This window comes from Ambystoma mexicanum, chromosome 4p (genome assembly GCF_040938575.1).
Source record: "Ambystoma mexicanum isolate Mex_15411 chromosome 4p, UKY_AmexF1_1, whole genome shotgun sequence".
Taxonomy (NCBI): Eukaryota; Metazoa; Chordata; class Amphibia; order Caudata; family Ambystomatidae; genus Ambystoma; species Ambystoma mexicanum.
Window position 1 is genome coordinate 793528523 of NC_090927.1, and position 144179 is coordinate 793672701.

General features: G+C 46.5%; 1 protein-coding gene across 1 annotated transcript; it reads right to left on the bottom strand.

The window, feature by feature from the left end:
• Positions 1-23275: 23275 nt before the first annotated feature.
• TBX18 (T-box transcription factor 18) lies at positions 23276-114772 on the bottom strand. Its single transcript, XM_069606336.1, has 8 exons — positions 113825-114772; positions 110403-110559; positions 106046-106147; positions 100068-100239; positions 76057-76224; positions 35408-35472; positions 30657-30751; positions 23276-25465 (listed from the first exon to the last, which is right to left on the bottom strand). Exons 1-8 carry the CDS (start codon positions 114075-114077, stop codon positions 24741-24743), a joined length of 1737 nt encoding a protein of 578 aa, XP_069462437.1. The 5' UTR covers positions 114078-114772; the 3' UTR covers positions 23276-24740.
• Positions 114773-144179: the final 29407 nt, after the last annotated feature.

Below are 144179 nucleotides of genomic sequence, written 5' to 3' on the forward strand. Positions count from 1 at the left end.
ATTTGTTTCAAATCTAGATTTGTGTGTAAGTTGACAGGAGGAGTGGACTTTCTGCAGGCTGTAAAATGACATCACTCTGACTCACAGTTCATTCCCCAATCAAATGATAAATGGAAGTTTGACCAATTGGAAGCTGAGAGAGAGGTAGGGTCAGTGATGCTAGAACACACCCACATTCTAAACACATAAAAGCAGACAGACAGGACAGATAGAGACTTTCCAAATCCATCTGCAGCGGGACGCTCTGCCGGAAAAATCCATACTTACCTCCATCAACCTCCAGAAAGCCAAACTAGAGACTTCAATCTATCCAGAACTAAGAGAACCAGAGAGAAAGCAGTGCTGTACCCAGAGAGACCCAGACCAGCAGAGAGAGCTGACCCAGATCACTGTGAAGTGCAGAGGCCAGACCAGACCAGACCAGAGTCCAGTCTAAAACCCTGACCAGATCCGTGGCGAGGCCCATTTCACTCAAGAATATAGTGTGAGTACCTAGAAAACTGTGCAGAACCAATCTCTTAGTTAAAATAATATAATTCAATCTATTTAATCTAAGTAGAACTGCCTCCTAGCTGTCACCTGTCATTTCTAGTTGCAAGCTGCACTTGTCATTTTGAGCTTTTGAAATTTGCAAACCCAAAAACGACCTCTATTCAATCGCTCATATCTCCGCAACCGTTTGTGCTAGAGACTTGTAGTAACTTTTATTTGGAAGCTGAGATCCTAGGCTTTCCTAGGACCCCAAAACGATAGAGATAGTCCTTGTGGTTCCTCTGTAATAGCGCTCGGCGCATCCGCGAATTTTGCCGCGATTTGCAAATTTCTTCACGTGTAAAAAGACAGCAGTTTTGCTTTTCCTTGCCAGAAATTCGTTTAACCTGCTAATCATTCCTGCATCATTGCTAGTGTGAGCCTGGACTAATATTAACTAGATACCACTCACCCTGAACCTCTGAAAGGGAATTAACAGCATTTCCAGCATATTTCTCATCCATTGCTAACACATATAAAAGCATTTGGGCCTGTGTTTTCAAAACTCCTATCTGTTTTCTGTAGTCTAAGCTTGCTGGGGTGAACTGAATTACAGTTGGTTGCATTTCTGAGAACTGTGTGCTTCCTTCCATTTCCTTGCATTGCATCAAGGGGGGGAGGGGATTGCCAGAGAGAAGTGATTACATTGTTTGTTGAAATCATATTGAGTATTTTCTGTATTGCATGTTCATTCAACATTACATCCAGTTGAACTCTATAAAGCATTCTCTACCACATTATACTTTTGTACCTATTTACCAGTGTGCTATCTTATCCATTCATGTCAACTCATTAGTGATTATAAGAAGTGTGCTAGTGCCAGATTCTCCGTTGTTGATCTTTATCATATCCGATTAAGTGTGCTATTCAATTATTAATTTATTATAAAGCGTGATATATATATATTTTAAATTATCAAATAAACCTTTTAAACTTGCAAAACAGAACTACTTCTTGGCTCAGTGGGGTCAGGGGGATTCCAAGAGAGGGGTGTTATACAGGGGTAGTCATCCAGAACGCATGAACTGGACCTAAAGATATATCAATAAGGGTTTTCATTCAGTATTCTAGACTAGGCGTTAACTTAGCTGTAGTGCTGAATTGAATCCTCTTACAGGGTTTACCAACATATCAAAAAATGAGGAACAGCTGAGAACTTTCCCAATAGTGTGCCTCCAGGAAACACTTATGTGTGAGCCGCCTACCATGGATGGTTACGGGGTATTTGCAATTAAGGCTGAGCAGGGTATGAAAGGGTGTCCATATGGAGGGCTGCTGACAACGATAAAGCACAATCAGGGCATTGTGGGGAAAATAATTAAAACAGCAAGAAAAGATATGCTGATCACACTACTTTCCTGGAGGTCGCAAGAGGCGGATAAGTTCTCTAAGCGTCCCCTATTTAACATGTATTTTAATGCTGTCTGTGTATCCTTGGAAGATTTCTTGAATGACTTCTTGTATCTCATGCTGGATGAAACTCCTGAAGAGAGTGTCTATTTCATTGTGGTTGGGGACTTTAATTCAGAATGTCTCTATGAGGGGTGGTATCAGGACCCGAATTGAGGGGGGTATCTAAAAGAAAACTACTTAATGAAAGACTGATTAGTCAAGAATTGGCATTGTGAGATTTGGTGCCCCTGAACAGGGTCCTAGAGCCTGATATTCCCCCAAACTTCTCCTGGCATAATTATGCTCTGGAGCTCCACAATAGACTACGGGCCTCATTACGAGAATGGAGGTAGCCACTGCCTCCGTTCCGGGCTCCATTACCGGGTTCCTGCAATGGGGATTTACCGGGTTACTCCGACATAGGAGGACCCGGTAATTCCTCCTTGCAGGAACCCATCCCTATTCGAGCCCCCATAGGGCTCAATGGGAATGGGGAGGGAGGTAATAACGGGCAGATTACACCTGGCCCGTTATTGCCTCTCTCTTCCCCTTACGGGACCCGGAAAGCACACCTGGTTTTACCAGGCATGCGATCCGGGTCCCACGAAGGGAAGCTCATAATCGGTGCTCCTGGAATGAAGGGGGCCGGTCCCGTACCGGCCCCCTTCATTATGGGAGCGCCAGCCTTATAATGAGGCCCTATATCTTTGTGCCATCAGATTTGCTTGCCAGGGCTGGCTCTTAGATGTGCGCAGGTCACCTTTGAGCAACAACGCAATGATGATATACCATACCCTAGTCCTATGCCCGGAAACAGAAGAGGTTAGCGGTCTGGAAGTATCAGTTAACCCAAGGGACCACAGGGTTTGTGGGCAATATAAATTGGCAGTAAGATTTAACAGTCTTATAGACCTGAGGTTCCAAGATAAATCCGCCTGACTATCTAGTCCGATGGAGTTTGAGCATATAGTTTGATCAATGCTGGGAAAGCTCACTACCCCTAGGCAGATGGAGAGAGGAATCCTTGCAAGCCCACATACACATGTGTTTGACCGAGTAGTAATGTTACAAAAGAGTTAACAAAGAATATTAGAACATTGAAGAAAAATATTCTGGTTCCTACACAAGAAATAAAAACCCTGAAGTCAAAGCACAATAACTGCCTCTGGGCTCATAGGTTTTTAATGTCCATAAAGGACGCAGAGAAAATGATGGGTTGTATAATAGGTAGTGGGCCTGACAACTTCTGGCAATTAATAAGGTTGGATGGGATGGATCCATATCTGCAGGTGCAACCCATGTCAGAGGAAACCTGGGTAGAGCATTTTGGGAATGTATACAGGGTGGAGGCAGTAACGGCCCTTGTCTTTCATACGACCACTTGGGTTGGGGCTGTATCCTGGGATATCAATGATATAACTACTCTTATTAAGGCTAGTAAAAGCTCAAATGCCCCTGGCCCTGATGGGTTATCATCTATGACATTTAAATCAGACCCAACGTTGTGGGCAGGGATTATTTCTGCTCTGTTTGAAATTGGTTTGTTGCTAAAATTGATTCCTCCAACATGGAAATTGACAACTGTGTCATGGTCTTTAAGGGAGATTATGGATTCTCTCCCTTGAACTACAGGCCTATTTCTTTGTTGGATTCATCAAATAAGATCTTCCCGAAATTACTATTACAGGAATTGACAACCTGAGAATGGAAATCAGATCATTTGGAACATCATCAAGCAGGCTTTAAGAAAGGAGTGGGCACTGGTCTTAACAAATGTGTGGTGTCCTTATTGGACTCCCAGGTGTGGGAGCAAAAGCAATCCTTATACTTAGCTTTTTGAACAAGAGCAAGACCTTTGATGGAGTGAACCGGGAGCTACTCTGGGCAAAACTATTTGAATGTGGTTGCCCAGTGGCACTAATAGATCTGCTCTCAGCCCTGAACAGAGACTCAAAATGTAGGGTCAGATTGGACACAAAGGGGTCGAGAACGAGCTGGATTGACACTACCTGAGGCTTAAGCCTAGGGTGTGTCTTGGAGCCTTTTTTGTTTAATTTTTATATAAAGGACATGGGCATCTGCTGGGAAGGTATACGATCTAACCCCACACATTTAAATTATGCAGATGATATTATTTTATTTGACAGGACACCAATTTGTGTGCAGCATGCTTTAGACAGAGTAAACGCATGCCTGGTAGATTTGGACCTGAAGTTAAATGTATCCAAATCAAAGGTATTGATTCTGAATGCGCCAAATGACAGATGGAAGTCCTTCATGTGATTTATTGACAGTCAGTCATTGGAAGTAGTGGAAGAATTTAAATATTTGGCCAGCTTTGTTAACTCAGGGAAGTCAAAGGCAGATGTGAACAAAAGGTATAAAGCCTTGTTCGTGGTCGCTCCTTCCCAACTTGTCTTATTTGACCATAAGCTTGGTCGCTTCTTCACACTCCCTATGGTAAAACTGTGCAAGATAGTCCCAAAGGCGATTTTTGGTGTTGAACATTTGAATACAACAGTATACTGGTCGAATCTGAAGTCTCTCCTGTGGAGAAGGGTATTCCACATTCTTAGAGAAACCCGAAGGTGCCTCACCCACTAGTCCCCAGGGATCTGTCATCCAGGTGTCCAGGACACGGCCATCGCTATAGAAACTCTATCCCCCCACATCCCATTATCCAACACAAACACTTTCTCACAGCGTGAGCGACAACGGACTAATACCCGAGCCGTTTACCTGACATGTCCCAGCACAAGAGTCAGGCAGTGTCGGGCAATTGTCGACAACCTGACTACCCATTCCCTTCCCCATAGGGATAAAAGGCAGAGCACAAGAGCACACTTGGAGCAATGCCAAACGCAAGAGGAAGCAGCCATTCCAGGACAGCAGTTCAAATGGAGGATAAAGGCGGCGAGACCTGAAAGGACGTCAAGAATGGATTTGCCTTTGCCCTTTTTGACCCAGACCTGCGAAGCCTCCGATGAAAGAAATATAAGAATGGGAATCGCAGCTGGCAAATGGTGTGACGGATGTCAGCTGTACACTGATAGCCAGGTCGGGGAGACATGGTTGTCATCGTGGTACTGTCCTTAACTCCAGTGGCAAAGGAACCGCCAACGAGTTCAGCCCCTCCGGTGAATCGGAAGAACCTGATATTCAACCGGACTGTGTTAGGCTTAAGTTTGCAGTGGCAACATTAAGAAGATAGACAAAGGGTTTTTTTGTGAACCAGAGATAGAGTGGACCGGTACCACGTGGGCTCTCAGTCGAAGGTTTCTGACTGGTATCCCTCTCCTGAACAAAGAGCCTGTGTTGAACATTGTAAGTACAGAAGCTACAAGTACCAAGAGGCCATAGGGAAGGCCGGTATAAGGTGTTATGGTCGTCATACAAGGGTCAAAACAAATCCCTTGTACAATCAAAAGTCCTTGACACATTGCATTAGTTTTGAAATAGGCATTTGTGCCCGGCTGAGGGAAACGCTGTGCGAACTGTGATGGCATGAAGCCTGCGCTTGTCATAGGCTAACAGAGTGATCCAGCGACACCAGATCGCCCCTTCAGAAGTCTCTGCTTGGCAAGTGCTCTGGTTGGTCTGAGCCCAACTCAGGGAGGCTGACAACTGAGTGAAGGATCGTAGCCCGGCTGAGGGGGGTCCAAGGGTGAAGGGTAATTACCTGACATAAAGGTTAACAGAAGGGACTTTTGTTTAGTTGTTTTGGCGTATAAGGCCCTTTGAAGCAAGAGACTTTGTATGGGAAGCGACTTGGGCACAGAAGGCCATGGTACTGAGAAAAGGAACTGTAAACTCATGCCGGAGAAACCCAGGAGTGTACTGTGCTCTAGAGTCCGGCCATGTCTTGTGCTAAATACTTGGGGAAGGCAGACCCCAGCCATAACATCCTGACTTAGTATTTTGTGAACACTTCTTTCTTTTCTTATGAACATTATCCGACACCATTTTGTAATATAGCCATAGGGATAGGCATTAGGTTTCTTAGTTTAGGCCCTTTTTATTTGACTTGACTTCACTAGGACTGTATTGTTATTATTTGATGGTCGTAGCTTGCTCCCATCTTAGATTTAGGTTTAGATAAGGCATTCATCTCACCCATTTTACAGTTGAATAAACACCCTTGGACTGTGAGCACTTGTGTCTGTCTTACTTTGATGCCATGCCTTCCTTACATAAGGTGTGAGGAGTGGGATGTGACTCAATTGAAACTAATTGGAGAACCCTATGATTTCAAAAACTCAGTCATAGAGCTTCTAGCCCCTCTATTGCATGAAACTATCGATAGGTTTTGACATTTGTAGCAGTAGAGAGGCCATTATCCCCCCTGGGAAAAGAGGAATTATTCCTACTGATTTGGTTTTAAAACCCTTTGAGGGGTGTTACATATGGTTGGCCCCAAAATCTGGCCTAGCGTGGAAGTTTGGTATAGATGTTTTAGCAGGCATCATTGATCCCGACTTCCGGAGAGACATAAAGTTTCTCTTACAGAATCATGGTGAACTCCCATTTGAAGTACATAGAGAGGGTCAAATTGTGCAAGGAATTTTGGAAAGGGCACTATTTCCTCAGTTTAAAGAAAGTGAACATGACAAAACAGAAAGAGGTACATTAGGCTTTAGCGAAGCTGATAAACTGATTAACATCAAAGAAAGAAAGGGAGAAGAACCTGCTATCTACCCTGAGCTAGCCTTCGTCCAGCGAAATGATCCAACTCTCGCTGAAGCTTTTTTAGAAGCTATTCCGGAAGGAGAGTGTATAGACAAAGGAAGCCCCTTTTTCTTCCTAAATCAGGGGTTGCTATATAGAATAGAAACATATATGGAAGGCTTAGTGAAGACCCAGTTAGTAATCCCCAACACCCAAGGCAAGGTTGTACTGGAGATTGCGCACTCTCATCTTACTGGGGGCATATAGGACTATCCAAAACCGAAGCACATATCAGTGGGAAGATTTCATGGCCAGGTATCCACGCTGATATCAAAACATTTGTTCAGACGTGTGACATTTGTCAACAGACCAGTATGCACATCCCTTACCGGTCCTAGAAGTCCCTTTTTCAAGACTCAGGATGGACATCATTGGACCTTTAGAAACATCCCGATTAGGCAACAAATATGTCCTTGTGATTGTTGACTATGCAACCAGATACCCCGAAGCCATTCCGGTGTTAAACAATACCACCCAACAAATCATTAAACACCTCTTACTGTATTTTTCCAGGGTCAGCTTTACCAAGGAAATACTAACTGATCAGGGTTTGAATTTTATCAGCAGGTTTATGGCAGAAGTCTGAGAGCTGCTTCATATTACCAAGTTATGAACTTCTGAGTACCATCCCCAAATGATGGGTTGGTGGAAAGATTCAATAAAACACAGAAATGTATCCTGTAGAAATTGGTAGATATGGACGGGAAAGACTGCGACCAAATGATCCCTTGGGCACTATTTGCAGTAAGGGAAACCCCTCAGGCCTCTACAGGATTCTCTCCTTTTGAACTACTTCATGCTAGAGAGCCTGGAGATGTCCTGGACCTGCTCCGGGAAACCTGGGAAGAACAAGAAGAGGCACCGATTCCCATCTCACAAATCGCTGCTTGAATGTGAGAATATATGAGATCTGTTCAAGAGCTAGTCTGCACTCATATGGAAAAATACTCTTATGGCAAGAAGGTGAGATTAAGGTCTTTTTCCATAGGACATCAAGTACTGGTCCTCTTATCCACCTCAGAAAACAAACTTGTCTCTAAGTGGCATGGGCCTTACGAAATTACAGAACAGACGGGAGCCTATACTTATAAAGGAGCCCAACCGGACAAAAAACAGAAGGTCTATTTATATCACATAAATCTCTTAAAAGAGTGGAAAGAGAACCTGTCAGCCACCCATGTCAAAGTACTATCCTGTTTGGTTCCTGAAGAAATAGACAGCTTTGAATTAATTCCTCTAGAACTATCTATTCAACAATAAGAAGATCTAAAATATGTAATTACCTCATTTCCCGATGTATGTTCAGAAAAACCAAGAAGATTAAAAGGCACCTACCGCTATATTAGAATACCTAAGGGAAAAGTGGTTCATTTAAAACCCTATCGACTCCCAGAAGACGGCCAACAGATAGTGGTTGAGGAGGTAAATAAAATGCTGATAGTCAATATTATCAAGGCTTATTCGGGCCCATGGTCCTCCCCTATCATGTCAGTCACTACACCTCACGGTTCCTGGAGGTTTTGTATAGCCTTCCATCAAGTTAACGCAATTTCTGACTTTGAGGCCTACCCATGCCACGCATCGATGACCTAATTGATAAACTTGTAGCAGTCACCTTTCTATCCTCATTAGACTTAACAAAAGGGTACTAGTAAGTCCCAGTATACGGGCCATATAAAGAGAAAACAGCTTTTTCAACGCCCCTAGGAATGTTTCAATTGAAAAACCTCCCCTTCGCCACCAGCCACTTACCAACAACTCATGGATAAGATCTTTTGACCATATTCCGATTTCTACAGAGCTTATATTGACAATATCATAATTTATAGTAAAACCTGGGAGGACCATCTCTTCCATCTTTATACTATTCTGAAAGTCCTGAGAGAGGCCGGCCTAACTGCTAACCCCTCTAATTGCAGACTGGGCAATCAGCCGTAAAATACCTCGGCTTCTTTGTAGGGAATGGGAACGTACAGCCTCAACAAGAGAAAGTGAAAGCCGTCTTAGATACACCAACACCCAAAACTAAGAGAGATCTTAGTACCTTTCTATGGTTAAAAGGATATTACTGTAGGTTTATCCCAAACTTTCTGGACAAAACAGCAAGGCTGACTGATAAACTCAAGAACACGGAACCCCAGAAACTGCATTGGACGGATGAAGATGACATATGTTATGTTATAACACCTTAAAACAAACTCTGTGCCAGAACCCGATCCTAAAGGTAGTAGACTTCTCTAAGGAGTTCATACTGCAAACAGACGCCTTCCTTACAGGATTAGGAGCAGTCTTGTCTTAAGTTTGCGATGGGTTAGAACATCCCATCTTGTTTACCCGCCGCAAGCTTTTCCCATGTGAAATAAATTACTCTGTGCTGGAACTAGAGACCTTGGCTATAAAGTGGGTCATTATCCATCTCAGATAGTACCTCTTAGGAAGAAAATTCACACTTGTTACAGACCACTCTTCCCTATTTTGGATTAGTCAACACAAAGGCCCTCATTACGACCCTGGCGGAAAGGGGTTTACGCCAGCGTAAAGCATGGCGTACCTTTCCGCCAGACTACGAGTTCCCGTAGCGCCATGGTGATTTTTACGCCTGCTTTTTGCAGGCGGAAAAATCCATGGCGCTACGGGACTTGTTGTTAATTACGCCACCGTAATTTACGGTGGCGTAATTAACGCCTTCCCCACTCCCATTATACCCTATGGGGCAAAAATGGGAATGGGGAAGGGTAAATGGGGATTGGGGACTTACCGCCCCGCCAAGGTCGGAATGGGGCGGTAAGTCCGCCAACCACCATGGCGGAGTTGGCAGCTTAGCGCCATGGACCATGGTGCAAATTGCACCATGGTCCTCCGCCAGGGTCGTAATGAGGGCCAAAGACTCCAACACTCATGTCATGCAATGGTTTCTAGACCTGCAGCCCTACTGTTTCACTGTGGAACACCGAAAAGGTAAGGACCAGGAGAATGTAGACTTCCTTTCCAAGTTCCCCTGTGAAACAGATGCAGCTACATCGCATGGAGGAAGGGTATGTGAGAACGCTGATGGTGTCTCACCCACTAGTCCCCAGTGACCTGTCATCCAGGTGACCAGCACATGGCCATCGCTATTGGATCCAGTTCCTGAGGTGGACCAGTGTGGAAGGATCACCTGGATAGGGGGTCTTTGGGGAGTGGAAGTGAGACAACGAAGGGTGAGATGCAGTATCCCCTTCCTTATGAAACCTTTTCCCCATCCTTCCCAATAGGAAAATCTACCACTCCCTTTTTCCAACATGAACACTTTCTCACAGCGTGAAGGACAATGGACTAAAACCCAAGCCATTTCCCTAACATGTCCCAACACAAGGGTCAGGCAGAGTCAGGCAATTGCTGACAACTACACATACCTGACTAGCCTTTGTCTTCGCCACAGGGATAAAAGGCAGAGCACAAGGGCACATGCCGAGCAAGGCTGAACGCACGAGGAAGCAGCCATTCTAGGATGGCAGTTCAAACAGAGGAGAAAGGCATCAAGACCTGAAAGGACGTCCGGGAGGGATTTGCCCTTGCCCTTTTCGACCCAGGCCTGCGAAGCCTCCGATGAAAGAAACATAAGACTGGGAATCACAGCTGGCAAATGGTGTGACAGATGTCAGTCGTACATGGCGCCCTCCTGCACTGATAGCCATGGCAAGGAGACATGGTTGTCATTATGGTACCATCCTTGACTCCAGCGGCGAAGGAACCACCAACGAGTCTAGCACTGCTGGTGAGTCGAAAGAACCTTCTAGTCGACCAGACTGTGTTAGGCTCAAGGTTGCAGTGGCAACAGTAAGAAGATAACTAGACAAAAGGTCTTTTATGAATAAACTTGGTACCAGAGATAGAGTGGTTCGGCGGAACGTGGGCTCTCAGTCGAAGGTCTCTGACTGGTACCCCTCTCCTGAACAAAGAGATTATGTTGAAAATTGTGAGTAAAGAAACAAGTACCAAGAGGCCATAGGGAAAGCTGGTATAAGGTGTTAATTGGTCATACGAGGGTCATACAAGGGTCAAGCCAAATTCCTTGTACAATCGAAAGTCCTTGACACATTGCAGAAGTTTAGTTATTGTGAAACAGGCGGTGGTGCCTGGCTAAGGGGCACGCTCTGAAAACTGTGATGGGATGAAGCCTGCGTTTTTCGTAGGCTAACAGAGTGACCCAGCAAGACGAAATTTCCCTTCAGAAGTCTCTGTTTAAAGATCTGAGCCCGACTGAGGGAGGCTGACGACTGAGTGAAGGATCGGAGCCCCGCTGAGGGGGATCCAAGGATGAAGGGTAATCACCTGACGTAAAGATTAACAGAAGGAACTTTTGTTTTGTTATTTTGGCATTTCAGACTCTCTGAAGCAAGAGACTTTGAATGAGAAGAGACTTTGGCACAGAAGGCCCTGATACTGGGAAAAGGAACTGTAAACTCGTTCCGGTGAAGCCCAGGGGTGTGCTGCGATCGAGGGTTTTGCCTTTTCCCGTGCTAGTAATGTGGGGAAGGGAGACCCCGGCCATAACATCCTGACTTATATTTTTGTGAACACTTCTTTCTTTTCTTATGAACATTGTCCCACACTATTTTGTATTATAGCAGTAAGGATTGGAAATAGGTTTCTTAGTATAGGCCCTTTTTATTTGACTAGACTCCACCAGAACTGTATTATTATTTGATGGTCGTGGCTTGCTTCCATCTTAGATTTAGGTTTAGATTAGGCACTTATCTCACCCATTTTACAGTTCAATAAACACCTTTGAACTGTGATCACGTGTGTCTGTCTTACTTTGATGCCATGCCTTCCTTACACTTCTGAGCTCGGTTCCTATGGCAGTAATAAGGAATGAATTGGGGTTGCTGCCCTTGGGATCCTTAGTCGAATGGAAGATGCTGTGCACCTATGCTCTGGTTCTAAATCCCCCACGGGCATCTATGCACATTAAGTTGGGTCAAGAGCTCAATAATGTTATGTGTAAAACATTAAATCTGTGGCACAATAACTCTGAGGAGTCCCTGTCAAGGATAGAAGCAAAATAGGCCGCTCTTACTGAACTATCGATGTTTTAATTATCACTTTGAGCGGAACATTAAAAGTTTTAACTATTTAGCACCTTACCTGAAGAAGCACCCTTCTGGAGATCTATCGCATTAAGGCACTATGGCTGAAACTTAACCTAATCCTAATAAGGGAAGTTCAGGGAAGGCGATCTGGCCATTAGTTACGTACAAGAGTATGTTGGTACAGTTATTTAGAGCTGGAAACACTGAGGCATTTATGTGTTGACTGCCCAGTGTTGGAGAAGAGGCGGCACGAAAAACTGCATCGATGTATTAAATACATGGGGGTTTGGTCTGCTGATCAATTATGGATTCGTATTTTAAACTTAAATGAAATAATACTGACAATTGCCATTTTAGGATTTTTAGAAAGTATTTTGAAATAATACTGACGATTGCCATTTGAGGATTTTTAGAAAGTATTTTAAATTGATTGTTAGCCAATTTTAAGTTGTTTGTAATTAAGTGTAATCAAGTGTTAACCATGTAAATTAATTGATGTATTTATGTGTTGTGTAAAAGGTTTTGATGTATAACCTTAACACACAATAAACAAATAAATAATAAAACAAAAAATAATATGAGATGTCAATTTGGGGAAACTTGGTTCAAGCATTGCCATGCGCCAAGAGATATTGAGAGAAAGGTTGACAGACAGAGCTTAAACAAACCCTCATATATGGGATGTCAGTATGGGGGAAGTTGGAACAACTAATACCTGAAGTCAACAAAGTTTTATTATTGAAGAAGTATACCTAAGCTGCATCTAAGAGCAATGTGAATGTTATAGAAATATATGATAAGGGATACCATCAGGTAGTGAATCTTTTTTGGAAGAGATACTTGACAGGAGAGTACACCAGGGGATCTGCATGAGCAAAAAGGGAGATATTCCCGTCAGGGGAGTAAACCAGGATATCTAGAGAATTAGTTGAGACATTTCCTGGCAAGAAAGTATACCAGGAATTCCATTTTGAACTTGTGTGTTAAAAAGAAACTTTGTCATATCAAGTTGTTGTTTAAATTGAACATTTTGTCAACAAGAGAATTAGAAAAGACTTGCCGTTTGCCATACTTCAACCAGTGTTATGGAAAAGACATTTTGTTTTTCCATCCTGAAAGAAAAGTAGGAAAGCATTTCTTTTGCTATATGCCATCTAGTATTGTGGAAGAGACATTTGGTTTGCTATCCTGAGGAAAGTATTAGGTGAAAAAGATAGTGTCATTGCCTTTAATAGACTATTGTTAAAACAGAACATTTTGTACAATTTTCTGGAGACAATTCAGGGAAGGGAGTCAACCCCTGGACATGAGGATTATTTTGGTAGAGTAATATGTTTATGTTTTGCACATTTTTGTTGAATTGAAATTAGAAGCATTTACCTTGCTCCTTTTGATTGTGTATATAGTGGGCGGGTCAGAATAGTTTGTACATAAGGTCAGCCTGCTTTAGTTTTAGTTTCCTAGGAAGGGACATTCTCTTTAGGATAGGGAAAGTTGGGTCTTTTTCCAAACCTCTTTCTGTTAATACAAAATGGCTGATGTTGAGAATATTACAACTTTGAGTCTGCCTCTCATTTCTAACCCCTCACAACACAGACTGAGTCACGTAGACACTTTCCCCAGGAAGGTACACTTGATTTAGACCTGATAATTAATTTGTGGTAAGCACTACAGAAGAAAGGTGCACGTTTACACTATCAGCAATGGAATAGTTATCTTGACTGATATACCAAAGCCAAGAGGCAGGCTGAGTCCAAAACCGGGGCATTAAATGTTACTCAGAAGCTCAAGGAGCAAGTAAAGGTTTTGAAAACCAAGCAATCAAATCGGCATGTACTGTCCCATAAGACAGAGTACAAACAATGATATCCCGTACTTCAATGGGAGTCCCCATTAAAAGAAAGTCCTGAAGATATTTTGGATACTTATTCTTGAGGAAATACCTGACATGCGAGTGGTTAGTCTGGACTCTTCCCAACTGTCAACCTATCTACAGTCTACTTCAATAACTCTTATGAATAACCCATTCACTACTAGGCTACAGGTGCAGGCCTCTAATCTGTTTTTACCATCCTCAAGCACTTTTGAAGGGTTTCCGAACACAACGCTTAATATGTCCGCTGGTACATTCCTGCTCAGACAGCTCCTGGGAGGGGAGACACTATAGTGACTGTTCATTTCCCATGGAGTGCTACTGATTTGTTTAACATTGTTCAAAGATTTCTACAAATACAAAAAGACCCTGGGCCTCATTATAAGGTTGCCGGTCTGGGAACTACGAGTTCTGCTCGCGGGTGCCATTGTGGCTGCCAGGTCTGACCTGGCGGCCCTACCGGCACCCGCAAGCAAAGCATGTCGGATGCACCGGCACCGTTGATAACGGTACCGGTGCATCTGGCTTCCCCATTCCCATTGAACCCTATGGGGCTCAAATGGGAATGGGGAAGAACATTATGGCCATCCATAATGACCCAGTAATTGACCATTCCTGGGCACCGCAAAAAAAACAATACCGGCGGCAGCCGTGCCTGTATACAGGCATGGCTAGCGCCAGCCTCATGATGATGCTCCCTGTTAAGTTTCAGGAGGAATTGGAGGTCATTATTGACTGTTATGATCCCACCCGTGTTGATCAGATTCAGTTGCTATGGGCAGAACTGCCCACAGATACATTTACGTTGCTTAAAGTATGCGCAAATTGGCCAGGGGAAGATCCTGCTTCACCTAGGGATTTGAAAGCATTCACTGACAGATTGGTGCAAATTATTATTCAAATGTGTCCTTGAAAGACCGATTGGTCAAACAAGAATGCATGCAAACAAGCAAAGGGAGACAATTCGGTGGAATATCTTGAAAGTCTGAAGAAATGTTTTCAACAGGATTCTTGGGTTGTGGATGTGACGCACATAGTGTTGCAAGCTGTGGTGGCCCAGTTTGTGATGGGATTTCAACTGAAAGTGAAGGAATTAAGGCAGTGTTGATAGGATGGGAAGAAAAGGAATAGTGGAAGTTTTGTTGGCCGTGCAGCATTTTCATGAGAAGGTTGAGAGACAAAAAGAAACTACTGAAGTCAAGTTAATGGAATTGCACGTACAGAGGTTGAAACCTCCCCAGGGAAGGGGAGAGTGCTGCCCTGCTCTGGGTGAGAGAGGGCGAGGATGCAGAAGTGAGAGAGGAGCGCCTCAGTCATTTGTCCAGGGCAAACTGCTGAATGGTACTATACCAACACGTATAGTGACCAATGCAACTATTGTAAAGCGTTTGGACACTGGAAAGCTGAGTGTCCACATTGGCCTCAGTGTGACAGTTGAGGTAGGCAACCAACTGCACAAAGAGAGATGGCTAGGATCCCGCCTCCACTGCCAGTGCTATCCACTGATACTTAGAATTGGTAAGTGGTCCTCTGAGGTTGGCATCATGGAAGGAGACACAGACAACAGATTCAAAGTTGAACGATCTTTTATTAAAGAAAATTTCAGGATGGATTAAAGCCTAACTTGCCCTATACTAAGGTGGGATTTCCCTACCTAAAGAAACTAAGGAATGTCAATGTCAGTAAGTTCAACATATAAAATATGTCTGTGTCGAAATCGTCTGCTTCCCCTCACAACTAACACCAAATAATGTCTAGGGACATCAACTATAACTTAAAAAGTGTTCCAGGCAAAATGTTTTGAGCTACTTCCAGCTCTGGCTTAGTCGTCAGCTTTGTCACCCAAATCCCAATAAGTTCAACAAAAAGTTTAATTTCCCCTCCTGTTAGCATCAGATGATAAGTTTATAAACAGTTTATAAAGGTTAAGGTACCCTTCCCCAAGTTCAACACAATTCCACGGGAACTCAGTTCTCCATCTCTGTGACAGAATTGTTGTTCATCGATGGCCGTTATCCAAACACGCTGTTAAGGGGAGGAAGTGGTAGGGGTTTGGGGTAGGGATGGTCCAGACACAGGGTGTTCAAAAGTCTGTATGGTTGTCATTGTCTCTTTAAATGCCAATAAAATCAAAGTTTAAAATGTATGCAGAGATGAAGAAATCATATACACTAAGAAGATAAATGAGAAGAGAAGAAGCAAATGTATATACGCAGAAATGCAAAGTAGATGAGATATAAAGAAGCTTGCTGCAGGAAAAAATATGACGCGGATATGATGAACGATGAATGTCGTTTTCGTATAATAGTGAGATAAGAAGCCTTGAAGGGAGAGACTAGAATTTCAGAGCTGGCAGGCGCTGGAAAACAGCTTTGTGAGAGGAACAAAGACCATTTGTTTGGCTTGGGATCAAGGATCCCACATCAAGAGGCAGCTGCAAGGCACAAGGGGAGTCAAAGAGGATAAGCTACTTATGCTGGACATATTTCTCTTACATTAAGTGAAGAAGAAAACATTTGCAAAAGCCATGTATTGGACAATTAAAAATCAAGAAAGCATATGCAAGCCAAAGCAACCAAGTCTCCAGAGGCCAAGAGGAGTGATAAGACCCAGCTCAATTGAGTTAAATAGCATGAAGTTAAAATAGTAAATTGACAAAATCAAGGTCTCCTCACACGTGGTGCTAGACTCAAAAACACAGCCTATTCATCAAGCTCCAATTGAAGATGAGATGTACCTTCACTCCCTTAAAAGTCCCAAAGAAGATAATTGTAAGCAAGGTCTACTACAGAGAAGAAGCCTTGGCTTAGGGCCTAACCGATGAGAGATGGTAAGCTAATTGACCAAATTGGGCAGTGGTCTGACGTAGTTCCCCCCACCTGGGTTTCATTTTGCTCACGTGCTGCTAATGAGCCGAATGGCCAAGGTTGGGAGAGAATGGCAACCAATCATGAGGGCCTATGAAGTAGTGTGCCATACATTGTTGCAGGGGCCAATCCGTTGCTGTTATGCTATTAACCTGTATTATACATAGTAAGAGGTAGTTCAGGGCGTGCTTACCTGATAGTGAAAACCAATTATGTTACTAACACATGAATGAAACATAAATATATATGTTCCCTTAACCAATCCCTCCTTTCGATAGGTTTTACTGTTTGCCACGTAGATGATGTCATACGTACATCGAAGTATAAAGTCTTTGTATAATCAAAATGTAGTTGAGAGTGTTGGAGCTGCAATCTGTTAGTTCACCAGGTTTCCCTACTTTATTTGAGCTGATAATAAAAGTAGATATTTGCCATAGTCTTTTAGTCTGTCTGGTTATTTGTGTCTGAGATCATTTAATGGCAATTTCATATGGCACATGGAAACTCTAGGTGCTACTGCACAATATGGTTAATGCTGAACCAGTTGGCATTACTCTAAACCATGACTGAAGAGGGTATTTGCCCTCTGATAGAATTGTTTCTGCAGCAAGGTATTATAGTCCCAACCTGCAGTCCCTGTAATACTCTTAATTTTCCTACTAAGAAACCAGGTAAAGAGGTATAGCATTTTATTCAGTACCTTTGGCTCAATTAATGCAGCAGTGCTGCAGCTTTTCTGGTTGTTCCCATATACAACCAAATATTACACTTTTATGGATTTGTGTTCAGCATTATTCTCTATACCTATAGATCCTGACAGTCAGTATTATTTCACATTCACCCATAAATCGACTCAGTGCACATTCACAAGGCTTCCAATGGGGTATGTGGAAAGCCCAACTTTGTTTTCACGCCTTTTAAGAAAGATCTGGATCCTGTAGTTTCCAGGAGGGTCAAGGCTGGTGCAATAAGTAGATGATTTGCTCCTAGTGTCTCCCTTCATTCATGGAATCATGCGAGTTAGACACATTGGTTCTGTTGACACCGCTTGCTGAAAAAGGTCACAAGGCAACGAAAGACAAATTACAGTTATGTCTGCACCGGGTGCGGTATCAGGTCCGTGAGATTTATGCAGAGGAAAGACACTTGTCCAAGGATCGAACTGCAGCAATCCAGAAGCAGATGAAAGGGTTCCTCAGGATGGTAAGTTTCTGCAGGCAGTGTGTCCTGGGTTATGTGTCTAAAGTTAAGCCCCATCAAAATCTCACACAGTTAGTTACCCGAACCCCTGTCATGGTCTCAGGAATATAAAGATGCCTTTGTCACCATTAAGGAAGCACTCGCAATGGCTCTGGCTTTAGGTCTGCTGGATTATAGCATGCCCTTTGCCTTGTTTTGCGACAAACAAAAGGGGTTTGCTCACGGTGTGTTGACTCAGTTACACAGTGACAAGCATCGACCTGTATCTTATCATAGTGTGGCGTTAGATGCAGTGGCGATGGGGCTCCCAGCCTGTCTGCAAGCTGTTGACACTGCTGCACTATTGGTCGAGAAAACACACTCCCTGGTACAAGGCCATCCTCTGACAGTTTCTGTTCCTCATGCAGTATAATCACTATTACTAAAGGGAAAGACACAGCATGTGTCACATTCCCGCCTTGTGTGTTATGAGAAGTTGCTCATTTCTGCTGCTAATATTACCCTGAATCGTTGTTCCATTTTAAACTCTGATTCATTGTTACCTACCCCGGAGAATGGGGAGCCCCATGACTGTCAAGTTGTAGAAATATTTGTGTCTCCCCATATAGAATTGTCGAATGTATCCCTGCTTGATTCTGTCTGTAGGTGGCTTGTGCATTCGGATGTCCCGGAAACGGGGGAATTGGTTTCAGGATATCCTGTATGTATCCCCACCATGCTATACTAGAAGCATACCGGTTACCCTTGTCTAAGTCAGCCCAAGTGGCCGAGCTTGTGCCCATCATCCATGCATTTACTCTGGCACGGGGTAGATCAGCCATGATCTACACCGATTCCAGATACACCCACTGGGTGGTCCACAATGATTTTGTGGAAACAACAGGGGTATTGAACATCCACGGGTACCCCAATCCTGAATAGAAAACATGTGTCAGCATTCTTAGAAGCACTGTTACTACCCGCAGCAGTAGCCATTGTAACGTGTAAAGGGGATGATACCTCACAGTCATTTACAGCCCATGGAAATTTGGCCGATGGTGCAGCTCATTCAATGGCCATGAGAGGCCCCATGGCTCCTAATGAATGTCTTTCTTGTGTTGTAGTTACACGGTCACTATACCTTCCCTGGCTAGGAAGGCACTTCTTCGAGATCTAGCTCCTGAAGGTGAAAAGGTGACCTGGACGCAACATAAGTGTGTACTGGGAGGAGATACTCTGCAGTGTTCCCCGGATGGCTGCCTGGTGACACCCAAGTTGCTTCTCCCCTACTTAGTCCATGAAGCTCACAGCATGGCCCATTCATGTAAGAGTGCCAGGATTGCACGGGTGCAGCGAAATTGGATGGCTCCTGGATTAGCCACTATGGCTCAGCACTGTTGTGAGAACTGCATCATATGCCTAACCTACAATGTCTGTCGGGCGAACAGTGCCTATGTAGCCGTTTGCACGGCCTGTACCAGAGTGTCACTTTTTACATGTGAAGGCAGGGTTCATACAGCTCCCCTTGTGCATGTCATATATGTATTGTCTGGTCATAGTGGATGTGCTTTCAGGGTGGGTAGCAAAGCGGATACAGTCACTGTGGTCAAGAAACTGTTAACTGAATGTCTACCTTGGTCTGGATTGCCCTTATATATAGAGGGTAACAGAGGTGCCCACTCTACAGGTCAAGTCATCAGGGAGGTGTGTAAAGCTTTCGGGATAAGACAACCATTGCATTGTGAAATTGCCCCATGCTGTGACCCTGGTTTTGCTTGCTATGAGAAACAATTCCCAGCATAAACACAGGTTGTCAGCCCACAAGATTCTTACTTGTCGCCCTATGAGAATGGAAACTGCATGTCCAGCGGTCTCCCATGTGCATAGTCAATCATTGGAAGATGATACTTTGATGAAATATTGTAGCACGTTAATTAAAACTTTTCAATCATTTCATGCTTAGGTTTGTGAAGCCCTGCCGGAGCCGGCTGCAGGACCCTGCCACCCTCTGCACCCAGGACACTGGGTCCTGGTGAAAGTCAATCGGTGAAAGTCTGCACTTCAGACGATGTGGTGTGGTCCCTATGAAGTCTTATTAACCACCAACTTAGCAGTGAAGTGAACCACCATCCCTGCCTGGATTCACATGGCTCATTGCTGCAAGGTCGCTGCCCCAGCTGATGACATCACCTCACCGGCCACCACTATTCTGTGGACTGGCTCCAGCTCCCCGAATGCCTATGACGCTGCCAAGTGTGTGTGTCAGATATTTTCAGGGCTCCTGGAACAGAGCGATCAGTATCAGAGGGCGAGGGCACAGCCCTCAGTCAGACAATATGCCTACGCACTGAACAGGAATCCGCAGTTGCTGAATCAGTTTTATAGTCTCAGAGGGAGCTGTTGATAAAACTCCTCTAACAAGCGGTCGGGGCCCAGGAAGGGATGCCATCCAGTTGATTTCTTCTGTTGGCATGCCATCTCCTGTGGCCTCTTCCGCTGGACCGCACCACGTAACCATACGGAGGTATCCACTGCGATCGTACGGGAGAATATCAGAGAATCACAAGTTCTGATCAAGGTGACAATGGGCCAAGTTACTCTCTTCTGGATTTGTCTCTCCAACAAGGATGAGTCCCTCTGAGGAGGTGGGGCAACAGCGCAGAGCTGATGCCACTGCTGCTAAATCCCTAGTGTTTGCAAGTTATGGACCTTTCTGCTATCATGTATTGGTTATGCTCTTTGTTACTATGATTCTGATGTGTGTATGACTCAGGTACTATCAGTATCAGAAGTCTGGATTGGTAGGAGGATCTGTCTTTCAAGTTGCTTTGTGAACTGTATGCCCTTTGTTGATACCTTGCCTTGTAGTTGCTAGTGATATTACATCCCTTATACTGTGATAAATCATATTTACCTCCTTGATTCAACCGCACATTAATTTAATTATTTGCCAATTCCGAGTGTCATTTTATGTAATTGCAAAAGGGTTTACCTCTTATTTTGTAAGGGAAGGTCAGATTTTAATTCTGTTTGCTGCCCTGGCCCCTTACTGCTCCTTTCTATCCACTTAAAATTCAAGTTATTGGGGTTGAGGGAGCATTGCAGAGGGAAATCTTAACTCGGTGCTATCTAGCCGAATAGAAAAAGCGCTCCTATTCATTTGTGCTTTGGATATGTTATAACAGAAGATCAAACTAAGTGTATTTCATCATTTATTCTGTAATTATCACCCCATTGGTGACTGCTGCCCAGTATTAAAATTGTGTGATCTCATTTGAATTTTAAAATAAATAAATATTGTATTCCCACCTACCGGCCTGGTTCATGGTCCATTGTGACACGGGGCATTTGTAAAAGGGGGTGTGAGACGGGTTGGGTGCCAGCACAATTCGAATTCGTAGAAAATAAACAAAAAGTATTCGAATTGAGAGCTACATCAGAGGCTAAGGGCAAGAGTCCTCGTCGACACCCGATTGGAATCCTTTAAAGTACGTACTGTGCATGTTTTGCAATGAAGGCCTCTTGCCTCTTGCCTAGCTTGTTGAAATGGTGGGTTGCTTTCTCATCTCTCACTTCTGACACGTTTCCCTTTTGGCATATGCAAGCACGATCTAAACTCTTGCTTTCTTAAGAAAAGCGGTACAGGAGAGCGCAAGTCCTTATATTGCTAACTCTCTTGCTTGCCTCAAAGTGTATGGTAGTCTTTAAGAAGTGTGGGCACCTTGACTAATTGAGTTATGACAGGGTGACCTCACTGATAACACTGACTTACATGAAAGAGAGCAGCTGGTGTCAAAGTCTGATATAATGAGGCGTCTTGGTTCTTTGCTAGCAGGATGAATTTAGTGTGCAACCTTGACCTGTTGGGACCACCCAATTCCATTGGAAAGTATGAGCCCTGGTGGGTACAAAGGCCAGGGGGTTCAGAGGGAAGGGGTAGCTTGGAACTTTGTGTCTCGTATTCACCAATCCACCAGCATCATGAGCGATCCTTTTTCCACATCAGCATATACCTTTCTGACAGACATGTACATAATTTGGTGCGGTGAAATACTCCTGTGTACTAATGGTAATCTTGAATATGAAATATGATCATATGTTACATGCTCCCCTGCAAAACTTTCCATAAATCCTATATAAATCTTATGGCTTTTTATACAATGTTTCCAGAAAGGTGCACTGTAAAATGCAATGCTTTGACCCATCGTTTAAAAAATGTCTTGGGGGAGTATCCCCACCTGGCGGGTTTTGAGCTCTTCCAATGCCACTTTAAAAATTCACCCTCTGCCCCTGTTTTTTACCTTTTGTGAATCACAAGGCGAAAGCCCATCTGAGGGCAGGGCAATCTTTTGTGAATGGATCCATTTGCATTAATTGCTCCTCCTGCTGTGGTCAGGGTCTTTGAAGCCCCTGTAATCATATCCAAACCACCGTGAAGGGCACATCACTGCTGCTAACATATTGTAAAACACCCATAAATCTGGAGCCCTTTAATATTCCTTCTGTGATTGGTGCATCCAAATCTGGGGTGTGTGGTGGCTTCAGATGTGGAAGGGGACATGTTTAGAATTAGGCATGTTAACTGGGTAGTTTGGACGGAAGTGGTTTAGAAAACATGTGAAATATTTTTTGTTTCCAGATATTTACAAGCGGTTTTATTAATCAGCAGTAGTTGAAATTGACACAATTTGCATTGAAACCCCACCACATACTTTCGTGTGGGGGCTGGTGGTCTGAGTGATGTGTGCGGGTGAGGGGTGGAGCCCCAGCCCAGTTCAACCATTGCACGCCCTGATCGCCTCAATGAACCAAACCAAGTGCAGCTGGAGGGCACATGTAGAAAGGACTGAGTACTGGCAATTTGTAGAAAAGCAAACAGATGTTTGGAACATAGGAAGGACCACTGAATATTTGGAATATGTCTGTGTTAGTGATTCAAGCACTTCTGAGCAAGTAATGAAATGTGATACTGCTCATTGCATGCGTCACAACACTCGCCCTAAAATAAAAAATGGCTGTAAACCACACGACATGCATATTCATTTGGATTGTACTGGTTTATGGATGAGAGGCTTGAAATGTTTTGCACACAGCTATTAAGTGGTACCCAGTGATTATATCTAATAAGAAATAGAGAATTACATTTTAACAAATGAAAAATACCAAAAACATACCGAATTAAACAAAAAAAGATCTGTATGGGTAGGGAAGGGGTTAAATCTGGTGGGGAGGGGGTTAGGGTGGGATATTAAACTTGGGGAAACAGGAGGCTGGGAGACCCCCTCCCAAAAAAATATTTGTTTTTCTTCGTATTTTCAGTTCGTTAAAAATTCATTCTCTGTTTTTGGGCTTGATTAAATCATTCAGTCCCGCTAACTTGCTTACTGTGAGTCGTCCATGCATCTTACGTGTGACAGATATGCCTACTTACGTGTGGCAGGAGAGGCCTGGCTCAGGAGCAGAACTTGGAGACTGGGGATGGTTTGGGCCTCCACGAAACATAGCTCCGGAAAGACACATGTTGCAGGAGCCCAGCTCCATCTTGCTCAGGCCCAGTTCCTCCCCTGTAAATCAGATGAGTGAGACTGCTGCTCACAGATGTTGCATAACAATATTTAAATGCAAATGCAGGGTACTTTTTCAGCACTGACACTTTAATTGATTGGCAGAAACGTAGAAAACATGAAAAGAACTTGATCAATGTGCTCTAACAGTCTTTTCGCAATGTAGAAGGGTCCGCTGTCATGAGAAGCCTCCCCGCTGCTGCCTGTGTTTTGTAGAGAAAAGTGCAGAACCGAATGGCGAATCATCAGTGTGTGAAGCAGATTTGAAAAAGGGCTGACACTTTCTGATTCACAGAACGTTTTCCAATGGGATTCGGCCATTATAAAATTCTTCTGTGAATCAGGCCCTTCGTCATATGTACCACCGTGTACATCCTCTGGAAACAAGTAATGACAAGGCTCCTTAAAACCATGGGGGCGGTAGACTGTCTCTTAGACAATGATAGCAGCAACGCATGAGCAGGTTTCTAATGTTTTTCGAAGGAAAAGAAGCATGTGATCTACGCAGAGACGCTGCAGGTGACGTGTTCTCTAGAGCGTGCTTTCTTAGACTTGACGTCACCGCAGAATGCCATGGAAGACTGCGGATAGGAACCGGGGGCGCACAAGGAAACATGACACTCTACTGACAGGGCCGGGAGACTGTCCTACCATTAAGGCAGAGGCAAGGCAGTTTTAATTTTAGCCTGTGCTCGACGTGCTTCACACTTCATGTCCGAATATTTGACAAACCTGCAATATGCAAGGTCAATAGCCAGCTCTGCAATAACACGTCGCTGGAAGACTCTGGGCCTGTAAACTCCACCAGAAAAGACGTACGCTCGCAGCGAATGCAATGTGAGCCCTTGCTGCTTCCACGGACAGGCATGTTTCTTTTACATGTATGCAATTTATCACTAAACTTCGTCTCAGAACTAGCTGGCAACACGTGCTTAATGCGTGACTTCCCAGGCTTATAGCCGCACAGGCCTATCCAGGCAACCTTTGCTGAAACATTACTCGGACATTAAGGGCATTACAGAGGACAACAGGAGGATTATACAAGGCTGCAGGCTGTGACTCCAGGGGGCAACAGAACAAACAACGATTTGAACAGATCGAATATAGCAAGGATCTTAAAGTTGCTAAACAGCCACATTTTAGCTACACTTGTTTTTTGCTGGTTCCATTTTGTTTGCAGTAGCTAATGTGTGTGCGACACCACGGTTTGGTCAGTAAAAAAAAAATGCACATTTAATAAATTCTGCATGATCTTAGAAATTGTAATGTGTGGAATATAAGGGGGGATAATTAGTTTTGAATGTTTTCTTAGTGATATATGCTTTTTTATACCTAAATTGGGCGACAATTAAATGTATTTACTGCACATAATTACAAAAGATGTTCATATATAATATAATACAACTGCAATTGTGGTAAATGTCCCCGTGCAGTTCTTCTGTCATTATAAACATATTTTACAGGTGTCCTTTAAGAGTTCTGTAATACTGCAAATCTCCATTCAAGGAAATTGAGTGTTTGCTTCAAAGTCCCATTAAACCATGTGTGCAGGCACTTGGGAAGATGACAGTGCTATCCCTCCGAGGCTTCTGGAGTCAAAGAAACTTTGCTGCCCCCCACTGCTGAGCAAGTGTACACCTTCTACCGGGGGCAACATCTGCCGATCAGTCATGGTTCCGCTTGGGGACGATCCGAGAAAATTTCCTTGGGAAGAAACAATTTTCTCTGGGCTGGCAGCCAGTTTTGGGGATGTGGAGAAGTTGTACCCATACAACGCGCAGGGGCTGTGCAAACGGAAGGCGTTGTAAGATGTCTGATGGTTCTGATTTGCACTGAAGGCATTGCTGGAGTGGGAGGGCATAAGGTATTGCAGCTGTGGCGACATCCCTGCAATCTGCATGGATAAGCTGGTCTGTGGACAGCTGAACGCGTCTCCATCGCTGCCGGTCATGGCCATGTTCATAGAGGTGCTACTCGTCACTCCGACGTAGGAGGGGGTCCTTGGCGAAGCAAAGGTCTCCGAGGTTGGGTTGGCCAATCGGCTGTAGGTTTCAGCCAGAGAAGTGCTGTATCTGTTGAGGGCTAAGCCTGGTCGGCCACAGGCGCTGTAGTCTGCCGGGGAAAGACTGCAGAGTTGGCCACTGTTTGGACCCAGGTGGAATGCCGGGGAGGAGCAAGGAGAACCGGACAGGAGGTGAGCATGACTGCTTGAAACTCCATTGGCAGCTCCTTGGAGTAAAGCGGAAGAGCCTCCATTTCCTGAAAGAAAATGTAAGAGAAATCAATACAGACTGCTAAATTTCAACAACACACACATACAGTCAACAATATGTCTTCCGAAATGAATGCTATCATGAAAGTCTTTGCATCTTTCACAGAGTACGGACATTACACATATAATTGTGCCCACGGTGCAGGGCATGAATGCACGGTCCTAATCAGAATAATTTAGATGATCTATAGGAGGTTTGTGATATTTATATGTATTTATTGAGGTTCAGTACTATTAAGTGGAAATGTTTCTTTTTATGTGTGATGATTTTAACGGTTGTGTAAGGTTGACTGGTATCAACCAGAATCACAATAAATAAGTAACAAAATAATAATAATTTGGCAATCATACGTGTTTGCAGTAAATTATAGGATGACCTATCTTTTCAACTGTGTAATTGCATCAGAGTGCAAGTCCACCGGCGTAATTGTATTGGTAGGGAAAGTGTAACGGAGGTTGGCACAAGTCTAACACTGGGAAGCCAGAATGCTGTAGTGCCTAGTAGGGGCTTGCCTGGTGATGAGCAGGAGGAAGAGGAAGCCATGGCCTATGAAGCACTAAAGAAGGGTCTGGAAACACACGCAGGCAGTGGCAAACACGGCGGCTACCAGAGGTAACATGACACATTGGAACATGTGGGCCAATTGGCAACGAGGGGAGGGCTATAGGAGCAAGCAGGTGATGGGGGTTGCCCACATTGGGGGTGAATGGCGTGGTGGATCAGAGGTGAGAGAAGAAGGAATCCCTGTTGTGGGCATTGATAAGCATCGGGGGCAGGATAGGGACCCCACTTCAAAGCAAATGTGTGTTGCTATAAATGGCCTAGAGATAGCAGTGTAGTGATGGGAACACAACGCTGCAAAGAGTGAAGCAGGAATGTAAACTGATCAATGCATGTCTATAGATTCTTAGTTTTGGCTATTAGGTGGCTCTAAAGTGTAACCTATACACCAAAACGATTGCATTGGAGTAAAGGTAGGGGGGAGAAGGGAAGTGAGGATGGAAACACGTCGTGTGAGTGCTGTTTGGCTTTTCATCCTCCCATTGACCATCCCAGGTCATGCTAATCCCTAGGGCATGTCTCACCCACTACCTGCTCCTCTGCTCCGAAAACACATTCTCCTGTGATCTCTTTGAGTTTGCTCTATCATGCAGTAACATCAAAACGTTGTGCTGTGTGGGGCTTTAATGTTTTCTTTCTTAGCAGTCTTTTGAGAATTACTGGCTTAATTGCAAATGTAAATGAGCCGCTGGTGTATTAAAAGGGTTTTAACAAAGTGTGTCATCCGTCACTTGATTTATAAGCAATATGTGTAGCGTTGCATCTGTTTCTTTCACAGAAGTCCTGTTAAAAGCAAGCAACAGTTTTGGCTTGGGCATAGGGATTAGGCATTTGTCAGGCCTAACATCATTTGCCCAAGTACTCACACCATGTCCAGCTCTTGCCATTTTATGGCCTGGTAGTACCATTACGTGGTGTGCAGTCATAATGTTGAAAAAATAATGTCGAATTACAAAAATGTCTAAAACAAAATGTTGAAAAAAAATGTAGAATTTTTTATTTATGTTTTTTTTGGGTTCCAGGGCTAAGAAAAAGGGTAAAACAAAAAGAAATTACAAAAAAATGTGGTTGGGGGGAACCCCCCATTTCGAACAAAAAGCAACCAAAAAAAGAAATTCGACATTTTTTTTTTACTTTTTTTTTAGACATTATGACTTTCAACATTATGACATTCGACTTTATGACTATAAACCCCATTACGGGGATGCATGGCAAATGCCTATTTCGTGCCAACACAAACGCCACATTGTTGACTTTGCCAATGCTTGTTATCTCATATCTCTCAATTCTCTCTTTGCTCCCTTCATTCGGATATGGAGAGACTAAGGGTTGCATTGTGACATTAGAGGGGGCTCAGTGGACAATGGTTCAAACAGAGAAAGGTAAAGTGTCTTATGGGGGGGGCATGAGGATACAGACCTAGCGTCATATGGAGATAGGCAGATAGTAGTAGGTCGCCATTGCTATACAAACATGGCTTGGGTGACAATGTGATATAAAGTGACCTGGGATGGCCTGGGGAGGGGCTAGAAGAGTTAGGTTGACCGTAGGGTTACTTAGGCATTGACAAGGAGACCTCAGGTGACACTGTGGGTATGCACAGCGTGAAATGTCATAAGTATGGCTCTTGGATACCATGGGGAGGGAGCCTTATCCCTGAGCAACAAGGCGGGAGGGTCGGATTGACCTAAGCTGAAATGAGGTTAGGGAGTGACCCTGATGATAGGGGGAGGACAAAGAAGAGACACTGGGTGACATTGTGAGTCTCATAACTCAAGGTAACCTTGTGATACAGAAGGAAGGAGGTTGACTTTAGGCATAACCTGTGGTTACATTGTTGATCTAGGGTGACAATGTGGATATAGGGTAACGTAGGGTGACATTAGGGATATTGAAGTAACATGGATGAAGCTGGAAGACCTAAGGTGACGTAGCAATCCAGAGGTCCCTGAGATGGCACTGGAATACAGCAAGAGCAAGGGTGATATAGGGTGGGTCAAGAAAACCTACGGTAACATCGAGGCTGCAGTTGTGACTAAGGTCTAAGGTTTAAATACAGGTGACCTAGGGAGATACTCGAGGTAACGGGGAGCCCTGGAGTGTCATATAACAGACAGACAGGCCGAAGATGATATTGGCGGCAGAGGGAGATACAGAATGCTATTGGGAGTACTGAGAGAACTACATGGGCAGTATTTGAATGACATTGGGGTGCAGGCAGTGGTCGAAGTGAGTGGGAGCGGCTCAGAGTGGTGCGGCTCTACTTTTTTTAAAATTACGTTTTACTGTTCCTGCACTTTTATTTTAAAAAGAAACCGTTCCGGAATGGTTTAATTTTAAAATAAACGTTTAGGAAGAAGCTGACACTTGCACTTTCAGTGCTTTGCACTGAACGTTCCCTTAAACAGCAGGTGCATGTGTTTGGGAGTTTGTATTGTGTGTGTGCGGGAGGGGGGTGGTGATGGGGTTTGTGGGGAGCGGAACGGGGCAGGCCAGTAGGGAACATAGTTCCAACTACTTCTTTTCATACACTTCGACCACTGGGGACCGGGAATCCTAGAGTGGCACACAGAAACTACTTCTAAACCCGTACATCGAGACCTAAAGAGGATGTGAGTTCTGTGTTCAGTGTTTACTAGCAGCCATTTTTAAAACATGTTTTGGGCGCCTTTGGAGGGTCTGTTGTTAATTTAAAAGAGGTTTTTTGTGTGTTGTTTGTTTCAGCATAGGTGCAAAGGCCTGTTTAGTTGCCCCTCAATACCCCGCATCCGGCTTTGAAATGTCGTTATTCTGAAAAGAAGTCGTCCCAGTTGCGGATAGCAAAAAATAAATTACATTGTTGGTCGGAACAGTTTGTGTGAGAAAATCTCTCGTTGCCTGCCTGGTCCCTCTCACCTTTTGGCTGCTCGTCCAGCTGCTGCTGTCAGCTGTTAGTGCCCAGGGTCAGGTTTCATTGCTCACAGCTGGCGCTTTAGTCCTTACGGAACGTGTGTTGCGTGTGCGTGTGCGTCAGCGTGTGCGTGTGCGTCAGCGAGTGTGTGTCAGAAGAGAGCACATTGAGCAACACTTAGAGAATCTGAGCACACATTAATTATTGTCTTTCTTAATTACGCAGCGCAGTAAAGAATGACATGTTATCTGAATGCGGATATCGAGGTTATGGTTGGGAAAGCAATCAAAACCACTTCTAAAGGTAGAGCCACACCTGCGTACACTGATTGAGTGGCAGGACTGTGCGAAGTGCTGATGACAGGTCATTTTCTAGAGGAGGGGGTCATCATCACATTCTTTGATGCCCGCAGTGTAGTTGGCAGCCTGCATGCTTCTACAGTGTCATGCCATGCGGTATGATATCCCACAATGAGTGGGCATTTGCAAACGAGGTGTGCACATGCACCAACATGGGTTTGCACTCAGTGTTTTCTCTGCAATCTGTCCCCAGGGAGAGGAAGTCAGAGCACTCAAGTTTCCCCTTGCCATGTATAAAAAGGCTACCGAGCCCTGGTTTTTTTTGGAATCCTTAGATGTAAATTTAAAAAAACTGCAAGTACCAGAATGCAAAAGAAAAACAAAGGACTGGAAGGCCTTCTCGCGCATGAAAAGGGGAGCCAATCGTCTGACTTTTCTCTAAGCGGATGGATCATTGTGAGTTTAGTGGATTGTGCACCAAAGTTGCTGCATGACGTCATGCAGCAGTGCAGTGAATCTGCATGACAGTGGCAACATTGGCAATAGAGCACTGATGGATGCAGTGTTAAAAAAAGAAAAAGTCATGTTGCGCCTTTCTCCTAATAAAATAAGGTACATTCCCAACCGTTTTTGGAGGAATGAATTGGCTTGTGTACAGTACCAGATACAATCACTACTGTGTCATGTGAAATCATGCTGAGAAGGGCCATTGTTGAGCATCCTCTGCATTGCATTGTGAAGGGGGTGAGAAGGTGGGTGTCCGAGATACGCACGTTAGGGCACCGCTGGGAAAGTCGGGTTCACTGAATGAACCTTTACCGAATTTTCTTTTACTGATGTTTCCAATTTTCTTTACTGCAAAATGCGGAGGTGGGGGTGACCCCCTGCACCACCCTTTACTGCTCCCACACTTATATATACTTTACCCCCAATTACCATATGCATTTTGCATCAAAGTAAGTGGAGAACATGACCAAAATTGCATTCAGTCAATTTGTAGGTGTGCAAAAGTGGGTTGGACCGGAAAGGTGGGTCCTTTAACTTGAAGTGATGCGTCTGGCTCATCCCTTTCCCTGCTCCTTTTAGGGTGTTTTACAATGATTTCCCGCCAACCTTTGGCTAGGGGTAAACAAATTCCAACATATGCCATTCAGTAAATACTGCATGGGGTATTTGTAGGACTGCCTGTGGCGAATGCTGCATAATGTCTAACTTATGAGGCCTGACAAGCAGGCGGCCTTTAAAATACTGCCTGTTTTGATAATTACCATCATAATCAAAATGAGGTCCTGACAGTCCACTCACACGTGAAAATATTGTTTCAAAACACCTTTACACAGCTGTGTCACCTTAACAGACCTTAATATAAATGGTGCGGACGCCAAGGCCTTCACCCGCAAAGATTGCAAAGCACATGCATAGGTTACCTTGCTTTGGGATCCCAGATATGTCTTCGAACGTGAGGGTCCTTAATGAAGGTCTCCAGAAGGCATAGGATTCCACGAGAGCTTCTAAACCCATCCTACAGCCCAGAAAATAATAATAACACAATAGAAAACATCAGTACTGTGTATGAATGCAAAGTGCGTCCAGGCATTCACCGACTGGTGTGGCAAGAAGATAGAGACTGCTCAGAAGCTGGATTCCTAATGACAGGAAATGCACAATTACAGTGCCAGGAAGATACTCGGAAAATCCTGCCCTATTGCACATTCCACCACAACAGGTGCACTTCATTATGTTGCTACTGTCATTAACATAACGGCGTGTAAATCCACCATCCACGCAATTTATGTTCTCAATATATATTGGAATGTATACAGTGAAAGGCATTGTTATTTGTATTGTTATTTTAGAAAATCGCATAATTTCGTTTTACAAAAAGATGTCATGCACACATGTTAAGACTTCATTTTAACACAATAAAAAAGTAATATTAAATAACATGAATCTTAATTTTAAAAATAATGCACTTGCATGCAAACAGGAATTCACCGCAGTAAGGGTGACCATGTCACGTGCTAGCAATTACTTTTTTTTCTCAAACCACACTGCATGTTTCCACTGGGCAGAGTGGGTGCCTGAAGGGTGTTGCCGCATCAGCCTTGTGGGGGGACCTGCTTTGGGATAATACGTGGGACCCGAGGTCTTGCTGTACGTGCGGGCACAGCTTGCCTCCTCCCTGGGAATGCATTTGCCGCTCTCTATAGGATGGTAAAGGGGCAACTCAAGGTGGTGAAGTGAATCTATTCAGAAAGCAGGCTCATGGGGAGCCCTGCAGATAAGCATCAGACGCAAGTGTACAAAGACCAAGCAAGCCTAACTCTTCCACTACCAGTGTCTTCACCTACACCTGTTTGTGAGCAAACACTCCTTAGATATCCTTATCTTCACCCAATGGATGGGAACTTTGGGCAACCTTTACCCCAACAAAGATTCAGTGAAATCCTCAAGTTCTTTCAAGATGATTCCAAGATTCATTTTAAGGGTGCTTCTCCAAGGGAATACAGAACATGATGCGGTTAAGGGCGGTTCTCATCCCATGATATAGTCACTTTGCCATGGCAGAGTGGTCCATTCCAAGCCTTCTGTAACAGACCAATCCTTGCTGCCGTAACAAGGAACATTCCTTGTGATGTCAGCTCCCAGTGTTCATTGTCTTCATGAGTTTAAGGGAGCCCCAAGAAGGGAGTGATGGCCTTCCATCTCTAAGATGGCTGAACCCTTTCCCTGTATGGATCTCATCTCGCAGCTACACTGCCCTGCCACCTATCCCCTGTCAGACTCATATTATAAAGGACTGCAGCAATTTCTCATTTAGAAATGTACAGGGAAGGAAATGACATCAATGTGTGCACGATAATGGTACATGTGTTTTAAATGGTCACTTTAAGATGGCTTGCCCAGCGAATGGTACCTTTTTTAAGAACTTCTTTAGGCCCCATTGCTTATAGTATAAGCAGACACGAAGGCTGGCATAAGGTTGGGTTCTTTAAACTGACAGCAAGACCTTAGATTCATCACTTTCAGTCTTTCAGTGTATTATTAAAGGTCATCCTGGACATAATGCATGATAATATCCTCCAAGCTCATCCCTCCTTTTGTAGCAATAACAGATGGAAACTAAAATAGAGCGAGGGACATACATTAAAGCTCATTAAAGAGGTGATTCTTTCATGGAAGGGAAGACATGGTCATGATTTTTGTGTGAAATGTGTCCAAATGCGATTGTTAATTCATTTAAAACTTTAAATGAGGCAATTGGCCGGAGAAACTAGGAGGAGCAGTAGCAGATCTTAATACCTGGTATGATAAGGATTGTAAAAATGCTAAATTGAACTTATAAATCATCTCTTTCTCAGAAAAGTACAGGGAGTTTGACTTCGGTTCCCAGTATGCAATTGTGTTCGTTCCATCCCTCTGCAGCGGTTCGCAATGCATTCTGCCTGCTACTGTCTTTTGCCTCTGCCATTTCTCCTCGTGATGCGTTCTCACGTGTTTGCTCCTCACCTACTCGTCTCCTCTCTCATCGTGCATCCTCCTCCTCCTCTCTGTCCCAGTGCTCACTCCCCAGCCTTCAGAGGAGCACTGGCGCTCTCTGGGGTTCTGTCGTATGTGAACACTCTTTGCTGCCTAACCTTCCCTGCTTCTCCTCATGGGCCCAAAGTCTGGCCACATTTGCACACCTCTCATCATAGGACTATCTCTTTGTCGTTAAGCGGTCAGAGTGCTGGCAAACACCACCTCCCTGTAAAGCAGCCATCAGAAGGTTTCCCGCCGCTGCAGTATCTAGTATAGGTGTATCTCAGCTGCTTCTGTGCATGACATTAGCCGTAGCTCCGTGTCTCTGCTTCCGCTCAGCTTCTTCAACTCTCTGGCTCTAGCATGTCTCCCAAGAAGCTTGTATCCCTATGGCATGCTGAACACCTTTTTTTTTCAGCTCCATTATCCATAATCTCCTCCTCTCGGGTGTCCTTTTACGGTGCCACGGGGCCGTCACGTGATCATCGGCATGCACAGAAGCCTTTGGGGCTCATTACGACCCTGGTGCTAAGGGATTACCAGTACCGGTAAGGGTACCCGTACCGGTAATCCCTTAGCGCCTGATTACGAGGTCCCTTTGCAGGTTCCCAAAACCAGCCGTTAAGGAATGGACCCGCAAAGGGACCTTGGTGGTAATTACGGTACCGCAATTTGCGGTACCGTAATTACCGCCTTCCCCACTCCCATTATGCCCTATGGGGCAAAAATGGGAATGGGGAAGGGCCATGGAGGAAGGGGGAATTACCGCCCCGCCAACCTTGTAATGGGGTGGTAATTCCCCCTTTCTCCATGGCGGAGTCGGTAAGTTACCGGCATGGACCATGGTGCTATTAGCACCATGGTCCTCCGCCTGGGTCGTAATGAGGCCCTTTGGGCCTCATTACGACCCTGGCGGTAAGGGGTCTACGCCAGCGTTAGCTGCGCCGACCCCTTACCGCCAATTACGAGGTCCCCTAGCGCCATGGTGCTTTTAACACCTGCTTTTAGCAGGTGTTAAAATCCATGGCGCTAAGGGACCATGGAGTTAATTACGCCACCGTAATTTACGGTGGCGTAATTAACGCCTTCCCCACTCCCATTATGCCCTATGGGGCAAAAATGGGAATGGGGAAGGGTAAATGGGGATTGGGGACTTACCGCCCCGCCTAGGTCGGAATGGGGCGGTAAGTCCGCCAACCACCATGGCGTAAACGTAGTTTACGCCATGGTGGTAAAGTCACGGCCCAGGCGGTAACTTACCGCCTGGGTCGTAATGAGGCCCTTTGTCTTTTGTTCAGTGGGTAAAGGGCACTGACCGCAAACTATAGCTCAGATTAAATCCCCATCACTCATTGTAAGTACTCATCATGTAGCCTCATTATTCATCAGGCATCTGTTGCTGCAACACGTTGGCACGCTTGGCACTGCCATGGCCTTACTGTAACCTCTGAGTCTCCAGCTCAGGAAACTCTTGTTCCCAAGAGCCTGACAGTCCTGTCATGTTCTCACTCCCCAAAATTGTGCTCTCACAAAGGAGCCGTTACAGATGAGCCTGTCTCCACCAAAGGAAGGAGCTCAAAGGTCCAATGCACTTAAGGCTGTCACAGTTCTAATCTTCATATGCATGTAACGGTGGCTGGCAGCCATGTACACATTTTGAACAATTCCTCGACCTGAAAGGCTATGACAGAGAATTAACACCCTAGGTTTCCCATAAAGACCCTGGCTTGAGAGCGATCACTGTGAATTTGAACAGGAGCCTGAAGGGACCTGTGATCCTCCTCAGAGGCACACTTTGGACCTTTTGACAGAGGCTGCATCATTTCCTTGTCTTGGCCGATAGACCTGTTGGACAGAGGGAGGACCAAAGACGCCTGGCCAGAGACTGACGTCTTCTTTCTGGTGCTGTTCCATGAAATAGGGGCCTCTGCTGCAGTGATCCTCTGCGGTTGCTGGTGATTGCTAGCTGCCAAGAAAATAAGACCCCCTATCTATGCGTCTTTATTTTGCTAGGCTTTGTGAGCAAGTGATGCTGTTTTGCCTGATCTTCCAGTGTGACCTCAGTTACTCACAGACCCAAATCCCTTTGCAGAAGTTTAGGTGCGCTGAGCAGTGTGGCCAATGCTCGCCAGTGTTGGTACTAACTGTGCATGGACAAACACCAGGCGAGATTGAAGCGTACAGCAAAACACCTAAAGATGAAATACGTAAATGCAGTCACCCTTCTTTTTTTATCAACCAGAATGAAACTGCAAGACTCACCGGTTTACAAGTGCCTGTTCGCAAAACTGCCCGATACTACAGACAGCACGATTATCTTATTTCTCTAGCAGGCGGCCCGAGCCCTGACTTCCGACTAGCATCTGCCTCCAAACAGGTATTTCCTGTAACAATAAGGCACAGCTGGACTCTGATTAATGTGTCACTAGTCAGTATCATTTGCCGAGTTGTGATCTCATTCTGCCCGACACCATGCCACAAACCTAGGCTTGTTTTCTGAACCACCCCATACCATAAGATCAATCCCCTGCGTTTGTTTGCTTCTCTTGGGGACTGCAGGCCACCAATCACCACAAACAAAAAGAACTGCACATATAGTAAACTTACACAGTATTATTGAATCAGAGCAATTACAGTCAATTTCTTGAAGACATACCTGTTGCGTCCAGAATCCCGAAATCCTTTGGCAAATGGATTTCTGTCAATCTTTAGTCGTGTGATCTAAAGGAAAAAGGAAAATGTAGTCAGTGCAAAACTGTAAACATCTCTTAGCGGCAGAGTTCAAAAGGCACTACATTATATGAATAATTAGAACCACCTGGTTCATGCGATTATTTACAGAACCATTAAAAAAAAATCAGGTTTTAGGATATTGAATTTGCCTCATTTGTATTTTATTGGGGTAAGAAGGGGAAATTCGCCAAGAAAGCCCTACATCCGCCTGACTGGGCGCCCCATACAGACATAACATGACAAGACAGATCAAAGAACAGGGTGTAGTAGTAAGGCACTGGGACAGCAAGAGGCGACGCCACCGACATGCTTACACATGTACATATTATAGTATTAACAATGTGAGGTGCGTGCAAATGTTCTAAGATTGTCATTTGCAGTAGTAGCGCAATGTACGGCTGAAAGGGCAGTGTGTGGGGGTGCACAGGGAGTATCTCACCATATGGGGTGCTGCTTTAAGGCTCTACGTGGAGAATGTATGTCTTATATGACACAAATCAGGAGTAACCACTGAACTCCTATCCAACACAGCCTGCAGGCACCCACAGTGGCGCCACTAGAGGAAGCACCAGTCATTTCATTAGAGGATGGGAGGAAAGGCAAACCCTACCCCACGATTGAAAGATGAGAAGATACATTTCTACTGTGGTGCTGATTGGAGTGGAAAGTGAAATCAATGGCTCTAGAACACATAACCAATCCCCCCACTGGCTCAGCCAATCTGGGGCATGCCCCCATATTGAAAGAGTAGTACCTAGTCTCAATCCTGACACTGATCCTGACAGTCCTGCGTTGCCTCCGTTGTTCAGTTGTGTGCTTTCATCTCTTTTTTGACTTAACTCAAGCCATCCTTCAATCTTTTGGTGGATGACTCCTGTTTACCATCAGATCTAAGTGAGGCCTGGGGGTCACACTCATGTACGCAGTAGAATAAGCACAAATAGACAGTAAGCCTTCTAAGTGGGATTCATCAGTTTTTAACAACAGGGCTAAGAGTGGTTATCCACTAAACATTCTACATACTCCTGGAAAGGCTTCTTAAAAAAGGAGCACATTGCAGAGTTTAGAGCCAGGCTGATAACATTGAGATAAACCAATAGAACTGTATTTCACTGATGCCTTGCTATTTCAAGAGGCTTGTGAGTATTAGATGGTCCCACAAGCCCAATAGAATGTGACACCTACGCCACCCCACCCAACACTTTCCAAAGACAATTGTGACAAAGCCAGTATCCTCACCTTGTCACAAGGGGATGGAAACTGTCTCATCTTGGAGTTGAAAGCTGACTAGGGTAGAAGCCACAGGCAGTTCTGCAGCAGAGGCAGACGGTGGAAATTGAGAGGGAACCAGTTCCTGTCCTCTCCTGCCTGCATCTAACTAAACAGTGCCATTGAGCATCAGCAATTACCTCATCAACAAAATGCATGACAGTCTCGTTCTTGTATTTTCAGGCAGAAACATACAGCAAAGAACTGGGTGGACTACCCTGAAGTAAAGAGCCCACCAGTGCAGCCAGGCAAACTACTCCAGTCATCAGATCGCATTGACCAATTGGAAAAGAGAGCCGCTAAGCAAAGCAACAGAGAACCCGCGCAGCCAAAAAGAATGCTGCGCAATGCTAGAGGACACCAGAACAGTAGCCTATATGAAGCTCCACGAAATAACAATTACAAACTTAGCCGCAGCTTCCCGAAAACCACAGAGACACTCCAGTACTTGTCATGAACATAACACCAGCACAGCCCCCTGAAAAGAACTGGAACCCTTTCCAGCAATGGCATCCATCATCCCGGGACGATGGCCCCACATGGCAAAAAGGAGATGGGTTTAGCCCTCTTTTGGTGTATTCTGGCATTTGTGACACATTCCGGGTGGGAAGACGGGGCAAAATTGACAAGGTGAAGAAGAAAATGGGAGAAGGAGGAGAGGATAAGAAGGGAGAAAGCAACTAGGAAGGTTTGGGTTGGTCAGATGAGGTTAGAAGAGGAGGTGGAGGTGGCAGACCAAGAGAGCAGTTGGTGGATTGGAATGTGGAGCCCTTTTGGAGAAAAGGTGAGGTATTGCATTGATGAGTGAGTGAGAGTCCTAAAGAAAAGTCTATAGGGTGAGTGGAAGATGATTGAGAGAGAGAAAGGAGGGCGACTGAGTGGAAGGTGGGGTTTAGCAGTAGTGGAGAGGAGAGAGTCGTTGGACTGGTGGAGAAGTGTGGGGTGCATTTAAAGGCCCCAAACAGGAATCCCTTTCCCATGAATAGCAAGAGTTTAAACACTGAAACAAAAACAGCCTGGCATTTGTTTTTGTTTTTCAAGTAAAATTAAAGAGCCATGTGGAAAGGGGTCTAGCTGTCATTACCAATGTATAAGTAGCATTTTAATTTACAAAATATGTCTCTTATATCTCTTATGAAAACCATCAAACGAAGAAAGTGTGCCTACTCCCTGTTGCCCTTAATATATTTCCATAAAGCCAAAGTCACCTCTGCAGTAGTGTATGGCACAGACCTCCTTCATTTTAAGAACAGAAAGTGGCTTGATAACCAGGAGGGCATTATTGTAATTGTAATTGGTTATTTATAACGCACTTAATATCCACAGGTTTCTAAGCAAGGACCCAGTGATTGAACCTGTGTTGCTCCGTGTCATCTTGCTTTCAAGGCGATCACGTTGCCCCTGAGCTATCCTCTCGAGACATCTATTATCTGGTGGGAGGTTCTGGGATTGCTGTGTGTCCGTGCCTATCGGTATTATTCGCCTGGAGTTCGGCCTGCAATCCTGGTGGAATGTATATCAGTGCAGATGTTTGAGCCTTTATCGCCAAATAGGGGAGGGGGTGTAGAATAATGTTTGGTGGACTACAAAAATGTACGGAGTAAGGGAATTCAAAAATGTTATCTGAGCTAAAAAGTGGCATGTGAGCAATACATGTTAGAATGCAGTATTCCTCGTGACCCGCCACTGCAAAGTCTAAAAAAGAGTGTGATGCCCTGGGGCAGAAATTGTGATGAGATGGATCTCAAAAGATTGGCGGTATATAGAGGTATTGCCACTCAGTACACTCATGTGATTGAATTACGACCTTATGTGACCCAATTGCCTGCTGAACAAATGTGGTGTGATTTCATCAGATGCCATACACACTTTGGAGGTACTAAGGCCACTTATGGGAATTCCAAAAAGTGAGGGAATTTGTAGGCTATGTAAATTGCCCGAATTAGAGACATGATATGATCTGGTTATGAAATGCAGGCTGGTATGCAGAAGAGAATCCTTCACTTTGACAGATGTGTGCACTCGACCTCCCCTGTCATTTCTGGTAATTTGCGGGCTAGAATAATTGAGGGTAAACAAATTCCAAATATTGTGGTGGTAGTACAGTTTATGAGGGACATTTTTAATGAAATTAAATGGAAATAAGGACTTTTTTTCTAAGATATGATTTCATTCATTAATTGTTGTAAGAATTTCCATTGAATACTTGGGACATTTTATTATGGATTGTTATGATCTTATGAATTGAAGTGTGGTAATGTTGCTTATTTTATTGCTGTTTTTACACTTGATAAAATATGTTTTTTGAATGTATGGTAATATGTAATATAATGTAAGGTTTCATTTAACCATAAACACAAACACAATTAAAAGAAATAAAAATAATTTGGAATGCAGCACCCAAAGCAGTAAGCAAGGAGAGTGTTGTGCTCCTAGATCTTCAAATACACATACACAACTATACATCACAAAGTAAGCTAGTCTCTAAACCTACGGTACCTAATCCCATCAAATATGAACATACCATATGGTGAATTTGTAAGACCCAGATATAATTGAAATCTCGAGACAACTATTACAGAGAAGAGATTTCTTAAAAAGATGATATCCAAGGAACATTAATCATGTAACATTAATCATGTAAGAAAGAAAACTGATGACGTAACAAAATGGTCCTCCTGAAGCCCAAAGTCCGAAAACAAACTAGCGATAAAGAAAATCAAATCCATCACCACATACTCCAAGCAAAGCCCCAAAGCCTTTGCATCGTAAAGCAAAACTGACATCGCATCAAGCTGGACACTGACCTAAGAAGAGTCTTAGAAGCAAACCATGTGCCAGTGAGATAAAAAAAGGATTTCCAAGAACCAAACACCTGGTTCCCCATACCTCCCAAAGGGATTTACACATGAACTAAATGTAACATCTGCAAACAGGCACCATCAAATCATTTGGTGTATTAAATACCTCTCTTATCTTACACTGTTGTATGGCTCCTTCAGGGGATTCTCCTCCATTGCGGCTTGTTCCTCTGCTGTGGGAAACCTTGGGTCCCTGCAGCAAAAGTACCACTCCTGACTTGCTCATCTCTCGTATTAGCAGAGCAATCCACTGGCAGATGCCTCAAGCCCAAGCCTCCTTTTTAACGTATAGCCAGAACAATCTCCAAAATGAGTGGCCATCATAGTTCAAATGGGAATCACAATAACTGGATTGGAAGTATGGAGCACTATATCATCTGGTTCAATCCCGTCTCCCCCTGATGGAATACCTAGGGAAACATCTACTAACCTTGATAGGGGATCATTTATTTAATTAATAACTGTATTTTGGGATATTATTCTATAAAGGTACACATGCACACAATTAATTATATAAATAACAAGTCAAAAGGTTACAAATGACACACTATGAAAATAGAATATGACATATAAGCACAAAGGTACCTAAAGACGCCGTCCATTATCGAATTAGCAGCAGCAATAAGAGATCATCTAATATACTAAGGGAAGAGTACACAATCCTAAATCACAGGGGTAGTGTTGCTCAGAGGCAACGCGCTCCTCTGGGAAGCAAGGCGACACAGAGCAACACAGGTTTGATTCCCGGTCCGCGATTAGAAACCTCTTCAGTATTAAGCGCGTTATAAATAATCAATTATATAATTATGTATATAATTGTATAAGCGCCTAATAAGAAAAAACGTAATTAAATGTAACAGTCTGAAACACCATGCATAGGATATATACAATTAGTTACAGAGTACAAGTATTGGTTATGCAATTTCAAGGTTATATCACGGTTTGCATCAGATTCTATAAAAATGGCGTGGACTGAAGTGTGCTTTATCGCGGATGTTCTAGTCTTAAAAGAATGTAAAAAGCATGCTAATGTCATGTCTGACAGAGACTAGATAGAAAAGAGCAGGGTCATACTGCCTAAAGCCATGAGACTTATGGAATGTGTGACAAGATCTCCTGTTGAGATGCAGGGGAGACACTAGTGGGTTGACCCGAACATTCTCTGGGGCTCTGCTGCAGCACCCCCTCTTCACAGCAGAGAACAGTTTTTTGACTTACACGATAGCAGCCAACTCCACCTACACAAAGACTGGCTTTAATTAGCCAGGCCAATTTGGGAAAAGACTAAGTCCCAGATTGTAACATTGGGTGACGGTGAAAACCTGGATCGGATCTACAAAAAGCAACTGCTGATTTGGGAGAGAGACCACCACAGGGAACACTAAGACAGGTACCCACATTGCAAAGGAATATCAGGGAATGTGTCCCTGACCCAGGCCACACAAGTTATGTTTACAAAATGGGAGCAGGACGACTACAGTGCCCCTGGTAGGTTGAAGGAAACCACAAAAGGACTGAGATACCAAAATCACTGCCACAGGGACAGGGGAGCTTGAAGGTGAGACTGGGCTAACCCAGAGGGGTTCTCTTTAAACCTCAGGGAAGATAGTGTAGGAGGACCCATGCCCTCTGTCCACGAGAAGGGAGAACCCACACCATCCCCTCCTTAATAGAAGAGGGCTAAAACAGCAAGAACAGCCTCTTCCACTGTCCAGAGGAGCTGCTAAAGTTAAACCTGACCCGAGGGAAACATGGGAATGCCAAAGCAGCCTCAGTGGGAGGGAACCCTTCCTATGCAGACAGGGAGTGAATGCAGAAGGAAGTCAGGAAGAGGGCGGGCAGACTAGTGAGAACCAAGATGGCTGCCCCACCTCTAAAGCGTTTTACTCAGTAAGCCCACCCCATGGGACCTGCATGAAAGAATGTACAAAAAAAACAATCAGAAACGAGCCCTCCCTGCAGGCACAGCTGCAGCCTATTACTCTGGAAGATAGCCATTGGGAAAGGTTAAGACTGTACAAATGTGCAGCACTGAAGACAGCCACGCCCTCCATGTTTGGATCAGCAGGAGGACAATGCTGGAGAGTTTAAGAACAGGAGAGCCAGGAATGGATCCCAGAGTAGGAGATTGGAGGAGCAGTGGGAGCAGTGGAGGCGCTCTTGGGGAACTAAGCGAGAAGTAGATTATTAAGCAGCTCACTATATCCCTAGAAGGTTGGGAGGGCCTATAGCCCATGTGGGTGAGCGGGGCATCGTATCCTAAAGGAGATTGGAGGAGAAGTATTGAAGGACGGTGGTGGAGAGTTGAAAGTGGAAGATGGAAAGTCATCAGAGGAAGTGGTAGGAGGTTTGTTGGAGGCATTGCGAACATCCAGACAAGAGGTGCAGGAGATGTTGGAGGAGGTTGGATGGTTAAATGAGAAAGGTGGAGGGATGTTGTAGGAGTTAGGACGATGCAAAGAGGAGCTATGGGAATTGTTGGTGGAGGAGAGAAACAAAAATAAGGATGTTTAGAAGTTGTTACAAGACGAGGTAGGAGAGTATTGATAGCAGATGGAGTTAAGGAGTTAGACTTACAGCAAAATGTGCAAGTTAGGGAATTTAAGAGCCAAAGGTTGGAAGAGGGATCTGGAGAAGAGATAGGTTACAAGGACGTTTTAGGACAGAGGGATAAGGTTTTGGAGTTGCTAGGTAGGGAGTATGAAGAGAAGGTAATAAATCAAGAGGCAGAAGATGTATTTTGAGAGGAGCCCTGGACAGATCAGTTTGGAGAGGAGGGGATTGGAAACATTTTGGGAGAAGAGAGAAAGGAAGCAGGAAGGAAGGTAAGACAAAGAGATGAGCACCTGAGTAAGAAACAAGGGAATACAAAGGAGTGCAAGGAGAAAGTTAGAGGAGATCTGAAAGACAGTGCAAGTGAACATGAGCAGGAGAGGTTGTGTGGAAGAGATCATAGAGGGGAAGGAGAAGTTTGAAAATGTGTGATCAATGAGGGGAACAGAATAGGGACAAGAGGTTCACGAGAGAAGGTGTGACCGCAAGTGGCTCAGTTGTGGTTATGGGAGAGGCCCCTTTCTAAAGGTGGATCCCAAAGTGTGTGGAGGTACAATGGCGAGGCATGGAGAGAAAGACATTAGGAATGGCCTGGTTGCTAGGTTGGGGCCTGTAGACCACTCCCTCTTTCTTGCTGGACGTGAACCATTGCCCCTAAGAAGCTCACCATCACCTGGGAGGGGTCAGAAAAGAGTGAACCTCTCCACATAAATAGTCTTTGACTGGACATTGAGGACTTACCGTGGAACTGGTTAGTGACCCCATTGATCTGGAGACACCATAGGGAAGGACTGCATATGAAAATTGGGATGTCAACAAGCAAACCCACGCAAAGACCGTCATTGGATTGGCTGTCCTCCTTCCTCACTAACCGCTCTTCCCAAGTCATCCCGAGCCCCCTCCTCTCCTTTCTCCGTCTCCACCTGTTGTGTCCCCCAGGGCTCTATACTCTCCCCCCGGCTCTTTAACATCTACCTTCCTTCCTCACACTCAGGACATTGCCAACAAGTCCAACTATCAGCTCTTCCTTCTCAAAGGAATTCTACTTTTTCTCACTTTTCCCTCAGGGGCTCAACGTGACTCAAGCTCTTGTTTTCTCTAGACTTCACTACTGTAACAGTCTCCTCCTGAATCTTCCTTCTGCCACTCTGCAAGCCCTCCAGCTTATCCAGAATAGGACAGCTAGACTTATCCTTGGCCTTAAGCCCAGGGACCACATCTCTCCTGCACTAAAAAGTCGATTGCTGCACAGATTAAATTTAAATCCCTCTGCATCATCCACAAGGCTGACTGGGTGTGAGGACCACACTATCTTTAACTCTATCTCACCAAATACTCTCCTCTGGCACCAACTCTTTGTGTGTAAAGCGTTTTGCCAAACAGAGGGTAGGGGTTGCCTACTTTCCTCTGCAGGCACCCTCCTTTGGAATATCCCCCCCCCCTGCACCTGGAGCAGGATCTCCTCAAATTCCAGAAGCTCCTTAAGACTTTCCTCTTTTCCTCCTACTGTCTCGCTAATCTAGTAGTTGCTGAATTGGGGTACTTGGCCCTTATCCATCATCGGGGCTTTGACCTCCCACACCAATTCTTCCCAGCTTCTGTCTTTCCACAGCACTTTGCATCTGCATTCCCTATGCGCTGGAGGCTCGCACTTACACCTCCCTCGGCCCAGGCCATCTAGCATTCAACACTTCTAGCACTTCATCTATGGCTCACCAACGGGATCGGACTCCCCAGCACTTACTCCTCTTCCCTTTAACTTCTGCACTTGCGCATTCTGAATACTCACAAGGCATAGTAGGTTTGTCCCCCTCCCCTGCTGTTTAAATATTGGGTTGTAATTATTGTAATGTACTTCTCACTCTCCCTTCCTGCCTGCCCTGTGAGCGCTTTGAAATGGAATATTCCTAATGTTCAGTGCCTTACAAGCAAACAATAAATACATAAAGTTGCCTTTGACTCCAGGCAGGGGGTCAGCAAAAGAGCTTGAGGAGAGATATGTGTTATTTTTTATTTTGGCTGCAAGCTGTACACAATTTCAAATAAAACGTAATACACTTTATTTTTGAGTCAACCTTGTCTGGTATCTCCAGTGGCCATCCTGACCAGTGGAATAAGGGTATGAATGTATTCCTTCTTATAATGTTGGCAAAAGCAGGAAAGGCATAAGCCTACATATACTGAGGGCAAAATAGACAGAAACATTGAAATGGCTGGTGGCGATCCATGACCCTACCTATTACCCCACCGCCGTAGTAATTGGAAGTAAACGGAATGTACCATGAGAGGAATTCTGCAGGCCTAGCGCTAAAATGCATTGTCCACTATTTGATTTAATTCTTTCCAAGAGGATGCTGTGCAGTTACCTTAGCATTACCCAGAATAAGCTGTGGGAGAATAAACCAGTTCTCCTGATACACACTGACCAATGTCAACTTTGCATAATGTAACCCAGGAATACGTTAAAAAATAATTCAACATTTAATAAATAGTTCATTAAAATTTGCGATAAAAACGTTTTTTTCTTTGGGCCAAATTTGTATCCATTATTCAATTTGAGGCAATCCAGTATGATCTTCTTTATAGTCAACCCCAGTTTCTTCATCTCTTGAACACACAAGCACGATTTGAAGGAATCTCAAGAAACACTCTAAAGAGTAATTGTCCACTTTTTGCAAGGTGGAAGTCCTCACATGCCATGTCTCAGATCAATTTGCAGCCACGGCTCTAGCTTTAATCTTTAATGCTTCGCTCATGGCATCATTTGGTGGTTCGCCAAAGTGGCCAGCAAATTTTTAAACAGCACTTTCAAAGCAGCACTTAGGGCTCGATTCATGGAATTTGACCTTAATAAGCTTTGCACAGTTCCATGAATCAGGGTTTGTGTTGGCAGTGCAAAGTCCCTTTTCAGCAGTGCAAAGTCACTTTGAACCGTGCAATAAATTCCATGAATCCGGCCATAATGTCTGGATCATCGATGTGTGCTGCCTCTGGATGCGTGGGCCCCATGACAGAAGTTGAAACGTGAATCCCAGAACATGCAAAAGCCTTACTTTGTTCTAGGTTTAGAATGGAGATGTCTGGTTGTTCCCTATGTCCATGACTTTCGTTTTCTCAAAATTAACAGAAAGGCCTCTTCTGAGTATATCATTATTACAGTCCAGTAAACCCTGGAAGTTCTTGCTAACAGAACAGAATCATCTCCCTAAGATAACATGGGGAAATGCCTCCTATTTGTGTGGGGGTTTGGTACTTTGACTTAAAATTGTGCCTAGAGAACACACATGCTTGCCTAACACCATAGGCAACTGGGAAGGTAGATGTGATTCAACAATGCTCACATAGCATGAATGTGTCGAGGGTGGGCAACAAAGCACTGGCCCACAAATACCCATCCACAAATGCAATCCTTCCCAGCTTACATGCATAGCTTTGGTTTTTTTGGAACACTAGCTGTCACTAAAGGGACAACTATGAATCAGAATATCAAATGGAAGAAGGGAGCAATAAAGTCACTCAACATGTACTTGTAATAGTTAAATACAATAAAGGATTTGTCCTATTAACATGCACACAGAGAATACCCATAAAAGCTCCACGATGTCATGCTGGGCATGGGCACGTAGGACGGGAATATGTATTAAGTGCTGATGAAGATGTAACCAAATGGTAAAATCATTACTTGCACAATATGCAGAGCAGCACATTCACTATTGGGAATAAGGTCATGAACGTTTAGGTGTTTGCATTCACCTCTGCATTCCATCTAATAAATAGCGTTCAGTAACAGTAGATGTGTTTATGGTACTTAGTCTCAAGTGTGCATTATAAAATATGTACTGTTGTTGAATAAGAAACCTTAAATCAGAGTTGCACGAGTGGTTTGTGGAAAGGTATCCAATTGGAGTGTCAAAGGGTCTATCATTAGCCGTTCATAAGTAAAAAGCATATCTCTGCATTTTGCCACACTTGATCAATTACAGCTGAACTGAAATCTGTCTGTCCCGACATTCATGAAGCCTGGATGGCATCTCTGCCTGGATGCACGCTAGCTGGTTTCATCTTTGCCAGAGGCAGATGGAAGTGGCCCTGCTAGCATTTCAGGACCCCCCCCTCATCTCCACTGGCTTTAGGATGCCATGTCAAGCTTTCATCTCAGGTTAAAGGTTTAGACATTACATTTGATAAAGGTCCAGGACATTGACAATGAATGATATATTAATATCAGGTGGCAACATGGGACGTTTCCCTTAATGCCGCTGTAGTAGGGCATACATACTGTGTAGTCGTCTAGATTGATGTCACTCACTCAGTGAGGGAATTTCCATACAATTCATTAGCAGACTCCAGGGTAGAGAATTCAACGTAACATTTTCTGCATCATCTTCAAATGCTTCCCTTCATCTGATCCTGCCTAAATTAAGGAGAGCATCACGTGACGCATGCCAGCATTGAACCTGTATGCAGGACCCCATAATCATCAGTGTAACATTCTCTTTCAGAAGTGAGGAGACAAGAGACCTTCAGTCTTGGGAGCCAGGCATTGGAATACATGATCACATTGTGTGCATGGCAGCGCCTGTTCTAGTAGTTTCAGGCTGCTGTGGCAACGGCATCTGTTTTGGAAGATGTCAGGAAAGTATGCCAACGGAGTTAAGATCAACGAGCAGAGGCAATTGATTTCACAGAGTTCATAGTTAAATAGTCCAGCTGACTGAGAGAACCAAATAAAAGACCATGCAGGGGGGACTTCCTTTTAGTAGCTGCACCTACCTGTCTGTCAAACTATCCGGTTGCAGTCCTTTCACATATGTGTTGCACCATGCTCCAACCTACCCCGTCCCCTGCCAGAGGCACAGTTCACTATATATTTTGGTACATTTCTACCACTGAACATGCCTTCACACGCAAATTACATGAACATTGTCAGATATGTCAAAGACACAGTCAACGCATGTCCACTTGTATGTAATATGGAGTTAAGGCAGTAGAAATGTTAACATTGCATATAGTGTTGCACTGTTTAGCACAGTGAAGAGAACAACTTTGGCGTTAGTAGTAATTCATAGCCATGTAGAGAGAGACATATATAGGTTCAGTGCCTCTGCAGGCGGAGTTCAGTGGACCGTGTAAAAGGCGCAGGAATATGCGGGACAAACACGGTAGGTTGGGCGAGAAAAGCCAGATCTCAACTTTCTGTCTGGAACTTTTATGTTATGTTATGTTACTTTGCTCTGACTGTTGCTTTAGGGTTATAACATGATGTGTTGCTTGTACAGTGGTGTGTGACGCAGCAAGGCCACCTCATAGGACTGCGCGGTAGGGAGGAAACGTTCAGTGGGCCCGTAGATCAGCACTGAGGGGCTCCCCACCCAAGCGGCCAGTCAACAAGCTGAAGTGGTTAGGACTGGCGTGCAACAGAAGTCAATGCCCTCCAAATGCAAGTGAAACAGTGATCTGCACAGCTTCTACACTTGCAAACCCTTTCAATGGAAACAGTCAAAAGGCATGAGTGTCAGAAATGTAAGTTTGCCATGCCCGTAACTCTGAAAAAAAGCAAAATTGGCCAGGTTTCCTTTATGGTGCACATGTTTTATACTGCACCAAACCACCGCCACAATAGTCTCAAAGCACCTAAAGGTGTCTGTTTCTAGAAAATGTTTATCTTCGATTCAGCAGTCGTCAGGCCTTTAGGCCTTCTACGTTATCAGGCTGCCATTGTGAGCCTGGGCATATTGGAATCAAGGCAATAAAGCCGGTAGTCAAAGTCAGTTCAGGTAATGCCCTGCGCCCCGAATGGCCACGAACGGCCAGGTTATATGGAGAAAGCTGGCCGTAAATAGGAGCACTTAAAATGAGGGTGGGTTTTGAACCATGGTTCCTTTAGGAGCAAAGCCCCAGACTGGGCTTCCTGCAGGTTCTTTAGACCTGCTGGTAACTTTATGAAGATGGTTATATCGCTTTGGGAGGCGTGACTGTTGTTTTGCTTAATCTGCATAATCCTGTTTATGTAAAGCCTTATCGACCTGAGCGGCAGTTACCATGTTAGGTTAATAGAGGGCAGCACGTTCATTTTAACTCAAAACAGGAGAGTACAGTCTGATTACCAGATTACATTGCCCGGTCTATGTTGGGCATTAATGGCACACTTTTAATGAAGTGCGGCTCCTCTGGGGGTTTTGTGTGCAATTTAGCACCACCAGAGGAAACACACAAATGCAATTCAGCCCAACAATCTCTTCTGCACTATCCATGGTACTCTTTGCTGCTGAGTCCTTGCTATTGAATACAAGGCTGTTCAATTGATATTCTCCCTGACTTTCTGAAATACAAAACACATTTGGCTTCATTATGAGTTGGGCGGTAACACGCCAGTAAATATGCCAGAATAGCTCCCAAACAAATTACCATTACCGCCACTTGGTCCGACGGAATTTCTGCTAGATTACAAGTGTCGGTGGATGTGTAATTCCCTCTTTATTTTGAGTTCATTGGGCCTCATTACAAGTTTGGTAGTATTTTGGAGGTAAATCCCCTGAAAAAACCCAAAATATATCTATAGTTATCACCACTTGATCCTGCGGAATTACCACAGGATTACAAATTGTGATAGGTGTAGTAAATCCCCGTTTTCTGGAGTCCATAGGACTCCATTGGGTATTTTTGGTGGAATTACCACTGGTGGACTTTCTGGGGGAAAAGCGGTGGATTCACCAAAGCATCATGCTGGAGGTACATCCTCCAATTTTCCTCCAAGAAATAGCAGAGTTACCACTCAGCAATTCCACCGGTGGTAATTCTGAACAAACTTGTAATTTAGCAGTGCAGAAAAAATTGAGGTAACTGAATTACCTCCACTTTTCACCCACACCACCAAACTCGTAATGAGGCCCATTGGCCGTTTTTGGTGGAATTACTGTGGCAGAATTTCCAGGAGGCAAATCCTCCACTCCAGGCCCCAACTCGTAATTTGGCATAGTGTTAAAGTTGACAGTAATGAAGTTACTGCCAACTTTACCACTTCTGCCAAACTCGTAATGAGGCCGATTATGTCATATAAATCCTCCAAAGCCTTCAAGGAAAACTCCACAGGAAGTGATTGCTTTTTTTATGCTGCTAAAATTAACAGTGATTAAATCCAGAAACCAGTAAGAATAACAAATTAAGAGGTAGGAGTTTATACTTATATGCCAGTTTCAAATGCCTACTTGATGAATGTCACAAAAAGCAAATTGCACACTAATATCTTCCTTGGCACAATGCTGGCAATACTTTTTTGCAAGAACATGTCTTTACACACCATGACGAAAGAGTTGGCAAGCGCCTATGTTCTCAAGTACAAAAAGACAATTATCAATTGTATTCAAGACTTTAATTGCTGTTTTCATGCTAGTACAATCAGCATTGCCTAAAGGTTTTTGAAGTCATGTACACAACTTTTTGCAGCTCGTCCAACCACTTTCTCTCCAGCAATTCCAATGTACTACCTGGTTACGTATATAAAAGTCTCTGAAGCTAATTAGAACCTCTATAATTGACCTTGTATACTTCAAGAGGGGAGGGATACAATACACTTTCTTAAAGGGAATCATGCTACAGGTCAGATGCCAGACCAAAAACATGGTTCTCGGATCAGAGTGCAACTGCACCAGGTCCTTCATGTGTTACCTGCAGCTACAACTGATTACGGTACACTTCTGAAATCAGTGATTACCCTGTTTACCACCTAGGTTCAGCTATGGCACAATGTCCTTCCAGTACAGGGACTTCAACACACACAGGGGCATAATTAGGCTCTTGATTAGCTTTGTATAATCAAACTATTGTGTTATCGCAGAACTATCAGTATGTTCAGTGTAGATTCAGGAATTCTATACTATGTGATCACATGTATCACATTACAGGCGAGGCGAGAGCTCTGAATCCTCTTGCAGCTACCACGGCGTTGGATGCCGAGAATACCTTAAACAAAGCTCTCCAGATAATTTACTACAAAATCATTTAGTTTTCCTGGATAATGACTATTCGTTTTGCTGCAATATTTGCAAACACTCTACATTATCTCTACATTCGTGCAAGGGTTTATGCACGAATGGAACTTTTCTTGGCTTTTCACTCGGATGCTGGGGCTGCTAGCTTTTTGGGGCAGCATACTTAGGATATGTCCTGTAGGAACGCGCAATACAAATTCTGCAGGCATGGACTGTACCAGCTTCGGACACGAAGAGCAACAAAACGTGACCCATCATACGTCAGTACGAGTGGAAGTATTGACAAAGAGCCATGGAAAAAGCGTCGCAATGCAGGATGCAGCATCACACAGCAGAGAGGAGGGGACAGGGATAGGTCAAGCTGAACTGTGCTTTCTCCTTTGGGCAGGAGGCACTCTCTCATTTCCCTCTCGCCCGAACATCTTGATAAGGTAGAGGGTAGAATTGGTTAGAGAATGAGATACAAGTTGGGAGAGAGTGGAAGTTAAGATGAGGGGTTAGGTGCTCTCCCCAGTGACATATGCAAGCAAGCATGGAGTGGGCCGCTTGTGTATATCGACTTCCACCACCGGCTCTCATTACCACACTCAGTAGTTTCCCCGACTTCATGAGGGGTAGCAACATATGAGGGAGAGTCAGACGTGGCTCTTTTCTTCCTGCTCTGACAAACACATGGACATTGATGCACTGTTGTGCGGTATAGTTCCTGACGGGGCAGTTGTCAATGTCCATATAACCCAGGGGGCAAACATTCAAGTTTCAAGTTACTAGCCAGCCATAAAAATGCCACTTCAATTCTCTACATACACACAGAATACCATTTCTCACTCGCCAAGTGACAAATATCGCTCACCTTTGGCCAGTGGCAAGTGCACATTTTGCACCCTGATATAACCAAATTAAAAATCCTATGAAACCACAGAGAATCCCTTTAAAATCTCACTAAAGCCTGGCCGCAATAGACACTTCTGAACTTTCAGACTTGTGTGACAAAATTGTTGATGAGGTGCATGTTACGCTCACCTTGTCTCCACGGGATGTCGGGCGCTGGTGCGTGGAGTTTCCTCTTCCCTGGGTTGAGGCGATCCACGTCCTATGTTCTCTGGACTGGCCTTGGGTCAGCTCCTTGTGTATTTGGTTGGTGGGCTCTCCTTCCTGCTTAGTCTCAGCAGGGGTGCAATGTCCTGTAGGATCCGGGTACTTCACTGACCCTTAAGTCGGGTGGCAACCCAGTACTGCTGTGGTTGCCACTCGTGTTGCTTGTGTTGCTCTGCTCATTATTGTCCGTGTAATCTGTTATATTGTATGTTGTCCATGTCCAGTTATCTGTGTTGTCCTTTGCTGCATGCTGCATTCCGTGCTCCTTTCACTGTTGCAGCTCATGTCGCTGTTGTGGCACTGAGCCCTCCTTGGTGTGCGTTGGTTTGGTGCAATGCATGTGGGTGGCTGAGCCAGTGGGTCAGGGTGGCCTGCCTTGTGTCCAGGGGTCAGCGCAAGCTCAGGTGCGGTTTGCATGATCTAACTGTTCTTTCTGTCTCTTTTCCAGGTACCTGTGAGCTGGTGTGATGAATGAATCCGATTGACGACCTGTGTTTCGGTCTGGTTGGACCTCATCAGTAGGGTGGAGCTGTGCCTCTCTAAGAATAGTGAGCAAGGGGTCCAGGTCTGGATTCCCCTAGTAACTTAGGGTGAGACCCAAAGTTACTTAAATATGCAAATTAACAAGGGGGGTCCTGGGAGTCCCTCTGCCAGACATTGGTCCTGGTTACGAGAGATTTACCCAGAGTTTTTAGCTCACTATCTTTCACAGAGAAGAAATATCCCAAACATATCAGTCTTTGTCCTGCCCTGGGGCAGTCCAGCACCGAAATGCTAGGCAAGATTGCTGTCAGAAGTTCCTCGTAGAGCGTTACGCTGCTAACTGCAGAATAACTAGAAGCACGCCTTAGGGCTTGGGTGGGGCTTATATAGCCAACCACGCCCTGCCACTCCCATGGTGCAATGAATTCCAGATATTCTCTGCCACGCCCATGATTGCAGACTAATGCAAAGGCTAATGGCTCAGAACCACGCCCTAACAGCAATTAGCACAGAAATCAATCACTCAGTGGCAGACCGACTATAGCTGGGTTTTCCGTGGGGTTAGCTCCATGAGCCTGGTGCCAAATGCATGAGGACTAGGTCCAGGTGGCCCTCCTTTGAGGGTTGATCCAGTCAGGGCCCTTAATGTGCCCCAATGTTCCCACTGCTGTTGGACTGGGGCCCTCTGGTCTGCTCATCGTGACAGTGCATTGCCTTGGTTTTCTATTACACTGTTGAGACGTTGCTACAGGTTAGCAGTTGAGAAATCTTACAGCTATTGCAGACCTCATACTAGACTTGATTATCTCTTTATGTATGTAGACAGAAACTTGATCATACTGACCCTGCAACTTAACTGCATAATTCATGTTTCCTTTAGGGCTAGTACAAATCTGCAAAAATAGGGATAGCATCGTGGCCCTTCTATTCAAAAGATAATACCTCAATCTGGACTGGTAAGACTCATTAAAATAATGAAACTGGGAAGAGTGTCTAATGGGGACTTTGGTAATTCAAACAATACCATTTGTACTCTGGCAAGGTGATCCCTTGTGCATTTCCCAACCCCCACCCTTCCCCGTGGAATTAGATATTCCATCAGCTTAGTGCAAAAGCTATCCACTTAACCTTAATGATCAGTGTTTATTTTACATTGTAAAACACTCAGACATAGTCTGAGCACCCACAAATCTATCACAAAATATAATACCTATAGTATGAACACTTCAGAAAACCATTCTCCCAATATCTCTAAAATTGTAATTCATTATTTCAGATGTAAATAAATGTTAACCAGAAACATAGACTCCTACAGGTGAGCAACTACAACAAAAATAGAACTGTTTTTGCAGTAGAACCCTTGTATAATGCATTGAAATAATGTAACTTGATTTGTTTTGGCCTTTGCTGTTGATTATGACCTTCGATTTTCTGGTTAAAATTGATGCAATATTGGGTGGGCTGATATTTGAATTTACTTTGGGGGGCATTCCAGAAAGGACACCTACATTTTTCATTCAAACCATGCTCCTTTAAAACTCCTGACTAACTTTGATATTTTAAATTAATACAATGTCCAACATTGGTAACCCCTAAGATTTCTTACTGTGCCAACTACTGTGAAATTGTGTGTCGTTTATTAAAAAGAGATTCTTCCCGCCCCCAGGCTGAACATTTTGTGAAAGATCCGTAAAAAAGAAAAAAATAATTAAGAACACAAAACAACTAGTTTTGGCCTAGTTCCCATTAAGTTTTCCCATAGACAAAAAAAAATGTTTACTCAAGTGTACAGCGAAAACCGCTGGACGGCAGTGGACTAGGTACAAAATATTTTTGCTGCAAACCCTTGACTCACAATCTTTTGTGGGTCTGGGGTTATTGCGTCTGGTATTTTTTTAAATATTTGACAGAGAAGGGTTGCCCCCTTTTCCCAAAATTATATACACTTCTCCCATGGTGCATTGCAGCAGAGTTTTTTCAGAAATGTAAAAGCTGCCATCTTTTTCTTTCCTGAGATGTGAGAGATGGTATCCAGTTAAAATGTCAAAATTAAAATGTCGAATGACAAAAATGTAAAATAAAAAATACCGAGCCCTATGTGTGGCTGAAATCAAAGAGCATGACAAACACTGCTCCTTACCTTAGATTTAAGGCACACCCAACATCTTCCCCTGTCCACCTACCCCTTCTTATCTGTCATTGGTGCCCCTTCCTTTATTTCCCTCCCCCACCTTACTTCCTGGCCTCTCCTGCAAAAAAGCCCAACAAATACAACATTTTAAAAACACCGAAAAAAGATTAGTTTTGGAGCCACCTCTCACAGTCAAAAAAATAGAAGAAAAGAAATTGTATAGATTCCAGCTACTTTACATTTTTTAATAGACTCAATATTTTCCAACATGTCCATTACCATTTTGTACTATGCTAATGGAAATAATGGACAATTCATTATTAGAGAAAAAGAAAAAATACAGAAACAATTTTCTGTCACAATTACTTTTTTCTAGCATACAATAAGGACCATAATCCATGCACCTTCAGAACTATCTATGGTCTCTGCAGTCCTGTTTCAAGGCCAGGCATCATTAAAAGACCCGAATGTCACGTGCACACCATCACACAACAATGCCCTTTTTATGTTTCTAACACTCCCTCATTGCCTGCTTTCAAACACTCACACATACATCCAGCAATCTCTTCTAAAAAATTTACTTGTAAGCCTATCAACATATTAAACTTCCACACACCAACTGCCACTTAATAGTATTCTGCAAATATTTTCCATCTACATTTCCCTTACTTATACAAAAATATTGTACACAGTGCTGCTGTAAACGTACGTATGCATTGTGCGGTGATAGAAGTACATGAATAGAAGGCGGAGTACGGATGGGCAACTGCTAAAGGGACCCCGGGAAAGGAAGTGCCAAGGATTATCAGTCAGAAACCACTACCAAAGTCCTGGGGCAGAGCAGTGGCAAGAGTGGGGTGCACAGCTGCCAGGCAGTGGGTCCGCAAGCACAATGCTGAAGAAATGGTGGGGTTCTGATGTCGACTAGGTATAGAGCCTTCAACCTGGAAATGTAAATCTCTGGCAACATTTTCACTACAGAGAACTAACTCAAAACATGTGTCAATCTACAGATTTCACATATGCTATTATTTTACAAAGCATTAGAACTGATCTGCTTAATAAAGATGCAAAATCCATCTTACAAACTAAACTAATACGTGAACTATATGGGCAAAACACATCTTCCCTTGATGTCATGGAACAATTAACTCAACAAAATATAAAATGCAAGTCAATAATGCCAACCATTGCAAGCTGTAGTCAATTCAATGGTACAATGTTGAAAAAAGAGATGCAACCAATAGTGCTTATGAGCTCCACACACGAACTAGACATGCACAGCATGACACTCCCTATGTGTGAACAAGCAACAGCATGACACAATAGCTTAGAAAAATGTATCACCAACTCAGCTGGAATAGAAAAAGTATTAACTCTGTGTCTAAAATTCAGAGCAATTCTGAAGATATAACCTTGACGTAGAACAAGGTTTTGTCAATGGCGCAATTGGTACAGTTGTTGGCATCCAAACATATCCACATAACAACATTCAGTTTGTCAACATCCTTGCATCTAGAATAAAACAGGTTACATGCACTGTACACCCCCATCTAGATATGAACTCTGTACCTCAAAAAAGAAAACCTTTACATTGAAAACGAACACAAACCGAACCTATAACAGATCTCGCAACAATACCACTAAGAAACAAAGACCAACTGCTGGTCCATCAAATAATAAAACCACAAAACTGTCTAGTACAAAATCAACTGTATGTCGATAAGAAGACAAAGCAACAAATGCCTCTTCTCAAAAAAACAAATGCAGGCCCATCAAAAGATGCAAAGGCACAACTCTCTGGTCCATTTAAATTCAGCTACACAACTGGAGTAAATTGCTATGCAAATGTAGCAACCAATCTTCTCTTTCTATTTCCACCAACTGTTCACAACATGTACTTAAACAGCTCAGACCAGTTGTGTTTGAAAATGCTCGTCCTTCATAGAAATGCCACACAGTACTTACAGTCCCTCTGGTAAAATGCAAGAATGAGACTATTGTACAGAAATTATCAAATTCACCATAAAAACACAGGAAGATCTACAATAATTGCTAATGTACTTTCTACAAGTACTAGAAACCAAAAACATCCCTATAAATGAAATCTTCCAGATTTCATACACGTGGAAACATACATGCACTCTCTACATCATGTTTCACAAGAGCACATCCTTAATGAAAGATGTGTGTATGTATCCATATCAAATTCTGAATCCATTCCATTTCACCAGCTTCTGCAAAATGAAAATCATAGCATATTATGCCCTTTTTGTAATTCCGACAATCGTTTCAACATACAAATAAACTTTATGATACTTATGCTTGTAATGTACGATGCAGATGGTATCAAAAACAACTATAAGCTTAAAGGCTTCACAAACTGCCAAGTATCTCTTGGCAAGAAAACCTTCACAACAGTTGGCATAATCTACCACACTGGTCCTACAACCACTTCAGGCCACTATAATGCATATGTCAAAAGGAAGTGGTTGGTTTGAATGTAATGACACCTCCATTACTCCACAACATAGGTTACCAGGAAATCTAACAAATGTCGCCTTAATATTCCTTAAATCCAAATTTAGTCACTAAACTGTAGCACCATAAACAGTTAGAATACGCCAACAGGTATCTAACTACATTCATAATAATACAATAGTACTTTTAAAAACCAAAACTGTTAGAATAGGCCAACAGGCATCTAACTACTTCTAAAATACCCTTCATTGCAATACACTTCAAATATACCATCACAGTTATTCTTACTGCAAAACATCTTGTTAAGTCCAATATAGTTAGAACACGACATAAGGTATCAAAGTACTTTAAACATTCCCTTAATTACAACACACTTCAAACAAACAAACATACTACCACACTTTCACTCACATAATTATAACCGTTTTTTTTAATCCTCTATGGATTTTGTCTCCCAATGATTATTTCATGTCAATACAAACACAGTGTAGCACACACTGATGTTGTATCAAACAGGTACGTAGAATGTACTGTTTATGAGGGTCAAATAAGTAAATGTATATGTAGAATTGTATGCAACGAAAGCTTTTAAACTATCCTGCTTAACAAATTATACTGTTTTCTTTTCACAGAAAAAGAGCCAGACATTCCAGCTTTATTACAGCATGCAACTAAGTAACCATACCAATTATTATTCTATTTGTTACCTTCACAAAGAAACAAATACATTTTCCATAAGCACTATCCTCAATTGTACTAAAATCATAAATGGCAGATACACTTCAATTATATCATTCCACCATATTACAAATACTGTATACACCGCTACAGTACCTATAATTACTATACACTTATTAATATGTTGTCGGTGTCCAGATTCATGGGGGCATGGCCGATATGGCCACTGGCCACAACCACAACAGAATTAAACCATATAACAAGTACATACAACATACTCGCCCTGAAGCCCCTGAAACCTAAATGATGTCTGTGGACACTACAAGTGACTGTCGACTCGGCGGCACGTGTACACCTTTTTTCACCGATAAAAACAGCTCCAGGTCAACTTTATTCCACTACCCCACCCTTTCCAGACCCTCTTTCAGCCACCAAATAACACCCAATGTGTTTTCCAGACTTTTTACTCACTGTGCTGTGCGCGGTGAGCAGCGGTGTCCACGGACTCAGTTGTACCTGAAACCCTTTTTCACCAATAAAAACAGCTTCATTCCACTCCCCCACCCTTTGCAGACCCTTTTTCAGGCACCAAATTACCACAAATGTGTTTTCCACACTATTTCTTTACCGCACTATCCGTGGAAACCGGCAGATGTCCACAAATACAACATGGCGACTGTTTCCAAAAATATGACACAGCTCACGTTTTTCTCCATCTAATCAGTGGGCATCTACAATGTCTGCGGATAGCACGCTGGGACCTGATTGGTGCAGGGGTGTCTGCGGACTCCGACTCAGGAAATGTGTCCGCAGACCGGACCCAGATATCACAAATGATTTTTTAACTACTTTTTAGAAAGAAAATGTAAAAACTACAAGACAGATTTACACCAAACTTACAAACGTCTGCTTTCGGCACCAAGTCGCTGCTCCTAGCGCACATTTGGTAAAAATCCGTCCAGCGGTTTAGGCTGTAGGCTAGAGCAACATTTCTGTTTGATTGCGTCTATGAGGATTTCCACACATTTTTCGACCACCCCTATAACTTTGTCCCCCCTTTATAAAACCACACCAAACTCCAGAAAATCATTTTGAGGCAGCCAGATACATTTTTGAAATGTTTGGTGAGGATTCGTCCAGGGGGGGCAAAGTTATAAACTGCCCAAAACGTGTTCTTTCTATGAGTTGAGCAACTTAACCATAACTACAGGGCTGCTACCACCCCTACAGGATTTGCAGGGTCTCTGTGTAAAATTCCATGAATCGGGCCCTTAGTGTCTGCCTTCCATTCCCATAAACAAGTCACGCTTGTGAACACACTTTCTCCAAAACAAAGTATTAGCAAATGCAGTTAGACACCCACTCCAATTCCCTTCTGCTCTCGCTTCCCATTCACCACTTTGATGTTGCCTGTCTGGACATACTTAATTGCTGCATTGGCAAACTAAGATTGATGCTGTCTACTTTTCTGCCCTCTCTTTCTCTTTTGGTCACACCACCCCCTCCTTGTGTCTCTCCTCATCTACCACCGTCCTTTGGAGTAAGACATGTGTCATACATCTTCCAGTATGTTTCCCCACTCTTAATAAATAGTTGTTATGTATTAGGCATGTATTATGTTATAGTACTTTTCAACACCTGTTGATGGACAAATGTGCTTTTCAATGCTATATTTGGACCCATTCTTTCAACATGTATTGTATGGGGAAAACTCCTCTGGCCCCCATAGAGGGGGAAGGCTTGCCACATTTGCTTGCACTGTATAATATGGTGCCACTTTGAAAATTAATTCCAGGGCCCCTTTTTGGTTCCCAGCCCGCCCTTGCATCCCAAGCTGCGGTTGCTTCTCAAGAAACAATGATGGGCCGTTAATGACCAAGCACACCCACGAATAAGGTTGTTAAGGAGATTAGCAACCCCGGGCTTCCTCTGAGGTGCTGATGGAGATGTGTTTCTTCTTTTTATGAGGAAACGGTTTTGCCCTGTGTATGCAAGGTGATTTCCTATAAAAAAAGGGAATACGCAGCATGGGTGCCATGAAAATAAAAACGGGTCCTTGTACCTTTTCAGCATCTGTGGTTTGAGGTGGCTGAGCGGGCGATATAGAGTAGGCGGAAGGTAGGGAATGGGGTGAAGAGGGGAGTATTAGTGGGGTTTGTGGGGTGGAATACCACAGGGTGGGGGAGCGGGTGGAGTCATGGGCAACCAGGGAAATGCAGGGACCGGGGCATAGCAACTGCTAAATGTCACAGAGAGAGCAGCAGCAGCAGGAAGGTGTGGAAGGCAGGTTTTAATCTGGGAGTCTCAGCCACGTTCCACGCCAGCTGCCTGGCTGATCGCCTCACCCCCGGATGCTGATCTACTTCGATGGACATTGCAGATTATACATTCTTCTGATGCTGATTTATGATTAAAAAAAAATGAACCTGTGTAGATTGTAATATCTTTTACAGGACGACAGGTCCGTTATTGAGTTGGACGCTTTCTCAGCGATATGACGAATGAGTGGCAGGTCAGCACACACTGAATAAAGTAAACACGCATTTTAAATGACTGCATATGTATTGTAATGTAAGCTCTGAAATTGACAGCAATAAGGGTCATTTACTGCGAAGTGTAAATTGCAAGGAGACGAGCAGGTTATGTGTGCTTATACATGAAAAGAGGTTCCCTAGATGTACTGTTCATCATTTTAACGATGAAGTGCAAAACAAAGGTGCTAAAACAGGCGGCACATCTTTAAACATTCTTTTTCACTAGTGTACATTTTAGCTGCCATTTAAAGATGGCAGGCACCATTTGCAATGGATTCCTATAGAAGGATTAACAGCAGGCGGATCATGTAGGAATCCAATGCATTATTATTATTATTACAGTTCTGAATTTACTGGCTAGAATTCATAAAAACATAGGGCCCGATTCAAGGAATTTCTGCACGGTTCAAAGTGACTTTGCACTACTGACACAAACCCTGATTCATGGAACTGTATATTTGCAGTGCAAAGTCATTTTTCCAGTACTTTGCACTGACTTTGCACTGCAGAAATACACTTTGCACAGTTCCAGCAGTCCGGGTTTGTGTCGGCAGTGCAAAGTCACTTTTCAGCAGTGCAAAGTCACTTTTGCAGTACTTTGCACTGCAGAAATACACTTTGCACAGTTCCAGGGGTTTGTGTCGGCAGTGCAAAGTCACTTTTCAGCAGTGCAAAGTCACTTTTGCAGTACTTTGCACTGCAGAAATACACTTGCACAGTTCCAGGAGTCCGGGTTTGTGTCGGCAGTGCAAAGTCACTTTTGCAGTACTTTGCACTGCAGAAATACACTTTGCACAGTTCCAGGAGTCCGGGTTTGTGTCGGCAGTGCAAAGTCACTTTTGCAGTACTTTGCACTGAAGAAATACACTTTGCACAGTTCCAGGAGTCCGGGTTTGTGTCGGCAGTGCAAAGTCACTTTTCAGCAGTGCAAAGTCACGTTTGCAGTACTTTGCACTGCAGAAATACACTTTGCACAGTTCCAGGAGTCCGGGTTTGTGTCGGCAGTGCAAAGTCACTTTTGCAGTACTTTGCACTGCAGAAATACACTTTGCACAGTTCCAGGAGTCTGGGTTTGTGTCGGCAGTGCAAAGTCACTTTTCAGCAGTGCAAAGTCACTTTTGCAGTACTTTGCACTGCAGAAATACACTTTGCACAGTTCCAGGAGTCCGGGTTTGTGTCGGCAGTGCAAAGTCACTTTTGCAGTACTTTGCACTGCAGAAATACACTTTGCACAGTTCCAGGAGTCCGGGTTTGTGTCGGCAGTGCAAAGTCACTTTTGCAGTACTTTGCACTGCAGAAATACACTTTGCACAGTTCCAGGAGTCCGGGTTTGTGTCGGCAGTGCAAAGTCACTTTTCAGCAGTGCAAAGTCACTTTGAACCGTGCAAACATTCCATAAATCCGGCCCCAAATATCTCATTGCAAAAGTATTTAACTAAATATTTCTTTAGAGTGCAACAAAACTTAAAGGAGTACCCATTCAAGAATGAATTGCATGCACATGTATCAACATCCTTGAATATGTTCCTACTTTGTATAAAGACGACCTTTTTAAGTCATGGTACATGCTTTGGAAAAATAAAGTTGTCCATTTTAAGATGCGTTGGGAGGTTGATCATTGGTAACTTATATTTTCTAAGTAGGTCACAGTAATTACATGTTCACTCTGCTGTTGGAATGTTGAACACATGTGGTTACACTGGGCCTTCATTAATGATTTGTTATGTATGTATTATGATAGATTGATATGTACACGGGCAAGTCATGCATTGTCTGGCCCCTACCCCGACAATCTTCATTTTTTGCAACATGAGTAACAAACTGAAATGCTCTTATGTCATGGGTATTACTACAAGATGAATATAAAGGAAAATGTGAAATAGAATGTTACCAGGAATATAATCAGTGAACATTTTGAATGAATCTTTGGCAATGGACACCACACAAGAAAGCAAAGGCTGCGGGTGTAATTTAATGGCGTTTAACAAGCCTGGGGTGCTATTCTTGGAAAAAAGGAGTGAATTTGATTACTCTCTATAAACAGAAATTCTCAATGTCATTCATATATATTTTACTTTCTGAGCCAAAAGCTTTGCTCGACAAGTATCTTTGGCAGTGGAGTAACTTTGCTGAAAATCTTGGGGGGTGGGGCATGACAACTGAAAGAAAGGGGCAGGTTGCAGGAAGGGTGGATGGTGGCTCTGGGGGATAACACTAAACTACTACCCCACAAGAGTCCATTGCCAACGCTCTGTTATAACTTTCATAAGACTGGTGGTGTACATTGGTAGAATTGAACCAAAAAAGTAGTGGAACTGTGACTCTGGCGGCGGACAGTGCAGGAAGGAAGTGAGCAACGTGCAACACATTTTTCAAGGGTGCAGTCATGCCGGTTGACAGCCAATTGAGTTGAAACAGATTTCACTTTAGCTGTAACTGAGATCCGGTGGTAAAGTGGAGAAGTGTGCTTTAACTTCCCAAAGAACAGTTCCGGGATGGTGAAAATGGATGCAAAAAGTAGTGGAGTTGTTAACAGTAAAAAATAAAAGTAGTGGAACACCGCTGCAGACCGTTCCCGCTCACTTCGGCCACTGGTGGCATAAAATTCAATTCTAAAGACGCTCCAGTCTTCTGAAACATATAACACTAAAGTTGGTCTTTAGAATTCACTGCATTGAAACAGTTAAAAAGCCTGCGTCCCCCCTACCTAAAGAGGACCTGCAAGCTGGCTGAAGGGAGCTGGTGTTTGATTATTGCCACCAGGGCACTGACTCAAAAAGGCATATAGACGTAATACAAAATTGATGCCTGCAAGATTTTAAAACTGCACATCAGGTTGCTTATTCTGATTTCATTCATTACTTGCAACATTCTCACTCATTAAAATGAAGGTATTTTTTCTTGTGTTCAAATGACCCCAAGTAGTAGCGTACTGAGCGGGAGGTCAGGCTGGGACATTTGTCAGTGAGATACCTCTCCTGTTCGGCACCTCAAAGAGGGTTCCCAAAGGAAAAGGTGTCCCAGTTGTAGGGCAATGTGTGCCAAGTAATTCCTGCTCAGCACAGTTATTGCCCTGGCAGCAGGACACCTTACCCTTTCCGAACGGTAGAGGTGTCCCGCTGCCGGGACAATGTCGCAAGGAGCTCCGGGAATCAGAGGGTCCACATGTTGCTCTGTGTCAACAGAGCATTACACTGTAAGCCATTAGGCACTGATGGGAGAGGGGAGGGTGACTATGAGCAGGGACTTTTGTCCCTTTAGAAATGTGTATGGGAGGGAGTGATCAGAAGTGATAAGGGTGCATAATGTTGCATGCTTTATGAAATAATGACTATGGCTTTAAAACCCAAGGGGGATTTGTTAGGCTCATGTTAATCTGCATGATGCTATTGTGACTTTGCATTCAGGATGGGGTGAATAAAACTAAAGCCATACTCTCATTCCTAAACATATTTCTATGGCAATGTATATAGTGTACAGTTCGATTACTATGAAAGGCTAGCTTATTAAATAATGTGGTTTGCTTCCAAGGCATTGCCAGAAATAATTATTTAAGCACATGAAATGTAGAGCAAAACCTTACTAAATATCTATATCAAATAAACCTGGGAAGAAGTGGACAGTTGCTTAAATTGTTCACATCCCAGTTTCACCATTTAACCAAAATGTATGATCCTGGGCAATTCATTAAATCAAATTATTGTGTCTTATCTGAAGCTCTGTATGTGATTCTGATTCACTTCAAAGCTTATGTTAATGTATCATGCTATTATCATAAAAAAGCCTAATGACTATAGAGTTGCTCCATATATAACAATAGTGCAATGTAGGTATTGTGCACCACAAAGTTATTTGCCACTTGGCTTACTTATAGCAACTTATTCTAAAGTCACTTCCATGGTGCCTCTATGCATCAAAGTCTAATGATGCTCCTTGCAATGGGCCTCATTACACGGTAGGCGGTAACCCTGGTGCTGTTAGCGCCATGGTTGCCGCTGGTATTTTACCGTGTCCGCCTTGGTTGATGGCGGAATTACCGCCCTACTCCAAGGTGAGCGGGGGCGGGCAGTAATTCCCCATTCACCAAGGCACTTCCCCATTCCCATTTTTGCCCCATAGGGCTCAATGGGAAGGGGGAAGGCAGTAATTACGGTACCGCAAATTGCAGTACCGTAATTAGCTCCAAGGTCCCTTTGCGGCACCCTACTTTAACGGCTGGTAAAACCAGCCGTTAAGGTCGGGTCCCGCAAAGGGAACTCGTAGTAAGGCGGTAAGGGTTTACCGGTACCGGTGTCCTTACCGGTACCGGTAAACCCTTACCGCCTAACGTGTAATGAGGCCCAATGTCCTTTCCTGTGAAGTCACTTCTGTTGGTGCAATCCATGTGCAAATTACGAGGTATCTATGTATTTTGCCCCAGAGGGCCTGGACAGAGCACTAATAGATGAGTTTCCCGCATCTGCAATGATCCTGCAGTTTTATTTTCCTATCTGTAAAAATGTCATCTGCCACTAATGTTACCAAAAGAGTGGATTGGGGCAGGGGTGGGTGGTTTGGGGGTGTGAATTAAAATGTTTACATGCACTGCATTTTGCGGCTCACCTCACCCCTCACTCTTGCAATGCTGGATTCTCCCCTGACCCCAAATGTGATTGTCCAAATGTGCCCCCTCACTAGGGTCAGCCTGCAACCCATCCCTCCAACAAACATACACATAGCTGAGGTCAGCTCGGCATTATGTAATGAGACAGCGCGAGCCTGGCTGTGCATCTCAGCCAGGCTCCAGATGTCCTATTACACAGTGGAGTAACTTTGCTGAAAATGTTGGGGGGGGGACATGACATCAAAAGGAAAAGGTGCCCCTGCCAAATGAATGCGGACAAAATGCTGTGCCACGAAAGTTGGGGGGACAAACACCCTTGCCCCGCCCTAAAATTACACCCATACTATTACATGATCAAAGAATGCAGCGGCCACAATGCAGCCCCTAGCCCTCCCACCAAAAGAGGGGGGGACAAAAAGGTATGCCACAAAAGTTGGCGGGAGACTTATCCAACCCCATCCCGCCCCACACCCCCCTCTATAATTATGCCCGTCCTCTTTGGCAATAACTAGAGGGGTGTAAAATGCGTGTTCATCCCCATGTCCTCATAAACATGACATCAGGACTGAAGACCTACATGAACGCCCAGCTCAGCTGCTCCTAGTATGGGGGCCCTGGATCATCTTGGATAGGTTGAGCAAGAAGCGCACCCCCCTGTCCAAACTCATTCTCCAGCCCCCCTCCATCCGCACCCCACATATCCCTCTCCTTTCTGATGCACTGGTGTGAAGTGGTGCTACATTTCTACCAAATAAATACATTTTTAAATGTGGAATAACCCATTACAGGCACTTTATCACTCATGGGTTTCCTTTACATCAGACTTATTTCAGAAATACTTAAAAGAAACCCCATAGATGAACAATTGTATCAGAAAGTGGATTTCAAGTTTGACAATGGGCAGGTACAGCAGTTTACTGCTGTGATTTCTGTGTTATGCTTGCCAGAACAAAGACAAAAGCAAATGAATTCAATGCTAAGAACTAGGCTTACACCACGGCTGCACTGGTGAGGATATTTTTGGGAAAAAATAAACATTCCGGATCTTTATTTGGCTAAAGATGTGATACTGCTTCAAGTGTTGTTTTTTTCTGCAACACTGGTGTCCTTCCTTCTTATGGATCACGAGTAAAACATTCGCCACATACTGGGAAACAGAAGGTTTTGGGTCTGTGTGCCTTTTATTAACTACTGTCTGCTTTGTACCAATACATACATCTGGGAAACCCTTCGCAATTAATAACTTCTCTAGAAAATTAATAAATATGTATTTAGCAAGATTTAATTAAGCATCCAATGCTGTGTACTCTATTTCCTTCCTGGATTATACTGTTGTTTTTTATATGTACACTGAATATGGAGGAGTGTAGTATTAATGCAATGATTTCATCAGTGCAGGTGTGCATTTGTTTTTTTTTCCCACACCTGTTACATTTGGTGCAGGTTCACTTTTTTATTTTTTATTTTATTGAACTTTCATAGCCAGCCAATTTACACTATACATTGTTTCACAACAAAGGGGCGCTTATTGATACATTATCTGAGTTAAATGAGTGGGTTTATACAGGATGAGTCGCGCCACGTGCGCGGTGTGGCGCCACGTCACAAGAGGCCGGACAGTAAGCGAAACAGGTCACATCATACCGAAAAACTTTCCTGAGCCGCAAGGAGGGGAACAAAGGTGGAAAGTGATTGGTGGGGTGGCGGCCTACAGTTGGTCTCCTTTAGTTAGGATAGTATTGCAGCAAAAGGGAGGGTCTTCTACGCTGTAATGAAGAGGAGGAATTTGGGGATTAAGTGGATGCCTTAGCTGAGATTGTTACAGGTTTTGTGTGGGAAGCAGGTGGAGACTTGCTTTAAAGTGTATGAGTTTTTACTTTAGACATAAGCACAGTTAGGTTTGGACCTGTCCGTCAAATTGCAATTATAGATTGTCCCATGCAGCATCATTTTAGGGATGTGTAATTGCTGACGGCTGTTTTATTTTTTTATTTATTGTTTGATGCTCCCTGTGATGGAGATTGCGCCCTGCAGAAGCCCGCTAAGCTCCTCTCTATATTCTGAGGGTTCGCCTTTTCGGGACCATCCAGTAGCAGTTTTCACGTTTGCTTGGGTATTATGGATTAAAGTTACTTTCCAGCCCGGCCTTACGTGGATCCCTGGTGGGGCCCGTTGCTGCCAGTGCTGTGCTCCAACGTGTTGTGTGGCCTCTGTGTTGAGCCTGGGTGGTAAGCAGGCTTCTGTGTGGTTAAAACAGCCATACGTCATATTGGATTTCTGCTGTTTCTGGTGACAGGCACCTGGCATCACCCGTAATACGGAAAAGTATGTTGGTATCTGTGGCATTACTGTAAATGCTCTGAGGTCCCTTCTGTAACACTACATCTGCCTACAAGCATGGGAACCAATCCGCGAAACTATGTTTTCACCTTCTAAATTCTGAGTGTGCATTACATTTGCAAATGCCCCAATCCCGAAAAGTGCATCCATGTAGGAGTGCAAATTACCTGCAGAAATGATGTCGGGCACACACAGGTTGCACATAGACTTGCAGGGTAAGGGGATGGTTATTGTAAATGCATGCACATCCCTTATTCACAGAGGTGTAAGTACATGTATGTGCTCCCTCGGCCTACATTCCCTGCGCACAAGGTGTGGACGAAAGACCAGGGCAGGCATGACACGAGTCTGCTTTCCAGAGCTAGTTGGAAGGGTCCATTTTGCAGAAACAGTGAAAAACAATCTGGAATCCTTGAATCTCATGTCTATGTTGCAGCTCATAGAATTGTGGAATGATGTGTTACCTATGGAATCGGTATTAGCATAATTGACCTAAAAACCTTTGACCTAAAACATTTGATCGAATTTCGTTTTGATGTTTTTTTTCCGTCAAATTTAATTAAATATATATATGGGGTGGGTAAGGGCATAGATTATGTTGTGGGGAAGTGGGGGGAGTTACAGGGGGGTCTCCACCTGCATTTTAGACCAAAAAAAGGTCAAATACATTCGATGAAATGTGATTGGGTAAAATGTTTTAGGTCAAATAGACCCAAACCATGGAATCATAAGCAGATTTTCGCTGGTGCAGGCAGCACTTCAGTCAAGCAGCGTTTGGCCGTTCTTTAAGTTAATAAACGCACCACACTTCCCAAAAGTAGGCTTCTTAAAAGATACTAAGGGTGGTTTTATTTTCCTTGAGCAGATCCTGTAGTGCCTCCTAGGCCTTCATGTGTGGCCAGGTTTTACAGACCCATTTGCTACATTTGCTTGTGTTTCGCTCTCAGGCTTGAGAAGCGGAAGGAGACGTCTACCTGTCTTCTAAGACAAATAATGACCTTGACTTCTAGCCACAGAAGTCATTCTCTCAGAAAGTGGCAATCATAGAAGATTTGTTTCACTTCACTTCTCAAAAATTGGCTGGCGTCCACATTTTTGGACATGGCACTCTATAAATTTCCCTCCCTAAAGGTTACCTGAAGCTAGGGTTCAGCAGCAGGTACACGCTTTTTCATGTGCCGTGACGCCCAGAGTGGCATGACTTACTGTAAAATGCGGCTCTTTGGGAATCGTCCTTATTGGTGCGATGCACCTGTACAGTCAAGTGTCATCATGTACAGCTCAAAATAATTGTATAATCGTTTTGTTCTGACATCATCACATTGTTTAAGAGAGGCACTGTTTCACTGCTCCACAAACACATGGAATCTTAATAAATATTCAACTCAGCTTTATCCTAGCACCTCACCAAAGGGCCACCCATGTCCTTTCCCATGACTCATCCCCACCCCAATGCTCATCTCTGCTTCACCAATCCCTGCCCAGGGAAACCTCCACATCAAGACCTCCAGGGCCATTCTTTGTCACAAGGCCCATGTCTGCACCTCTCCCTTGTGAGAGTCACTGAACCTTTCTTTAGATTTCCCGGGTCCCTCTTTTGATGAATGATTAAATGAGCCTTAATCTGACCCTCCGTTGATAGCGCCAGCATTGGAGTGGTATGTGCCTGTGCTGGAGATGGTCATCTTTGCTAGTGCTTCTAGTTCTATAACTTCCTGCCATGTGTCTCAGGCTGCTGCTTTAGGAATGACCTGGGCATCGTGGATATCTAATTGGTATTTGGCTAATGACTGGTTCCAACTCCATGTGAATCAAGAATTTCTCTGGTGGACTCGATATCCATGGCCTCAAGCCGAGGGACAGCATCTCTCCAGCTCTGAAATCTCGACACTGGCTCCAGGTAACTGTGAGGATCAAGTTCAAGACCCTCTGCATCATCAACAAGGCTTTCTGAGGCCGTGGTCCTCATTATATCTAACACTCTCTTCCTAAATACCTTCCTTCTAGAGGCCTCTGAAAAGCCACCTCCAACCCTTTGCTGGTCAAACGCATCTCCAAGTAGAGAGTGGGGGTAGATCTCTCTCCTCTGCAGGTGCCTCCTTCTGGAATGGCCTCCAGGCCCCTCTAAGTCTTGAGCCGGACACCCTGCCCTGATGTTCCAGACACTGCTCAAGACCTTCCTTTTCTCCTCTTCCTTCTCTCTCCCTCTCCCCTGCTAATCTATCGGACTCCTCATCCTGACTGGTTGTGTGGTTGCCCTCAGAGTCACCCTGCACTGCCTCCTGGACTACCCAGCACTTCCGGTTTGGGACTTCACCCGTGTAGTCTTTTGCCATCCCTGCAAGTTGTGAGAACCCTGCTGCCCTGACTGCACTTCCCCTTACCCCTTCCATGCAATCCCCCTGCACCCTCTCCCCTGCACTTCTCGTTTGCACTTGCACAATCTGAATGTCACCAGTAAGATGGTTTGTCTTGTCATTCCTCTGTTGCCCTCCCTTGTCTTGTGGCACCTAGAAACACTTGTGTAGAGGTGCGATACAAATACCAGATCATATCATTTCATATATGTTCTGGGAACTGACAACAATCCTTATTTATCTGAATGATGTGACGTATGACCGGTTTGAGGTGGGGCGCTGCCTGAGGATGACCTTCCTTTGGTGATTGACTGGGATAATGGATCTCGGTGTTTGGAAGTGATCATTGTTTCATAGTGCATTCAGATGACCATTGCGTGAGAGTTCTTATGGCGCGTCGATGTCTCGGGAGGATAGCTCAGAGGCAACGTGCTTGCCTTGGAAGCAATACGGCATGGGGCACAACAGGTTCGGTCCCTGGGTCCGCGCTTAGAAACCTCTGGGTATTAAGCGCGTTCTAAATAACTTATCATATCATATCATATGCCTGCGGCTTCTGCAAGGACGCTGCTGTTGGCCAGGGAAGCGGTAGCCTCTTGAGCATTTAACTGTGCATGCAGGGCTTGCCTCTGCAGAGCCACACAACTTGATTTTTGCTTCAGAGTTCAGTGGCATTTGACTGTGGTGACCGCTCGTGGTTTACATTCCGCTTTGCTCTCTGGTATCTGTGTGTGTTAGTGGAGTATAATCTCGAGAAACGCCATCAACTCTTAGGTTCAGTGGGACACATCGCAGTAACATCTTCCCAGCTGGTTATTGTGCCAGTGAAGAATTCAAGTTAGTAACACACAATCATTAGAATTCCCAGCAGTGGAGGGGTTGCTGCCATTTTGACATGGCAGTGCAACAATAAAGAGTGACAGGGATTTGTTGCGTATCAAGGCATTCCAATCCATCCCTTTTCAGGGCCAACTCCCATGTTTCCTCTTTGTAGTTCACGGTTCTTAAGGGGAGAATGCAAGTGCCCAAATGCTGTTGCAGAGATGCTCCCGGGGAAGGCAGGAAATGTACTCTTGCAGAAATCCTATGATTTGAGGATGCAGGCTTGAGGCCTGCTAGTTGGTCAGCTGGCATGTCAGCGAGGAAGGCCTGCGTGGCTTTCATCGGCGAGGAACATGATCCCGGGGCCCAAGCGGGCTCGGGCTGCATCAACGCCACATCGCCCGGGGCTGCTGTGCCGACCTCATCGGTGTGGTCTGGCACGAGATGTCTGAAATAAGAGCTGAAAGCACTATGTGAATGTCCCCGCTCATGTGTTAGAGTTAGATGCAAATGCTGGCCATTTGCCATTGAAAGTTAAGATATTTCATCGAAACGCCTAAGCGTTGCTCAACCTTAACAGATATTTCTCAATCCTAAGTGACAACTACTTTAAAACGTAGTAAGATACATGAGTTAATAAGATGTGGAACCAAGTGAAAAATGTCGAAGTAATGTCGGGGGCCACATCGGGCATTGCTGAACCTTCAGACAGGCGATGATTGCCTTGCCACCCAGGGAGAACCCATGCTCTGCGGCGGGAGGCATAACTGCGGACTATTCCTGAGGGGGCAATGGTGTCGGCTTTTCGAGAAAATATATCACCTCCTGTCACAGACCACAAGCCCATCACTCAAAATGCACAACCAATAATTAGGTGCTGCATGCTTTTGAAACATGTGTGCATTGAGGCTGCTACGTATGCTTGAATTCAATTTTAAAGAGGACATTTGAGATTGCTCAGCAATTGCTCAGAGAAAGTAAGTCTGATGAGAAGGCAGTGGTTTAAGTGCGAGAAGAAATCGAGGGGTGTGGGGTGCTAAAAGGTCACGAAACAATAAATAAGTAGGGGCGTGGTCAAAGAAGTGTCTAGGGACCCAACAACCCCAAGCAGCTAAGGAACCTATAGAATATGCTTGGCTATGCAACCAAAGGAGAGGACTGACATGCACAGTCATGCTTTCCTGGCTGGCATGGAAGGGAGCAGAATATTTTCTAAACGATGTATTCAGCAAAATAAAATCAGAATAGGTCAATGCAGGTTCCAATGCCACAATTCATTTGATATAAATCCATGCTTCTTGCGTATGTATTAATAGTAGTCCGTTATCTTTATTGCAAGGCTTCCTTACAATAATCTGTTGCTAAAAGCCAACAATGTATTCTCGACTTTATATTTTCCCTCTGGAGTATTGCAAAACTAATAATGTAACTCAAACTCTATGCTCCTGATAATGCGACTCGAAACACGAAGTGATGGCGACATCTGCTGAGCAAGAGTGGTATTGTCACTTATCTTTCGCTTCACTTTCGGCATGGCGGAAATGACTTCTTATAGCTCCGGAAGGGCCCTGGGTCAACAGCAATTTTTGGAATCTGCCAGGACTGAGCACCAAAGAGCCCAATGTACAGCCATGACGGGGAAGATAGTCTCTTCAGTCAGAAATGTGGCTTTGTGGTCGTATGAGCGTTGTGATGTTCATAATAAAAAGAGAAAATATTATCAGAAGCGTGTTGGATTTCAATACCCTAGATTTCCCCTGTAACTGCTCAAAGGGCTCCATCCCCTCGTTACACAGATATGAGGTGACTGTGTGGGCCCCTAAACCCCATCGCTGGTGGTTACATTAATGGCTAGCAAAAGAAATCTGAATCTTTTAAAGTAAGAATCAAAATCTAGAGTCAAATTGTATTTTAGAGTCATTCTGGCTCCACTCAAATGCTCAGTCATATAGAGTTAGCATAATCAGAAGTGGGGAATGGATCCTCCATTCCTAAAACAAATAGATCCCTTAGCAAATGGATACTGCTCCCCGTCCTGGAATGCACAGTATGTGAAAGGAAAAGGTGAGGTTTATGAAATAGTGTTTGGGGGATTGGTGCAAAGTGGCAATGTCCACATTAATATCAGAGAATATAATGACACATGAGGATGGATGAATGGACAGATGGGTGGACGGACGGATGGATGCTTAACTAAATGAATGAAAGAATGTACAGGTGGAAGAGCTGGTGGATGAACGAATCGACGTGCATAACACTGCGTTGCAAATTAAATTGTTGGCAAGGCTTAATGAGTTCAGAATTATCAACATCTAACAATAATAATCTGTTATTTATATAACACTTTCGCTAAAGCACCGTACACAGAACATGTTAATATAGAATGATGTACTACCCAACCAAAGTTGTACTCATTAATCGACTTTGGGAAGATGAAATGCGGAGTTGGCCTTTCCAGGATTTGAACCGGTGACCTGCAGAACACATACAGATCTCATCATCAAGCGCTAAATCCGCTGAGTTATCATACCTAAAGGCCAGTCCATTCTCCATCTCCATTTTGTGGAATAATGAGAGAGATATATAAACATAAAGCTGACTATGCGTGCACTCATACTGTATCAGAAGATCCCACATTACACTTGTAAAATCGCATTTACTGTGGATTCTTCACAAAGCAGGCGGCTGCAAGCCGGCCATCATCACAACACCTCTTTTTAACACAGTGTTTCAAAATATACATAAATGTTACATCACATATAAAACATACGCCTTTATACATCTAATACACACAGCACATGTGATATATGGTCTAATGCGCATGCCTGGATCATGAAACTCGACAGCAACATGGCTAACAGATGTTAAGACCAGACATATTTCTACTTCCCCAGGTCAGGCCACCATCTCTTACTTGGATAACCAGCTCGCAAAAAGAACTCAACTCCCTCTCACCCCTCAGATCTTTCTCAAACAGTAAATGCCATTCACCCAGATGGTTCTAACCAGCACTCAAAAAACTGAAAATCATGAACCCGATCCTGGATCCTAGAAGGCGTTGGAACCAATCGAACCGCAACAGACTTAGCTACTCCTCCCAGATGAAACACTACTGTGCAGAAAATCTGCAAAGCCCAAAAATCTGTTTACGGGAACAGAATCTACAAAGCCCCACACACAACAAGACTTTAAGCTAATTCCTAAATGCAATGCACCTGTATTCCACCAACTTACCCCGCCACACACAATCCCTTTGTGATTCTCTCTTAGACCACTTCCACAATAACGTAAAAGAGACACATTTCCAAAATATCATCCATCCCCCTCTCTCTCATGCTAGCCCGCCCAATCTAACAGAGCCACCATCTACCATTTCACTTTTCTCTGACTTCTCACCACTCTCCTCCTTATAAATCCTCAAACTACTATCACACAGTCATCCAGCAGGCTCCCCAGGAGGCCCTTGCCCCTCCACAATCTTGTCCTCCACTTGTGCTGGTGATCTAGCATGATCCATCATCGAATGTTCACTTACTTCCGGCATCTTCCCAACATAAATTTACCTCTGTCATCAAGTCCCTCCTTTAAAGGTCCTCCCTTGACCCTCTTGACCCGACCAATTACAGACCATTCTCGAAAAACGAATGTCTAGCTAAACTAGCTGACTGAGTGGCATACTTACAACTATGCCTTTTTTCAGACTCTAACAAGATCTTAGGCGCTGCTCAATCAGACTTCAGACAACTACAGGGAACAGAATCCTGTTTAGTTTCCATTTGGGATGATCTAAAAAGACACACCGACTCAGAGGGATGCACCACCCTAATCGTGCTTGACCTCTCGGCAGCGTTCGATACCATAGACCACTCAATCCGCACCGAGAGACTTCACACCATAGCCATTAGGGTTCTAGCTCTGAACTGGATTGCCTCCTTCCTCTCCAGCAGATCATACAGTTACCTCTGTCCTCCTCATCGCCCCACCCAGTCCTTCATGGTGTGCTGCAAGGTGCCTCTCTCTTCCCTCTCCCCTTTAAACTCTCCCTGAGCCAGCTGCCCACCTTCATTCAATCTCATGGTCTATCATGCTACAACTATGCCGACGACACCCAACTCATCTTCAAAATCTCAAGTAACTCTTCCTCTATCTTTCCTGATCTCACAACCTGCCTCTCCAAGATCAAACCCTGGATGGTGACCAATCACCTGCTACTCAACCCAGGAAAAACCACTCTCTTCCCCCAACCCATCCCCTAGCCTCCCTCTCTGGGCCCCCGACCCTCCACCTCTACTACAGTTAAAAATCTCAGGTGCCTTATGGACACTGACCTAAATCTGTCACCTCACATCAACTCAGTGGTAAAAAGCTTTTTCCTCCAGATCCGTATCCTTTGTCACATTTTTCCTATCCTGACTTTGCCACATGGAGTTACTGCAATTATCGCAATCACACTATCATGCCTAGACTAGGCCAATGCACTATACTTAGGAGTCCCTGCCTCTCTTCTGAGAAACCTCTGAGCGCAAAGTACTAGCCTGAGACTCCTCCTAGGCTTAGGTCCTAGATAACACGTCTCTCCTGCACTCCAAATTCTCAATTGGCTTCCGATCAGTTAGAACGCAACCTTCAAAGCGATGTGTATCACTCACCCCGTCTTCTAAAATAAAGGACCTGAATACCTGCAACAAATGTTTGTTCGCAAAAGACCAAACAAAAGCCTCAAATCTGGGGCTCAGCACTTAATTCCAGTGACCAGATCAACTCATACTGTGGGCATCTCCTTCTCAGTACAAACACCCACAATATGGAGCTCTCTCCCTGTAAACATCCACCGCATACAGGACCACCTCGTCTTCAGGAAAGCACTCAAAACATGGCTCTCCCTCTTGCATACCTAACCTGAACTACTTACCCCAGCACAAATACCCCATAATTTGCCTCAATTCACCAACCAAAACCCACCCCTCCCACAGCCTACATAACCCACCCAGAAGCTTTCTTAATTAAGCAATTCAGATCTGGCCATGTGCCAAGAACCAGCGAATGTAATGTAATGGAAAAAGGCTCTCTTAACATAAGCTATTCCATCCCCCACCCCATCCCCCCAAGAGCCCAGTTGTTACCTGCATGTCAATGGATTTAGCTCCACATATCCTAAACTGTTCTAGTACCTCATAGAGCCCACTTTCTTCAGAATTTATGAAATTAGGTTATCCTAACATAAACTTTCCTAGCCCATCATACTGTAACCTTCCTTGACTTTCACTCCCAAAATACCCATCCCTAGGAATTCAACATCTCCCTCAGGCTCACCCTACTATGTTAAGCAGAAAGGATCAGGCAGTCAGAACTTCCAGGTGGGAAATGGACATTCAGGGCACTCGAGTGGGTGAGTCAACACGGGAGGCAGGGCGGGGGAGACAAGTGGTTTCTCTCTAGAGGGACAGGTGGCTTGGAGACTGGCAAGGGCACAGGTGACCACCAATTCAGTATTTTTCTATAGGTGACTATGCAGTATCGCTGCCATGTTTTAATCCATTATACTCCATTTACTGCAATAATTAGATGGTACCTGTGAGGGCATGAAATGTGCATGCTGACTGCATGTTAGCCACTGATGCATGTGTTCTGCATGTAAAGTATAGCAGAGCCCTTAACTATAGACGGTTGCTCTAGGGATTGATGGACTAATTACAATATACTTTCCCCCGTTCACGCTGCAACCAATAGAATAAAGCTGAGTCCCATGAACAATTAGGTCCAGCTGTTACATAGCCACTGACATTGCAGTCTTTCCTTATGCCTTTGCAATATCTGCTGCAGACGCTTCAACCTAGTCATCTATGCACATCATGTCATTTCCATTACTCTTTGCTCACATTGTATTGCTTCTTTTATTCACATGTTTGCACAGGATGCAGTCTTCCAAAGGCATTCATCCACCGCAGTGCTTCAAAGCCATACTAATGGCAGTAGGCGCTATGCAAATATGAAGTTACATAACATTTCATAACCCCATTTAATTCATATGCATTATGTCTATCAGAAGAGCTACATTGATTGCATTGCTACATTCAGTGCATCTTTAACTTCAAACTGCAAAAGCCCAAGCAACGTCAAACACTTTAATCATGACACCTCAAAATGGATTATACCACTGTAACTACAAAAAAGAAATTGGGAAGGCATTGTGTCAAGCTTTGTACAATGTTTTTTATTCAGTATTTAACTAGGTTTCCAAAACTGTACCGGCAATTCAGACTAACTCTGAAGGAATCATAAAAACGGTTGATTTTTAAGACTGCCAAAAAATGCATTACATTTTATATATACGTAAAGCCTAGCGGGAAATGAAGGAATATAAGGATTACCTGTTGGTTCTGGTATGCAGTCACAGTTGTAAAAATGGTCTCGGGGAAGGAGAAAGCTTTCACCCCATCTCTTGAAGGAACAGGCTTCACAGGGGAAAGGTCCTCCCCGCAGTCTTTGCGAATGACGTGAACACGTGGTTGATATTTGTGCATAGAATGAAGGATGATCTAAAGTAGAACATTAAAAAAAATAAGTGGTTAGAATTCCAGCGAAAACGGGCATTCCTAAATTCGTTTTTTCTTAGTGATGAAATCCTGGAGATAGCACAGTTAGTAGTTAGAAAAGAGCATGGAGAAGAGCAAACCCGAAACCTAGCTAAACATGTCCTGATAAATAGCATCAAACGGAAGAAGAAAATAGAAGAAAGACTTAAAGAAGGAGACAGTAGAGACTAGGAAAGCCTGAACTGTTGACATGCAGGAAGAAGAAGGCCCTTTCCAGGAGAAAGAGCACATTCTCTGTTTTTGCCTATTCTAAGACCCGAAAAACAATTGTTGAACTGCTCTGCAAAAAGTAGAGTGCCCCGGAATGCGTCAAAGGTTAGGAGGAAGAGAATGCCACAGCATGGGAGCAGATACACGAATGCCATGCTAGCAACGGCCATCAGATTAACCTGAGGTGACCCAAGAGAGAGGATAGGGATATAATGCATGTATAATTGCAGCGCATTCCATAACATATATATTGCAATATTCTTTTTGGGGTGTTGTTTAGTCAATCTTTGTTGTCTGTATTTGTGTGTTCTATATAAAGTAACAAGAAAATGGGTGCTTCATTCGAATCTCACTTTACATGATTATTTGTTCATGCACTTTTCCAATATCCAAATTCTCATTAGATTTTAAGCAATAGTGCAATTTATGAAGATGTTCTTGAAGATTTAATGGCCCATTATTTGCTCTTTATGACTGACTTTATGGCAACAGTAGCCCTACCAGCTGCATTGGTCTCGAGGTTTGTTGTGGTTGGTGTGGGGTACGCTACCTGTCAATGCAGGTGTTCTTCCTTTTGCATTGAAACACGTGAAGTCAAGCTTTATTAATATGTCATTATAAAAAAAAACGAGGGGCACTGAGGGGCATATTGGAGTGTACACAATCTATGAGCTGTGTACAGATGGATCCTGTGTGTGATTCAGGGGCATGTTGATCAGTCTCCAGCAGTGGCATAGGTACAGGGTGCTGTGGGGCCCCAGTGCTTTATCTTTACGTTAATCTCACATGGGGCGATAGCATGCGCGTCAGCCTGATACGTCATGGACTTCATCTCCAGGTGGACTGAGGGGGGCACTTCCCCCTTGAGCCTGGGTTGGGCCTCTTGGTTCAAGCAGCTATATTCCGATGGCTTCCGATCCGATGGATTCTATGAGATTTAGTATGGATCAAGCGTTGATCAGGTAGTGGAGCGAGTGGGCGAGGCCAGACCCAAGGACGGTTGGCCTGCTGAATTCTAGAAGGATATGTGATGGTTGCGTATGGAATTTCTGTAATAACTATGATTATCAATGTCTTTAACCATTCATTGGAAGCTATGCCTTACTTCACCGCCCACCAAAGATAGATTACTCATCTTTAGTATCCTACCTGCTCCTTCCTGAAAAGCCACTTCTTCTCTTGAAGAAAGAGGATTTGACTTTTTCACTGGAACAATATTCAACCTGTGATTTTTGGGAGGCGTCTGAAATATATTTATCTCTCTTCTGATAGGCTGGCTGGGTTTTCACTAATGGACACTATCGAGAATGGTACCATTAAACAAGTGGTCTCTGTATGCTGTTATGAATGAGCCAGAGAATTTTTAAAATGTAACTCTTGCTGAGGTCTATTCATTTCTTTTAATTATGTGCCTACGGCTTGCAATTAAACCGTACACATATCATCATTACAAAAAAAAGGAAATACAATCCAATGGAAAATATATTAATACGATAGAAAAGTAGAAATCTCATAAAAAGAATAGAAAAGTACATTTACGTGTTGACCACTTCCAGCCTATTGTTCTTGACCTTCCAAAGAAAACGTATTTTAATTTCACCATACCTACAGATTACTATTTTTGTCTTCAGTAGGTTCATGGATAGGTCATGTGAATCCTTAAATTCCACAAGTGTATTTAGTGATCGCTGGAGCCCTATGGGGTTTGGTCAACATAAGCAGATTGTCAGCATAGGCCAGATTCTGTATATGCGCTTGGTCCAACCATGGGGTAAATGCCCTGCCCTTTTGCATGTAATGACCCAAGTCAACCATATACAGGTTAAAGAGGGCGGGGGCAAGTGCACAGCCCCGCCACACCCCTTTTCCTGCATCATTAGGTTTAGATAGTGTACCTTTACCATCAAGTCGTATCCTCTCCTGCGATCCTATATGCAAGGATTGTAGAACCTCTAACAGATGGCATGGTATACCCCATGCACACAATTTTCCCCAGAGAAAATCTCTATTAATATTATCGAAGGAACTTCATTGACCATTTTCTAACTTCTCCAGAACTAGTGAAGCAAAGATTTTGCTGCAGGAGTCCAGTAGCGCAATGGGGCGATAGATAACTGGCAACAATATATCCCCTTTTTGAAGATTGGCACAATTATAGCTATTTTCCACGAATTCCTATGTTCCAATATGGAGTTAAAGAATGCAAATAGCAATCCAGCCCAAAGATTAGAATTGGTCTTAATAACCAGGGTTGGGATCTCATCGGGACCCGCAGCTCTAGGAGATTTGGAGGCTAAAATTAAAGAATGGATTTCCTCCTCTGCAAGAGATAAGGTCCATTGATCACCTTCAAAATGTATCTCTAATCCTTCACTTTCTTTACATTTTTTAAACAGCTTTTGCAAATAATCCAACCCAGTGCGTTCAGAAATGGGATTAAGCTGACTAGTTCCTTAATAGCCCGGGTCTTCATTCAATAATTCCCAGAATAGTTTAGCATACCCTTTGCAGAGAGTGTGCAACATTTCCTCCCCTTCTTCTTAATAATTGGAGGCTCACCCCACCCCCCACCCCCACACGGTTCTTAAAGGCTAGTTTTAAACTTTTGGCAATTTCAGTGGCTTGATCCTCACAATTGGCTTTTTCCGTATGCAGAGCGAATATCTCAAATCCTTTTTGGTGGCCTTGATCCCTACATCGACCTTAACCTTATGATTATTGTGACCTTTGAAACCATGGGTCTCCCCTTCTAGTGAGTTGTCAGCCTTGAATGTAAAAGAAAACTATGCTTTGAGCAGTGAGACAATCAATCACTTCCTCCATATAACCCATCTCCAGCCAACCACTGCGTTCCTTATTGAATTTCAAAATGTGTTGTGGACACCAAGTTAACGCAATTCCCTGAGTTGTTGACCAAAAGGTCCACTGAGTCACGAACACTCTTTTTATCATGAGGAAAAAGAAGGGAGCACCCAAGAATCAAATGATCGCTTCTTACAGTATCGGAGATTGGAAAATGTATACAGGCGTTGCCAATGACTTGAGTGCAAAAGAGTGAATGATGATAAACCCCACTTCCAGGTTTTTTCCAGGTGGTTATATTACAAAACAGCCCATTTAAGCATATGAAGATTTTAACAAGGACATCCACTGGCGAGGGGCTGGTTCTACCTTTCTTATTACATTTTTCATTCCAAACGACCCCATCTTCCAATTCCTTATCACAATAGCAGTTCATGTCACACACTATAATGACATTAACACCCCCATAGTCCCCAAACCACATACTCAGCCAACAAGCTAACCCCTTGTTCCGCATTCTGGTTCCAATATACATGTATTAATAGGACAGCTCCAATAAACAACCTATTCCCACCAATATTCGAAATAACTAGATGAAGTACTCCAAGATGTGCAGAAGCAATTGTTGTTTCCTCCCAGGCAATATTCTTTTAAACAGCTAACAACAGTCCCCCCGCCAGCCTACCTCTATCACCCAGGAAAGCTGGTTTGAAAAGAACATCATAGCCATCACACCGGGGCGTTTGCAATAGCCAGGCCACTTGTAAAGTTATCACATGGAATTGGCCCAAGAGAGTGGAGGTTTATGTACATGCTTCAGACATACAGTAAGAGACTGTAAAAGGAACAGATCTGGCATGCCCAGCTGCTGTCTATCCAAGCCCTGTGATGGAGTACTGATATTGGTGTATAGTGTGGTCTATAGGGTGGTTGCTTGATTCCCACGCATGGCCTTGCAGTCTGCATGTGTCACGGCGTGGAGCTGTGTGGGAATGGGGCAGACCATACCGGTTTTGCACGGGTATATCTAACAACTGAGAACAATGTCATCCATTTCACACACATGGAACGCCATTTTAAATATGCAAAGTCCGGCTTTCACATCACTGGGGGCTGATTCGCTCCATACGGCTGAGCTTTTTATAGAGCACCTCAAATAGCGATGCAAGGCCACTCGTTGGGGATGAAAATCTTGACGCCCAGGGTGCCCATTGTACAATTCTCAATGGTTGTATAGTTGGCAAGTTAGAATGGTCTGGTAACATCCCAGTGGAATGACTTACCAGGATCTAGAGATCTGGGACCCCTTGGATAGTTGGGTTATGCTTTTAGCAGTGGGGCCTGGGGCAGATTTGATGGGGCTTCTTAAGTAGGACTGCCACAGTGTAGCTACAGCACCCAGTGAGAAGCAGATCTCTACACAGGGTCCATGGTAAAATGACTGGCTCTTTCTCTCCCAGCTACCTCCTGATATTGCTGGGTGCATGAGTTCACTGCAGAAGAGCATTGCTTTTTTAAATTTTTATTTTTTAACGATTTGTTTATTAACATTTTGCAATAAGTGACAAACTGTGCATTGCTTTCGATTGTCACTTGGGAATTCTCCATTGCTGTCCAATGCTGCAATCAAGAGGAACGGTGTTGCATATATATATTTATAGTATACGCTGCTGGACAATATTATTCTTAGATGGCTTTAATATGTCAAGGTATCTCGGGTACCCTGTTTGGGGTGCTGGACTGAAGGCTGATGTTGGGGTGCCGGACTGAAGGCTGATTTTCTCTATTCCGTTGCACTCTGATCTTGGTTCCGCCTGGAGAGTTGCCTGAGTTTGGTGTAGTCAGCCCTTCCCTGGTGTCTGTTTATCACACGGGGCTTCGTAAGCGGCACCACCATCATGGGGGTACAGAGATGTTTTTCTGTGCAGTGCCAATCGGATATCTTTGGTGTTCTTTATGGAGTAAATACTGGGACGATGAAGAGGAACATGGAGAAAGTATTCTGGTTTTTACTGGCATCTTCATTACTTTCAGTTGTATCTTCCTTGGCACTGTATTTATGACCCACCTCTCCCACCCCTTTGGGTCGATCTTCCCGGTCCTTTTTTCTAACAGTTGCACTCTGGGTAAGGTAAGGGGTTTTATTGCCCAAATGAGAGAGTGGACAGACGTAAAAAAGGACCATTTTTGGGAATGGGTGATGACAGAAGGTGCGTTGCCTTCATGGGGGAAGTAGTGAGACGTGGAAGAGTAGCGTTAGGTGTATTGCTGTTTGCATGCTGGTGATCCTGTGGCATGAACCACATGTCACATTTTCTCTTCTCTGTGAAGTGTGGCTTTTGTCTTGCTAGGCATGGGGAGACAGGCCAGCAGGTATAGACTGGAGATGTGGGGTGGCAGGACTGCAGGAATTTGTACAGCTAATGTTCTGCTGGCTCAGCTCGTGTTTGGCACCTAGAGCCAACCCAAACCACTTGAGTTGGCTCTAGCTTGGATATAGCCACGCATTCTCTGACTTCCACACCTTAAGCTTGGTGTGACCACACAGCAGGGAACAGAGCATTCCCTGTGCCTCTGAAGGATTTTTGGTGTCGTGGAAAAATCAGGAGTGTACCAATATAAGGAGGTAGTGGCGAGGGTGGCTGAACCCAATGTATGTTCTGTTTGCCCTGACTGTCTGTATATTTCTCATGCCTCTCTTAACCACCCCCCAATCCCCCCCCCCCACACACACCCCATTAGTGCTGCAAAAGCTCATGAGTGGGGGGATGAAAGGGCATGCAATGTCATGTACAGTATATAATTGTAGTTGGGCACCTATGAACGGCACGTTTTATTTGAGCTTTTGGTTCCACTTGACATCCTTGACCAGTGAAGCTTCTCTCTCATTTTATATCAGTAGTCACTCAGAAGCCCTCAGTGGAATATATATATATATGCTGTTGATAGTTACGCACCTACAATTCTACATATGTAAAACATATTCATACAAATGTGCACGCATATTTACCATTTCACTCTGAACAAGAAAAGTCATAGGGTCTGATTTGCAAAAGTGTTTTACAATGGCGCAATACCATTGAAAAATCAGGGAAGGCAGAACTTGCTTCCAATGTGTAAAGATGATCGTACAGGAGTACTAGATCACATTGGAGGACTTCAGACTGGCTTCCTTGCTGTACGTCTGTCTGGGTTATTAACAATGCTCGTTATGAGATTTTTAGATGGATTGTTTACACTTTTCTATTGCAGTTTTTTTGCAAAACTATTCTATGTATTGTGGCATTTTTTTAATAACTTTTCACAATCAATGACCAGTAACAAATAGTATGTTTAGCCATTCTTTCTGAAAAGATGCTTGGCTAATACTGTTTACGTTGTGATGGCCCTGCTCTCGGACCTGTGTGGCATGAAATATGTGTCAGATGTCCGGAACGCTAGACTCCAAACTGCACAAGCACCCGCAAGCATGGCACCACCCCCGGCATTCTGGGCAATGCCTCACAATCCCGGGCAGGCCGAAGGACATGTCTACATGAAATAAACACATATATCCCATATAATTTAGGAAATTACAGTGATAAAGGTTTTCAAATAAAACTGAGGATGTACTGACCAGCATTAAGTTTCCAAAAAGGAGGATCTGCGGGGTATGCTGGGTAATATTTTTTATACTGAAGTTGATTTTGGTACAAAATGAGTAGTCTTCAGAAGTAACAAGCATGGATTGAACGTGGGCGCTTTGGAGTACTTGCAAGTTGTATTCGGTTCCTCTGCATACAAAAGGGGGGCCCCGGGGGGAACGCGAAGCGTTTCCCCCCGGGGAGTTTTTTGGCGCTGCACATGGCCAGCGAGTGGCCGTGGGGTGCAGAGCGCCCCTCCAGGGGTACTTAAGGGCTCAGGGAAGGTTCGGGAGGCAGGCGACGGTTAGGACTTGGTGATTGTCCCGCCCTCCCACCCCTTCATTTTGTTTAGGGTGATGTCAGTTATGGAATAGGGGGGGCATTTTTCATGGGATTATGCAGGGGGGGGTTTCTGGACGTCAGGGTTTTTTTTATGGTTTTGGGGGTCTGTTAGGAGGGTAGGGATGGTAGTTTTGTGTGACAGGTCAGGGCATCGTGAAAGGTGTGTGTAATATATGTTGCTGATGTGGCAGGTCAGGCTGGCTGCAGGTCACAAGAAGGGGAAGTTTGGTGTAGAGGGGAGTTTAAAAGGGGTTGAAGTGGGTCGGGGCGCCGGGGGCATGGCCCCTTTTGATGTGGGGGGAGGGAAGCACAATGGGGGAATGACACGGGAAAGGAGGGGGTGGCTCTGTTTGCACAAGCAGGTCACCCCGGGGGAACAGGTATTGAGCCTGGAGGGGCATGGCCCCTGGGAGAAAGCGGGACGCCTGGAAAAGGGGCAAGGATACGGTAGGATCCAAGGGATCATTAGGGAGGAAATTGGTTATTTAATTATTTAATTGTTGGGGGGAAAATGAAAATGTTTAAGTTATTTAATTGATTGTTCAAATATCTATTTAGCTTGTTAGGCCATGGAGCCAGTTAAGCGTTTTGATTGTAAGCTTTGGCCTGTCACATTAAAGCGACCTTTTCCACTTTTAAATGAGTCTGGGTTTTTGTGCAGTAAGCCAAAACAAAAAACCCTATAAATCTGTATTAGGGCCCTTTGTTTACTTTTATTTATTTTTTATTTAATTTAACGTGCAATGTAGTTAATAAACAAACCTCACACATGATCAGTTCAATGTTAGGAAGAAACTAAGCAACCCCTGAATTAGACATACAAATATAAAATATCTACAAACTTCCTATAAGAACTTAAATCTTTTCTTCAGTTCCAAAACATAATCAATGACATTCGAGTCTACTTATTGTAAATCAAATGTCATTGGGCCTAATTTAAAAAAAAAACGTTTTTCAATGGGATCTTCCATTAAAAAGCACTTTGTAAATCAGGCCCGTTATGTTATGGTATAGCATATCAGACACAAATCCCCTAAAAATATGACAGGGGGCCTCATTACGAGGTCGGTGGTAAGGGGCTAACGGCAACGGTAAGGGTGCCATTACCGTTAACCCCTTACTGCCGCATTACGAGGTAGGTGCCTTAGCGGGAGCCGCTAAGGGACCAGGGAGCTAATAACTGGCCCGCTATTAGCGGGCCTATTATTAGCTCCATCCCCATTCCGAATGAGCCCTATAGGGGCTCGAATGGGAATGGGGAATGGTTCTTTGAATGGGGATTTACCGGGCCCTCCAAGGTTGGAATGACCCAGTAAATCCCTATTCCGAGAACCCAGACCCGGAATGCGGTAAGGGGGTAGCCATGGTGCTAATGGCACCATGGCTACCTCCTACCTCGTAATGAGGCCCAAGGTCTTGCAAATTCTCAAACTGGCCATGTTCAAATTGATGTCAACTGCAACATTACATTTGTAGTGTGTATTTGTTAGGGCCTGCAATCAGAGCACATCAGCACACATTCCTTTCCTGCAGGGCAAATAAATATGGCATTACTAGTATGATTGGGCACAATTTACTAGTGATCAATAATAATGTGTTATTGAATAAACATGATCGATCACCATTCATCCGGTGACAAATTGTTTCACTGACTTGCCTGAGTGAGGAATGATGAGGTGTGCTACCATGTGCAATGCAGGTCAGGCTCAGGCAGCAGGTGCTGCTTCAGTGCTGCGTGAACACAGGACAGCTCTGCTGTGGAGCTACAGGGTGAGGATGAATACTTTATCTGAGGTGATAATGTCCACTGTATATGGATTTAAATCCTTATTTAGCATCCCAACTATTGCTCTGTTGCCTAACTATGCTATCAGATGATAGCGGTATCCAGATTTCCCTTTTAAAGTCATTGCAATCCTGTACTGTTGCCCATTTGCTTTGGTTGAAAAGATCCAAGACTACAGGTCCCAGAATGCATTAGTGTCCATAAAAATACAGTGTTGGATATTTGTGGCCTATGTGACACAGAGGGCTCAATTCATGGAATTATTTGCGTGGGAAATAGGGTACTTGCGCGCCAAACTGAGCGCAAATCTGTGTTTGTTGATTCTTGGAACTGATTGCATGGGACTTTCTTTGGACTTGCGTGGAGCTTGCAAAGGCCCAGAACGTCTGTGCAAGTCATCGAACGCCTTTCGAGTGACACCACACAGAGCGTGGTCATGGTTTGCTCAGAGGGCTGGGTGGGTGGCGGATACAACAAATTGGGGAAGAACATGCGAAAAAGTGGGTGTTACGAGGCACGGCCCGCAGGCTATCCCTCGCACGCCAACATTTGTGCTAAAGGACCCGTATTCATGGAAACACCCGCGCAGCTTCTCGACATAGGAATGGCCATGCAAATCCCTCGATCACTATGCCACCTGAAGGTAGGCGTAAGTACACTTGCACATAGAATTCGCAGAGGTGGGTTTGTATGTCAGATTTAGGGGTGTGTGTATGCAACCGGGGTTCTGATCTAACTTAGGGGTGCGCGTAAGCATTGAAGTGGGGTGCAGGAATTGTTTACAGGGGGTTCACACACAGATTTCCTGAGTTTAGACTGAGTTACGATTTTTCATTTGCATGTTGTCGGGTGCCGGCAACAGTTACGGTGGGACCCTGCGCAGGGTTCCTGCAATGCAGTTCTGCTTGAGGGGGAATGCACACACAGTTTGGAGGGTGCGTGTATTCACGGACCACGGAGTGTGTAAAGGTAGCTGTTCTGGCTGTTTATGCTTTGCATGTGGGCATGTCTGGGGCTTTCCAGGAACGACTTGTGAATACGGTTGCTTTGGCAGTAAATTCCATGAATACGTGGGACGTGCATTTCTTATTCTGTCACTGGCTCACGCTGTGTTCTTCTCAGCATTGATATTGATATTTTATTTCTATTGCACTCGTACACAAGTGTTTCAGAGCATGACAAGGCAAGGGAGGGGAACAGGAGAGAGCAAAACAACAATCTTACTAGGGCCAGTGACATTGAGAACGTGCAAGTGCATGGGAGCAGGGGTGGGGAAAAGTGCATGGAAGGAGGGAGAAGCGGAAAGTGCGGAGCAAAGGAGAGACAGAGAAATAATAATAAATAAATAAATAATAAAGGCAACAAACAGTGCTAGTGCAGCCAGCAATTGGCAAGTGCTGGGTTTAAGGCAGCAGACGGGGTAGGTCTGATAAGTGCAGGAAGAACAAAGGGGTGCGGGGGAGGACTGTATGGGTACAGCATGCGGCCCTTGCTGGATTTCTGTGCAAATTACCATGATTCGGCCCCAAAGTACTTTACAATTCACAGTGAAATATAAGCAACATTCAGAAATGCCATTGTTCACTTCTAGCAAACTCATACATAAATGTGAAAAGCAACATCTTCGGTGTATAACCGTCATTTAAAGTTTAATTTGAGTTTTATATTTTGACTGTTCAAAACATTGATGCGCTCCCGTGCATTTCAAAATGTAAAGTTAAAAAACCCTCCATTCCGAAGATTTTAAAAATAGCCTTTATTAGGAACAACCACAACTCCTTAAGGAATGTTTTCTAGTTATGTCCCTAGAGATACAGATTTCTGCCCACCCTGTAATTGCACATGCAAGGTTCCTACATCACATGTCTATATTTAGCTATCCCATCACCATCAAGTAATCCTTATTAGCAATTGGACTCTTGGAGTTGGAGGGACCAAAGAGCTGGGGGCATGCAGGATGGAATCCCATAAAACGAGAAACAATCCCTGTTTGTAAAACCCAGTGGTGACTGAGAACATCATTAGGTCGTGCATAGGTGGAATGAATTGGAGGCACTGTGGAAACAATTAATAGGAACAGAGCTACATGGTGCCATTATGACTGAATATTTGAGGTCCCAAACGGCACCCAATGGTCTAATAATATGAATAGAACCTCGCATCTTCCTAGATCAAATCCAATTCAGATGAGACTCAAGCTTTATAGCTGATAAATGCACCAGCGACTGGTTAATCCTCATAATCAATAGAGCAAAAACAGTATCAGAGAAAATCATGAATGAAATCATAACGAAACAAGACTCACTGGCCATGAAAACCATTGTGGGAACTACCTGAAGAGCATGGAAGCATTGGATGCTACAATAAAGGAATTCAAAGAATTTAATCTGAACAAAAAGATCATTAAACTCAAGAAGGAAATTGCAGCATTCACCCATGAAAAGAAATATCCCTACATTACAGATGAGTATTATGAGGATATGGATAAGAACAGCAACCAGTATCAGACAACCGGACAACCAAGGGGGAGGCCGTATCAACGGAACAACAGACCACGTCCAAACAATTGGAATTTTTCGAGTGGGAGCTTGGATGAGGAAAATACCAGACCAGCAAGAACACTGAGATTTGAAGACCAAGAACAAAACAGGTGAGGAAATTCCCTGGGTTTTCAACAGCCGAGAGTTGAGGGCAAGGCTGGTACGAACAAAATGCCCCAAGAGTATGAATTGGAAAAAACGAGATCTTAACAAAACCGAGGCACAGTCCCTAGTGGTGAATTTATCCAACACAACACTGACACAGGAACAACTAAGAGTATTACAAAAGGGACTATCCTTTGTCCCCACAAGGAAACATGATCGATTCGAAGCACATATCGAAGTGACCCAATTAATGAGGAAGATTTGCTTAAAAAATTATTTGCGAACTCCACAACACAAGAAAATCAAGGTGCCACTGATCTTCATAACAAATCCACATACTACCCCCCTCCGCAGTCCATCTCCCCCAAGTCGATCACATTTGAGAAGGCTTTACTTAAGAAGATCGAAACAATTGAGGCGGAGGAGATCCATCCATTCTTCAATCTGAGAAAATCAGAGAGCCAAGCACTCAAAGAATTACAAAACAACAAACGGATTATAATTAAGCCAGCAGACAAAGGGGGTGCCATAGTGATCATGGAGAAAGAAAATGACCACAGTATGGTAGACACCTTGGTGAATGACAGTACTACATACAGAAGACTTGGAGACTCAACAGAGGCCCTTAAGAGATCGATCAATCCCATTATTGAAGGGGCACTCTCAGAAGGATACATTAGCCAGAAAGAAGCTGAATTCCTCTGCCCTAAACACCCAAGATGCCTGGCATTCCACGCATTACCCAAGATACATAAAGGCATCACGCCGGTACCGGGATGCCCAATAGTATCAGGCATTGGCTCTATATTAAAACCACTGTCCCAATTTGTGGATTTCTTTCTGAAAAATGAAGTGATCAATATAAGATCATACACTAAAGACACCACCGTGGTCCTAACATAACTGGAGAATTTAACACTGGATAATGACAACATTTTTATCGTGACTGTGGATATAGAGTCATTAAACTCAAAAATACCCCAGGGGGAAACTCTCAAGATCATTGAGAAAATACTATGGGCAAGAAATCCACAGATAGATACCAATCTGCTTCATTATGCAACTGGAGGAATTAGCCCTGACAAAAAACAATTTTATATTAGAGGACAGATTCTTTTAACAAATATCGGGAACAGCAATGGGGGCAACATTTGCTCCACCCATAGCAAACCTATATGTCGTTGACTTTGAGGAACGTATTATCTACCACCCATCTAATCCCTTCCTAAGCAATATCCTGAGTTGACGACGTTATATTGATGATGTGTTAATGCTATTCAATGGAAATGAACAGACATTACATGAATTCACGGAATGGCTGAACTTACAAAACCCATTCCTGAAGTTTTCATTTGAAAGCAGCAAAGAAACCGTGACCTTTTTGGATTTAAAACTCCTTAGGAAAGGTACAAGAATCGAGACAACAGTCTGTCAGAAAGTAACTGACCACAACTCACTATTGGAATATAACAGCTTCCATCAACAATCTCTAAAAGAAAAACTTACCTTTTCGACAGTTCCTCCAATTCCGGCGGAACTGCTCAACTAGAAACAAATACGACACACAAGCAGACAAACTAGTGAAGAAACTGCGGGGAAGGAACTATCCGAAAAAAATCATCAGACATGCAAAGAAAAGAGCTTGCAATATCCCAAGGGAAGTGACCCTGGAACAACATCCTAAAAAGAAAAGAGACGATAAGCAGATTACAGCAGTATTCAGTCACTCACCTATAGTGAACCGAATTAAGAAGGAGGTGAAAAAACTTTGGCACATCTTAAATGTAGGTGATAGTACCTTAATCACCCCCAGATTCGCCACCAAGAGAAGACGGAACATAGGAGACAGCCTTGTACATACTTACAAACAGAGTAAGGAGACAATTGACAACCACCCGACGGTGTGGAATAGGCCGCGAGCCATAGGCCACACACCATGTGGTTCATGCACAGTTTGCCCATTCACGAAACGCACAACAGCCATCGACATCGGGTGGCACACACCATGGGAGCAGAGGGTACTGACCAATTGTAACACCTCAAATGTAGTTTACCTGATAAAATGCCCCTGTAACAAAATCTATATCAGGATGACAACAAGACCAATAAAGACACAGATCGGGAAACACAGATCAAACATTAGGATGAAACGCACCACTGCCCCACTAGTGGAACATTACTTGCAAATGAAACACTCAGAGAACGATGTGAGCTGGACGATATTGGAAAAGGTGATGCCCCCCAAAAGAGGTGGAAACCTGGGAGTGATGTTACTGAAACGGGAACAACTATGGATATTCAGACTTAAGAGCCATTTGACCAGTCTGAATGAAGGGATATGCTGGCAAACCTTAGCTGATTTGTAAAACCAGCATGCAGTTTTAGCATTGAAAGACTCCTTCAAAATAAATGTAAACGACAGTGGCCCCAACATACAACATACACACTTGATGCGCTGCTCCAGCGCCTGTTGCAACTCAAAACCAGGCAACTTTTTTCCACTACATGGAAATTGGAAGTCAAAGTTATATATCCCCAATATCTGGATATTCACACAACGAGATTATGACAACTGTTCATACTCTTTCAAATATCTAAATATACATAAGCATTCACTACATATAAATGGTGGGAGAAGAACAAAAAAAGCATGATACATAACGCAAGAACACAGAGACAATCACGAATTCTAGTGACATGGACACTGGAAAATGACTAGAGTATACAGTAATCACAACAGAAACTCGCGCCCACTTTGTGAACACCTAACTGAAGAGATAAATATACAACCTCTCCAGTGATAGACTGACAGTGAAATACTATGAAATAATAACAAAGTCAATCATAAATATACAGCGCCACATCGCCGCAAGAATTACGAGTGATTACAGTATGGAAACTAAAAAAGGTCTAGGGCCCTCTCACGCTCGTATAAAAGAATTACCCTCCCAAAATGGCGGCCGAGAGTCTTTTCGGCGACAGACACATAAGGAGACGGGCATCCAGAGATACCGCCCACACGGAAGGTAAAATTGAATAACTGAGATTCCGTGTCTCATAATGTGCTATACAGATGTTAGCAATGGTGGGATTATCAAATATGTAGAAAAGTCACCTGCTCAGTGATATAACCATGACTTAACTGGCCATCGAGAATGGCCTCTTGGGAAATGCTGATCCCACATCAAGCTATACAAACATTTGAGTCAAGGCACTAAGATATGACAATATCAGGTGTGCACCAGCTACGTGGGCACATTGATTAAAGCCAGCGAGTGATAATCAATAGCTTGGCACAAATCCATAGCAAAAAATGTGTATAATGCGAGTAGTTTGTGAGCGCTGAATTTGGGAATGTCGTTGCAGACCGTGAGAAGGCAGATAATCCAAATAACAATAGGAATTGCAAAAACTGTAAAGTAATGGTGTAACGCTGGAATAAAAGTATAACTTGTATAATTAGATCACCAGTAGAACGACCAAAGTTTGAGTTGGACACAGACCATGAGCCATTCAATCAATAGGTATCCAAGATTTCCACCGACATAATAAAAGAGACCGGATTTACGCCCAAGCTAAAAAAGGCCTTATATTCCGGTAAGAAATGTTTATATTCATGGCAATTATCCATACAAAATAGTAGTCATAGACACTCCAGGTCCCTGATTTGTGTATTTTCTCGTATAGGGATTGGATGTAATGATGAGTGGTCCCAACTAAGTGGAAGATGCCCGCGCCAGACAAAGAAATTGGAAGACAGCCGAAATAGTTGACTGTCTTTTTTATGTTGAAACTGAGTGTCCCAACTGGGCACTATTTAGAGTCATGAAGAAAGCGGAAAATTAGTTCCCCCACTGAAACCGGTTGACACAGGTTGGATCAGGGTGTTGGTCCAACCTACTTGTCTCACAAAGGTTTGATAGTGAGCTTGACTATAGGACACATTTTTATAAACATAGCGGAAGCAGGACCACCGGAAGGCGGACTGTCTATGAAATTTTAGGATAAGTCACACTGGAGGACAGCAACTCTATTAAATATGATGGCTAACTGCCATACAGTGTGCATTCAATAGAATTAGGAAAGTAGTGAGTTAGATTGGGGTGAGCTCTCTCCACTGTCCTTTCACCTTGATAGGCAACACACCAGCGCCATACTAGGTACAAACACTCCAAGGGACAGAGAGATTCGCTTTATAGGGACTTGCATTTAACTGTAGGGACTGAGCCATAGGTTTAAATATTGTATATCTCACATAATTGATTCTGCTCGTGATGTGGTAAAAATTGTGGGGAAGGAGACAGAATCTGAAGACCCTTGTGACTTCAATTGTATTGAAATGCATATATTGCCAACATTCAGCATCCTACAAACTATAAGGATCTCGCAGCTGCAAATCGAAAAGGAAATGATACATTTCGTATGGCATTAGTGTGGTGGACGAATAACTTGACCTCCTACTGAAGCTCGCTCACCTTCACTCAAGGGACTGAGTGACTGCCCTGCCTCTGGTCAGGAAGAAGTGAGTTGTGACTCTGTCTCATCTCCAGCACAGAGACAGATGGGGGACCGAAAAACAGGCTCGTCTTTTTTACGCCGCACGCCATACCTCTGCTGAGTACACTCACTCGCCTCACGTTACTGCCTGCCCACGTGCACCAGCCTGGGTGCGTCTAAGACACAATGGGCCATATTCTTGGAATAGTAGGCAGATATCCTGCAATGCCCGCGTGCCGAGAATGACTCTGTGTGAGCCTGTGTGAGGTTTTTCTGCACGCTCTGTGTATTCATGGAATTATTCACGCAAAGCAACAGTATACGCAAGTCTCGGCCGAAACACCTAAACACCACCATGCAAAGCAAAAACAGACAGAAACTGCTAGCTACCTTTGCATGCTCCCCGGACTTGAATACATGCACCCTTAAAACGGTGTGTGGGATCCCCTACAAGCAGGCCTGCATCTCGGGGACCATGTGCGGAGTCCCCCGTAACTGTTACTGGCACACCAATAACTTGCGTATGATTTTTCATAACTCAGGTAAAACTCTGAAAATCTGTGTGCAAACCGTTCCTGCTCCCTGCTACACTGCGTACGCACACCCATAAGTTAGATCGGCACCCCGCCTGCGTACACGCACCACTAAATCCGACACCCGATTTTACCTCTTTGTGGTGAATCCCATGCCTAAGTGTCTGTACGTCTGCCTGCGGGTGGCTTATAGAATGAGGGCTTTGTGTGGCCATTTCCCTGACAATGAGGTAGCTCAACCCTTTTGTTCAAAGTGTCTGAATTGTGCTTCAGTTTACACGCAGCATTCGGTGCACGTGCGGGTGTTATTGAACAGCCCCCTAATGTATATATCAGATACAAAGGGAGTGTTTGGGCAGCCGTGTGCCAACGGATGTGTGCAGAATTCTCTTAAACTCGAGTTCCATGGTTGATTAAACAACAATAACCCTGGATTTTGTGAATCCTTTCCTTTGAGCAGTTTCTGGGTGAATGCACCGCGATGCTGGCGCGCGTGACATAAACACGCCGCACGCGTCCATCTCTGAATCTGCTTCTTCTTGACACCCCATTATTTAGTGGTGTCCGGTAATTTACAGCCGCAAATCTTCAATGAAGACCCTGGTAAAACACCGCTTCTATTTTAACAGGAGCGGAGAGGTCAAAGAGCACAGGGGGCGCTGGTCCAGGAAAGAGCTGCACCAAGTCCTGCCCATCAGGCAGCAGCCCTGGACGTAGTGTTTGACCTCTGGGTCACAGGTAACGTTAGACAACAACTGAGGAGTAATTGTGGCGAGGCCCCACAGCTCTGGACACTTTAACTAAGATGGCAGCTGGCAAGGGGGAGGTGAGGGACGCCTTGGTGGGGAGCCAGCAGCAGGGCCAGGATGCAAACGTGGATTTCAGAAATTAATAAAGCTAATGGCTGGCATAAAGTGCTGCATGCTGGGTACATTTGAAATGTCACTGAGCTCTGTTTTCAAATAGATAGAAATTGAATGTGCCTTGCAAAATATATTGCATTAAGCAACAAGTAGCTGTGATGTCAGGGTGTTGCTAGGTCTGGAAAAGACCCGAGGCTGCGCTGATGTAGGAACTGTCGGGACTGGGGGCTAGCTAGCCTTTTGGCTATAGCTCCTGAGATTCTGTCCGGTGGGGGTGGGGGGGGCTACAACCAAAAGGCCAGGGGCTATAGTCCCCTTAACACCCCCCCCAGCAACGCCTCTGTGTCCAACTTTAAATGCTAGTTGGCCAATGTCCAAATGGTTTCTACTGGGCCCAGTTGCACCATTTGGATGTGGCGCCTGATTTACAAAAGCATTTTACAATGGCAAAATCCCATTGAAAAACGCTTACCTTCAGGATACTTGTGGATTAAACAGGAAATCATCCTCATTAAAAAAAAAAAGTGCCCAATACCAAAGAGATATGGTGAGACAATGAACGTAAGCACGGCAAGAAGCATATGCAATTCACATACACCTGTTAGAATACATAGGGCCTGATTTACAACAACAACAACATTTTACAATGGCACAATCCCATTGAAAAACGCTTGGTAAATCTGGCCCATGCAGTTCCTCAAGAATCCAATTTCGCCAGACAAATGCACGGCTTCAAGTAACTTCAAACTGCTGGCAATTATGCGAGCCACATCCCACCAAGTAAAGCCACTGACAAGGCTACCTGCATACTAGTGCCGAATTATTTGAATACAGGTTCTCCTGAGATTGCCGTCTCGTTCATGCATCGGTGGACATTATGTCTGACCTGCCAGCCAAGTTGGTGCTGTTGTATACCTTTCAGCAATGCCCTGATGTGGGCCCTCTGCATGCGCGCGCTTCCCAGTTCACATGGCAATGTCGCTACTGCACGGCCCCCAGCAGAGCGGGTGAAGTAATACTTTGGGCCTCATTACGACCCTGGCGGTAAGGGGTTAACGCCAGCGTTAGCTGCGCCGACCCCTTACCGCCAACTACGAGGTCCCTTAGCGCCATGGCGCTTTTAACACCTGCTTTTAGCAGGTGTTAAAATCCATGGCGCTAAGGGACCATGGAGTTAATTACGCCACCGTAATTTACGGTGGCGTAATTAACGCCTTCCCCACTCCCATTATGCCCTATGGGGCAAAAATGGGAATGGGGAAGGGTAAATGGGGATTGGGGACTTACCGCCCCGCCGACCTCGGAATGGGGCGGTAAGTCCGCCAACCACCATGGCGTAAACGTAGTTTACGCCATGGTGGTAAAGTCACGGCCCAGGCGGTAACTTACCGCCTGGGTCGTAATGAGGCATAGTCAGCGTCACGGAGAATGATAGTGTCGTTCCCTGTATCTGTCGGATTCTAATGTATGAAGCCAGTGCTTGAAGGGCCTGCCAGAAATCTGCCTGTGAGCGAGTCTTGCTGCTCCGAGTGGAATGTGGAATCGTTTCTACCTCAAGGCTCCTTGAATAGGGGAGCGTGCAATGTGAGTCGCACTCGGCTTTTGGCTGTTTTGGTGTCACTTGTAATGATGGGTACCCGCCTCATGTGTGGCTTGAAGGTTAACAATTAATAAAGGACTATCCTCTCTTTCTCGTGCATGCAAACTATAAGCAAAAAAAGTGATTGGTGGAAGGTGTTCAATTAATCTTAACCACTGGCACGGCTCTGATTTGGGTTTGGTCGCTACCCCTTTGCAATGGTGCAGACAGACTAAAAAAGGCAGTCTGGAAGGTTGCCCCAAGCCCAACCAGCGGATAAGGTGTATTCAAAATCTTCCACCCATCACTTCTTTGGTCATATCTCATATTAGTAAAACATTGTGTGCTCGTGTGAGTTGTTGTCCTCCAGTAATGTCACCTCCCCCCTGGTTAACCTGGGGCTCCTATTGCTGATAACAACCTTAGAAAAAGGCATGGTTGGGTTGCCATCTGCCCATTGCAATGTGTTCAGCAGCACAGGTTTCTTTAGAGATATACCAGGCAATGCTTGCACATGGCTATTTCTAGGCCCTAAAATAAGGATTTCCCCTTCTAGTGAGGGACAGGAGAGTAGGGTAGGCCCATGAGGGTGCTACATGCCAGATGAAAGGAAAGAGGCACCTCACGAACACTGAGGGGCGGTGGACCTCAAGTGGCACCGAAACAAGCGTTGGGTTAGTAAGTGGGTGGCAGGATGGGTGAACATCCTATATAGTTATTAAACATATTCAAATAGCAAGCTTCTGACAGCACATGATTGCAGTCCAAACCACATAGCGCAGTGTTAGAAAATAGTAAAATGATCATAATTTAAAGAATTCAGCAGCACAAAGTTGCTAATCCAAGCGTTTCCTCAGTATAGTGTTGCCTCATAAGCTTCAAACCGACCAACTGGGACTGGTTGCACCTATCGAGCTAGTCGGGTCACACAGCAGCACTAGCAGCTGGCTCGCCTAGTCCAGCTCATCACTCAATAATCAAGAAAGAGATACTGCTCTAGGATGGACGGCGGGAGAGCACGCGATAGACATGTTGCTGTCAAGGCCAAGACCCTACTGTGTGTTACATTACGAGTTCTCATTAAGCACATGAACCACAAAAAGAAGCCGCTGGACTGTAGCAGAGCCGGGCGGGGGATATGTGCAAGAAGACTGTGGCATGAGGACCCCTGCCCAGCGTGGGCATATTTGTTGGCATCCTGCTAAGGTCTCCCAAAGCGGGTCCCTTTTTATGTATTCGGTCATTTGAGGCTACTACGGTAATGATTCGGCACAGTATAAAAGCTAGTAATGTCATCGTTATCACGGAGTTGCATTAGCCTGAAGACCTATCCTGACAAAATAGACTCCGCTCTAAAAATCGGTCGCAGCTTTCTTTCCAGAATTAGTGCAATAGAAAGAGCTCCACGTATGATGCTCTTCAGAACAGGCCCAATAGAATAACGTAGTTGCAGGCCTTGTTTTTCCTACTGGTTTTTCGTTTAGAAATAGCTTCACCCTTTAGTTACAGTTTAGGTGTGAAGAATGCGTACACCACACCCGTTTCGCCTGCGCCTATTTTGGTGTCGCTGCTGGAGGGCAATGTGCAGCGGGTGATTGCCAAACACAGGTGCAGGTGATAGAGCGCCGTCGCGGTCCCTGTGGTGTGAGTTATGCTTGCAGCGTGTGCAGCTACACGGTGGGGTCAGGAGCAGGCCTGTCAGGAGACGCTATTCCCGCCTGCTCCTAAATGCAGGCGGCTGACGCTTTGCATCCGCCCTGGGAAGCTTCCAGAAGGTTCACCCCTCTGTCACAGAGCCGGGTCCTGTCTGAACCCAGGGCTTTCGACTAATTATCGCGCATTGAGGTTCTCGCTGAGGAGAGGGGGCGGGGTTATCTCTGTCAGGTTGCAGGCCGAGGGGAGACGCTATTACACGGTGCCTGAACTCTATGGCAGAGGGAGGTCGCTGGGCTGACCCTCAGCTGACGAGGCCGGAGCCGGCGCGCGCCATAAACCCCCGGCGCCGCCCCAGCAGCCCCCGCGCGCCCAGGCTTAGCTACGCAACGTCCCCGTTCAGGTTAGTCAGACAAACTCCTTCTTAATGAGTCGAAGTCTGCGTCAGGGTAGCGAGTGGGCCTGATTTAGAAAGCGTTTTTAATGGGATACAACGCTTTTTTTTATATATAAATCAGGTCCTGTGTCTTTCCAAGCTGGCCGACAACTTACTGTGTCTCTTTTTTTTTGTGGCCACCTATAGCTTGGTAAACGGTACTGCAAATGGACACAATGCGCCGGGGCAACTACCCCGTCAGCTCCACCCCGCCCCCACTTTCGCTGTGCATTTTGGTAACATTAAAAATAACCACCACTTTATGAAACATGTCTGTAATTCAAACGTGCGTTCCTGATGAACATAAAATGCACACTGGGTTTGGTGCTCATTTTATCTGTCAGAATAGTGACTTTCACAGTAACGTCTGCAAAGCATAAGCCACATATACCGGTTTGGACTGTGTCATTGCTAGAGTTTGGGCTGTCATGGTGAGTAAAGGACACGACTTACAGATGCAGTTTGTTGTTTCTGACTGTACAACATTGAGATTCGCGGCAGACTGCAAACGTACATTTGCTGCAGTCAAGGGCAGAGAGCTTCCTCAACTTGGGGGTGTGGGGGTAAGGCCCAGACTCCTCACAGAGCTGCACTCTGCCAAGATAGTTTTGGCCGGAGCGCAGCTCTGCCGTGTTCCGGCTCAATTCCTGGTAAGCGTGTTTTCAAGCACAGGCGGCCCCCACTGGGGGCGGTTATGTGTGCACTACCATAATATGCATGCTCATTGTTCATCTTGCTGCGCAGACTCCAGTGTACGTTAGTATGACACCATTTTTCTCAGTCTGAGGCTTGGTAAGCACTGTTCTCAAGGGGACTGGACCACTCCTGAGGTACCGGCAGGGGCGGGCTGGCCTATAGGGAACTCTAGAGATTTCCCGCCAGGCCTCTGCATCCTGGGCCTTCTTTTGTGGGGGTATTTCCACATTTTTGCATAGGAAAAGTGTGGGGCTTACTAAAAATGTGCAATATGGGGCTACTTTGAAAATTATGTCCAGGGCCTCATTTGGTCCCCAGTCCACCCCTGGGTGCCGGGTCACCTATACTAAGGCACCCACCTTAAATGGGGGCCTCCTTCCTCTAACTTGTCCATTTATTTACCATCAATCAGCCTTTTAACTCTACTGGGGCGATGATGTGGTGTAATTTCAATTAACTAAAGGTGAATTACCTTGGCTTCTCAGCCAGGGCTAACATTATTAATGTGCACTCCAGAATCCATGTGAAAAGCATGTCACGGTGTTAACTCTTTCATCCTGATTCCAAGTTCCCACACTCTCAGCAGTGCAGGCAGATATGCGGCTTTGCCCTGGATCCAACGACGGGGCACGCCTGTGGGGCAGCCAGAAATCCAGGCACTCGATAGGATGAGAGGAGAGTGCCCAAACACCGGGCAGTGCTGACTTTATCTTGGGGCCCACATACTTGGGAGTGGTCAGTAGATTTCCAGTGCGTTTTCAGCTATGCTTGGGGGATACAGGGGCGTGTGTGCCAAGCAGGCTCCTCTCTTGGAATCTCTATAACGAAGCTGCCTCATAAAACGTTGTTATGTTATAAAGAAAACACTACTCTTCGTGGTTTGTGGTGACGTCATCTATTACGTGGGTTGCTATACTCTTACCATTTCTGAAAGGTTTTGCTTCAAGTGTCCAACAAGATGACCAACAGTACATTCCGATTATATCCATAGAAGCGGAACTGGTGAAACTCGGTGGATTTGGGTACTCAACTTCTCAAACGTGCTCAGAATGTTCGAGTACTCGCTGACTTCAGGGCACTTAATAAACAATGACTGTTCCCACTCCTCAGTAGGGACTGCACTCATTTTTTTCCAGGCACTGTGCAGATTTGGGTGATGTGATACAATGTTACATGATCTTGTATAACACAACTTCATTTGGAGGCAGCTCCTGCCGGCATGTTCGAGAACTCAATGGGTGGAAATATCAGAAGATGTGGGTACTCATTAGAGGAAAGCAAACATTGTTTCTACTTGCATAATTGCCCATCGTGGCCGGCTATGCAGCTGTGGCAAGCTGCAAAGTTTCGTGTTTTTCAAACTACACCACAGACAAAGTTTTCTGACTGCAGGACGGTTTAGTGGCCGAAATCGGCTGCCATTTGTCTTTGGGGACAAATTATGTTGCACATATTACATTAAATTAAATAAGCATGTGTGTGCCCCCTCAGAGCCCATCCTCCAAACAAGAATAAAATAGGTGATCACAAACAAAACAAATATTTTTATCATGAAAAAAGCCAAACATGCAGATGATTCATGTAGCATCAATGATGTGTCACTGCCTGCCGAGCCGCGAGACAAACGAGCCAGAGGTGTTGCATTTTCTTGCTCGCCGGGTTGCATGCAAATCACGGCAAGCCGACCCCTGCCAGCCCTTTGACCTGGAAGTAATTTAACTATTTGCAAGAAATAATTCCCATTGTTAATGTTTTGCGAAAATAACCCTTGGCATAGTCATTCCTTTGTAAGGAGTTAACATACATTAGCTGATTTTTGGTAAAGCTATTGGAGGAGAAACATACAAACACACACCTGTTCTATCTTCCGCAGCCCCATGCATCCTGTGAACGAACATGTGTGTCATTAAACATCCCCAAAACGCTGGTTTTGCAAACGGTGGGCCCCAGGCGAAAGTCTTTGCAACTTCCCGAACTGCAAAGAGTGCACAGGCTGAGTCCCCAAAATTCACTATCACTCATCAGCTGCACTGCAGATCTGAATACTCAAAGGCTCGGGGTACCCAACCGTCGGGTTGGGCACTCAATCGCATGCGCCCCCAAATAGCGTCGGGTACTCACGTGGCCCTGGTCGTCCAGCTCGTTGTTGGTGAGTTTGAGTTTGTCGAAGCTGATGACCTGCCGCATCCAGGTCTCCCCAGAGGCGGGTGAATCGGGGTGGATGTAAACACGCGGAGGAACGGGCGAATCTGCGTTTCCGGCCACCATCCACTTGGAGCTGTGATAGACATACCTGTGTGGAAACATGCACGGGGTTAGCACAGGCCCGGAACTTTCCTGCACCACGTGACGGAGTAACTGCCCAGTGACACCCCCCTCCCCCCATGTACTGGCGCGAGTATTTGGAGCAGGGCCTGTTAACAGCTGAACAGCTGTGTAATTGGGCATTTGCAGGGAGATAACAAGCTGGGTATATGGAGTCACCCTATACATATTACATATTACTTAAAGGCATTTGCTGAATTGGGCACGCCCTCCTGTTTGCTCTAGGCAAAATGGCTGGGTGGGCCACTGCATACTTACTTGAGAAATGTTATGGTATGTCAACGGTTCTAATAGCTGGCACTGTTGCCACCTGAGTGCTCTCTTGAATGCTGAAGAAGGCTTCTGTTATTCCATGAAAAAATTGAACAAAAATGCTATGCATGTCTGATTATACTAGGGAACAGGCGTGCTGGCTAACTCTTCTAGGGCTGGACAGTCTGCGCTGTAACCCAGGGCCCCACATTCAGGGGGGGGAGGGGGCTACAGCGACCAGTTGCCACTTGTATACCTGGTAAGACAAATCGGATTCTAGGAGGGGCGGGGGGTGGGGGGGTGGCTGTGCTGCTTTCAGACAGAAGGCTCTATTTCTTGCCTATCTCAGCGGGGCCGTGCAGTTGCCCCCCCCCCCCCCCAAGTGATGGCAACTGGGCCCACTTGTTTCCAATACGTACTTGACTAATTATGTAATGTAAAATAGTGTTGCATGGTGCCCTTATGCCAATAATGTTGTGTGCATGGCCTGTAATAAAGGCTGGCAGGGAGGTGCCAGTCGGATAGCAGGAAGGGGAGCGGTGGTGTTGATGGATGCAAGTCGGATGTACACGTTAGCCGTGTGCCAGTATACACATCTCTGTGTTGGTAGTGAATGGTGCGAACCACGGCAGGTCAGTCCCATGGGCTGCCCCTGGGTTGTGGGGCACAGAATGGAAAATATTGACAGAAATGTGTTTTAGAATGAGCAGTGAAACTGGAAGTGAGTGCTCATTTAAGTAACGATTGTTTTGGACAAGCCTCGTAACGCCTCAGAGATAAAAACTGCAAAGGGGGGCATTTTTTTTTATCTGAATGCACATTCACAGCACCGGGTGGCAGCCCAAATCTTTTCCTCCTTGCAAGACGATTAACATGTGTCACACAAAAAAAGTTTAAAACGCTCTCCCTTATTTCCATGCGTCCTCATTTGATGCACCAGAACCTGTGTGTATTTTTGCAGAATGTCACGTTTTCCTCACATCATATATAAAGCATTCCTTTGCCAACGAAAACAACCAAGTTACCCTCGCGCACATTTTCTCTGGCTGTGGTTCATGAGGCCTGATTCACAGAAGTGTTTTATAGCGGTGCAATCCCGCAGGAACATGCTCCGTGAATCAGGCCCCAAAATAGTGAAAGTCCATTCAGCCATTTTAATAGCCTGTATTTATTTATGCATTGGGCATGTGTAAGGCGCCTATACAACAAATCGTATATGCAGTCTTCCATCTAAGATGGGAGAGAATAACACTGCAATCCTGCTCTTTTAGCTTGACATAGTTCTATACAGATGTGCACATCTGTCCCAGTGCGTTATTATGCTGTGCACTTTTCATATCATATGTATAAAACAGAGTATTGTTGAAAGCAAACGGGAGGAGGATGGAAAAGGAAGGGGGGCCAAATGAACCACAACGATTCGCAAACATTGCGGGGAAAGGGGAGACTGCTGCCCTGGAGGCACTAAAGAGCTGTGCAATTGCCTCGAGCAAGAACATGTCTACAGGCTCCACTTCGGACGCCCTATGAGGCAATACTGCAGCGGGGCCCTCGGCCTTGCCTGTGCCATCTAAGCCCCCCTCGCCTTGTGTTTTGAAAGCAATAAGCGTTGCTGGCAGATTCATTTCTTTTGTCAGGAAAAATAACCCACATATGTTTCTTCTGAATTCAAATCATATTGTAAGTTTGCACAACATGGCCAAATGTATACAACATAAAATTAAAAGCTATGATGCGCCTGCCGCAAAAGCAATTTATACCATGTTGTGGGTTTTTGCCTTGAATTCCACAGATATTATTTCCATCCCAAAGTTGCAGAAACAAATGGCTACCAACTACGGCTGGGACAACCAGCGTTCAATTGCCAGAGCTGCACATTGCCAAATCCTGACTCCACCTCTTAACCAACGTGTGTGCTCGTGGACAAATGCTTTCATCTCGGAGGGTAATCTTCCAAAATTCGAAGTCCGTAAAACGGATTCAGCTCACACTGTCAGCTGTTCCAAAAAAGCCTCTCTCGTGATATGGATATATAAATATGTTATAATATCAGGCACTAGCCATGGGGTGGACCCCGTCTGTCTCTTGGAATCCCCAAGAAATGTAACTTGCCACGAGCCCCTCTCGTCTTAAAGACGTGTTCTGTGATGTAATGTCTGTGATGTCACCACGCTGATGTCACTACATAGGCAAATTAAGGGTCCCGCGATCATCTTTTGACATGTAGGGCTCCACAAATTCTAGGGTCGCCCCCGATTGGTAACCTCTTGAGAATCGGACTCATGCGGTACCACTGTGTGCAGCATCAGCAACAAATACACGTGTGTGTGTGTGACCATGTAGAGAGAGGCACGCGCCACATGCCTGTGCGTCCGCACTGTATTCACTGGAAGCGGTGCCTCGGGGCATGCGAACCCCAGGCCCATTTCCGCCCATCCTAGAGTGCCGCGGGTCCGGGCCACGGCGGTTCTGTGTGCGCGATTTTACCCCCGAAGAAGAGGCGGGCAGCCGCATCTGTGTGTGCTTAAAGCCGGGGCTGCGCGGTGAAGAGGCGGCCTACGGCCGGGCCCGAGTCTGCCCACAGGGACCTTTCCCCACTGATGGCTTTGCCGTGTGACCCCCGGGGCAGAGTAAACACGGGCTCTCTCAGCACACGGCCTCCGAACATGGAAGGGGCAGGCAGCTTCGTGTGTGATATTTCATGATGCTCGTCCCCTGCTCCTCGGGGTGGGGTCGGGGTCGTTTGTCTTTCACCAGCAAATGGGCGACGGCCGTCCCAGGGCACGGGTCACACACGGCGCGTTTGCTGCCTGTTGTGTTGACTCGGTCCCGCCGGCAGCATGTGTGCAGCCCGGGGCCCACGCCGCCGCCAGCCCCCGCCCGGGGATCACCCCACCCGGCGCAGATTGCGCTCTGCGGCATCTCTGCTCTCGTGGCGGCCTTCAAGAAGGGGCTTTTGCATGTAGTAGAAGCGTCTCCAAATAAGGCTGAGAAGTGTTTAGGTCACACGCACTCACGCCCACACACGAACCTACCGATCCAAGTCACTGAAATCACAAGAGCACGGGTGCACAGGCATACAGGTACACGCACACACACTTTCACTCTTTAGGCAGGCATGCACCCGTACACGGGAAGACATTGGCACACCAATTGTCTTGGCATGCGCAGTAAAGGATGCCGGCTTTATATTGGTAAAATGTCTAGGTGTCAGTGGCTGTGTGGGATTGAATAGATCGCCCGGCCATAACCGAGGGTGCGGTGTGTGTGTGTGCTATAATGATGTAGGCTGACCAGATTTTAAAAGTAAAAAACCGGGACTGGGCAAATAGCATACAAGTAGGACTAACTCTTGAAAGTGGATGTCGGGGCATACCACTTCAGTCGCGTTTGGAGGAGAAGGGGCTTTAAGTGTTACTGTTCAAATAAACACATATTACAATTAATCACAATCGAACACTATCTTCAGTTGTAAAATGAAGCATGTCTTCGGTTTCAGATTGTGCCTTCGTGCCTGTCAGCGATGAAGACCGACTACCACAAACCAGGACCACTTAAGTGTCCAATTGAAACATTTGAGAAAAGGGGACCGATCACCAAAAACCGAGACAGTCCCGGCAAACCCAGGGCGTCTGGTTATCCTACATTGATGTCACTTTATGGGACATGTGCAAATAAGGGCCAGGCATTGATGACTAGTGGAAACGCGTGGGAAAGCCCGGCGCTTTCGCTAACACTACTATGAACGCGCGCTACCCTAATCCCTCACAGTTAGAAGTGGGATGTCGGGCTGCCCCCCCCCCCCCCCCCAAGAAGCTCAGGCGGGACGGTGACAAGCCTGGACGATTCATGGAGAGGAAGACTGCCACATACATGCAGTGAAGGGCGGGGATTATACCAGCAATGCAAAGGACACGAGTCCGCTCCTCTGTGACTCGTGAACGTGATGGTGAACATTATACAATGGGGATCGCCACAGTCAAATTAAGGCGACCAAGGTGCATGGCATTGCACCCCTTGAAAAAAGAGGATTTAAAACAGAACTCATTTATTATATTTCAATCTATTTCTGACAATTTTCACGCAAAGATTAGGAGCCTGATTTGTGGATTTTTTTGTACGGTTTAAAGTGACTTTGCACTGCAAAAATACACTTTGCACAGTTCCATGAATCAGGGTCGGTGACGGCAGTGCAAAGTCACTTTCCAGCAGTGCAAAGTCACTTTGAACCAAAAAATTCCATGAATCGGGCCCTAGATCTTATTCTGCCTTTATTAACAATAACAACGTCGTGACAAACTATTTCGCAGGAATCCACACGAGCAATTTAAACCATACAAACCGATTCTAACTTTCCTTGGAGCCAGAAAATAAAACAAGTGGCGCGCATACACATACACACACCACACAGAGACGTATACACAGGAACCAGAACTACTCGGAAGTCTGTGGCATTGAAGAATGTGTAGCCTGCATCTGAGGGGGCCCTGGGCCTCCTCTTGGAAATCGGGCGCCCTTGCCTGACAGCGCGCATGGGAGCTCTGGATTAAGAGCGCTTACAGAGAATGAAGGCACACCCCAAATTCGCCGAGGTTCCTGCGTACAACAACACGGACAACCCCAATTCGCCGAGGTTCCTGCGTACAACAACACGGACAACCCCAATTCGCCGAGGTTCCTGCGTACAACAACACGGACACCCCCAATTCGCCGAGGTTCCTGCGTACAACAACACGGACAACCCCAATTCGCCGAGGTTCCTGCGTACAACAACACGGACATGCCCAATTCGCCGAGGTTCCTGCGTACAACAACACGGACACCCCCAATTCGCCGAGGTTCCTGCGTACAACAACACGGACACCCCCAATTCGCCGAGGTTCCTGCGTACAACAACACGGACACCCCCAATTCGCCGAGGTTCCTGCGTACAACAACACGGACACTCCCAATTCGCCGAGGTTCCTGCGTACAACAACACGGACACCCCCAATTCGCCGAGGTTCCTGCTTACACCACAGACACCCTCAATTCGCCGAGGGCCCTGCTTACACCACGGACACCCCCAATTCGCTGAGGTTCCTGCTTACACCACCCAGCGCTTGCCCACTCTTGGGTTTATCCGATCTTTTCCCCGTGTGAAGTGGCTTGGTAATTGTGGGCAACTGCCTAATATTCATAAATAAAACAGTGTTAAACTAAGAATGATAACCGTTATGTTTTCATTACTTGGGAATGCCATATTAATCATGCGAGAAATAGTTTTCAATGTACACACATCCATTTTAAGGAAGGACTCGGCGTGCACACATTGTGATTGCATCTAGAAACAGGCTGCCGTCCTGAGTGTGAGACCAGGCTTGAAAGGAAGGCCTCGGGACTGCCTGCTGAATGCAGAATACACTATATCGGGCCTGGGCCGCAGGGCCATCCCTCGGCGAGTCCGTGCCATGGGAACCCGCGGCGCTGGGGGGTCGGGCCCTGTGTGTGGCCGCGGCGCGTGCCCCGGGCTCTACCCTTACCTGTAGCGCTTGTTGTCCACTGGCACAATGTCCATGGCGATGTAATACTGCTGGTGCGGGTCGAGACCGGAAATCTTCACTCGCATGGCCGGAAACATACGCCTGTGAACAGAGAATGCACATGGTATGGTTACCCATCACAGGCCGGGGTGGGTGCGGCGGGCACTGCCCCACCGTGTTCTATTCTAACCCAGCAGCATGCGCACGCGCCTCCGCGGGAGGGGGGCACTAAGGGCGCGTGGGACAGGGTGAGCTTGCAGAGGCGTGCAGGTGAGAGCGCCCACGGAGCTCCTGCCCCCGTGTGACCGTCGCACAGGCCACGCCGGGACTGCCACGGGGTGCACGTGTATTGCGCTGTGTAATCCGGGAACGGGGGCCTTCTCTTTCTCGGTCATGGCCTGGGCTGCTGGGGGAGCGCATGGAGCCCCGCTGAACTGGGGCGGGGAGGGGGGCGTGTTTGCGTCCAGTCAGTGTGAATGTGTTAGGGTGTACACCCGCAGCCACCCTGTCTGAGAGACCACTGGGCACGCGAAGAGAGGGGTCGTTCTTGGGACTCGTGTCTTCTTGAAAGAGGAAATAGGCATGAACTAGGCATTTACATCGAGGGACGGGTGTCAGAAAACCGCCCACCCGTGTGTGGTGTAACTTATTTCAGCCCCCATGCAGCGACGACCCTACTGGGAGGCAGTCAGTCACACAATACAGAGCGACCCTTTGGAATAAGAAGACCTTGAATTAAGTCACTGTTTCAAAGGTGTGCGCTTGGCACTGACTGTCAAGACCCCTCCCGCGTTTAGCGTTTAGCCCCCAGCTCTATGGGGCGCGTTTGCGAAATAGAATCCACGTGCAGTGTTTGTGTGCGTGTGCTCCTCGCATGTTCATAATGTCCCTGACCCAAGCATACTCGCACCTGTGTGTAGGGACTGTAGAAACATCCAAAAGTGCTATGCAGAGTGCTGAATTTCTCCCGCTTCCAGGCGCTGTGAGCAGTGCGGTTAAGCAATGTGCAAAACATTCTTTCAGTGGGGTTGTGCCATTGTACACCGCTTTTATAATTAATCCGCTTTTGTAATTCGGATGAAGGAAGGAGCGAGTGCTTTGTCTCTTTAACACACAACCTCACGTCTGTCAAATGCTGCCCAGACATGTCAAATTCTAAGAGGCACGTGACCCTGGTCGATATGTGGCATATCGCCCCGCTTGGGTGCCACAGACCTTCTGCAAAAACGGCTAATCTGGAACCTCCCCCGTCGGTGTTGGGAAATTCATTTGACATTTATTTTAAAAGGACCCATTTTAAAAGGACTGGCTTTTCAACCTGACTCGAAATCAAAGGCGTTCCTGGGATGCGGCATGGTGTATGCTTAAGGTTAGGAAGGGCTGCCATCAGAACATCGCTAATATTACAGGGGGCCGACGGGGTGCAGCTTCCTTCTGGCCGGGGAGTCGCCAATGCGGCCAAGGCGCCCCTCTGCTGTTATAAACGTCGCAGCAGAGGGCGGGCAGTGGCATGTGGATTCAATAATCCTTTCCCAGTGGCTTGAACGTCCAGTTACTTATTCATTACGCTGGATTGTGACCCCTTCAATCCACGGGAAATAAAAAAAAGCGATCCTTTTGAGGCGCCCACTGCCCCCATAGACGGGGCTTTAATGAACAGGAAACGCTGAAATGCACGTGCTCCTGTCTGGGCCCATCTGAAATGAAAGCCGTGCCCCGAGCCCGTAAATCACCCCGAGGCCTGCCCTCATTACCTCTGCCGCTTCTGGGGGCCCTTTCCACGGGCCATGAATTGTCAAATTGTCTGATTTCCCGGGAGCCTTGGCCAGGGAGCCCGCTCGGGCGGCGCGGGGCTGATCGGCGACTTCTGTGGGTGGAGAGAGGCGGCCCGCACCGCAGGCCCCGGCACCCTGCACGCGGGCACTGCCCATAAATCAGCGCGCGCGCCGGGCCCGCGTTATGAAAATGGATTGTGAATGGCGTGTTGTGCGCAGCACAATGGCAGAGCTATTCATGCGCACTCGGGAACACAGCGCCCGCTCATATGTGCATGTGAGGTTTATAACGCGCCACTTTTATACCTGAGCGCAAGGCCGTGGTGACTGGCTGCTGGGCACTTTAGAAGACCGCTGGCGCGGCTCATGTATGTTGTGGAGCGGGTCAGCTTTGCTGCAATCACCATGCGCAGCCCAGAGGAGCCACAGCTGTGCCCTTCCAATTCTGTGTTTTTCGCCACTGCCCTTGGACTTCTCTCCCGCATAGCCCGGGGAATCGCCCCTTTATGAGAAATGAACCCAGCCCTGTAAACGACGAAAGGGGGATACAGCACTGGGATAAGCACATGGGAAATTGAGTTTTACGAGGCACCCCGAGGGGAAGCCTGGAACCCGATCCACGCACATCCTATTGTGCTTCCCACTGCACTGGTGGTGTGTCTTACTCGCCTGCAGTGTGCATTGGTCTCACTGGCCATCCAGGGTGGTGTGCACAGTCGGTGCCCGTGCGCCCGTGCAGTGGGGAGTACACTTACCAGCAGGCTACCCTGCAACAGCACCAGCCTTCACAGCTGGGGCAGTGCACAGACCCAGAAAACTGCCCTTGCCCCCCTTCTCCCCTTCTGATCTGTTTTCTCTCTCAGCACTGTGCACCTGGCCACCCTCTGTCCTCCGGGTCTAGGTACCTGCTCACCCCGCCACCCTCCTGCACTGCCTCTGGGCCACCCCTTGCACTGGGGACTGCATCTGTACCCGTACAGTCCCGACCCCTTTCTTTTCTTCTGCACTTATCAGACACACCATGTCGGCTAAACTCAGCCACCACCGCGTATTGCCTTATTATGTTATTTATTTATTTATGTGTTTATTCTTATGTTTCTGTTCCTCCTCTGCTCCGCACTTTTCCACTTCTCCCCCCTTTCATGCACTTTTCCCCTCCCCCTCTCCCAAGCACTGGTGCGTTCTCAATGTCACTGGACCTAGTAAGAGCGTCGTTTTTGTTTTTCCCCTGTTCCCCTCCCTTGCCTTGTCGCGCTCTGATTTCAGAGCGAGATATAAATAAAATATCAATTCAGTAGGAGAAGGGGCGAGCGGCTCAGGGTGGCCTCTTGGAAATTCTAGGACACCCCACTATGCTGAACGGCCTCTTTGGGATTTCTCTCATGTTTATGTGTAAGTGGGCCCGTGCTGATAAGATCCAACCTGCAACACTTCGCTCCTCTTCGGTTACTATTGGTAATGATGATTAACACAGTGCTTCCTTACCCGGGGAGCCACTGGGCGCTATACATGGTGTGGGGGCTATCTCTAATTAAAGGAGTCCCCTGGCTGTCTCTGTCACCCCCACGTGTCTTGTTCGAGCAGACAGCGCCCAGTGTCCGCGACGGCTCGTCCCAAGACATGCATTCTCAGCTATATAGGGCGCGTGCCCCGGGCCCTGCCTGCCCTCCCAGTCACAGGATGGACCCACACGCAGCCCTCCTCCGTCTAAATGACCCACACCGAGTTCTCTTATATCGGGTAAGAATAGTAGCACCGAGAGGCGGGCGGCATCGGGAGCTAGGGCAATTTACGAACCGTGATATTATTGACTCTGAGAAGTTGAGGCGAGGCATTTAGTGCCAGGCCCTGCCACGTTTAACTCGCGGGATTTCAGTGCCTACCCGTGCTACCGTGTACACGGCTTTGGCCCGGGCTTATTTTGGGTCTTCCACTTTCAAGCGCCGAGAAGTTACTCTTTGCGGAATGAGAGCTGGTGCTACAGGAACACTTCTTTTACCCGTTCGTATGGACGGCCCTTCCAGTACATGCCATTGTTTTATTTAAAGCCAGATTTCCATTGGTAGCGTTTAAGGGTCTAATTCACAGAGCGTTTTCCGGAGGGGGTTTGATTCTAAAACGCGTGTGTGAATTAGTTCGGATGCATTCGTGATACTGGCACATCTATACTGCAGTAACATCAGCTTGAAATACACATCGCAATTTGATGTGTGCCCGGATATGCCCTGTTACCAAGGATGCCCCATGCACCGATCTGAAGTACTGCACTCGGCATGTTTATCTCAGCACATCACCCCCCCACCCTCCACCCTAGAAGGGAACATAAGGAAGTGTGCAGGAAATCTAAAATAAATGCCGCTGGGTGCGTGTGGGGATTTCGGCTCTAAATGCAGGGATCCACGATTGAATGCACCTCCCACGCCCCCCCTCCCCACCTTTGACTTCCGCGTTATACCTGCACGGGCGTGTGGGTGTGGGAGTCACTGAGCGGGGCGCATCGCGTTCTTTCTATACGCGGAATCGCGCGCTGCTCCTGCGCTCGCCTTTGCGCTGCGCCGGTGCCTGCGCGCGCGCGCCCTTACCTGCCGGCCTTGGTGATGATCATCTCGGTGCCGATCTCGTGGAAGCGCTTCCAGAGCTCCGCGCCCTGCAGGTCCACGCGCGCCAGCACAGCCTGCGGGCCTGGCATCGTGGGCACGGGGTCCGCGGAGACCGCCCCGGGGGCGCCCCCTCCTCCGGCTGCAAATACAAGGAGAGGGGTAAGCAGCGGGCAAGGCCTCCCCAGGCCCTGGGCACACTTCCACCCGCCCGTCCCGCACTGCCATCAGTACTCTGCACGGGCTTTTCCTGCACTCTGCATTGCCTCCACCCCCGACATGCCCTCACACAATACTCGTCAATCCAGGAGTAGCATACACTCTGGGGCATGGAAAAAAAGCTGCACACGCCTGACAAAGGAAACAGCGGTGCACACATATGCAGGCAACACAACACTGTGGCAAACAAACGAGACGTGCAATGTGTTCTTCAAAAGCGTCGTGCAATAATGTGCTCTGCTCGCTTACAGGCCAGCATGGCTCGCTTACAGGCCAGCATGGCTCGCTTACAGGCCAGCATGGCTCGCTTACAGGCCAGCATGGCTCGCTTACAGGCCAGCATGGCTCGCTTACAGGCCAGCATGGCTCGCTTACAGGCCAGCATGGCTCGCTTACAGGCCAGCATGGCTCGCTTACAGGCCAGCATGGCTCGCTTCTCCGGGCAACATTTTCTATGTTCTTATTGTTTGTAGGGGATGTGGTCTGGAATAAATAATAATAAGCTACAGGATGTGTTTTGTGAAGAAACACAATGAGCTCGTGCAGCAATAGCCATTCATGGCCTGAAACATGCATTCAAATGGAAAGGGCAAGTATATTAAGCGAGCAAATGATTTATGTGAAACGGAGCATTAACTAAAGGTGCACGCGCCTGGGAACGCACGTTCACAATGTGGGGAGTCAGGCCCACAGATGCACGGGCATTACACCAGAAGGGGAAACGTGCGTGTCAATCGATGCAATGTCTGGAGGTGGAACGTGTGTGTGTGTGTGCGCGGGTGTGCATTGTAACTTTCACACTCGCGCTCGGAAACACACATTGCAAGTGCGCGTTGGGATGTCTTGCGGCCTTGGAGTAATAGTTACTATATGAGCGCAGATATGACTATCGGGTCGGGTCCTGTTAGGTTCCTGGCTGCGTGGCTCGCAAGAGGCTGCAACATGTATGGGTGAGTGAATTCACAGCAGCGCGTGTAGGGCTGGTCCGCCAAGGCCTCCCCCACGGGCGGACTCTGCACTGCGTCGCCTGACTCGGAAAACAGAGCCACCTGATTCGCCTCAGGGTTTTTTACACTCCCAAATAGCATTGAAAAACGCCTTGTAAATTAGGGGGCTACGGGAGCTTCGTTATCACGTGACTTGGAAACGAGGTGGGCCTGATTTACAAGAGTTTTCCAGTTGGAAAATGTCACTGAAAAACGCTTGGCAAACCAGGCCCCACTCACGTATTGAATAGTTATTGCGTTTATGCTATGGACAGGTATTTTAATAAAGATGTCTACATTTATTTATTTATTAATTTGTATAGCGCACAGACAGCCCTTAATGGATACTTTATGGTACATATTCGATTCATATTCGATTCATAAATATATTTGAAGTTTAACAGGCGATGCCGGTGATTGTGGCGTACATCAGGCGAAAAGCGCAGTTTTCATGGCTTTACAGAATCCCATGCACAATCACAGCTCCAGGTAGCATGCCCGAGTGTTGCCATGGGTGTAAAAGGCGCTGAGAGCGGGATCATTGGGGGAGGGGCACCTGGGTATTTACCCTGGTGAATAGAATGCGCGCTCGTTGCCGATCCCTTTGTGGCAATTTGCAAGGATCATGCCATTGTTTGTGAATGTCACGCGGCCCAATTAGCAGGTGACAACAGCGTGTCAGACATGGCTGGCATGCGCCCAGGCCCATTTCCGTGCCAGGCACTATTTAACGCCATACTAAGGAATGAGGGATGGCAGTGCCCCCGGGCCCTCTTTAGCACAGAGCGCCTCTATTCCTCCCCCTACATTCCTGGCATCAGTAAAAACAAGGTGAACAGCAACCGAGGCCCCGCTGTTCAAAACAAAGCGATTCTTTAATAAACCCGCGCCTCGCCCGCACATGCCCGGGAAATGCCAGGCTCCCCGCCTGGGAGAAGCGGCGCCCCCATCTAAGGGGCTCCGCTTTGCGATCCAGCACACCCCCCCCGCCCCCCCCCCCCCCGGAGCGGCGGAGAGCCTGGGCGCAGCACCCAGAACAGCGGGGAGGCTGCGGCCTCGCCATCGGCTTCTGGGCCCGCGAAGGAGCGGCGTCGGGTGTCAGCGGTTCCCCCCCTACGCTCGGAGTGACCTGTTTCGTGCCGTCGGTGTGTTGGCGTGCCCGTATTTGCCGGTGTGGCCGTTAGTGGGTGTGGGCATTGGTCAGACATTGTACAACAGGCTCGAGGGATTGAGAAAGTGCACGGGGGTCGGGCGTGGACACGTCTCTTGGTTTACAGTCTGGGCTAATGAGGCTGCGAAGGGCAATTCACAAAAATGTGCGGCCGTACAACAGAAAGACACAACTCAAAAAGAGCTCGTGGAAGCCGTGTGTAGGAGTGCGAGTACTGCTCGCACATGTTTGTATTTCTCGGGGTGTATTTGTGGGCACGCCTTCGTTGCATCTATGTGAGGAGAGCCAGCCTTGAACCCTGAAAGGGGCAGGATATACGGGCAGGTCCAGTACACACCCGGGGCCTTGCTGGCAGGGCAGATAGTGTGACACGTGTGAATGGACGAGAATAGGAGGACGGTGCAGGCCAGCGGGGGGCTCTCCATAGCACCCCCGGGTAAACTCTCTACAGGCCCCAGCTTTCCCTGGGGGGTCAGCACGGCGCGAGACGCATGTGAGATTAGACCCATCCGGGATGGGAGTATGATGCTTTATTTCAAACTTTCAGTCCCCACTCAGGGAAGGGACCACGCTCCGCTGGGTGATGACCCCAACCCAGGCCCAGGCCCAGGGACTAGGCTTCATGTGGGGTCGCCCTGTCCCACGCTAGGAGTAGAGCAAGCTATATCCGGGGACAGTCTAGTTATGGCTCCAGGAGAGTGTTCATTATTTTGGAACGGCCAATTCTCACTCCAAGAATGGGCCACGCTGGATTTGGGGGACAGGGTTGGAGGACAGGCTGTAAGGAGAGACCGTACTCTATTCGTGAACAGGCCAGCCCGGGCTCCAGGGGGTTACCCTGGATTGCAGGTAAGCTCTAGGGGAACTTGTGGTGGTGGGGGACATTGCCAACCCCCACTTCAGGAGGGGCCATGCTGTGCTAGTGAGCGAGTGGAGCCCGGCGCCATGCGTTTACCCTGCATTGGAGGTCCGCCACCCTTGACCCCGGGGACCCTGTGGCATTGTGGGCTCAGGCCCTGCGCGGTACTTACGGGCTGGTGCGGCCGGAGGGCCTCGAGGCGTCTCCGGGCTTCCGCTCCTCTCCTCCCCGCTCACTGCAGCGCCGCAGATCTGCGCCTCGTCCTCCTCTGGAGCCCCCGGTCTCGGCTCGCAGCCCCCCGGCTCCTCCCGCCGGCGCTTCCGCCGCTGCTTCTCGGCCCCGATCAGCGCCTCCACCGAAAAGGCGTGAGCCTTGAGACTCATGGTGCAGCCCCCGGGGGCCACCGTCCTACGCTTCTCGGCCATTGGAAACGAAGGCGGGCTCGCCACACCCAGCGGCTGCCGCCTTTATGCACACTCGGGGTGCGCAGTCCAACTCAGGGTACCCTCAGAGGGGGCGGGGGGAGGGTCCAGTTCTCTGCGCGTCCAGTGGAGCCGGGAACACTATGCTGGCCCCCCTCGAGTTCTTGGCCACAGCGCCCTTAGTGGACCCGCAGGCCTCGCTCACATGCCCAGTAACTTCCCTCCACAGTCTGCCAGCTATAGCACTGCAGCACAGGGTGGCACCTGCTTTCGTGCACACTCACGCCAGTGCTCAGGCTGGCATTGGGCACCGGCAGTGTCTGCCCCCGTGCACACGCACAGTGTCGATCTCACTGCTCTCCTGCCGGGAAGCTCACTGAAGACCAGCTCCAGGCGGGGTGGGCGTGGGTCACAGCTCCCCTTCCCCTCTCAATGAACCGCAGCTCCTTCCAGCTCCAGGGCCGCCCTCAACCGACCTCGAGCATTGCAGAGTGACGCTGTGAGTGTAACGGGTCCCGCACTCCACTCTGACAACAGATAGGCGACTCTGCACGCCGGGGCCTTCCCCTGCCGCAGTCTCTCGGCTCTCAGCCCGGGCTCCCCTCGGCGCCTCTCCGGTGCTCCTCTACCCTGCAGGCCGGACAGCGGTGTCAGGGGCCGCGGCAGCGCACTCCAGGCTCCTTCCAGCACCGCCCCTCCGGCTGTCAGTAATAGCAAGGAGGGCGGGGCGCTGCCAGTCCCCCCAAACCACCAATCAGAGGCTGGGATCCCACGCCAGCCCGGGCCCACACCTCGCGTGACCCAGAGGTGGGCAGAGTGGGCAGGAGGGCCCGAGCCTGGACTGCGGGGGCAGCACGTGTCCATTCTCAGGCGCAGGAACTCGCCGGGGCCAATGGCAACAGGCAGCAAGTGCTGTGTGGGGGGCTTTCAAAGGCACAGCGCCCCCCCCTGCCACCAGCCACCCCTTCTGCCCCACGGAGCACCGCACTTCATATTCGGGCCCCAGCACTCACCGCACACATGCCCTAGCACACACAGATCACCAAGGACATGTGAGGTAAAGCGGTCATGCGCTGGGGCAAACGGCTATGATTCCTGTACACATACATGCCTCGCTGAAGTGGCATTAGAGCCAGCCCGGGTGGGAATGTACCCGCCGGTGGCACGACTGTCCAAACTGAGCAAACTATGTGTCTTCCCTTCAACATTCCTAAACGGGAACTGGACATTTAGGAACACTGGCACTTCCAATGCAATTTAGGAAACCCTAACATATAGACAGGATCATTTTCTACAAATATCAGCGGGCGGAAGGCGACCGTGGGACCACCCCGCCCCCCCCCCCCCAGTTCACTTGGCCACAACAACAGTATTGAAGTGCTTGTGTTGTTTTGCAATATCACACGTGCAATAAACGTGGATTACACACTCGATTTAGAATAAACACGTATATAGGGCCTCGTTTAGAAAGCGTGTTCCAATAGGATCGCGCCACGGCACAATGGTGTAGTGTTTATTGTCACTGCCGATGTGTTCTCGAAGAGGGACCCTCACAGTACCGCGAATCCCCTCTTTTCCGCAGACGCATATTCCGACCTTCCTCGCAAAATGACGGCGCAATTCGTTTAGGGCGTAATTTGCTCTATTTTTATTTCACAAATCGCCTCTCCTGTAATCCCAGATCTGCGCTGAAACAATGCTTTAATGTCATGCCTGACGGACATGGCATGTTTGTGTCCAGTGTGTGCGTCTCCTTTTATTTGCAATGTAGACTATACCTGGCATTACACCTAGGCTGGAGTTCATACTAAGGGGGGCCCGTCCGATAACCCGGCCTGCCTGGATGCACACATGGGGTTAAAGGCAATGGCGTAGTTGCACACACGTGCACAGGTCTCCTACCATGCATTGCATGTAAAACTGTACATTGCACGGGACCAGCCTCTACGCCGTCTACAAACATACAGTTAAACCACCTGCACGCCTGTTTCCCGTTTGTAATGTGCTTTGGTCTTTTCATTTCTACAGTGTTCTCTCAAACAGGGCATCGCGTGTTTTAGAACATGCTGAGGCGGCATATTATGGAAACCTGCTTTGATGTGTGTGTGCTGTGCAGCGGCGGGGGCGGTTACGGTGCTTCTAAATGTGTGCGTAGTCGCCGGCATGGTGTGTGACGGGTGTTTTCGCTCACAGCGACTCGACTGTGTGTTTCCTTGAGCTTCTCATCAAAGGCCCCATTCTTGTGGGTGGGAGGTTGTTTGGGGGGGGGGGGGGGGGGTCACGCCCCTTGATTTTACGGCTCAGTGATACACATCGTGTTTGAGTTCGTGGATTCAGCGGGCTGCCTCTTTTCTTTCAGTCTCGCAATTTCACGACAAACAATATCTTGCAATTGAATCGCGCGCACGTTTTACACTCACACATGCATCTAATCGCAAGCAATGCACACCGCAATGACAACAGCCATCCGCTAAAGTCCTACAGGTGCGTGTGTGTGGGTGGGGGGTGAGGGTTAGGGGGGGGTGCGGTCCATCCTGTTCCCACGTAAGGGATGCCCGGGCAGGAGAAGAGAGACCGTACAGGACACGGGGCTGCATTTAGCTTTAAAGGAAGTATGTGCAGTTATCCAACCCCCCCCCCACCCACACACCCACCCACCCGCCTCCCTCCCACCAACCCACCCATCATCCATCCTTTCGATTGTCTTTTCTACCTCGCCCTTTTAATTAAGTGGCAGATTTAACAAAGCAAATGGCCAGAGCCCGAGGAGCCAAACCAATAGCCCCATGGCATGCAGCATCAGTGTGTGTTGCCCGGACACTATAGGGCCCGATTCATGGAATTTTTTGCACGGTTCAAAGTGACTTTGCACTGCTGAAAATTGACTTTGCACTGCCAACACAAACCCCGATTCGTGGAACCGTGCAACGTGTATTTTTGCCGTGAAAAGTCCGTACAAAGTCAGTGCATAGTCATTTTTGCAGTACAAAACAACTGTGCACGAACTTTGCAGTGCAAAAATACACTTTTCACGGTTCACTGAATCAGGGTTTGTGTCGGCAGTGCAACGTCACTTTTCAGCATCGCAAAGTCACTTTGAACCGTGCAAAAAATCAGGCCCATAGTGGTCACCAGGGTAATGGAGGTGCGAGGCAGGGGGTCCAGCTCTCCCAGGGAGCATTCGTGGGACTTGGTCCACATAACCACTTGGCAGTGTGATATGCTTAAGTTGCAATATGTGCATGTGCATTTGTGCGTGAATAACTGCATGTCTGACCAGGTCCCCAATTCACCGAGATTGTGGGTTTGCATGTCTGTTCGTTTGTGGGACATGATTGACATCTTTGGGTGTGAATACTTCTGTGTGCTTCAGTGTGCTTGAGTGTGCTTGCTTGTGGGTACATGTGCATTAGGCGGCCACTGAAGCTGCGCGTAAATTGCGTTATATGCGAATATCTATGCGTGTGTGTTAATGTAAGTGCAGGAATTTCCGCTAGTATTTAAACATCCGCGCTTCTGCAAAGCTCCATGTTTGCACACACGCCGTTTCATCGATTTTTTTGCACAGTTCAAATCGACTTTCCACTGCTGAAAAGTCACGTTGCACCGCCGTGCGTGTGTTTGCGTGCGTGAACCTCTCCGTATAAGTTCCTCTGTGCGCGGTTGCACGTGGAGTTGTTTGGTGTGAATAGGTATTCGTGTGTTTTTGTGTGTGAATGCGTGAACATCCTTTGTGTGTGTTTGTAAGGGGAGCTGTTTTGGTGGAATGTTTGTTTGTTTTGCAAGTGTGTGTTTTTGTTGGGGTTTCACCAGCATACATTGTAAATACTGATTTCATTTATGTATTGCCTGTACCAGTGGTGACCCGCAAACAACAGCGACAGGTAAGGCAGAGCATTAGCGAGTGACATGTGTGTTTAAAGCTTCATTTAGAGTGTGCTTAATCCACACGTGTAAAGAATGGAACGCAGGGGCGGGTGTGTTTTATCAATGTCAAATGAGCTGAGCTAGTGTTGCAAGTCGGTCGTGTGCCAACATTCTGCAATGTATTGCAAAGTGGCCTTCTATAGCGCGACGTCTGACATTTTGGCCAACGTGGCGCTCTGCATTACAACAGCAACACATAGACGTACTAGCAGCAGAGGGCAACCCGCAGCACACTGAATCCGACAACACGGAAACAACTGCCCCATGGCGTCGCGCGCTTATATGGGTATCTTTAAGGCAAGCTCCTCCTGGCGAGGCGTGAGCTCACGCAGAGAAACGGTGTTGGGAAACCGGGGACAGCTTTTTTTTTGCCTGGACGTATCAGGCCGGCTCGTGTGTACTGACAATCCTTTCCTGTCATTTTAAAATATAGTGGCAAGGACACTGCCCCCGGGTCGCCCGGAAGCATTAGAGCGCGTAGACGGAGTTTACTTCGTGGGGTTCCCTTGAACATCACACCCTTTGAAGATCACTCTTCTCCGTGTAACGCTTGCGGCGCGGCGGTAACCCGCTCACACGATCTTATTATACGCGGCGAACCGGAAGGCGTGGCCTGCGACCCAAAAGAGGGACCGGAACATAATTCTCAAAGTGGCCCCCATATGACACATATGCAGCCAGTGCAACCCTTCTCCCATTAGAAAATGTGCAAATAGCACATCAAAGAGGCACGAGGTGCAGAGGCCTACGGGGGTAATGCCCAGAGTTCCCTATAAGCCAGACCACCCCCTGCGAACAGGACAATTTTGGCTTTTCAGCCAAAGTGCTTCTGTAAGACCCTTCAGCAACTCCCAAGGTGTGGGGCCGCACCGCAGAGCCTCGCTTTCAGCGCCTCGGGCGCACACCAGCAGTGGGGGCGACGAGCCCAGGGTAGACGGGCACCCTCGCTGTTACGCCTCAGTGAGACAGCGAATACTTCCTTACAATGCACCAGGGGAGTTGCTAGGTCTGGAAAAGACCCGGGGCTAAGCTGATGTTGGAATTGTTGGGAATGGGGGCTAGCTAGTCTTTTGGCTGAAGCTCCTGAGATTCTATCCGGGGCTACAACCAAAAGATCAGGGGCTATAGCCCCCTTAGCCCCCCCCCAATAGCAACGCCCCTGCAATGCACCCCACTAAATAACACGGCCACAGTTAGGGGCCACGAGATAAGCACGCTAGGAACACGAACCCGCTCACGTTGCTCTGCGAGGAACAGGCCACGCATCCCGCCATGCCATCATGGACCTTTCACCTGGCAGCCCATTTGCCTACCGACAACTCATGGGCGGACCCTACAGCCAAAGCTTTGCAAATCCTTCAGTCGTTTGCCGCCTCGTCATTTGATAAATCAATACCGGGAAGCGACTTCCTTTCTCTAAGTGCACCGACTTACCCTTAGGGTTTACGGAGGCCGGGAGATCAAGGCGTTGCGAGGTGCGGGGTAGAGTCCCGGACCCACAACCGGGGCTCCAGCCGGACATCAAGGACGCGGACACTGGAGTGTTATGCTGGGTACCGCTGGCCACTGCAGCAGCACGCGGGGCTTCACACAGACCACCAGAGATGCTTTATGCAAATAGCGAGCATTATTATTATTAATGCTAGATTAGCTTCATTACTATCCTTAGCAATCCAGAGCAGTGGGCGGCAGTGGAAAGCTGTAGGGACAACCACCAAAAGAAACACGCGCGCAACCTTCATTTTGTATTTTGCGTAGCACCGCCAGCTGATCTCTGATCTTGTAAAATGCCTTTTAAACCGTGACCCACGCCCGTAGATACCAGAGTCCTGCAGAAAAAAACCCACACACCAATGCCAGAATGCGCGGAGCTGGAGCGCCTTGCATCAATATAGTTAAACATGAACTAAAATATGACACACAACACAAGCCAGAAAAAAACACAAGCCAGATTCCCGAATACTAATGTATTTCTTTCATTTTTTTCGAAAATGTGAGACAAATTATAAACTCTGATCAAATTTGTTGTAATCCTTAGTACAATAAAATAAGACGAACATAAATATAAAAAATACATAATTATATTCTCGTTGAAGCGTTTTTAAGGTGAAACAATCGGTTGCAACACAACCCTTGAAACTCAGTGAATCAAATTTGGTTGAAGTGACTTTAGGGCGCAGGTTTAGCGCAAAAAAGCCCCTGGCATTGGGTAGGTGTTGAAGCTGCAGCCCCCCTAACTATGATGCCCACATTGCCTGGCCCCTACGCACACTTATGACATCACTAACACATTCACTGATAATAAGACAGATGACATCACGTATTTCCTCATGAGTAACATCACAGGTACAGGAGATCACACATGCAAGAACGAGAGATGTGCATAAGTGTGTATTCAGCTTGGTTGGAGTTTGTATTTAAATATTGTCCATTTTCATCTGTGCTATTCTTACACACTAGAGTTACTCTGTATTCGTTCAGCATTCAGCACAATGAGATACTCGAGTACCTTTATCACTCAGTTCTAAAAACATTCCCCAAAGCAAGGAAGACATTGGAGTCCTCCAATTATGACCTTACACCTGTCCACCAAAGATTACAATTTACATAACAAGGGGCAGTTTCTGAAGTCAATGTATCAACATATGGCAGACAATTTACTGTCATTATTTTGACCAAAAATTGCAGATAGCATTTAAAAATATTTTACAATTAAAACTAAAACACCAGGTAGCTCAATAGTATTAGGATATTTTCCTGCAATTTGGGATATCTGGAAGTTTTAAACATCTCAAACTGAACATGGAATAATAATTCCTAAGATTGGTGTCTGCTATAGTCACTTACCTCACTGAACTCCTTTCCTTAATGAAAACATTAAACTGGGGTGCTCCGAGGGTGAACATGATACCTTGAAAATAGTGAGTGAGTGAGGCCTGTCGGGTATTTTCAGCCCCAGTGCACACATGAACTCTGCATCGGGCTAAGTCAGGCCAAAAGGTGCAGGTATACGGAAAGTGCATTGTTGGCTGGCAGGCACAATGGCCAGCATTTAACTCGCAACTGCTAAACAGCTAAACATTGTCTTCAGAAAAATAAAAAATACAAATATTAAGTGTGCCATGTGTTCGAACAACAACGCCGAAAGGCTACCACTCTACTTCCCACTACATTACTGAGGCACTGGAGTGCTGTTTTTCCAAAAGAGAGCTGCAATAGGGAAGTTTGTGAACTCTGCAGTTTTTAAGGGAACAATTAACATATAAAGGATGAAACCCCATTCCCAAAATTAAATTCAAAGGCACACATTAATGAAACCTGTGACACTGTCATCTTGTAAAAGATGCACTACAATCAGCAGCAGGAATGAAGATGGAGCAAAATGTATATTTATAATGCAAGATATTGGGTCAGGCCTAATGTGTAAAGAAAATGCAACATGTTAAAAAGCACAATTTCTGTTCATCAGAGCTGACTTAAAATGTGTGTTTAAGCAAGGGAAATCCTTCCCCATGACATTCAAAGGTTAAACATAATTCACCTTTCTACTTCGTCAACCTCTTTGAAGATCAGCTGAGCCAGGAAGGCAACAAAGCTTATGACTGGGAGGGGGTTTATTGGAGTAGAATCAGGCCCTGCCTTAAGGCAGGGCTGGCTGAGCCACTGCCCGGGGCGCCATGCCCCCTAGGATGCCATTAGTCCCCTGCCACGCCAGCTCGGGGGAGTCTTTCAAGGGTTCCCCCAAGCTGGCGTAGTGGGAGAAGGCACGGCAGGTGCCCTTTTGTTATTAAATGTGCCTGCGGCAGCAGGGCACATTTAATAACAATAGGGTGCTGATGCATCAGCACCCTATTCACATGATTACCTCCCCACTCTGACGCGGGAGCGAGGCAGTTTTAATTGTAATAGGAACGCTCATGCATTAGCATGAGCGTCCTATTCCAGTGATTAGCTCCCTTCTAGGTACCGGAACGAGGAGGTAGAAAAAAAATGTTGCGCCTCCTGCCCCACCTGCCCTTCCCCCTGTTGACCAGGGGTGCGTGGGGAGGGAGGGTGCCAATTTGCCCAGGGTGCTGTTGACACTAAAGCCGGCCCTGGTTAGAATGATGAGCGCTTAAAAAACAAAACTGCTGCCCATGGAGTTTGAAATTTCTAAAATACTCAAAATTAAATTCAGTTTGTGGCAGGGTTCAGGGCGGACTGACAGCTGAGATGCAAGAGGAGAATGTCGCATGATACCGGGTGCGGGGATATGCCACTCTGCTCAAGGAGATACAGAAACGGATGTGCAGGTCCTTAGCTTTGAAAGAAAGCTAAGTTGTTTTATTGCAGACTAAGTCAACAAAAGGCAGATGGCCAGGCCTACATACAGGTTTTGGGACCAGAAAGGTTTCTTAATTAAGTGAAAAAGTATGCATGTAATTAATAGGCTCTCATAGGATTATATGGGGAAGCATATTTTGCTTATAAACTGGGAAACCATAATAGTTACAGAAATGGTTCATATGTCACCTGAAAACACATGAAAAACCATATTAGTTTATTGGAATCCCCTCAAAATCGACCTTGGGTACCAGTGCTATAAGCTAAAATGTGATTGTAGCGTACCATAAAAAGTTACGGACCAGTGTCAATAATTTGGTAGCTTATGGAATCAGAGACCTGTCTGTGAAATATCAAGATTCTAACTGAAGTCTTTTCTGCAGAAATCATGAAAATCCACCAGTCCTGCATGCAACCCCCTGCCAATACCAGACATGGTTCATTGCGACCAGCATGTTCAGACCAGTTTAGACAAATTTGGATTGTGACCCTTATTTGTAAATTGCAAAAAAGTGCCCTGTTGAATATTTTTTAATTCATATTTGAGTTATTCAGAAACGCAATTTCAGTTGGGAGGAGCAAGAACTCACAGAAATAGGGCGTGGAGACCTGAGAACCAATCCGAGGCAAGGGGCTAGGCCTTGTTTAGGGGGAGAACAAGAGATACCCAATCAGGAGTATTGACCAATGAGACAGTACATTTTAATGTAGACATTTTTGGGGTTTGGTTTGGAGATTTTAAAACTCGACGCACAATGGAACAGGGGAACAAAAATGAAGAAAGGAGGAACTACAGTGTGGAGAGAAACAGCAGAGCTGGGGGCTGGAGATCTGGAGAAGGGCTGAGGCTGGAGTGGCTCCATAACAGAAACCAGGAGAGGCAGGAAGAGAGTCTGGAGTGTCCTCCCTAATTCAGGCCAGACCAGAAGGCAATCTACCTGGGCCCTATTGCTTTGAAGGAGCTGACTCTCTGATGACGGCACCTGTGCACAAACCCAGAGAGAGTTAAAGTGATTACATTTGTCCAACAGAACAAACCATTGGTGGGGTTCTATTTGAATGAATATCTTCCCCTATATAGATATTCAAGCACTGAGCATCCAGGTGTAGATGCCTAGCATTGCCTTACTAAGTCATAATTTAATTAATTCCCACCAAGCCAATGGACACTCGACAGATTTTGGGGAAATTTCGACATCTTCAACATCTATCCAAAGTGCTTATAAAGAAATAGGGCCTTATTCAAGGAATGTTTTGCATGCTGCAAAGTGACTTTGCTCCCCTTTCATCATGTAAAACTCCTTTCACTGATTCATAAATCAGACTTTGCAGGACATTTGCTGAACTTTGCGTGGGTCCATCATCACTTTGCGTGCAGTCACATGTTTGCACAACACACCACACAAAAGGCACGATTCAAGGAAATGTGTGCAGCAATCCTGCAAGGGCCGCACACCCGAGAAGGACACTGCTCGAGCCTGCGTGCTGAATAAACAATGTGCGCCCTGTGTATTCATGGAATTGTTCGCACAAAGTAACCGTATTTGCAAGTCGCAGCTGGAATGTCATGACACACCCACACACAAAACAAAACAAGCCAGAACAGCTAGCTACCTTTGAGCACACCCCTGGGCACAAATACAGACACCCTTCAACAGTGTGTGAGGTCCCCCACAAGTAGGCCTTCATCTCTGAGACCCTGTGCAGAGTCCCCCGTAATTGTATCCGACACCCTGACAATATGCGTATACAAAAATCATACCTCAGTAATTACCCAGAATATCTGGATGCAAACTCCCATAAACAGAATCCTGCATCTCTAAGTTAGATCTGAACCCTGGTTGACTACACACACCCCAAAATCCGACATGCAACCCCACCTCCGCGCTGGGAATCCTACACGCAAGTGTGCTTACACCTGCCTTCGGGTGGCAGATAGTATGAAGGACTTGCATGGCCATTTCCCGATGGAGAGGTAGCGTGATTGAATAGATGAATACATCTCGTGCCGCGCAATTGTGGGCATGCAAGGGACTGCCTGCAGGCCGTCTCTCAGAACGCCCATTTTTGAGTAGGTTCTTCCACATTTTTGCTGTCCCGCCCCCTTCCAGCCCTCTGCACAAGCCACGCCCATGCTGTGCGTGGAATGTCAACGAAAGGCCCTCAATGGCTCCCGGAGACATGCCGAGCCAGCACGAACTCCACGCAAGTCCAGGAAAAGTACATCGCATTCAATTCCCTGAATCACCAAACAGGGTTTTGCGTGCAGAATGGTGCGCAAGTACCCTATTATCCACGCAAATAATTCTCTGAATCGGGCACAAAGTGTGGGATGGACTTGTGCAAAGAATTAAATTAGGCGGAACATGCATATTCCCCCGCAAAATTAAAGGAATGGTTCGGTAAAAATTTTTTATTGTCCCTAAGGGTCGGCCATGTGTTTTTAAGCCTAAGTCACTCGATTTTAGAAACATTTCCTATGGACCTTACCCGAGTTTTTGTCCATTAAACGCACGTGAAAACAGGCACCAGGGCGCTGCCATTTTGTGATAATCCTATCACTTGCCCCATCGCCCTGGCTGACCTGCTTTTGCGGCACTAAGTCATATCCCCTGCCCCTGAGCCTGACATTATCAAAACATTCATATTCCCCACCTCTCTCCGTGACGTTACTGTGTTGCCTAGGCAAACGCGCTCAGTCATCTTCTATGCGACTTCACACAGAACCCGGAAACCAACACAGATCAACTCACAACACAGCGTGCCACAATTCGGAATATGAAACTGTACTTTAAAATCAAACAGCAATACGGTACATTTGGTCAAGTACATTTATTTGACATTATATGTTTAGAGAATATTCAGCAAATGGCATATTAAATCGGAATGGATTTTTTTTTCCTTTTCTCTCGATCCGCAAATCCGGAAAAGTTTATCATGAGTCACGCGCTGTTCCTTTATGGTAAACAGGGTGTTGGTTTTCGTTAAAAGAAGCACTTTGGACGCACGGTGAACCGCAAGGCTGTTCCATCAACTGGGCCACCGTAAAGGTCGATATGTTGCTTCTAGCTGCTAGTACTGCGTAAGGGCATATGGGCCCTTGGCGATCGTCCCATAAGATAGTCAATGTAGTGCAGTTGTTTACAAGAAGCTGCAGCTGGCGATTGAAGAAGCCATCGGCCGGGGACTGGAATAGGTGGCAGTCGCAGTACGGTAGGATGTACCTGTTTAGAAAACATAAAAATTGAAATTAGTCTCACCAGCCGATCTTTATTACTATTATTCATTTTATTTATTACGGGCGAGCTGAAACTATTTGCTTGCGAGGATAGTGCAATGGAGTATGTTAGTCTCTAAAAGCAATGCGAAAACTAATGAAATACATTTTTTTACTGTTGAACCACTGAGAAATGACAGTTTGTCTACATGCGTGTCGAATGGGCACATGCATGCCCATGTGCCCGGTAGAAAGACGATCCCACAAATGTTGTACTTGCTCTTCATTAATTAATTAATTTATTAATTAATTAATTAATTCATTCATTCCGGTATAAAAACGTCTAAAGAGTTACTTACATTATATTTGCCATTTCCATTGTCAGGCTGATTCATGGAATTAATGTGCGCTGTAATTTTCGGCGCAAGCGTGCAAATCGCAGTGCAAGTGCGAAAATCGCAGCGAAATCCGCGCACAGTGATTCATGGAAGTCCGTGCGCGTGTAAATCCCTGGATGTCCGCTAAAATTCTGCGTGGCGCACGCTGGCGCAAACGTCTCCAAACAGCGTGCGCTAAGCGCACAGCGAAAGCGCACATAGCGCAGCACACACAACAAAAGTAGGCGGAACAGGGGGCGTAACACGCGGAATGGGGAACAACGGGTGAAAATGTGGGCGTCACGGGGGAAGTACAGGAGGCAAATGCGAGGAACGCCCACACGCGCGTCTACAACACATATTAATGGAATTGAACGGGGCTAATGCGTACGCCAAAACGTACGCCAGCAGGAAGCAGGCGTACGTGGACCCGCGCAGCATAAAAGTGTGCGCAAACAATAAACAAGCTCAGATGCCAAGATAAACATACCGTTCCTAGCAGCAGTGGTCGTGGGATACCGCAGGAGGAGGAGGAGGATAGTCAGGCCCAGTATTTTTACACCCAGAACCAGCCTTTTTGGGATGCCTGATGACCAGGTGTATGGGAGGTACAGGTTTCCACCTCACATAATACTGGACCTGGTAAGTGAGTGGGAGGATGACCTCACATCACCCACCCTGTGCTCCGAAGCACTCAGCCCCCTGGAGAAGGTCCTCAATGTACTGCACTTCTTGGCCACTGTATCATTTTAGCAGACAAATGCTATAGTGGGGGGGGTGTCACAGGCCACGCAGTCACGCTGCCTACACCTGGTGTTGGCCATCATGTCTGCATGCCCATCAGTCCTTAGGCACATATACCTGCCTAGAACACCTGCAGAAAGGCAGGCTGCCATCCAGGATTTCTACGGGGTGGCACAATTCCCCAAAGTGCTAGGTGCCATTGATTGCACCCATGTGGCTCTATGTCCCCCCAGGGCATCTGAGCACATCTACAGAAACTGCAAGCACTGGCATTCCATCAACGTGCAGGTAGTATGTGATGCCAAGGGAATCATCACCTCAGTATATGCCAACTATCCAGGGTCCACCCACGACAGTTTCATTTACAGAATGCCAACCCTAAACTGGGACCTCGAAACTGGGCGGCATGGCGATACATGGCTGCTTGGTGAGTATAAATGCCACTGCACATGCTTGCATGTCAGATACTGAGTAATGTCACAACCCCACTAATGATACCCATCACCACCTCCCCAGGGAACAGTGCCTTCCCTCTGAACACCCACATGATGACGCCAATTCAGAACCCCACCACGCCACCCGAGGTAAGATACAACGCAGCCCATATTGCAACCCGGGGCATAGTGGAGCGCACATTCCGAGTGCTCAACTCACGCTTTCGCTCCCTTGACCGTTCTGGTGGGCAGCTGTTATACGCTCCCCCAGTAGTGTGCAGGATCATAGTGGCAGCATGTGTCCTGCACAACGTTGAAACACGCCGGGGCCTGTCGGTGGACATGGTGGTGCCCCCACATCCCTAACCACATGCACGCCTGCTGCGCATGGAGGGGAAACGGCACATGGTGAGGCAGCCTGTACGCAGCTGGTGGCTAATTACTTCACATGAAATCACACCCCGGTGGAGTGCACACAGCCCTGGCACATACCAGCTGACAATCAATGATGATGACATAAGGGACAGTCAACAGTCACAATCATACAAGCCTGAGATTGGTCACCTGGAAGTGTTACATTGTGTGCATCCCTACCTACCCAAACACCACCAATGCTGTGTCATCAAAAGACATACATCTATGCTGCTAATTTCATTACCCCCTTACTAAATACAACATGAGAACAGCGCCATGTCACCCAACCCCTCCCCAGCTCCACCACCAAACACACCATGGCATGTCATGCAATGTGAAAGCAAACAAAGCAACAAGACCTGACACAAGTGTCACAAAGTACACTGTCGCTAATGTAAACTGCCCACACACAATATGCTCCCAGCAATGTATAACTAACAGCACACATTACCAAATACTTACTACCAACACAATGCTGCAACACACCATGGAAAGATGCAAAAACATGACAGTACTAAGTTCAAGTACTGGTAGTCTTACAACCTGAATACGCCAGCACATCTACCCCTTCCAACTGTAGAGTGTTGATGCCACGCAAATGTCTCACTGTACTGCATACATGACCTGCATCTGCAAAGTAGACGGCCTTATGAAGACATGAGGAAGGAACCTGCAAATTAGGAGGAAGACATGGGTGCACAAGCACATATCAATACACCATGCAGTGTACAATACAACAACAATATCTACTAGGGATGTCTACACAGTATTGATTACAGACTGCCCACACAGCTCATGGGAGCCCAATGTCACTGTGTAATTCACTGTCACTTGGTCACACCCTTTGCAAGCCCCTGGAAACGGGAAGCAGGAGGGATGTGTGTCTCACGAACATAAGCATCTAACACAAACTCTGGACAAGCCTGAATGTGCCCAGCCGGAATACAGTGGATGCCCAACACACTGTAAAAAAAATAAAAAGATCAAAAATGGCCATGTGGGGGCAGGGGGGGTGGGGGAGGCCACCCAGGAGGTTCGAAGACAGGGTGCACACCAACACCCAACTGCATGGATGTTGCGGAAAAAAGAAATTCCTCCTTGGGCTCATGGCCTGCAAGGCTATGCCATTGTGGGAGAACTGCTGTCGCTCTGCTCATCCTCTGCTGCTGCATCAGGAGGTGGTGGCATTATGGGAGGCAGCCCATGCAAAGCCCTGGTATGGTCCTCCATGGCAGCAAGCATGCGGGTCTGGAAGGTCTGATTCTGGAGGATTAAAGTGCGGAGATCCCCATGCAGCACATCACGGGTTGCCTGAATTTCTGCACGCATGGCCTCGCGTGATGCCCGGATCTCCTCACGTGTTGCATGCAGCTCAGCTGAGAGCGAACGTGTGAGCTGCTCCAGCTGCTGTTCTGCCCTTAAATTCCTGGAAGCCTCATGTTCAACCAGATTCTGCCCGAGGTTATGTAGTTCTACCCTCAGGGCTTCCCTGTGGCCCTGGGACTCTATTGATATGGATTCGCGCAGAGTCTCCAGTGCCGCCCGTCAGTCCCTGTTGGACGCCAACATGTCTTCCCTGTGTGATTGGCAAATGGAGTCTGTTGCCTGCTGTTGTTGCTCCATCTACCTTTCAGGGGGATAATGGAAGTGGCCACCCTCTCCATTGCCTGAGCCATCATTTCTACTGATGCTGCCTGTTGGGTTGCCATACCGTACATGGAGTTTTCCCATACAGTATTGCCTGGTGGCACACGGCCACCGCGTCGACAGGCACCACACCTGTTTGAGGCAAGGCGATCTGCACCTTGCTGTGCTGGCAGTGCCTGAGGCTGCAGGACTGCATTCCCCCTCTGATCTGCTGGCCCAGGAGCAGGATCAGATGCTGTGGAGTGTGACCATGCATCCGTAACCACCAAAGGTGGACCTACCAACACTGACATCCCCATAGAGGGTTCTACCCCTGGTGCAGGTGGGTTGGACAGAACAGAATCCCTGCCAGAAACACTTACCTGCGACTGCACATAAGTCTCATCATCTGATTCAGCACCTGAATAGAGGTCTGGGGAGGTGGACCCAGAGACACCCCTGGACAGTATGGTCTGCAGTAACATTGGGTTTTCACCCACCACCACACCACGTCCCCCACTGGTGCCCGGTCGTGCCTGAGATACCTCATGGGTCTGCACCATCTCCTCAACCTCAACAGCATCAAGTGCGTCATCACCTGCAAAAACATGAAAGACAACAAATGGAAACGGGCATGAGCACCATAGCACACACATAGGCCGTGACAAGCCAGAGATCCAGTACATGATTTACACATGTCCCACATGACTATAACCCTGCCATGCATGCACTGTCAAAGAGGTGGAAGTGGAGTAAAAAATGCAGACACTGGGGAGAGCAAGATGGAAGAGCAACACATTTGCAGCATGTTGGGTAGCACTGGCATCACACATCAGGCTGTGAGTGGCATGTCCAATACACATACATGACACATGCCACCACACAGATGTCATGTAGCATAGCCACATTAATTTACAAAACTACAGCAATATGTCAGTGAATGAGTACTGTCACACATCCATGTCACATCGACATGATGCGAAGATTAATGCTGAATAGTGTTGCTAAATATGCATGTGCCACACACTGAAACACATCCAGTGTCCAATAATACCTTCATTGTGGGCTGATCAATGGTTGGTCACTTTAACATTACAGGAAACATCTGTCATGTTCCACATGCAAACAGGCCCTAATAAAACATTTCTGCAGCCCAATACTCCATCGGCCTGAATGGTGTAATCATTAACATAACCAGGTAAAAATAGTGGCTCAGTGTGGGCTATAAACAATGACCGAAGCATATCACATATGTTGCAATAGGGCAGAAAAATGTGTAGTGAACATGGGAGAGTAGAAACAATCAGCCTGAATGAACACTTACAAAATCTGAACAATTTAGTTGCAAGATGACAGTTCAAGGTAAAGTGCACTAATGTGGGCCTAATTGGCAACTGTGGGCAGAAGGGATACAGTCATACCCAAATCCAAGGCACGTGAATGTATGGGAGGAAGCAAATGGGTGACCCATAACACTCAGGAGTACACACCCTCACCTGGCACTCAATCAGAACCCGTCACCCAAACAACATACAAATGGATTACACACACACGCATGGGCACTCACCGGACAATGTGTCGTAATCAGGTAGATCTCCCACACCCTGGATCTGTTCCTCTGTGACGAAGGTCCCAGCAACAGACTCATGTTCAGTGAGTTCGTTGTCCTCTTGTGGAGACCCACCGCCAGTCACCAGAGTAGCAGCATGATTTGAGGCCAGCTTGTTCATTGCTCTGCGTTTAAGGTCATTCCACCACTTGTAGCAATCATCAGCTGTGCGCCTCACAAATCCAAGGGCACTTATGCGGTCCGCGATTGTCTGCCAGTGTGCCCTACTTGGACCAGGTGTGGTCTTGCACCCTGCAGTCACCAAGATTTCGCGGCTATGTGCCGACACATAGGTCACAAGTGCATCAAGTTCGGGGTCATTAAAGCTCGGCTTCCTTGACGTGCCGGACTGTGTAGCCGTGTCTGGGGTCTCAGCCTGAAGTGCCAGAGCACCCTTCTTCCTCTTTTTCAAAGGTGGAGCAGAGCCTGAGTGGCTTGCGCCGCTCTGGTCAGTAGGGGCAGACGCGCAGGTGGACTGGGTACTGGGAGTGTGCGAATGCACAATGACCATAGGTCTTGGTGCAGGCATTGGCTGAAGTGTGATGTTGGCAGGGACAATGTGTGTTTTTGATGGACCAGGACCGACACTGTCCAGGCTGGGAGACTCAGAGCTGGGGTGGATAGAGCTGCAGCTGCCCCTGCAGCCTCCCCACCCTGCCTACTTGGGGCAGCAGATGACATCGCTGCCCCAGATCCACGTGGCCTGGTGACACCAACTTGCACCGGCACACGTGGCTTAGACCTGCTGACCTGGAAGTCAGCCTGGGAGTCATCCTGTGCCAGGTCAGGTGCCACAATGGGCTGTTCCAACAAGGGCTGAGCAGGGATGGTGTCAGCCATGTTTCCCTCAACCATGGGGGGGACATGGGTGTCCCTGATTGGTCCTAGGGGCAACCTGATTGGGTCTAGGGGCAACCTGCAAATCATGGCCACGCCCCTTCCACGCCCACCATGCCCACCTTTTGGAGGTCAGCCACCTTTGCCTCCCTTACCGCTTGGTCACCTCCCAACCATGGCACTGATGTTGTTGTGTGTATGGGAGTTGCAGTAAACAATTGTCCTGGGCAATTGGGGATGAAAGGGGTAGGGTACTAGATGGAATTCGTACCCTAGTGCTCTAGCAAGGCTGTCTGACCCATGGGGAAGATGACGGGCCACGTAACGCACAGGCACCCCAAAAACAAAAAGCAACGTGCACGCAACCCCTCGTAGATCACGTGCGTGGAAAAATGAACCTGCATTACGCTGTGGCACCCAGAAACACAAAAACAAGCGTACGCGTGTTACATGCATCCTACAATGACCTCTGAAGGGGTATGCGACACACGGGGCAAGCACAGTTGGTAAATGCGTGTGCGACTCATCGTCTACCTGGAAAAAGAACGTGAAAAAAATGCGCATGTGCGCGTAGGCAACACCCCGCCAAAAGAAGAACTATACGATGTCTGAGGAGACAGGACAAAAGAAGAAGTGAACGCTGTTTGAGGAAACAGGCCCAAAAAAAATAAAGAAAACTGTCGGAGGTAACGGGGAGTACGAACTTGAAACGCTGGGAAGTAATCGCATGTGAACCGACAACAAGTACAGAATTCACCCACTCGCTCTCCATGAAAAGCACGTACAAGGGAATGGGGTCCTACAAGTACCTTTAAAAGCGGCCCACACGTACAGCGTCACTTACGCATGTACGCGCTAAGGCCCTTTCCTCCAATTACATGAGCTGACACTCCAACGTGCAGTTTTTGGACGTGTAAACGCCTCCGCGCGTCACGTCACTTATGCGCGTAGGCCCTTTCCTCGGATAACACGCATCCACACGCGGACGTGCAGTTTTTTCACGCGCGCTGAACCACTATGCCCACGTCACGAGGGAAACGCCCGCCCGGGTCACGTCACAGAAGCGCTTACGCGCTAAGGGCCTCTGGTCCAATGAAACCACGTACGTGTGCTGATGCGCTTACGCATGAAGGGCCTTTCCACAAATTACACGCTGACGTGCAAGATTTCCACGTGCCAAATCACTCCGTATCAAGCTGGCCATGCAACAACACACAGAAGACCACGCTCCTGCCCAAAAGGCTGAATTACTGCCCCCCAGAGCCCTGAGCACACTCCCACATGCCATCTGCTACTGCCTGACTGCCTGCTGCCCACGTGCCCTGCTATTTGCTGCCTGCACGTCAGCCAGGGGTGCAGTTGCTGTGACCACCCCTGCTGGAACCGAAGACTCCCGACTGGGATACCATCGCTCCACAGCCCAGCCCCAGGACCCAGTTGCCCACCCACTCCTGCCTCTGGGGTTGCCATGTCGGGCACAACACCATCTGGCACCCTGGCAACCCCCATCCAGAGAGGCAGAGGGCCACCAGCTTCAGCGCCAGGGAAGTTGGTGTCCTGGTGGAGCAAGTCCTGGGGCAGTATGATGCCCTCTTTGGAAGTTTGCGCGCCGACAATGAGGGACAGACCAGGATCTGGATGGACATCGTGACTGCCATCAACGCGGAGGGGGTGGCAGTCCGCGACTCACAACATGTCAAGAAGCGCTGGGAGGACTTCAGGTCCAGGGCCCTCAACAAGGCCCGGCGCCTCTTGAAGACAGCGGATGCCAATGGCCGCCGGGGCCACCTGTTCGACCACCAAATGAGGGTCCTGGAACACATATGCCCAGCGCTCCACATCTGGGTCCTTGAGAGGCAGACCAGTCTGGAGTCGAGCGGTAAGTGTACATGCATACTGATTGGACACTGTGCATGTGGTGGTGTGCCAGTAGTGTGCAGGTTGCACATGTGTTTTAATAGGGCCATGTAGGGATGTGTATGAACAGGGGTGTGAGGCTGCCACATGTGAGTCCTCTTAGGTGTGAGACACATCAATGGTGTATGTGTTGGTAAGCATGCTGTGCAAATGCAGGTGTGGGAGCACACATGTTTGAATTTCTGTGTATGTACGTTGGCATGGTTGTGGTGTCACACATGGATGGTGGTTCCTGCTGCATGTATCTGCACTGTGTACATGTGCATGTGTGTGTATTTGACAATTGTGCAACTGTGATGCAACATGGATGCACGTGAAACTGATATGTAGAAGGCTGAATGCCACATGTGACATGTATGGTGATCGCATCACTGCGACAGTTGGAGGAGATGTAGAAATGCATGTAAGTGTGGTGGTGTGTGTGCATGTCTAATGCACTCCCTGTGTTTCATGTGATGCCAGGCTCACCTTCGGCTGTTCATGCTGTTGTATGTGTATGGATGTTGCTGCCTGGTGCAATATTGCTGTGGAAATGCTCATGTGTGTGAGTTGAAATTACATGTGTCGTGGAGTGTGATGCCATGTCTGAAGTTTGACACTGCCACTCATGTGCAACTGTCATGTGTGTATCAGTCCATTGTACAGTGCCCTGATGTCTGTGTTTTATCTCTCCCTGTCTGCAGCGTCAACTGATGAAGAGAGTGCTGTGGAGCACAGCGGCAGGGATCGCACCACCAGCCGGAGACGCAAGGCTCGGCTCCCCTCCCAGATTGCAATCTCATCGGGGAGTGAGGAGTCTGGTGCCGCGTCCCAGGCCGCAGCTGCCGAGGGTAGGTCCAAGAGGCAGAGGTCGGAGGTGGACTCCTCGGCAGCAGAAGGGGCAGCTGAGACCCCACAGGGTCCAATGGAGGAAGATGGCACGGAGTCATCCAGGTTGGTGGGGGGTTTGGCGGAGGAGGAGGCCGCGGAAGGGACACACACAGGGTATAGAGGTGGGGATTCCACTGGTGCTAGTGGTGCAGTGCAGGGGCAGGGATAGAAGGCAGCACAGGCAGCCGCGGAGGTGCCTGTGTGCAATCCTGTCACTGATCCTGTCACTGTATCATCTGGCACCAGCAGGGATGCCTAGGTCCAGACCCGTTTTCAGGGAGGGGGTGAGCGCACAACAACTGGCCTTCCTCTCCCTGCAGACGTGACTATCCGGGACCGTGTTGAGCCTGTCCTGAGTGGGATAACGTTGCGTCAACGGGGCATGCGAGGTGACCTGCAGTCTTTTCGTGGAGAGACTGCACATCGTCTCGCATGCCTCTTTGACAATGTTGACCTATTGGGACGGGTCACCGGTGCTGGATTCCTCCGTGTGCTGGACCTTCTTGCGACCCCTTCCTCACCTGAACCCCTACGTACTAGTCGTCCTCCATGCCATCTTCCCACCCATGTATCACCTGGGTACCCTGTGGAGCCCCTGACCCAGCGGCCAGGCTGGTGGAGGACACATCCCTGCCACAGTCGGGAGTCGGACGTCCAGTAGGGGTGGCCACCACGACAACTGCACCCCAGCCGGAGGAGGACGTGCAGGCAGCAAGAGCCAGGGCGCAGGCACAGGCACAGCAGCAGCAACATGGTGGGAGCTCGGGGCCTTCAATATCGGAGGGGCAGGCATCGGCCATAGGGCAGGAGGACCCCGGATTTCAAGTGTCTTCCATGTCGCAGCAGTTGGGCCACGCCATAGATGCGGAGCGGCAGCGGCCAGAAGAGGCACGGCTCACAGTGGTCAGGGCGGAGAACTCCATGCGGAGGGCCCTGAGGGGGGCCGAGTGCCTCGAGGCAATTCGCAGGGAGTTGGAGGTGAACATGTCGTCGTCCCTGCGAATCCTCGGGGCCATGGAAGAGGACCGCCTCCAGGACATTGAGCCGGAGTTCGATGATGCCCTGGCCCAGGACATCAAAAAGTGAGCCGTCGGACTAGCCCGCTGCCATTGTAAATAGTTAGATAGTGTTAGGTTTCCTTTCTGTTTTTGTTTATTTTGGGCCGCTTGGACAATGCACCACATTTTTGTATATAGTTCTTTATTAGGTAGTGTTTTTTGTAGGTTCCATTGCATTTGTTGGACTCATGGACCCTGGATTGGTGATTTGTATATAGTTGAACAGTGGATGTTTCTTGTTTTTATTTTAATTTCACCATGGCGCAATGGATTTCATATATTTTTTTCCCTTGGATTTGCTTTGTTGGACTGAGACTTTGGACACAATTTCATTTGGATTTCTGTGAATTCCGATTCCATATTTTTTATTCTTTTCCAGACATGCTGCATTTTATTTCTTATTCCCATTATTGAGTGTTTTTTTTCATTACATTCATGTTGTGTTCAATACATTTTTGTTTCATACTTCGGTGTGTGGTATTCTCTCATTGGTTTCATGCATGTCATGATATGGGTTTTCACATTCAATTGCACCCATTGTGTGTGTGTGACGGAAATGTGTTCATGTACATGCTTGCCATTCGGGTTGTATCATGTAATGGCCATTTCTCTGTGTGTGGATGCAATACTTGGTTGGGTCTTTGGGCTGGGGTGGCGTGGGGTGTGATGTGGGTGGCCATGAGGCCCATGATTGAGGATCGTCATGATGTGGGTGCTGGGGGACATGTGTGGGACATGAGTGGGGGCCTGCTGGCAGGTGCCCCTGACTGCTCGGGGGGTGGGGCTGCTGGGGGACATGAGTGGGGGCTTGCTGGCAGGTGCCCCTGACTGCTGGGGGGTGGGGGTGCTGGGGGACATGTGTGGGACATGAGTGGGGCCCTGCTGGCAGGTGCCCCTGACTGCTGCGGGGTGGGGATGCTGGGGGACATGTGTGGGACATGAGTGGGGGCCTGCTGGCAGGTGCCCCTGACTGCTGGGGGTGCTGGGGGACATGAGTGGGGGCCTGCTGACAGGTGCCCCTGACTGCTGGGGGGTGGGGGTGCTGGGGGACATGTGTGGGACATGAGTGGGGGCCTGCTGGCAGGTGCCCCTGACTGCTGCAGGGTGGGGGTGCTGGGGGACATAAGTGGGGGCCTGCTGGCAGGTGCCCCGACTGCTGGGGGGTGGGGGTGCTGGGGGACATGTGTGGGACATGAGTGGGGGCCTGCTGGCAGGTGCCCCTGACTGCTGGGGGGTGGAGGTGCTGGGGGACATGAGTGGGGGCCTGCTGGCAGGTGCCCTTGACTGCTGGGGGGTGGGGGTGCTGGGGGACATGAGTGGGACATGAGTGGGTGCCTGCTGGCAGGTGCCACTGACTGCTGGAGGGTGGGGGTGCTGGGGGACATGAGTGGGGGCCTGCTGGCAGGTGCCCCTCACTGCTGGAGGGTGGGGGTGCTGGGGGACATGAGTGGGGGCCTGCTGGTAGGTGCCCCTCACTGCTGGCGGGTGGGGGTGCTGGGGGACATGAGTTGGTGATCACTAGTGCAAGGTGACATGTGGCTTGGCTGGGGGGCATGCCGATGGCGGATGGGCTACCTGCGGGACATGACCAGGGGTGCAGGGTAGTCCCCTGTGGTGTGGGCTGCCTGCAGGGGCCGTGGAGGGTGTAGAGGGAACACCTGGGAGGACCCACACTGCCAATTCACGTATAGGACTCCCCGCGCACCCCCGAAATTCACGTACCCCGCTCTGACAGCAAAATCGCGTGTGAAACTTCCAGCAAAGCCCAGTTATTCATGTACGCCACTCGCACAGGGCCTATCACGTTTGAAACTTTCCGCGAACCCCAGTTATACACGTACCCCACTCGCACAGGTCCAATCGAGTGTGAAACTTCCAGCGATGCCCAGTTATTCAGGTACCCCACTCGCACAGGGCCTATCGCGTGTGGAACTTACCGCGCACCCCAGGAATACACGTACCCCACTCGCACAGGGCATTTTGCGTGTGAAAATTCCCACGAAACCCAGTTATACACGTGCCCCACTCACACAGGGCCAATCGCGTGTGAAACCTCCCGCGCACCCCAGGAATACACGTATCCCACTCGCACAGGGCATTTCGCGTGTGAAACTTCCCGCGCATCCCAGTTATACACGTGCCCCACTCGCACAGGGCCAATCGCTTGTGAAACTTCCCGCGCACCCCCGAAATACACGTTCCCTGCTCCAATCGCGTATGAAACTTCCCGCGCACCCCAGGAATACACGTACCCCACTCGCACAGGGCCTATCGTGTGTGAAACTTCCCGCGCACCCCAGGAATACACGTACCCCACTCGCACAGGGCATTTCGCGTGTGAAACTTCCCGCGAACCCCTGTCATACACGTACCCCGCTCCAATCGCGTGTGACACTCCCCGTGCAGTGGGGTACGTGTATTCGGAGGGGTGTGCGGGGAGTTTTACAGGCGTTTTCGTGGTTGGGGGCCTGTGCACCATGTACGAGATTTGTGCGCTGTGCATGGCGCACGGGGAGGGGTTGGGGGCGTAACTGGCGCAGTGACCCTACAGCAGTGCCACTCTGCACCGCGGCTGGTTTTGGAAGCTAAAATCCATGAATACACTGTGCGCGGAAATAGATTTTAGCGCACGCTGCTGGCACAGAAATTCGCACGCGCACACTGTGCGCCAGCTGGGTGCGCCACTTGTGCGCTGAATTTTATGAATTACCCCTTGTATCTATGCATAATGCAGTCCATAAATCCGACTGTGTTCGTGCCAACGATTTTTCATATACTGAACTAACATGAAACTCGGTCTAGTTTCAGAATTTTCAACCTTATCGTCTCTTATGTTATTGCCCCCCTCCTTTAAATGAAGTCCTTTCGGCATTGTCCCTGTCTCTCAAGATCAAAAAACAATAGAACCTTATACTGCCAGTGCGATTCGTGGGCCTCTTCAGCCCGCGAGCAAAAATTCAAAGCCGCTGACCTTCACTCTGCATGAGCATACATTCTTACTTTGCAACATCCCGTGTAAAGCCATCTGTGAGAACTTGAATTTTCGTCTCCATCTTTGTACTAGGCCTCAATGTGCAAATACGAACTGGCTTCTCTCCCATCTGCAACGCCTCGCTTGGTGCGTTCTAAGGCCCCCAATTTTGTCCTCGTTGTCCGCGAGCTTTGCAGCTCTAGAGAACCATAGCTATGGAGACATTGACTTTTTGGGGAAGGTCAGGGAAAGTATAATAAAGTACCCGAGGAGCTGAGTTGAAAGTGAGATTTATTGTTTATTCGTTTTATTATTTGCAATATGCAAGCCTCCCGTCGGTTAACAGTGCGCAGCATTTACATGAGATTGCGAAACTTAGTTAAAGCAACAAAAATATATACATACACATATTCACAAGGTCAGCGATATGAGATCATAGAGAGAGAAGTTAAAGATGACACCCATGTTGTTCGCCACCCAGGATGGTGAATGGAGGGTTTAGGGTTAGCATACTTTGTATGCACACTGTACAATAACATTATTTTCAAAAAGACAATCAGATTACAATGATTTATTTAAACCGGGATTTGAACTTCTCAACAAGCTCTGCTTTGGGTGGACATGGCACAGTGGCAATGTTTGGTGGCAATGCATCAGTGCTCTGCACAGAAACGCTCAAAATTCCATATCTGTGCTTCTCTAGTACACTAACAATAAGGCCTTTAATAAAGGAGAACTCCTCATATACTGGTTTCACCGCCCATTTCTTACTTCTTATTAAAAAGGTCGTAGTGTAGCGAGGCATCCCTACATTTCCCCGTAGTCCTATACTGTTCACGGCCCACATTCTCGTTATGGGCCAAGACCGCTAGTAGAGTCCTATGTTTCATGCCCTGTATGCCGAAATGCAATCGCTTTGGCACATATTGTGGAACACCTCAAATTCTCCTGTGTGACAGAATTCTGTCAGTCCCCTCAAATCTCTCGATAGAGTTTTATCGAAAACAATCTTCTCAGTGGCTTTGTGTGTAGGTGAAGATGCAATCAACCACTTCTTCTTCCATGCCTCCTCTGTGGACAAAGGGCCATGTTCACATTGGTGGAAATGTTGGTTTTCTGTCCAGCGGTGAACGTTGGTACAGTGGTGCATCAGTGACCGCCATTTTTCAAGTAGGATTTCCACGGACCCTTCACAAGTTTTGGAGCTCCACCAAAGATGGTTGCTGATAGACTGGGACCACTGTGAAATACTTTCAAAACCTTTTTTTTTCCCCGCAGCCGAGATTTTCTTATTGATTGATTTAGCAAGATGCCATACGTCAAATTGATGTTTAATATGTGGGAACTGCTCTCTCATTGTCTTGGCAATTGAAACATGTCTGTCCGTGGCTATGAGGTCGATGTGCATTCCCCTTTATTGTAGATATTGCAATGATTTTATAAATCCTAGTTTCTCCATGGCCACTGAGGATTTACATTGGGACACCTGCACGACCACCGAACTCACAATTTTCTTACTATCCATGTCCTGAAAGTGGTAGGTGCAGTACTTGGCAGAAAATCCAGGGCTGTCGTACTGTCCATCGCCGGCTAGCCTGAATCTTTTCGCTTCGAATGTACTTGCTAGAGACAATTGTTCAATTTTCCAAGCATCACTAATGGCCGGAAACAGATAATCATGTTGGTATTTGTAGTACTGCGTTTTAGAAATCAAATGGAGTCCCACAAACTGAAAGGAAGACTCTAACTTTCTAAAACTGGACCCACTAAAAAGTAAGGCAGCTGCACACAGTAGATTGCCTGCTGGCAGCTTCCCCAACATCGGTTGTGCAGACCATGAGAACACATGATTTAATCTACAGGCGGCATGTATTTTGACGTTACTGCCTTGTTTTTGACGAGTCACATGAATCAATGGCTCCCCGCATACTTCCTCTCCAACTGAATGCCCACATTTCTGCATACTTATAATATACATCAAACAACTGTCGAATACTATGTATTTTCCCTCTTTCATTAGACTGTCATCTGGCGTGAAAGTTGTTTCGGACTGTGCTGTTGAGGACATATCAACAAATTTGAAAGAAATGTCGCTGATATCAAGTTCTGATGCGTCGTTGGGTGCTGCTGCTGGTTCATTCTCTGTCATTTCAACATCTGTTACTTCAGCATTGATGGGAGAACACAACAATGTCGACAGCTTTTTGGGTGGCATTTTTTTGGCGTGTGTAGATTGTGTGAATTGATCTGCAACTACTTCAGAGCTATCTTCAATACATTCAGTATCATCTTCTTTTGGTGGTGCGGTCGAACTGTTGCAATGGTCCAATAAAACTTTACTGGATTCTCCGGACACATTCAATTCATGTTCTGGCCATTGGTCATGAGCATCTCGAGTCTCAACACACCGCGTCTGAATTAATAGTTCCTCCATAGCGTAAATGGTCTGGCAAGCAACATCTCTCATTTGCTTCACTGTCTGTGTATGTATAGTTCCTACACCCACGGGTAACTAGAGGACAGATTGGAAAAGGGATGTTCATTTTAAACACAATATAAAGTATAGTACAATTGACAGGAAAAAAACATGATATAGTCCCCAACACAAAACAATTCCTAAAATTATGAACTGTTTGTAACTAACCTTATTTTTGTTTCTTTTCTTTGCAACTTTCTTGACTCGAACTTCAACATCTGCACGCTGTTGCTCCGATTCGTTTCCGCATGTCTTCCCTTCCTCTTGCGCTGCAACGACTATATTTTCTGGATACGCATAGACAGCACGGAATGACGCTCCATCGACTCCCTGAAACATAGTACTTTCATTACTATGTATCACAATATTGAAAACATAAAACACACGTGAGGACGAACACACAGGCACATCTCAATAGCTAAACATGAATTAAACATTGTGTAGAACAATCAAACGACAAGTATTCGAGCTCTGATGATCTAGTTCAATGGAACTGTCAGTATCCATACCTCTGGCTCAGCATGGACTGCCATGAATGGTTGTATTGGAGAGGAGGCATCAGCAACTCCCTGAAACATAGTACTTGCATTAGTATGGTTTTCAATATTGGAAACATAACACACACTTGGGGTCGACGACACAGGTACATATAAAGAGATAACCACAAATGATGCATTGTCTAAAAGAATCAAGGAATATCTATATATGATCAGATTTCATCGACTTATTTCTCCAATTTCTTTACATCTGCATCACCTACAAGGGATGTTGTAATTGTAGAGGAAGCTCCGTCGTCTCCCTGAAACACAGTATTTACGTTATTAGGGAAGAAAGTATAGCAAATGGAATCACGTTATATGATGATGCTCGATGGAGCTGTCAGTATCCATACCTCGTGCTGCCGAAGAATATGTAGGTATGTTGTAAATGTAGTGCGCACTTCCGAAAGTTGTTGCGCCGATTCGTATAAGCAAGGTCCCGCTTCCACTTCCCCTGGAATTACTTGAATGTCAGGCTCTGCATCAAGTGCAGGGGTTGACGCTCCATCAACTGCCTAAAACATAGTACTTGCATTTGTGAGGATTACAATATTGAAAACATAACACACACTTGGGGTCGACCGCACAGGTACATATCAATGGCTAACCACGAATGAAACATTGTGTAGAACAATAAAACGGCAAGTATTCCAGCTCTGATGATCTAGTTCGATGGAGCTGTCAGTATCCATACCTCGTGCTGCTGAAGAACATTTAGGGATGTTGTCAATGTGGTGGACACTTCAGCATCTCCCTGAAAGACAGTACTTGCATTACTATGGATAACACTAATTATAACTGAAAACAAACACCAGTGGACGATAACTAAGGTGTAAATCAATTGGAAAGCACTAACCAAACATTCGGTAAAATAATTACACAATACAATAAAATTTTACTTGACATGCATAAAACAAGTCTGTAACGGAATAGCCAAGGAAGATTACCTGATACGCGCTAGAAGTGGTTGATAACTGCGAGAACGTCACGGATGTAGAATGTTCTTGCTTCAAATTCAAGGGATAGTCAAGCAGTTGTAAAGGTAAATTATTGATTGATAATGAAATACCAATATTAAAAATTGCCATGTACGGAGACAGAATACTTGAGAGTAATGCTATTGAAAATGCGCAATATAGCACAGTTCCCTGTGCCCATGTATAGATTTCCAGGCCGATTCATGGAATTAATGTGCGCCGAAAATTCCAGCGCAGAGGTGCCAAAACATGCGATTCGCAGTAAAAGTGCGAAAATCGCAGTGCAACTGCGAAATTCGCAGGGAAACCAGCGCAAATCGATTCATGGAAGTCCGTGCGTGAGAAAAATATTGGATGTGCGCTGAAAAAGTGCGCGGCGCACGCCGGCGTACAGGTCATCCAACGGCGTGCGCCATGGCCGCTGCGAAATCGCACATAGCGCGGCGCACATTACAAAAGTAGGCAGAACACGGGGCGTAACATCCGGAATGGGGAACAACGCGTGAAAATATGGGCGTCACGGGGAAGTACAGTCGTCAAGTGCGCGGAACGCCCACACGCTCGCCTACAACTCGTATTCATGGAATGGAATAGGGCAAACCAGCATACGGTCAAAGACGCGCACAGGGCCAAATAAGTACGCCACAAGAAAGCAGGCGGTAGCGTCCCTGCGCCTGAAATAAATGTGCGCCAAAATGTGCGCTAACAAAAAGCACCCATATACAGCTATGATGAATGATCCATACTGTGGCCCTCTAGGACAAATGAGGTGCAAAGGGGTACCGACAAACACGGACACCCGCTGTGTGAAAAATAGTGTGTGCGGGTATTACGGGGTGTGTGGGAAGTTCCACACGCGATTGGCCTGGGCACGTGTATTCCGGGGTGCGCGGGAAGTTCCACACGCGATTTCAGCAGGGTACGTGTATTTCGGGGTGCGCGGGAAGTTTCACACGTGAATTTGCAGGGTACGTGTATTTCGGTGTGCGCATGAAGTTCCACATGCAATTTCAGCAGGGTACGTGTAATCCGGGTGCGCAGGAAATTCCACACGCGAATCCAGCAGCCTACGTGTATTTCGGGTGTGCCGGGGAGTCCCACACGTGAATTGGCCGTGTGGGTCCTCCCAGCTGTTCCCTCTACACCCTCCATGGCCCCTGCAGGTGGCCCACACCACAGGGGACTACCCTGCACCCCTGCACATGTCCCGCAGGCAGCCCATCCACCATGGCCATGCCCCCAGCCAACCCACATGTCACCTTGCACTACTGCCCACCAACGCATGTCTCCCAGCACCCCCACCCCCCATCATCCCGGGGCACCCTCCACCAGGCCCCCACTCATGGCCTCCTGCACCCCCAGCATCCAGGGGCACCCTCCACCGGACCCCCACTCCTGTCTCCCTGCACCCCCACCCCCCAGCACTGTGGGTCACCCTCCAGCAGGCCCCCACTCATGTCCAACTCATGTCCCCCTGCACCCCCACCCCCTGCATCCAGGGGCACCCTCCACCAGGCCCCCACTCCTGTCTCCCTGCACCCCCACCCCCCAGCACTGTAGGGCACCCTCCACCAGGCCCCCACTCCTGTCTCCCTGCACCCCCACCCCCTGCATCCAGGGGCACCCTCCACCAGGCCCCCAATCCTGTCCCCCTGCACCCCCACCCACAGCGCTGTAGGGCACCCTCCACCAGGCACACACAACCATGTCCAACACATGTTCCCCTTCACCCACCCCTCCTGCATCCAGGGGCACCCTCCACCAGGCCCCCACTCCTGTCTCCCTGCAC

Excerpts from the sequence above, each read along its gene's own strand:
- TBX18 (XM_069606336.1), bottom strand. The coding sequence starts at position 114,077 with ATGGCCGAGAAGCGTAGGACGGTGGCCCCCGGGGGCTGCACCATGAGT. Across the intron at positions 35,473-76,056 it reads CTGCATACCAGAACCAACAG|ATCACACGACTAAAGATTGA; the intron begins GTAATCCTTATA and ends TTTTTCCTTTAG. Across the intron at positions 25,466-30,656 it reads ATCTGGGATCCCAAAGCAAG|GAAATGGAGGCTCTTCCGCT; the intron begins GTAACCTATGCA and ends ATTTTCTTTCAG.